This window comes from Sparus aurata, chromosome 20 (assembly GCF_900880675.1).
Source record: "Sparus aurata chromosome 20, fSpaAur1.1, whole genome shotgun sequence".
NCBI classification, from domain to species: Eukaryota; Metazoa; Chordata; class Actinopteri; order Spariformes; family Sparidae; genus Sparus; species Sparus aurata.
The window spans coordinates 25,027,388-25,171,566 of record NC_044206.1 but is presented as its reverse complement, the minus strand read 5'-3'; the positions used below and the strand labels follow the sequence as shown (position 1 = coordinate 25,171,566).

Below are 144,179 nucleotides of genomic sequence, written 5' to 3'. Positions count from 1 at the left end.
AGGCAGAAGAAGTCAGTGAGACAGATGGATAACTTGATGGGGAAATGGTGCTCGACTGTTCTTTGACAATCTGTCGCTACCCACAGGATACGTGGGAGGTAAAGCATTCGTCATTTTCTAATCAGACTTGCACTTAAATTATAAACCAAAACAGGTGCAAATAAGAGGCCTCACCTTTTTCCTGAGAGTGCTGACTCAGAGAGAGATTATGCACCAGGGAAGCCAACACATGTGCGTAGTGCGTCGTTGACACACACGCACACACACACACACACACACACACACACACACACACACACACACACACACACACACACTAACTCTCACACACACACAAACCTGTGGGTCCGTAGGCAAACACGGTGGCATTGTAGCCTGATATGAGGCCTTCGATCAGCCCTTTGGTTGTAGCTCGATACACCTCCTCCTGCACATGAAGAAGAAATTAAACTTAAAGGGTTCAAGTTCTCGAAACACATTTGTTTAATTTAGTTTTTGTTTCATTTTAACTTTCACTCTTGACTGACCTGACTGGCTAAGTAGTCGAACGCCACATCAAACATGTAAGTCTTCTCCCTGGAGCGGTTGGCACGCAGGATGTCGTCTGGGTCCTCCATGGGGTCCATCAGAACCACCATCTAATGATGAGGAGGAGGGCAAAGACAGGAGAGAGGAAAAAATGAGGCACACAATATGAGTGGGTGTTACATCTCCAAGCCCGTTCTGACGTCTGAGCAGCCAATTAACATGATGATGCGTCTCCTGTCAATCACTGGGGAAAGTTAGGCTAATGAGCAAATGTGCCCGAAGTCAACGAGTCGAGGTTTAGCTTGAAAATGTGAAAAGGATAGTTGGAACATTGCTGAAATCACCTCTTCAACAGAGCTCTGCTTCGACTGAACAAATCACAGATCAGAAATTTCCACTTGGAGCCTCTGCTATTGTTTACTGGTATTATCATTGTGTGTTACGTAAAGCTGCAAAAGAGAAATTAGAAAAGCAAGTACAACTGGAGCGTCAGCTGTCAAGGCTGGCTAACAGAAGATACAGATGGCTCTCTGTTGCAGATGTGTGCGTCTGCTGAAAACACTTTGGTGTACACCAAGAACATTCAGAACAAATCAGACATTCATAGCTGACAGCTTCTGGCAGGTTTATCTACTGCAATGATTCCCAAAATTGTTTGTTTAATGTACCCACACAGCTGGATTAGATGAGCTCATGTTATTGTGGATGTTACTGTCATAATACAAAAGTTTGTTTTTTTCAGTAGGTTTAGTGAAGTTTTATGTTCGGGGGACATTTCAAGCATTTATTGATATTTTCAGGGATCTGTTGCGTCTGCATACTTTAGGTGTCTTTTCATACTGTTACCATAGTTGTCCTATAATTGGTTTGAGACCTACACCAATGAGAATGGCACTCAGTGGAACACATACATCCCAGAACTGCTTACCCATGAGTGCTTAACTGTAATTTCAGCTCACCAGATCTAGGATCTGCATCAAAAATGTACTCACTCATAGATATCAGCTACCTTAATACGCCTTATCATTTTCCATGCATTATTCCCTGAGGACAGAACTGGACGGTGAAAAAAGTGATAGAAATAAACAACCTATATCCAATCCCTTATCCTGATCTGCATCTAAATATAATGCGGTCTATTCTAGGTCGAGGTCCATCCTCCATCCAAGTTTTAGGGAAATCTGTTCAGTAGTTTTTGTGTCACCCAACAGACAGAAGTGAAAGCTCTTTGTCTGAATTATGAATTGTAAGAAATGTCAGTGGAAGCTGTCGTCTCCAATGTACGACTCACCGACAAAAACAGCCCCTGTTCAGATCAACAACATTTCATAAGACGCTTGCATCTATGAAATGAGAATCCACTCAAGCCATCTGCTATACTTTAAATCTTATTTATAGAACACAAGACCATCAGCTCACATGTGAAGGACATTCATACTGTGGCATCTGAAGGAGAGTGAACAGGTGTTTTTTGTGCACGTGTCAGAACAGCAGAATCAATGTAGGAAAACAGGCATCGAGACGTATCATCGTTTTAACTGAGCTGTTTGAAAAAAGCCTTAGCCAGAACAATAATCACCAAAAGTCACAGCTCTCCAAAAGAACATTTAAGGGAATAGTGCAACATAACATCAGCTGAAAAACATATTATAATGCAGCAGACAACAGTGAGTGGGTGCAAACAGCTTGACAGGTTGTTGACAGCTGAAGGAAAAGTATTCCCTGCAGACTGTCGTGGGTTGGTATCACATGCTCTGCAAATGGTTAAACTAATATTTTTTTGCCACAAATGTTTAATCTGCTGATTCTTTGTAGAATTATGTGATGAATTGTTCAGTTGATAAAATGTCCAAAAAATAAATACATTGAATCTTTTGTGCAACCAACAGTCCAAAACTCTTCATTTACTTTCATAAATGACAGAAACAAGCAGCCAATCCTTACATTGAGGAAGTTGGAGACAGCAAGTGTTCTTGGAAAATGACTGAAATGATTAACTGTTTATAAGAGTATAGAAACTAACTGCAGCTCTACTGTGCACTTAGCAGAGTCAATAATAATATAGAAATCAGGATGGCACACAGGACCCTCGAGATCATTTCAGATATGACCGTGGGGCAGCTGGGAGTTTGCCAGGTTTTTCAGCTGATCAGCTCCGTCCGGACCTGGAGAGCCCTCTGAGGGCTGTAACGCTGAAGCACCCGGCTTGTTTGATGAGCCCCTCAACCAGTGAGCCGCTCACTTTGAAGCCTCTCGATTGAAATTCAAGAGCTGAGATGGGGAGCGGGAGGAAAGACGGCGAGGTGGGAGAAATGTCTGCAACACCGTACTCCTTTACTGTGTCCATAACACCTTTAATTTTTCTTCTAGTAGAATACATCCTTTCATAGTATGCACATACAGAAGATGAGGATGAATGACACAAGGACAACACGTGAGAAGAGGGTAGCATGTGCAGCAGGTGATGCTACACTCTTTCTGGTCCTCCCTCCCTCTTCTTTCTCCCCATCCTCTTAACTTCCTGCTTCTCCTCTAACTTTACTTTGCACAGCTTCCAGCTCCAATGACGTACGAGTTCTGATCGCATTTCACCGGAAAGACAATGTGAAGAAGGGAGTACTATCAGAGGCACTTAAGCCACTTAATCTTGGCCAGTCCGATGACCTTCAGAACTAATACGTGTATAGTCAGAGGAAGTAAAAGTTCGTCATGAAACGGCAGAGACTGAGAGATGAGGATTAATGTTAAGGATGATAATGAGGACAAAGGTCAGCAGCAGACTTGCATTGTTGCCTACTTTGTAAGATCGTCACCAAAATAAGTGTTGGCAACGTACGTGCCTTCAAAGCATGGATCTGTTGAAACTTTCCTTTATGTAGCAATTTCATATAATTTCTTATGTTGAGAAAAATGCCATGCTTATGCACTGTTTAGGTGTAAAATATATCAAAAATATCACGTAAAGATCATGTTTTGGCTTAAAATACCTGTTTTGGACGCTGCAATCATGACTGGAAATTGTCCTGAGGTCCCCAGGAAAATATCCAGTGGTGTCACACTTACAAATGTTTAAACAGTCTCAAACTGTGGTCACTCGTTTGGCAGTCTTCTCGTCCGCAACTCCACCACCATCCCCTCCAACTTCTGATATGAAAGTCTGGTCATAAACTTGTAATGTAGATGTGATACGGCATGTTTACTAGAAATTAAAATATGATATGTATGACATAAGAAATGTGAATGTTTTAGTAGTCTGCAGAAATATTAAATACCAACAATTTATCCTGGCGACTGGGCTGCTTTCAGTCCACCATGTGAAGCTTTCGGCATCGGAAAAAACAGTCTGATGCAGTTTTCTCCATTGACTTATTTAACTGAACTAAATCAAGACCAAGTATTTTTTGTTTCTTAGGTCGAGTGAGATGTTGTCTTCCCAGAATGTCACTTCACAGCAGTAAATTACCAAAGAAAACTGATTAGGACTTAATCAATACATAGTGGCCCAATGCCCAGTAAACAGAGCATAAACAAAGCGTCTTTAAATCAAGTGCATTAGCAATCATGTCCTTAATTACCAATAATTGAACATAAATAGTCACAAGCCAACTTGGCAAACAACAAAAATATGAATCACAACCACCTCTTTCCCATCACCTCCCACTCTGCCTGAGGTTTATACTGTGTTTCACTACAGCACAAGACACAATAGATCTTTTTCTGTCTTATCTTTGTGCTTTTGTTTTCAGATAACTGCTTGAGTACAGCAGTGATGTGATTATGGATCATACAGCACCAAAGCAAACATGTCTGACTACATAAACATAAATACAGATCAAAGAAAGATCTGCACTACAGAGCTGAAGGCAACAGAAAAAAATTATTGATTACTGACATTCAACACAACATCCAACTGTGTCCATGTTCTCTTTGGAAAAGTTGTGAAGTCATCACATTGGGCAAAAATAATCAGCAGATTAACTGATAATGAGAATAATCTTCAGCAGCAGGCCTCGTGAGTATGTGAAGTGTCGATGAAAGACAAAAGCAGGGAGATAATCTAGCCAGCATAGCGTGAGCAGCTGTTACAATGTGCACGGTGTGTGTGTGTGTATGCAATTGTGTTCCTTGAGAAAGCTGATGAGCACGTAACAACGCTCTTACGTAATTGCATGTACAGTATAGCAGGTATCAAATAGTGTGTGCATCCATGCACATTTTGTTGGTGTGCATGCACTTGGGAAAATCATTAAAGGCCAGGGGTGTTGATAACACCTCTTGTCCCGTCTGTCATCCGTGTTTCTTGAATTACCTTCCACAGCTCCACCCATGAACATGCACACACAGCAGCTGCTGCTCTGGCAGATTCTATACCGCTAATTTTCTTAAGGTCTTCTGATAAGACTGTAAGGTGCTGGCTCTGATGACAGTACACTGTGTGGTGATATAAGACGGGATGTGCCTCAGGGTTTTGCTGCCAATAATGACTTTGTACTTTGCCAACACAGGTGCCCTTCTCAGAAAACTGTCCTCTGGGTTCAATTAAGAGGCTTCGGAGCAACAAAAGACTCAGGTGAAGAACAGGTCAATCTAAGCTGCAGAGTGTTGACGTCTGGTTTACAGAACAGGTTAAGGAGCATTTGGAATGGTGGCAGTCTCATGGAAACCATTAAATCTCTCACACACAGTTGCGTGGAAACATGTACTCATATGCACATAGCAACAAAGAAAGCGCCATTTCATGTCCTCTGCAACAAGCAAGTCCGTGCAAGCAGGTTGGCAACTGGCATGACTGACCACGAGAGCTGAGGCCAGAGCACTCCCACGCAGTGTGCATGAGAGAGGGAGACGTCTGTTGGTTCTTTACAATAACATTCAGGTCCACTACCTGCTCCCTATCCATGTTTACGCACTGAGGAGAGCAAAGTTTTATGTCAAACGATGTTCAAACCAACATGAGAAGAACTGGTTTCAACACTTTTATGTGATGATGATTATTCAGGTCCAGAGGTTCTTACAGTTGCAATGGTTATTTGATTTAACCCCTCATCTTGGTATTTAGCTATGTCATATGCTACAAGCAACATACACTACCAAGTCATGTTCTACGTTTGGATGAAGCCTATGATTCATTTTTACATGGACTGACAAACCATGTCACACAGCAGAATCCAATAAGGAACAGTTGAACACAAAGATCAGCTTAGTCATCAGCATGTTGGAATCGGCAGAATCAGCCTCCAGAGAAGTTGAACGAATCAGCCCTCTTCATTTGTTGTGCCTAAATCATGAATTCAACAGGCTTGAAACTGGGCTGTGTGAGTCAGTGAGCAGCTGCACAGCAACCACTCTACAAACACAACTGGCACAGTAGAGCAAACATAGAACCTGATAAGATTAATAGAAACGTCTAACTGGTTCTGGTGCCACTGTTGAAGAACAAAGTAGCTGCAACTATGACAATAATAATTAATCACTGGGACAATGGCTGTGACTCTAATTCGAAAACTAATTTAAAAGCGATATATTTGTCTTTTTGCTCACTATCTGTTTCTATAACCTCTTATTGTTAATCGTTAGCTAGTCATGGTAGACAATTATTGATTGATTATCATTAGACAGTTGAAAATAGACAGATAAAAACAGTGCGAGTCCTCAGCTTGATTTCTAAACATCCACGATGACGGCTAGTTTATTTGACCTTTCAGCCACTTAAAGAAAGAAGTAATGAATTTCAAAGGTAAGATTATCAGCAGACAAAGAAATCTCTCAACTAGGGTCCAGTTTAATAATATTGTGTGTCAGATTTTCCAATAGGGTCGAAATTGCATCTTGTTGCTCTTTCTACTGGGACCAATCACCCCTTATTGCCTAACTAATTCATAGCTGCCAATAAAGGAGACGTCAATTTTGACACTTGTAAGCCTGAAGAAGAACTGCATGAACCGCTGAAAAGGAAAGCAATTTCCTGGTCGACAGCCTCTGTAAACGTGGTGTCATTTTTAACAGTTTTATTCATGCTGTCCCTTTTCACAATGGACATCACATGCTACATGCACTTTTCTTTTGGATGCAGGGCTTGGCTCAGTTTAACGTGACCCTGGGGGGCTGACAAAACAAATGGTCGGAGCGTGAATTTACACACTGGCGATGAAAAAAAGAGGCTCCTAAAATATTCATATCCTCACAAGGATCAGCCAAAGTCAAAACAACAGCTTGCTTATGCAGCGACATGAAACCAATTAGTGTGATGGAGTTATCTAACTGCCATAAAAAGCAACGGGGTGCGATGAAGCACCCTTGCCCAGCGCCTTCCTTGGCTGATGGGTTTTCTAATCAACAGGACCTGCTGTTCTGGTTGTTAAAGCAGCAGGGTTGACTTGGTTGGCCATCTTGCTGATTATAGCACTGCTAGCTCCCACCGCGGATCCATAATTCAAAGCCTGGATGTGGTACTGTTTCAAAAGTCAGCCTGCCCTGGTTGGTTCTCCCTGACTCGCTCCACTATTGTATGCCAAGTGGCAAATGCTGCCAAGACGGCTAACAAAAGTCAGCAGTCGTGTAGACATCAGCCGCTTTTATGGACACTGGTTTCATTACAACTAAATGGTGTCTCGGATCACTAATATAATGACAAAAGAGAAATTGGAAATCTCACTCACAATAAGGTTCAACGGCTGCCACTGACCGTGTAATAACACTTAAAGCATGAAACAAAACTAGAAGTAAAATTAAGTGTTTTCCCTAAAAAGGCCTCCGTCAGCTCTCATTGCTACCAGCAACAGCTGAGACTGGAGAGAAGGTTAAGAAAAATCTAGTTTAACATTTTAAGTATAACTAATAAGAAGATGAAAAGTAACTATAGAGAATATGCAGCTACAAATGAAGACTAGTAAAACAGAAGAAAGCCGAACAGAGAAGAGAGAGAGGTGAAGACATCAGGTGGAGACGGGGTCTGAATCAGAGCGATAGGGCCGGAACACGTCACAGCACCCATACACACTGGTGTCATGCTTTATTGCTTACATTTGTGTCCCGTCTTTATTGTTTCTGGTTTCAAAGGTCATGAGGTTGCAGCTTTATTTATCCAGCTCATAGGGGTTGACCGTGTATGTATTGGAGAGATTAAGTGAAGGGCTTTTATCTGTAGGGTTGTATCTAAAGTGCATGTCCAGCTACGTATGTTGTTTGTCCCCAGAGCCATTTTTATTTAACTGTCATCTCCATGCGTCATTTCTTGTTGCTAGTAAAGCATGTTTCAACTGCTAAACTACAATGCTATTCCAAATGTATCACTTGATTCTCTGGAGACTGGCTCACAATAGATCTATATCAAATTTGGCGACATTCATTGTCACCAGAGGATAAATCCTGGAGTCTGGTGATTCTCTGACTTTTCCTACAGCACCAATATAAGGTTGTCACTGAGTGAAATGTCCCAACAGCTAATGGCAGGATTGCCATTCAATTCAGCAAACACATTAGTTCCCCTCAGTATGAGCTGTAATAACCTTTGTGGTGGATTACCTTTCCTCTATTGCAATCATCAGGTCAAAGTTTAAATCTGTCTAAAACTTTTGTTCAGGATTATAAATCTACAAAACTATGACTTATCTCAAACACACTGTGTGCGTGTGTGTGTACTGAGCGCAGACATTTTTTGTAACATTCTGGTCGGCCCTCACAACGTCAAAGGTCTGCTTGGAGGTTTTAAAGGTTAGGTGAAAACGAGGTTAGATTTAGGGTCAGGCATTTAGTGGTGATGGCTGAGGTTGGGGTTAGGGGCTAAAGAATACACAAGTATAGAAGCAGGGAGTGTGTGCATGTGTGTCGACAGCTGGGCCCTCTCTGCATACATTTCACCTCTTTAGGTTTCACGATGACATAACGTAGAGTCGTTTAACACCGACATCTGTGTGCTACGTTAGTAATACGGCAAAGAACAAAGGATCAAGATCACAGAAAGAAAGCAATCAGGTCTAAGCGGTGACCTTTACGGGGCAACCTTTCAAGCTGCTCTTTCAGAAACGCAACCGAAGCTTTGGAAAGTCTAACGGGCACAATTGAAGCTGGTTATCTGATAGAAAACCTCAGAGCTGCCCTCTCTGCACCCCAACAATGCTACTGTATATCCCGTTTCAGGGGCTCTCCATGATCAGAGGCGTGTGTTGGATCACGGTGTACCTGATACAGGGTGCTTGATAGCAAAGTCTGCTCTTCATTTGACGTTACGCAAGATGTCTGGCTGTGGTGGCAAACCAATTCCAGATCAGTACAGTCAGGTGAGTGTCGCTGTAATTCCGACTCAGACACTCGCATGTGCACCAGCGCACACACACACACACACATGCACACACTCACACGGGTCCTCGCAATAGGATTCCCTGCCTCTTATGCAACGCAACAAGTGGTCTTAAAAGATCAAGGACTGGATGAGAAATCACTTTACTTTCTTTGTTCTTTCTTTCTTTCTGTCTGTCTTCTCTTTATACCGCCTGTCAATTTTATCTCCTTCTCCTCCCCTCTCTCCTTGCTCATTACCCTTGTCATTTCGGCTTGGAGGGCATGCAGCTCAGATGTATTATTGGATGGCACAGGCACAGATGGTTACAAAGGATAAGAGGAACAATACAGCAATTTGTCAGCCATGAAAGCAATTAATTGAACTCCCAGCTCTCAATGAAGTGTGAAGATATAGAGGGTGCAGCGTGCTCTATTCATCAACATGAAATGATAAAAGACATTAAGATTCCTCAATATGTCATATGTTCTTATCTCAGATAAGTCAAACACATTACAGAATTTACTGGATCCAGACTAAATCCAATCACCTTTTCTGTTTTGCTTATATCACAAATAACAAGTTTTAAGATTTCCTGCAAACTAACGTAAGACAGAAGCAGTGGCAGGCACAACCTCCTTGACCGAGGTTAATTAGGCAGATTACGAGCAAAGTTATCCACTTGGTACCATCGCAAACAACAAGCATCCAAGGGTACACTGGCAGGAGAGCTCTGCAGGTGGATGCCAGAGACTGGCTCAGGCTGCTGGCTATTGAAGGTTCAGAGGTAAACTTAAGGACAGAGGCCAGAGTTCGGCAATAGCACACAAACTGGGACACTCACCAATTACCAAGACAACAACACACAGACATGCACACATACACACCTGACAAAGGTTCAAGTTACAGCCTGTAGGCTTTGTGGGTCAAAATCTAGCCATGGGCTGAATATCTGAGTGCCAGAGGAACAACTTAAGAGTACAGAAGAAGACGTACAGCTGTGCTTTTGGCAAAAAAGAACGAGGTCAGAAGAGGAGATCTCAGGATTAGAACCAAGTGATCAGAAACTGAACTGGAAGCCTGCCTGTGCTGAGGCTCAACTGTGTCTTTGGTCAAAATATTTCTGTTTGCCTGCGACAAAAACAAGCATGACGAGTAACATTTCTCTCCGGAAAATGTAAATCATCAGATAAGACATTATGGCGTTAAAGACCACACTATGTTGATGAATCTCCTTCTAGTAAATCTCCCCGTACATCCATGAAGGCTCATCAGTTTCAGCAGAGCAGCTGCGCGAGTCCGCAGAAACATCCGAGCTGTGATAATTGCTAGATTCAAGTGAAGCATGCTCAGGATTTGATTTCAACGTGAAAGTCATTATTTTTGACGTTCAGGTGGTTTTAGTAGTGAGAATGCTGTTGCTATGCGACTGACAGAAAAGAAATGGTGAAAATTGTTTTTGCATTTCAGCAAATGAGAAATATGTTTCCTTTTGCTGACTAGTAATGCATTGATAGATCTCTTCCTTGGGCTTTTTAAAAACAAATAAATTCAGGAGTTTGGAAGCAAAGAGGCTGCAAGATTCACACAAATTGCTGAATGAGGACAGTTGCATATATGCTGTGTTGTTCAGGAACAGAAAAAATAGACAGTTAAGATTTAGGCTACAATAAAAGCTAACTGGTGAATATTCAGATGAATATTTCTGACCAAGTATGACAGAGAAAAGACTGACCAGTGCCAAACCAGTACTTGTTGATGTATGTATGTATGTAAATGTATTAACTAGAGATGCACCGATCAGGATTTTTGGGACCGATCACCGAAAGCGGTATCGGCCAATCCCGATATTGCCGATCACCGATCACAGCGTCAAATCCATAAATTCTTCTATATTGTTGTCTTGTGTAACTATATTTAATTAATGATTCTTCTTACACAACATTGACATTGTATTATTAAGTATAAAAATTAGGAGATGAGAAAGTATCATGAATTGACCACCGTTTTATTGCAGGCTGAGGCAATGTGCAATATTTCACACTCTAGAGACTCTTAGAGACAACTTGGACTCAGCTTACATAGAGTAACTGTAGCTTACTAGTGGGAATGCAGTCAGGGTGGGAAATTTGTCATTTTAGGGGCAAGTCCATTCGGCCTTCACTTTTTTTTTCAGGGGCACCAAGGCCACATGACAGGGCACAAAGGCCACTGAGTAAAATGTGTTGATTTACCTTTCAGACTGATACCATAACATCCTAATTTATAATAAGACATGGATTATGTATTAAAACATTTTTTAATACCCAAATCAAGTTAAAGTTACATTAGAAAGTAGTTTTTGTTAAGTAGGGTTAGGGTGAGGTGGTTTTTGTGACACCACACTGAATATTAGTGTTATTGAATATTTCTCCCAATAGAAATTCCCCAAAATTATGGCAAAGCACATTTTTTCCAAACAATAAATTGTAGAATAACCAGCAGGAGACTTGTAGTTTCTCTTTTCGGTGTTGCACTTTGTAGACGGTCCCTGCGCCCTCGTCTCACAGACGGCTGATCATACAGACCAGAGTTAATGTCCAGACGCTCGTTTTGATTAACATACGGTCGTAGCTCGTTGTCTTCCTCACTACGGTAGGAAAGTTCCGTCGCTTGTGTTTTAACAAGGTTTCACTTATATGAGTTATTGATCTGGGAAGTTCGAATCTGTGAATATATTTCCAACTTTACCGGACTAAATCCTACCACATAAGTCAGTTATGTATCATGTCAAAACCGGCTGCGCTCGCTCGCTGTGCTGTAAGTTTTGAGACGCTGCTGCTGTTTGAGAGGCTTTCACGTGAGATCATCGTGATGATGAGACTCCACCTGCGTGAACCGCGGACTCACTTAAGTTACTGTGAGTGACTACTGTGTACTCAGGTGGCTGTAATTAAAGGCAAGCTCGCTACGCTGACCGGGCCACTGTGGCTGCATCAAGGCCAAAGTGCCGTGAAATTTCCATCCTGCATGCAGTGAATGCACTGTCTCTATATTGAAACTTCATCTGATCGGCCTGATTTGATCTATTTTGAGAACTCCGATCAAAACCGATAGGAGCATTATCGGCCGATTGTGATCGGTTGCCGATCGATCGCTGCATCTCTAGTATTAACCCAGAATCTCCTGTTTACTTGTCTTAATGATTAAACATTCACTTGATTCATTATTTTCTATATGCTATAAATATATATATAATATAATAGCTCAAAGGCTAAATAAAGCCCTTTGGAGAAACTTTTCAGCGGAGACAGCAGTAAGCTGTGAGGACCCACTTAGTCCAGTGTCAAGCTGACTTCTCGCTAATGTCCACATGTAATGACATCAAAAATAGCAGAATGGTGAAAAACAGCATGCTATTTTCAAGCACTTTAATCCATTTTGCCTCCATCAGACATTACAGAGACACACAAAATGAACCATTATGTGTTTCTTCAGTCTTTTTTCCTTCCTTCCACAGTTTTAAAAATACACTGTATTGATTTTTTTTTTTAAGATAAAAGATGTTGAGTGAAAAGAAACAGATTAAAGAACAGCCAGGGATGCTAGTCGCCCCATAAGACTGGAAAGCTCATTACACCAAAGACTCAACTGTTGTAATGGATGAAAAACAGACAAAGTGGGTTTTGAGTATCTCGTGTTTAAAAGACCTTTAGAGCTGTTAGTAATCTACTTCATTTTTGAGCGTGCTTATATAATTCAGTACACAGATATTGTTGAGAGGTGTGAACCTTTGGAGGACAGCCCTTGACTGTGTTCATGAAACTCTTTGCCACACACAAAGAGAGGCACACCTGTATTAATGGGATGGTCTCGCAGCAACGTAACAGCTTCATGATTACATTTATATAACCACTGCAACAAGAAACATGTATCAGCATTCATCTGGCGCCCAGCTCTCCATCAAGCTGCCATGTAAGCTTAAACAGAAGCTTTGAATCTAAAAAAAATACAAAAATAAAAAAGATTTTTTTGAAACCGTTGGTGGCATCTTCATCCTCATATATCTGTAACAAAACCAAACTACAAAAATAGACTGTTGTTCCTAAATGACTCATACCAGCTTTCCAAAGATGACATCATTTTCTGATCTGCCATACAGTAGACGAGGTCAGGTTGGGTAACACTACTGCTTAGGCACTTTGCGTAAACCTGTCCAGCCTTTAACTGTCATTGCTGATGAGTCTTACCAGACAAACATGTTGTTATGACTGGGCACATGACACAGAAAGACCTTAGAGGCCCATCCCCTTAGGTTCCTTAAATCCCAAGACATATGGGAGGTGTTTTTTATGTAATGTCTAGCTGCAATCCTGTTTGTATTCAGTGCCACCTCCTCACTGTCCTGAATTTCCCCCAACCTGCTTTTGTCTACCTGTTGTTGTTCGCCACACTCTATATCCTCATATTCTCAGTAATTGTTTTTGAGCTCTCATCTACTTCAGTTTGTCAGCGTCTTCCTGAACGTACATCCTGAGAGGTTGATGGCTGTTGATGTGCACTAAGTTTTTGTGAGAATCAACTTGTGACCTAGTAAACAATGTTACATTGGACCAATCCCTGCCTGTCTTTCTGGCCAGGAGCCAGATAAAGACAGTACATGGGTGGCCCTACGGCTGGCCTGTACTTCCTGCTTGTGTAAGAGGTATTAGGTGGCTGCGGAGCGAGCAGGGGAACATTGTACTCCTGATTCTGTTTCACAGAACAGAGCACAGACATACATGGCCAACTGCACATACACAGCACCACAGGATGTGCTCTTAACACTATTTTGCTTCTTTCCTGAAATTAAAATGATGTTACGCTTGCGAAACCTGCGACATTAGCAGCTGACAATGTTACAGTAAAAGCCCTTCTAGTACTTACTCGTACTCAGAGGATGCCCAAGGGCACAGCATGGTGCGAATAATTCACATCAGCTACATCATGTTCCCTACTTGATTGTATAATTCTGTTATTTTAATTGAACTGCATAATGAACATGTTATGATTCCAAGATGCCTCCTGGCTCTCATGGAAAAGGACCTTGCTGTACAGACAGAGGGGTTAGTTGGGTGATAAGGGCTCATTCAGAACAAATCAGGAGATGCCACGATTATCCATGACTGTGGTTGTGTGGGAGTGTCATTCTGTGGCCCCTATGTGTGAAATAATGACCTTTAATTTCATGTAAATCAATATATAATCAAAAGTACAAATGTCCATGTCCAATATTTAAATTGCAAGAAGCTGTGTTTTTATTTATTAAGAGAAATGTGTGACAAAACAGTGTTATAAGGTACAGTGGTGCAGAAAGGCCCTGGCTTACAAATCGTGTTCTGCGCATGTTAGAAAACATGTTTATTCTGACAACTCTTCAGAATTTTAAAAGTGTTTTCAGAGAAAATTTGAAAATTTGGTGCAAAACAAGCATTCCTCATAATTGTGAATCATATTGCAAACACAATATCTGCCAAAATAATCACAATCACAAGTGATTGAAAGTAATATGATGGCCCTACTTGCCATATTAATAGTCTTCGGTGCAATTAATGCAACGTGATTTCAGGTTGGGTTTCTCACAAGTTGATTCTGTTTCAACTTTTTCACTGCAGACAGGTGCAGTTTTTTTTTTGGCAGCCCCTGTGGTCTGCAGCCTAAACACACTACCCTCACTAAAATACACGGGAGGACTGGTATTTTCGCAGCATCGCCTGATTTGGTCTGAATGAGGCCTGAGTGTGTTTACTTGAGTACTGAAAGTGGTTCAGGGGAACCAACAGCAGGGCCACTCCAACATGTAGTCTCCTTCAGGAGCTGCTTGTTGTGAGCTGCCCTGCACTCTCACAGAGATTTGGAGTGGAGGAGCAGGGAGAACATCAAGAGGGATCACGTACAACTCACACTAAAATGCACTGACCCACCCACAACAGCCCTCGCTGTAAAAGAGACTCAAGAGAATCTGGATCAGGGGAACAGGAGAGAGTGTCACATGGAAGCCAAGACGAGTCAGAGAAAATGAGGAAAGTGAAGATAATCCACTTCCTGGGTCGGACAGGCTATTTGTGTTGACATATTAACCTAGTTTTGTAGGTAGGACTACCTTCAGTGTGTCACCAAAAATAAACCCTTATGTGCTTCTAGTTCAACTAATACTGTTTCAGATTCAGTTCTCTTTCTAGGCTCTGTGTGTGTGAGTGGAGGGTAAATCTTCACAGCTAAGAACAACATAGCTATTTGTAGTTCCTTTCCCTCTCTTGTCAGACTGAAGCTATTCAAACAATCTGCCTCGTAAAAAAGACACTACATGGACAAAGTGTGCCTTTTTCTCCAGCTTTTCCCTGCAGACATTTGACTAGGCTATTAAGCCAATGGACGATGGTGAGAGGAAACATCAGGTTTCTAATTCACCAATGGAACTTGGTCATATCAATTCAAATATTTGGCATTTCTGATGTAACTCACTCTGCTTCATTCTCAGGACAGCAGTAAGCCCTGAAATTAGCTGTGTTTGCAATAGGTGCATTCTTGATCTAGCTACCTGAACAAATTCACTTAATTGTTCTGTATTAGTGGCAGTTTAAATATCTCAACTTTTATTTTCTTAGGAGTGCAATGCCTTTCTAATTCACAGTAGTTTGATTTTAAAATCGAGCTGTTTTTATGAGTATCAGGCAAACTACAGTGCAGCCTTGAAGGGGAATTTCAATCTGCTTTCACTGGCAGCCCCGTGGAGAGATGGTGGAGGAAACTCTACACTGAGCACTCAAGGTGAGGTGCTTTGTACTCCACAAAGGCAGAACATTTGCCAGTCCATGGTATTCTGTAATCAAGTAGACTTGCACTTGGACCAGGCTGAATGCTGTTTATTGTTTAAAAGGACTTGACCTTCACACAGGAACAGAGAGGCAGAATGGTCCTTTTTTTGTTTGTCCGCTGGCTGACATCCTCACTCTCAGGGATCAAAATGAACCACCTGGCTGAGAGTTTCATTTTTTCAGGTAAGCACATGGAAGAATATGTGCTAGGAAAGTCTTAAATGAATTGCGACTACACTTGCAGACCACTTGAAAATTGAATGGACAAGGCTGCCAAAAACTGAGCTGAGCAAATGTTCCATTTAAAGAATGTATTTATAATAGCCAATTCATCTGCTGAGAAAAAACAACCAGAAAGGGTCCTTCTACCCCTGCTGCCCGTGTTCCTTATCCTCCCATATGGAGGACTGTACCACTGAGGACCAGGAATGAAAAAGCAAAACAAACAATGGCCCTGACCTTGTCTAGGTGTCTCCATGGAGACGAGGCCTCACTATAAAGCACACCCCGCTGTGTGCTACTGACAGGCCAGCCCTGGCAAAGACATGCCGAACAAGTCTGAGGGCAAGGACACATCCTGCGGGGTGTAAACACTGTAAACTAGCTTCTAATGGCTTATTTTCATCCGTTATCCTGTCTGATGTATGCCCAACACGTGTATGTATAGCTGCCAAGGCAAATCAATCCTTTGTAAGTACTGGTAGTGAGATAAAACTTCTCAGGTGTCTCATTCACGAGGTGTAAGGACCATCTTTATCCTTTGGGGGATAAACATAGCGTTCCTTTCAGGCTCTTAAGGATGGATGATACCACCCCCCTCTGTCTTTCACTCCGATGTCCAACTAAAGGCCGTCTAGGTCAGCTGGGAACCCAAACACAAACAACAACAACAACTTCTTCATGGCCAAACATTGACGGACGAGATGTGACACTGTACTAATTTTCCCAAGCTCTGTGATATTTCGATTTTTAAGTTAAATCCTATTTTTAGTAGTGTATATTGGGTTCAGTCACATAAACAGAATGAGTAATAGTAAATGCAAGTTAAGCTGTTGTAGCAGTGGAGGCAATGCAGATCGATATTTGACGACTAAAATTTCATAACTTTCATGATTGCCTTTTTCTAATGTATATGTTTTTTACTGCCCAGATACAGCATAGCCTTCTTGTGTTTTGTACAGAGTTTGGGATAAAAGACAATTTTCTACGCTGTAATGTCTTAATATTATGACCTTGACTGAATACAACTTGCCCAACCTGAGCCATTTCATATCTCATTCATAAATCCACCTCACTACAACTCTGACCAGTGTACTACTTACTCAAGGACAAGGAAAGCCCATTGAGCGTAACAGGCAACAGGTGGTCTGTGAAAGGCAGCGGCTGAATCTCCCGAGGCTGCGAGTGGGGGAAGAGTAAAGCCACAGAGACAGAAAGAGAGAGAGCAGGTGGCAGAAGGCTTAACCTGAGCTAAAACCTGTCCAATGAGCTCATCTCCGCAGGCTTAGTTCAGCCTCGAGTTGTCTGCTTTCTGCCAGGAAAGCTAGATCTGGGTACTCCCACCCAGTCGGCCGAGTCAGCCACCAGCGCCCTGCTAATCTTGTCTGAGTACTACCTCTTGGCCATATGGTCATCGCCTGTCTGTCTGCCTTGATAACAATGTCATCTGTACACCAACTCGTGTATTTGTAGAAAGATAGCGTGTGGAAGGGATTTAAGTTGTTTGTTATGCAGTGCACCTCTGCATATATTTGTGTGTGACTTGTGTGCTGGCTAAGGCAGGTGTGATAGATACATGAACACAGTCAGTCATCCTGTCGCCTATAATCTCACAACATCCCTGTGTTGTTGTGACCTACCCTACTATATCCAATCGAACCATGTCAGGACAGCCCACGTAAGCTTGACTCACAGGTAAACAGCAGACTCTCACAATCCCTTTGCATCAATAACAAGTAAATGTATTGTACAGTAAGCTCTGCTAATCCTTTGAGGTGAATGTGCCCTGATGTACCTGATATGACCCCATACTTCAAATCTGTCAGTGTTAGATTCTCTCGATAGACATAATACAGAATGGCCTGTGCTATCCAATATTTTCTTGCTGAGGTTTGGTTGCTGGAGATGATAACAAAGCCTCACTATGGTGGCTGTGTCAGCACCATATCAGCCTGCCTCCTGCTATGCTCTAATCCCCTGTGCACAAGCCTATTTTAATGATGTCATGGCAGGTAGAAGTGCTGATGTTGTCCTCAAGACATGGTGTAATTAAATTACTTCTTAGAAGACGAACAAACAAGTCTCAGTGCCATGGATTATCTGTTTCTAGGAGTGTTCTCCAGCAGCATAACAAGCACTCACATCCATGCATGAATATTTCCCTCCAGCACTGGTCAAGAGTGAGTCATGTCAGTTGTTGCTATGCTGTCATGTTCCTGGTTTCGTCTTGGTTAGTTAAGAAAAGATGCCGACCACCACTATGCCCACTGCTGCCTGAATGAGCCTACACTGAGCAAGGAGGTGCCTCAGCATGTTCCCAGTCACGGTGCTCATTATCATTTGCACTATGTTCATTATCATCACACACTCACCGGTTGGTACTGCTAAATGGTCTCCAAGAGGGACCGGTTCAAAAGCTAAGGCTGCTGGTGGACACAGGCTCCACGTATGACAAAATTATAACATAGCGCACACAGTGGCTGTGCCGGAAGGGCAGGATCGTCTGAGGGCAAAAATACCTCTTTTGTTTGACAGCAGATTAAATTTAGGTTTTCTTTTATTGCTAGGATGAATTAATCAGAAAATCTAGGTCTCTGGAGCAATATGTGTCATAAACCTACTTTCTTTTGTACAGCACTTTGTGAGTGTGTTTCAATGTGCTTTATGAATAAATTTGACTTGACTAAGACTAGCTCTCTGCTAATGTGCATGACCATGGCCATCAAAGCCAATGTAAATTATGTTCATTCAGAAACAATCTTGTCTTGGTTTACTCTAGTAGAGAGCACAATTAGCATAATGGCTCAATTCAAAGTCGTTTTACTTGCCAAATAAATCAGAGGCCATTTCAAATTGGACAGGAAAAGAAACCCAAAGATAAACCAAAAGATAGCTTTATAAATCAATTATCAAAGAAATTGCTGGTTCATTTTGTATTGACGGACTCATCATTTAAGCTGTAACGGAAAGTCGAGGTTTTGCTTTTATGCTATGGTGGTGTGTTACTATACTATGACAGTTTTCCTTAAAACTGACCAGAAAAAAAAACCCAAATCCCCATCCATTCTCTTTTCTACAAACTACCCACTGAAGTGTCGAAGGCAAAAATGCTCAAAATTACCTAGGAAAAAAAAAGAGTATCCTGCTCTGTTAATTTAGTGAATTGCTTAATTAACAGAGAACTCTATCAAAACGATGGACTGACAACATTACAACTGATAATGAATACATAACAGAAATAATTACCACCAATAATTAAACTACCTGAGCCACACATGTCAAAACTGTAGACAGCTCTGCAATTGTTGATGTCCAATTAAACCCGAGGCATTCACTATGGAGAAGCTTTCAGCCGTCTGCCTATGAAAAAAATCGAGCCCTTCCATTAGTCTTTAGAAGGTCATCACTCTCTTTGCTTCAGGTCTGACTCATCCAGCATTCATTTAGAAAGGAAATGTGACATTTGAGCTTTACAAACGAGTTAGTTTTTAACTAGAGCTGCTGGCTCTACCAAGTTCCCTGCAGATACCTTATCTGTGCAGGAAGAGGGTTCTGAAACGGAGACAGCAGCCCTCTCCCACAGCAGCACACACACTGACCCCATCAATCAATCACTCACTCACGTGCATGCATACTGTATGTCCACAGAGGTAAACAGGCTGCTGACACACACACAAACAGCATTAGGGTAAAGGGTGGCCATCTCACCTGCTCGTCCACCCTGTGGGCCACGATGGTAGCCGCCTCCTCCTGCTCAGCATCGCTGAGGGGTCGGATCCTCAAAGCAACCTGCGGCACAAACACAGAGAATTTAATCAACACAGAGATATTGAATTTACTGAAATGACAGGTTAGAAAATGAATTAGACACTGACATCACACTTGAGCACTCCTAATTTTAAAATACATTTGGTGTTATTTGCAAAGAATGCGTGAGTGTAATTCAATTCACGATAATTTATTTTGACATTTGAAAAAAAGGAATCCCTCTAGAGTAGCCCAAATTCACGGAGGTACAATTATCATTGTGTGAGTAATCTTATAAATGTCAAGCACAGGATAAGAGCTGTATCCCCCTTTCAACCAGACAATAAAAAACACTCACATTTTAAGAGTCCCTTGCTGCAATTTCACATACATTTTATATGCTTGTTCTCTCTAGTTTCCACTTCTTCAGCACAAAAACATGCCGGTCAGGTAAATTGGAAACTGAAAATCGTGTTTGAATTTCTGCTCTTTGGCAGACTTCATGCGAGTCTACGGTGAATCCTGTTTTCTGCCCAGTGCATGCTGGGATAGGTTCTGTCACAATTCTGGGATTTCTTACTGTGATAGAATACCTTCAAAAACATCGATATCCGAATCAAATTGACACAACAGTGATGGCACAAAACTGTAGATTCGAGTTGTAGTGAAAAGCAGAATACCTATATTAAGGCCCTATAAAAACAATGTGTGTGTGTGTGTGCGTGTGTGTGAGCAAATTAAGCGCAGCTGGTGCGGGTGTATCGATACTGCACATTTTTTTTATTAAAACAGTTTCAAATTCATAATCAAAATGTATTGAAAAATCTGTATTTTTGACAAAACTAACAAACAAATAGATGGATGAATGGCTCAGCCAACTTATTCAACCCCACATTCCAGTGTTAATCACTTCACAGCCTGATTAATGTCAATGCATTCTGCAGACAGTAAGAATTTAGAGCGATGACATTTTCCCACAATCACCGACTGTCATCTCAAATGTGAAACAGACACCTGTAGTTTCAGAGGGCAAATTAACCTCTCCTTACGAGCACTAGCTGGCGGACAGAAAACCACTAATTTATAGTGTAGCACTTTACAAATACATGAATACACTCAGATGTAGTCACTGTGCTGTTATAATTTCACTCCCTGCATGATTTATTTCTATGAAAACATTCAAAGATCATTAAAAAAGCTTGTGGTGGAAAGAAAACAGACAGTAACAATCACAGCAGTGGCGTCTTATACTGACAGGTATATGCAATCAATAAGAACAACAATCATAGTTGAACATAATGTTAAATATAGAACATGTTTGAGGCTTTGTTTTGGCTGTCTGTATATTCATAATACTCACAGTAATATTGTATTACTGTTCCACCACAGGGGAATAATAAGGTGCTCTCTCTGTCAGCACCCTGTAGAAAGTGTATTAACATGCTGCACAAGAGAGAGGCCAGGCAACTGAAACAGCCACTTCAATTATTCAGATATAGGCTGCAGAACAAAGTGCATGTAGTGGAGGGCTGGCAAATCACACATACAGTATAACACCAACTATACATGTTGTATGGAATATTTAAGGATATTTGGAACTTGCAGTAAAAAAACAAATCTTAGTATCAAAACTTAGAATAAACGTTAAGTAGAATTTACGCCTGTACTGTTCTCAAGTACAATTTTGAGGTATTTTACGTAAATATTTCACTTTTCAGCTACTTTACACATCCTATCCTACAGTTATTTGATAGATTTAGTTACCAGTTACTTTTCAAATTCATATTATTTTATAACTTACAGGCAATTAACTGTGATGTGTCAATACGCTGTGCACTCAAAGTCTCTGTGCAAATATATCCATCCTGGCCATATCTTTATATACACTACCCCAAATTTACCATTTGTACATAGTAGTTAGTTGGTAGTTTAAATGTAGATTTTTCTTCCTCCAATCCAGCTGACTCAATTTTAATCAGAAACATCTAATTATTCGCAGTTGCTGTCAGGGATAGTTGGGATATGTCACAGAATAAACAATCAAGTGAAACACTAAAACATCCCAAACTGATGCTGGGTGGTTGAACTGCTGATGTTCCGTTAGCCTGTTTTCTTTATAAACTGTTCTCCGTTCAGTACAACATTAATACAGAACATCTTTGACTTCATGAAGAGAGGACAGTTGTGTAGATTGAACTCACAGTTAGTTGGTGGTCCTTGGACTCCCCCGTGTCCTTCATGGTCACTTTCGGTCCGAGTGATGGCTGCTGAGCGTCAACAATAGACGGGACACTGCGGGACCATCCTCCTCACCGTCTGTACCTGCATGCCACTGAGCTAAAACACACCTGCAGTCCTTCTGACTCTCTCACACACTACAACAACAGCAACAACTAACTAGCTTAACTAGCTTAACGGGCTGAGCTGTAACGGTCTTTTACTGTCTCCTCTGAGTAACGGCACCTGCTAACTGTTACTGTAACGTTACTACAGAGCCAAACACTTAACGACCTCAGCCGAGGTCCAGTATGGCGTTCAGTCGACGCTCGTCCCGTTTCCTCTCAGCGGGTTAGAAACACGACGGATAACTGAGGAGCTCCACACGGACCAGGCAGGTGAAGACCAGCGCCAGCCCACCTGCTGCCTCTACTTCCCGGCCTGCCCTCTGTCCTCCCTCCGCTCCGCTCCGCTCCGCTCCCCTGCGGCAGCCGTTGGTTTCTATGTGCGCGCGCGCGTGTTCACGTTTCCCTGGAGATACGCGGCACACCGGTGTTGTTGTTGCGCTATCAAGCTAGCTACTGTAAAAAACACAAAACTACAAGCTAACAATGCTAACCAACAACTTCAACTCATCTGCCTTTTTCTCATTATATGTTATATATGACACCACATGATAAACACCAACTGTATTGAGTCTATGTTTCCTTCACTCTCTGTATGTTTTCTTTATGATCTTAATCTGTTCGGTTCAAATGTAAACTGCCACAAATAATAATTAGCTGCGGGCTAGCTATATGTTTAACACTGTTTTTAACCCAGATAAAGTTAAATGTATGGATGTAAAAGAAGAATAATTTTGGTGTCAGGTGCACCTGACAAAACCTTTGTGTGAGACTCTGCTGACATCTGCTGGAATAAGTTAGAAGTCAGAATTTTAATATGTATAATATTAATCAGATATTTATTTTCTCCATTACTGTTCTCAGAGGAAAATAAGATGACCAGTTTTCGTGTACTTTGACAAAGTTGGTTATATTGTAATAAACTGTGTAGTTGTTTAAAGTTAAGCTCATTTTGACCAAATGTGTAGACTACATGTAAATAACTTGAGTGCAATTTAGGCCGCTTTCATGTCCCAACACGAACATAATGTGATAAAATATTAGAAACATTTAGTTATTTATGACTGATCAGATTATTATGTCATTGACCTCCTCATGCAATTCCAAGGGATCGTGATTGACTCCTTTATTTTATTTTATTAATATTTTTTTTTATTTATATGCACAATGATAAAACAAGAATTCTGTTTAATAATACAAAGACAAATAATTGTGCAGGAGAGGAAAAGAAACCCAAAGGGCTTATATAAGATCCTCCCCCTCAATACAAAATCACTAAAACAGATCAATCAATAGAAAAAGAAAAGAAAAAGAAAAAAGGGGAAAACAAACAAACAAACAAACAAACAAAAAAAACACAATAAACAACAAACAGAAAATATCCATAAAATTGCGGATTCATTTCAATTAAAACCCAATGATGTAAAGATGTGACTAGGTCTGTAGGTATTGTTTGAACTTGGTTTTAAATGCATTTATAGAGAAACTAGATTCTAAAAAATGTTTTATATCATTCCACAGCACTTGGTTTTGCAAACTGGAATATCTGTGTGTCACAGCAACCTAAGGACAGTTCAATTTAACAATAATCAATAATAATAGTACAAAATAAACAATACAATAAAAAGGTAAGAAATAGATCCTAATAATATATATAAGTGCCCCGCCCCTTTCTGTGACATGTCCAAATTACCTGAATTCACCCATTACAATATTAAAATAATGTACTTGATTACATTCTGTTAGTATTGGAATATTAACAAATAAAAAAATATAATGAAATATCAATAAAAAGGTGACTTTTCTTAATCCTATCAACAATAACTTCTCTGTGTTGGTTCTATTGATTTTTGTTATATTTTTACCTCTGTGAGAAAACAAAATGAAAACAACTGCAGGAATTAATTTTCTTTGCAACTGTGTACAACAGCATCCTGCTTGATAACACCATGCAGAGATCATTACAAAGCTGTTACAGGGCCCTCGGCCTCAATGCCCAGCAGGCCACTAATAAGGATCCAATTGTGCTGTGGTGACATTTTTTGTTTGGAAGCAGTTGTTGTGGTCATGTTCATGGTAGAAGTTCAAAAAAATGATAGCTACAAACAGCTTGAGCGGTTGTTAGTTTGTCTGTGTCCTTCTGAGTGTATTGAAGGTTTGTTTTCAGTTCAGGCACATCTCCACTCGAGCGTGCAAATGTGCGTTCAGAGAGTGCTTGATAAGCTTTATGAAGCCTTTGAGATTGTTGTCTTGCGAACTGATAGCATCAAACAGCTTGAGCAGTTGTTAGTTTTTCTGTGTCCGTCTGAGTATATTGAAGGTTTGTTTTCAGTTCAGGTTCATCTCCACTCGAGCACACAAATGTGCGTTCAGGGAGTGCTTGATAAGCTTTATGAAGCCTTGGAGGTTGTTATTTTGCCTGAGAAACATCGTGGCAAAAAGCTTTTCAGGCTAACAGAGTTAGTTAAACAATGTTGTGTGCAGTAAGCTACGACAACCAGCTCACCACCGTAGAGTTCTAGGCACAAAAGCTCAGTAATAGCAATCCAGTTGTTAGTGGTCTGCCAGGCAAACCTGGTTATCAGGCTTGTGTGAACCGACCAACCAGAGCAGACTGAGGCCCCGCCTCAAAACCCACAGGATTCAAGGAGTGTTTTTACAGCTACTGCATAAACTAAAAAAACTAAAGCTGTTAGACAAAGTGCAGTGAAAGTATGAATATTATAGTTAAAAACTAAATTTATGCAAAATATGAAAAGTATTTAACATGTATATCTACACTGTTCAGCCGAAACATTATAACAACTGACAAGTGAAGTGAACATTGATCATCTTGTTACAATCAAATGTTCTGCTGGGAAACTTTGAGTTCTGTCATTTCTGTGGATCCTCTTTGACAAACACCACCCACCCAAACATCGTTCAGACCAACTACAGCCCCTCATGGCAAAGAACCCAAGGTGTCAAACCGGCTTCCTCATTCTCCAGATCCCAATCCAGTTGAGCATCTGTTGGATGAGTCAGAACCAACTCCCAACCATGTTGGGGCCCCCGTGGATCGTTCTTGGCTCTGACTGCATCCAGTGGAAGCTCAGGTGGATTGAGATCTGGGGAATCTGGAGGCCAGGTTGACACCTTGAGCTCTTTCCCACGTTCCTCAGGTCGTTCCTGAGCAGTTTTTGCAGCGTTGCAGGCGCGTTGTCCTGCTGGGGGGGCACTGCCATCAAGGAGTGCTGCTGCCATGAGGGGGTGTACTCGGTCTGCAGCCGTGTTTGGGTGACTGGTGTTTGTCAAAGAGACATCCACATGAATGCTAGGACTCATGGTTTCACAGCCGAACATGGCATTGGAACACAATGATCCATGTTATTTATTTCACCTGTTACGGGTTCTAATGTTGTGGCTCTCAGTGTATACACATGTTAAATGCTTTTTACAGATACACTCAAAACCTCCACACAAAAAAAAACAAGACTTCCACAAATACACTCAAAATCTCCCAAAAAAAGACAAAAAATCTTCATAATGACACACAAAATAACCATAAATACATACAAAATCTCCACAAAACTTCACAAATTCACTTAAAACCTCCACAAATACACAAAAATCTCCACAAATACACAAAAACCTCCATAAAATCTCCACAAATACACAAAATCTCAACAAATACACACAAAACTTACACAAATACACAAAAAACTTACACAAATACAGAAAAAACTTCCACAAATACACAAAACCTGCACAAAGAGACGTGAAACTACCACTGCTCTTGTTTCTCATCTTGCAGGTGATGGACGGTTGAAAGGACGAATCACCAAGACGAACAAGACGATCCAAACAATGGAGACGAGCCGCCACAGGAGCCTGAAGGGAAAGTGTGAGTATCTTTCACCTGAACTTTACGAGGGGGATCAAACATGGCTGATATATCTGCAGAGTGCTGATGGTCACTGTTGGTTTCTCCAGAACGAGAGCAGCCAGGAGCTGAAAGTGTGGGCAGAGGAACAGGCTGCTGAGGACGAGCTGGACGACGGTTTCCTGAACTGAATCCTGATTTCCTGTCATCAGGTTTTGTGGACTGACGTGTTGTCTGGTTGGTGCTCGGCCCAGGACAGGAAGGCTCTGCAGCGGGTGATCCATCCATCCACAGAGCATCAGTGACAGAGGAGAGGTGAGGTGTCTGCTCAGAGCTCAAAGAATACTGAACAGACTAACAGAACCAGAAGGAACCGCTGACGTAGCTTCTGTCCTCAGGCTGTGAGACTCCTGAACATCCTCAACAACACAGACTGCTGTGGTTTCTGTCCGTCTGTGATAAATGAGTCAAACTGATTTTACAAGCCTGGTGTTGTCAAATGTTTTCTATCAGATCAGTAGGAAAAGTTGTGCTGCTCAAACAGACTCACACTCTCGGCTGTATAGACTCCAGACACAAGAGCGGCACCGACCATCAGAAGCTCCCGTTCCGATCCACATCAGTTCATTCAGAATCTCCTGTCGCTCACAATGTCACATTTTGGCAATAAGAGTTTTGGTGTTTATAATACGAGCAGGAGGTTTTTTCTTTAATTAAGCAAACTCACAACCATTCTTTCATTTATCAAGGCAGAAACTCCTGTCAAATATTAATGTTACCCATCTTTGTTTTTAATAAGTTAGTATTTTGTAGTTAATGAGTACGACTGAGTCCATGGCTGTTGGCCATTTTGTCCCTCTCTCTCTCACAGAAAGTTTTCAATATCATTATTTAAGGATTTTGACAATGTATTACTCAAAAAGTACACAGTGAAAGTACTTCATAGTATTCTTGTTTGTAGTCTAGGAAGTACTTTGTTCACTAGTGTATGAATCTTGGACTACTTATGGAAACAATGTTTTGTTTTTCTCACATCGTCCTTTACTTTGAAATCCAGAAAGATACCTTTGTGACACCTTCAGTTTATTAGCAGGAATAATGACTGTAAAAGTTTCATGGGTCTGATTGTGAGACTGCAGTCTGACCCACAGTCAGAGCGGGTTCAGTACCATTACCGTACATTTCTGTGCAGCTGATTTGACCAAGCAAACGCAAACCACGGCTGACCTGACCGCAGTCCTTTAAAGGTGCATTATACAACATTTAAACGAAGACAGCTCTTTATACATGCAGGGTCGGGAGGGTTACTTTAAAAATGTATTCTGGTACAGTTACTATTTACCAGTTATGGAACTGTACAGTCATGTAATCCGTGTGAAAATATAACTCAATAACTTTCTGGTACTTTTGGATTAGTTCAGTACCAAACATCTGCAAATTACGACTCTAGGAAATATCAGCGTGTATTCATACAGACATACTTTATTTTAAAACTCTCAAAAGTTTGAGAAAACATTCAAAAAGAAAAAAAGAATCTATAGAGAATATATAGAGTTTATTAAAACTCAAAATAATTCCTTATAATTGTACAAAATGTAGCCCATCTTTTGTAACGTTCTCGGTCTTTGGTGGAAAGATGTTAAATGTTTATTGGTTTAATGCATTTTGGTATAACATATGATAGTATAGTGTGAAGTTATGGGTCTAGGTTACAGTGTGTTCAGAGGGTTTGTGTCTTGTGTCTCGTAATTCAAGTCTATAGGGGCTTAATGTCCTTTAGTGTCAGTGATGATGATACACAGTGTAATAAAGTACATTTCTGTTGCAGCCAAAGGACATGAACATCAAGAAGAAAGTGAGGACAAACAGAGTTTTACTCAAAACTGATTTATTCAACTCACATTAAGACCCTGAAGTTTAAGGTCACACACAAAAATTAAGCACCACCTTCAGTGCCTGTACAATGCAACATGCGGAAATAAATGACACTTGAGAAAAAAAAAATTAATAAACAAAAAAGTGTATATATTAAATCCCTACAGAAAGTCATTGTTAGTCGATACAAACACGGACTGTTTGGATGGGTTTAAACGATAAAAAAATAATAATTACCTGAATGTTCTCATTAATCACGGTTAGAGCAGCACAGCTTCTCAAAGCTACGATCGGAAAAACTACAACTTTTTTTTGTGTTAGCTGGATTAAGTAGGCGGAGAACGTGAATGAATCGGCCTGAAGAAAATAAAAAAGAGTGATCTTATGCGACATCCCCACAAAAAACTAGAAAAAATATATAAAAAAATGGCACATTGTTTAAACAAAATAAAAACACATCAGAATGAGTCAACAGTCTGTTATTGTACAACTTATATACAGAAGCCGTGGTCTCAAGGGCGTCTCGTCTCTCCGGGGGGGAAACAAAAAAGAATAAAGCTTCGCTCGCAGGCGTCTGTGTGTGAATGGAAATAAATTAAAAACCTCAACAACACCTCCTGCTGCGTGCCGACAGTGCCGGTTTGTGCTTCACAAACATCAAGCATGAAGCACAATACATACAAAACAACATGTCGTGTCTACATCACCTGAATGTAAGGGGTGTTTTTGGAAACTTCAAACTGTCATGACCACATTTCTATGATTTACTGCAACATCACAGTTATTAATCATCAGCTTCCTCTTCGTACAGACGGTCGAGTCTTTGCTGTCACATCCTCTTTTCTTTTTAACAACGTGTTAGTAACGCAGTATTTAGGAAGTTCCCCCCACATCAGACAGAAACATGTGATTAATCATTCATGAGTATGATTCCATTGTCCTGAGTCCTGGACTAACGAGATGTTACACCGTCCTCGATAACGCTTAGAAGAGCCACACAATCTCTGTTTCTGTGAGTGTGTGTGTGTGTGTGTGTGTGTGTGTGTGTGGAGATAAAGAAGTCTATGCTTGGAAGTCGTTCCCAAACTGTCTTCTCTGTTCCTCGGTCATGGACAGATAGGTGGCCCTCATGCTGGGGGAGTACTGTGGAGGGAAAGGTAAACACAAAGACACACACGGAGAACATTATGAGCTGATTCTGCGAGCTGCACTGAGGTGTCACAGGTGTGGACTGAGCCTTATCTTAAAAGGTAGAAAAGAAATAAAATGTCACGGGGGGTTTAAAGGAATAGTCCCTGTGTGGGGATTCAAAGGTGGCTCTTTAAAGATTGAAGCTCAGCTGGCGGCTGGCGGCGGCTCGGACTCACAGAAGTAAGAATGGATTTCAGCGGCAGACTGAGACTTGAAACACGCTTTTGTCGCTTTCATGCTGCGAGTTAGATGAGAAGATTGATTCTGCTATCTAGATCAGCCGTTTCCCGACATTTCTTCTTAAGGGACCCTTTTATTGTCATCGAGTAAACTGATGATCCCTGACGGTGACGTACTTTATGGATACTTCACATTATATTCAGCGCAGAACAAAAAGAGTACAGAACAGCTGATAAACTGATGGATTTTCAGCAATATGGTTCCTCTGGATAATGCTGTCTGTCGACTTCACACTTGAAAATGGGCTGCAGCCGATGATGCTGCGTTAAAACTTGACACAGCCTCATTCACTCCTAAGAAAGCTGCTCAGTGGCGACTTCGGGAGCATGAAAATACCTGGATCTTCAGAGACTTTCATCCAAGTCGTCTGACTTCCGGCTCGGCACCCGTCTAACTTGAATAGGGATTAAATAATGTAATCGTGCGGCTCTTCTAGACTTTCTGTTATTGGACCTAATGGCTCCAGTTATTAAAGGGAAACAAGTCATTATGCGGAGGTCGTGACACTCCAAAAAAATGTATCCACCCTTTTACAGAAGATCCTTGCACACTGGAAGCTTATGGGAAAAAGTATTTCGCTCTTGGTCGCCACTGTAATCGACTAGCTGCTGTGATTCCAAGCCGACTACAGTCGCCGGCTCCAACGAAGAAACTTTAAAGAGCCACCTTCAAATTCTGTCGTCAAAAGAGAGATTATTTCACAGAGTATTCCTTTAACCCATACCTAAGAAACTGGCTCACACAATGTACAATCACGTCAACATTAAGACTGAATCAATCCAAATCTGTTAATACCCAGATAAAATAAATTCTATAGCGCCACACAGCGCTCGGTGTTTAACACCTGGTGGCGCCACAAGCTATAGAATCGATGAACTGCATGCACAGGGAGGCTAACTGTGAGGCGAGCCGGGGACAGAACCACAGAACCACCCTGTGAACACCAGGGGCAGACAGACCCTCACTAACTCAAACAGACTCTCTGGAATGAAGGACAGCAGGTCGTGAGTTTTAAAAGCCATGCCAAACAGGAAAACAAACAACAAAACTGCACAGGAAACCAAACCGAGAGGTGTGAAGTGAAGGAGAGGAAAAAAACAAAAACAAACAAGAGATGCAACAGAGGAAGAAGTGAAGGGAGATAAACCTGAGGAAGAGTTGAAAAGACTTACTCTGTTTCTATACTGCTGAGAGTATACCTCCAAAAGTTGATTAAAAAAAAGAGGAAATATAGAAATGAAAGATAAAAACAAACAAACAAACAAACAAACACATGACGAACGAACAAACAAAAAAAAATACATAAAAGAAGCTGTTAGCTGCAGACTGCTGCATGATGCTGTACAGTTGTAGTCATGAGGGAGAATTTAATTATACATCACTTGCTGGTATTAATTAGGAGTGAAGTCAGAAGGCAAAGGACATCGTATTATTACGTTAGCTGGAGTTGGAACTATAGGCTGAAGGTTAATGAGAAACATGACCGGCAAAAGCAAAAGAAGAGGATGTTTTTCTGCTTTATCTGCAAAAACTGGTAAAACAAACATGAGAGGTAGAAAATAAATCAATCTTTAAAACAGTTTCATGGATTTAAAGGAGACCTATCATGCTTTTTAGTTGTTTTTTTTGGTTTGTTTGTATGTAAAAGATCTTTAATGTTACAAAGAAGCTCGTCTCTCCCACAGAAAACACTGCTCCTGAAACGCCTCAGGCACAGCTGCTCTGCTGTTTTTAGTGGTGCTGGCTCAGGCGTGTGCGAGCTGACCAATCAGAGCAGGCTCCGGTGTATTTGGGTATTTTTATGGTTTTTTATATTTTTCTGAGTCATTTTTTACAAATTTTTACATACATGTGTGCTCAAAGTGACAAAATGTAGGATTTAGCTTATACAGACAGACTGCAGCATGTCGAGTAGAAAAACTAGAGTAAAATTATGAACCTGAAAATAAGCACAATACTTCTTTCAGCCCTCTATATGTGGCAATAAATAATGTGCCATTTATCATAAATAAGAATGTGTTTGGTTTGTTTTTCCTGAGCTGCTGATCTCAACACTGTGAGGTGAATTATGAATTATCCTTTTAAAAGAAGTTTATAAAACGCTGATCTAAAGTAGATAAGACACCTGCAGAAGTTGCACGAAACTGCTGCAATCCATCACACGCGAGGCCGCGCGCGATGAAAATTTAATCCAAAATGTTTCTATATTTATCTCCCTGATGTACAGCGGCAGGAGACAAGTGGTCCTGCGAGAGGCTGGATGTATTCAATGTGGAAGGAAAACCTTTAGTGTCAACTGTGAGGGAGTTTATGGCTCAGGACCCATGTCACCTCCTCCTGGGAATTTGGCCTGAAGGAAACTAAATGATGTTCGGTTGATGATTAAATATTAACTACATTACTTCTCCTCGCCTTGCTTTGGTGCCTCCCGCGGGCCGGAAGAAGGCACAGTGTGCAGCTGAAGAGTATCTCTCTCAAACATCTTTAAGGAAACTCTCAGTTGATTAGATCAGAGAAAGGTTAGATACGGTTTAGCATTTGAGTGAATATAAAGGTGAACTTTAAAGAAGAAAGTGAGGTGGGTTAAAGAATCAGCAGTTGTTTATATAAAAGCTATATCTGGCGCTTGAAAGGCTAAACATGACGTCATAGGAAGGACTTGGCCTCTGGGACCCAACGCACCGACGGGGGCGGAGAGCCTCGTCCTATCAGAGGCACGTTCTCGTACCGCGGATTTCCCCCGAACAGAGCCGTGTGGTTCCTGAGAAAGGACGAAACACTCGAGTCAGATGTGGGCGGAAATACGAAGTCTAAAAATCACACATTCTTATTTTCCGTCCACTCACATGTACTCGGACATGGGGGCGTTGGAGACGGCCGGGGCGGGCGGGTGGAGGCTGGTCTGGCTGCCCATGCTGCTGCTGTAGCTGCAGAAGCTGTGCATGTTGGTGAGGTTGGGGTTCTGAGCGGCTATCCTCCTGACCCGCGGGTTGAACGGATCCTCCTCGTCAATGTCGTCGTAATCCCGCTCCCTGGAGAAACAAGACGAGAAGAGACGGGTGAGTCCAGAGGCGTGAGGAGAGAGGACGGGTGGATGCTGGTGGATGGACATATTTTTAAGAATTCAGAGGAAACAAAGATGCTCCTGACTCTCTTTCTTCAGAACTTCCCCGAGAACTCTCACATTTTGTACACTAATGGGTACACTGCAAACAGAAACGTCCAACAGCTAATTCTGCAAACTTTTAATGGTGCCAATGAGCCAAAATGTTCATAATATAGATTAAAGGCTCCAGTTGTCGCCTACAGCTCAACTCACTGAATCCAATTATACTTCCTGTTTACATCCTCTGAAGTCCCAAATGTTAGAGCGTAATTATACCCAAAGTGGAAGTAAACAGAATAATAACAAGGGGGACGATGACCATGAATGAAAAGTCGGTCATTATCTACCCAACCTCATTCAGATTGTTAAGTTTAAGTCCAACAAACATTTCAGGAGCTTCACAGCAAAACAGTTCTGCTGCAGCATTCTGCTAAACAACTGCAGCAGAAGGAGACTTGTTTTAAAACTACCAGAAGTCCAGCGCACTGGTGTAATCCAAGTCTCCAGAAGCTTTGACATCCCAAATTAATTTAAAAAGATGTTATCTGCACTTTAGCTGCTGAGCTAAAAGCGTTAGCATGCTTCACATCTGAGATCTGTGAATGAGCTCAGCTGTGCATACGATGTAAATAACATACTTAAACATCAGTTTTACATTTTAAAACAAGTCTTTATGAGAATGCTGCAACTGTTTCACTGTGAAGCTCCAGAAATGTTTTGTGGACTGCTGACTAAATGTGTATTTTTGGGTGAGCTGTTGCTGCAACATGAACTTTTCTTCTTGCGTGAGTTTAAATAGTTTCTTGACATCACTGAGTTGCCTCACTGGTTGAGTCTGAGGTCTGGTACCATTTCCAAAAGCGTACAGCAAGGTGTTAGCTTCATTTCCTGTCTTTCAGGAAGATTAGTGTTTCCTTAGTGCTGCATTATTATCAGGTTACAGATACTTGAAACTTTCAAGGCACACACGATCCATCAAAGCCGCCGTTTCAACACCTTTTCTCTCTGACAAACTCGTGTTATCGGTGCATGTTAATGCAGCTGCGAGCGGGAACTCTTCCCTTCCAGCGAGATTCAGATGTCAGCTGCTGATAAGCATTCACAGGCTGAACTGTCAGGAAATCAAACCCAGAAAACAGATGAAAAAAAGACAATGTGAATTTGGTTTCTTGCATTTTAAAGAAGGCTGCTTCTTTGTTGTCTGCAACTCGAGACGAGAAGCTTTTACAAAGCGGCGCTGCTGACGGCGGCGGCGTGATGATGAGGTCGCTGACAGGGAGTTAAAAGTGATGAATTGGTCATCGTGTCTCAGATCTGCTCACATTCTCTGCATGTTGTTTTTCAGTGTTCACTGAAACAGCTTAAAAATCAATTCAAGGACAGGAAATTAAAGGATAAGTGCACAAATTATCAGCTTAGCTTCGTGCTGATGGAAAATCAGGCGGAGTTTCGTCGTCAACAAAACATTTCTGGGGCTTCACAGCAAAACAGAGTGGCAGCATTCTGCTAAACAGCTGAAGTAGAAGGACACAAATAGAATAGATTAATAGATAAAAAAGTCTCCAGCAGCTCTGAGATCCCAAATTGATTTGGAAAGACTTTATTTACACCGAAATCTTCACAGTAGCTGCTGAAAGCGTTCTGCACGAGGTCGACCGACTTCTTAGAGACACCAGACGAGCTGTATGGACGCACGTGTTGTCTACTTGGGTTGTTAAGGAGAATCCTGCAATGCTGTTGTTTTGTGGACGACAAACCTCGACTGAATTTCTCATCATCATCATCTGAGACAACGTGTGCATCAAAAATCTGCCTTCTCCTTGTTTAACGAAGGTATTCTGAAGCACTCACAAGAGAATTTGTATTGGTAGCAGAACATCTGGCCTCGCTTGAGCAATTGTAAAAAATATTCACGCACACACAAACACACACATGCACGCTCTGGTTGGCTCATTCGGTGCGTGGAGCTGCATAGCGGCGGCTGCAGGACGAGGAAATGAGGGCGCTCAGGCAGACACGCAGAGAACGAACTGACCTGCAGGCAATTTGTCTCCATGCCCTGGGAATGGCACACAGCATGACAGTGAAGGCACAGGCTGCCAGGGTGGAGAAGAGGCAGAGGTAGAGCACGCCCTCCACGCCGTCGTAGCACACCCCCACCATCGCGTCCAGGTAGTCCTAAAGAGGTCAGACACGTAATGAAAACACAAGATGGTTGTAAAGGCCGACTCCCTCTGTGACGTCTGACTCGGTTAGAAGAAGCACTTAGAGCGCTGGAGTGTGTCGCCTCCAAACTTCACTTCAAGTTCAACATTTTTCATACAGACTGCGCGGCAGTCGTGACTCGCTCTCTGCAGGAAACTCACATATGCGTTTGTAAGAAAACAGAAAGAGTGGATCTCATTAAATTTCAAATCCTTCTTGTTGTGCCTCGCTCCGCTCCGCTCTCTTTCCCAGCTCCACTTTCAGTTTGATGCTTTAGTCCTGCGAGGCCACTTACTCTCCTGTTGACCTAGTTGTGCTGCTGTGATGCCAATTAGGATGAAGAGGACGAACCTTGTTGAGCCCCCTGCAGTCCAGCAGGGCGGTCAGCTGGTGCAGACTGGCCTCGGAGGAATTGAGCACATGCTGGATGCCCACCAGGTCTCTCTGCGGAGAGGACAACGTACACAATCACTGGAAAATCCACCTCATATGCTGCTCCACAAATAATTTGACTCCCATTACTCTCAAGGATAGCAGTCGTGGCTCGGTGTTTGTGATACCTCGGCTGATGGGAACAGAGGCACGGCAAACTGCAGGAGACCCTGGATCTGGATCTGCATGGTGGTCAGGGACCTCTGGAAGATGGTCAGAGGCTGCAGACGAGAGAGAGAACAGAGGATTAACACTGATGAGCAGAGAAAGTAAAGCTCGGTTCTCCACATCATCAACCACCAGCTGACCAAACTTCCAGTAGCAAAAATACTGAATTATGGATATTCAACCTCCATCATTCTTTAAGTCTTAACATAGATGAGAAGGACAGATATCTGTGTCTGTGATTGTGGTCGTGCAGGTTCATCTTCTCACCAACAGGGGGCAAAATAAGCCTCCACATTCAGTCTGATCACATCCTCGTCTGCCTCGTGCTTCTTTTTTTTTTTTTGGCACAAGTGTAGCTATAAGTGAATTAATCTGCCACATCTCCAAAGTAAAAAATGATATCTTCACAACAGGAGCCGCCTGGACGCCACTCCTGTCCTGTGGCGCAGTGTTGAATTGAAACAGGATACGGTCAGTTAGCTCCGCCATCCATAAATGTGATTGCTTTCCTTTGATCTGACTCTTTCTGGATCTGCATGACTGTCAGCGGTCGACCTGCACACAAATCCAACAGCCCGATCCAATCTGGCTTTTTTATTTTTTTTATATTTTAGCTTTAGTTTTTTCTGAGCCAAATAAAGTAGGACAGAGAAAGTGGATGGAGGAAGTCGGTTAAAAAGGAAAAAAGAAAAGGAGAAGAGATGTCGGTGATAAGAATAGAAAAAAAAAAAAAAGAGCGGCGTTGATGCCCAGAGCGATGAAATCCGAGGGCACGGAGGGTGGAAGTACAGGGCAGCCTGAGAATACACGAGGGAGCGACATGAAGGAGGACGAGGGGGAGAGCTGGTATGTTTGCCAATCAGGGTGAATCCCTGCATCTGCCAGCACTGCAGGTGAACTTTGCACCTGTTGGGTATCTGTGTGACAGAGAGAGAGAGAGCGCCGACTGTGTTTACCAGGCGGGGTGACGCTCGTCTGCCCTCTGTTCGCTGTGCTCTCGTTATCCCCAGGACATGTCGACGAGAGCCAGATAATAAGATCTGAGCTCCGCTGGGCCGGAGCTGGCAGAAATTGACTTCACCGCTGACACAGTGATGTGACCCGAAGTCTCTCCGAGGAGTCACCTCGCACAACCTCAGCAGGGAGAGGGCACGAGGAGGAAGATTCAGTCCTTTATCGGCCTTGGCAGCTTTGTACCATTCCTGCATGTTTTGGCCTGTTTGCTTGATGAATGCCAGAGAATGAAGAAAGAACACAGAAGAGGAGGAACGATATAAAAGATTGCGCTCCACCAGTCTCACGAGGAAGAAGTGAGGATGTAAATCAGAGCGACGGGGCTGAACGGGGAGAAACAGTGTGAGACAGATGAGGCTTGAAGGGCGAAGACACGAACTCCCCGTCGAGCTCTGAGCGACTGAGTTTCGGGTCAAAAGACGTCGAGACGTTTAAAGTTTAAAGTGAACAAAACTCTCATTATTTCAAGTTACGTAAAACCCATTTTTCCATCAGCGTTTAAATCACCATAAATGAACGGCTCCGCATTCAAATGCAGTCGTGCTGAACCCTCGGCACAGACAGGAATTTGCATTATTTGAAATTATTTCTTGCCAGGACTAAAAAATTCTGGTGTCTGGGCTCGGTACCCAACCTGATATCTACAGCGTCGAGGATTAAATCTGACATTTAGTAATTGGCTCGACTCCTCGGGCCTGATGGTGCGTCTTCAATCAGAAAAAGATCCGATTTCAATCTGGAAACATTTCAAATATATTTAATTCGGAAAACCTTTTCAAGGAACACTGCTGTGTCGAGCAGCTGAGCGGGTCAGAACATGTGTGTTTGGTGTCGCACATGCTCAGATACAAATAACCATCCTCTGTTGTTTATCTGACGGAGGGACAGCTCGGAGGTTACTCTCAAACTTCTGGGATTAAAAAGTGGGTTCATCTTCACTCCTGTTTATCGGCCCGACTGTGGCAGCGACCCGACCCGACCCAACCTCCGTTTTTGGACGGTTTATGTTCTGTAGTGTTGGCTGCTGACTGGAACTGGAGAGTTAATGTACTTTACCTCCTGTGAACAGTTTCCTACCTGCTGGAAGGGGTTGGTGAGAGTCTGGTTGCAGTAAAGGTAGTAATGAACGATATCTGTGGGAAGAAGAAGAAGAAGAAGCTGATTAAAAGCACGTCGCAGCTCCATTAACGCAGCGTTTTTTCATCTCCATCCACGCTGAAGCTCACCAGCACCGATGATCCCCTTCGTCTGGCTCAGGAGGTATTTGTCAGGGGACACACAGAAGTCACTCGTGCCCTGAAACAAAAACAGGACACAATGTGAGAGCTGAGCCTGCAGCTTACAGTCCGTTAACAGGCTGGGAGTCTTTTTGTCGAAGCTTATCACCTCATCGCTTTGTCACACAATGAGGAAAATGAGGAGGACAACCCCTCTCTTATAATCCTCTTTAACATGTCTAGACAGGAGGACTTCCATCCTGTCACTCACACGGCTCACAGCTAACAAGAAACCTGCCGCCACAGAAATAACAGAAGCGAGGAGCCGGTGGTCTCGTCTGAACCGTGCCGCCTGAATGTTAAACGTCCCCCGAGCTCAGAACAAACACACGGCGTGAAGCTTCACCTCCTCTGAGGGGGAGCGCTAATGAGCCCAGATGAGATAAAGCAAGCCCAGTTCCCCCGGCAGAACCGGAGCCGGCTCGTTAGGGGCGAAGGAGCTCTGCAGTTCAGGAGGAAGTTCGTTAAGAGTTCCTGAAGACAATGAACAACGTGTGAGTTCTGATTAAACGCTGCCGGCAATCAAGAGTTCTGCAAAAGGACAACATTCATTATGCATTCAGTTATTGTGAGCGTCAGCAGCCAGTCGAGCGTCTGACGAACACACCTGTCAGACCTGAGACAGTCTTCACATTAACACACCTGTCAGACCTGAGACAGTCTTCACATTAACACACCAGCATGCAGGGTGGCTGTTCGTCTGACATCATCAGCGCTGCAGCTCGAGCCTCCGTCAGGCCGCCGACGGAGAGCGAAGGAAGCATTTCAGTGATTTTCCGACACTCTCAGGTGGCGGCGCTGCGTTTGTGTTTACGTGATGGACAGCTAAGTGGCCATCGCTTACACACAAGGTCCCGACAGGTAAACCATTTCCCCCCAGCAGAGCAGAACCATTACAGCCAGCTGATGTGGAGAGCTGCCCACAGCTGCAGTGGACCGATGACCCGTCCGCTGTGTGCTACAGTCTGCAGCACCACAAAAAATAAAAGAGTGGCGTTTAAACATCGAGTCAAGAGTTAAACCATTACTGAGAAAGTCATTTTGGGCTCAGACTGGAGAGAAATCTGTCAAAAAGATCCAGAACATCACATCACATTTATCTGTTCTTCCCCAGAACATTTGAGCGTTTGTCTGACGGCCCGGTAGTCGAGTTGTTTCGTCGATAAAATGTCAAAATTTCTCAGAACCCAAAAAACGAAAATTGCTTCTTTTTTTCCAGTCTTCATTTAACAAGCTGGAAGCAGCAAATGTTTGACGTTTGTTTCTTAAAAAAAAAACATGAATGAAATGTGAGAAGTGAAAGTTTTATGTAATTTTGACCGATTCACTCATTTATTCACACTTATAAAGGATGTTTTGAAGATTATAAATGTGGCTTCTTGGACGCGTGGGTCTCTTTGTGATCCGCGGTGCTGTTTGCTCTGCGGCTGATAAAAAGGCAGCGGACGGTCCAGTCGGGGTCAGCCCGGGCCACACACCACGTGCTGGACGGGTTACATAACGGACCACTGAGAGGACAAAATGTTGAGAATGATTTCTGTGAAGCCTCGTGATTCATCGAGTTCATCCAGACTGAAATAAACTTGCTGGACAAACAGGACAACGTATTCAGAAGAATAATGATGGCTGCAGATATTCATGCTCCCCTGGAGATGTTAGATGAGAGACGGCTGTCCGCTCGTCAATATAATGGAACAAACAACGAAAAAATACATTCTTCAGCGATGTCTCTTTCCAGAGATCACGACCCAGTTACTCAAGATAATCCACAGATTTGTTGGGAGAATTATACGCAGGACCGAACTACATAAACTAAATGTGTCACCGGCAGAAGGACTCGTGTTCATGCTGAGCTGGAACGTTAACTAGCATACTTAGCTGGCTACATGCTAGCTTGAGTCTATGTATGTTTTCCTCTGTGTCGTCATACGAAAATACAGTTGTTCCTCTACAAAACTGGTGCACAAACGGTTGGTGGATTAACTTGACTAAGCAGGTCGTGCCCTCTTTAGTAGGCAGACATACTACGTACAATATCTACAAAACTGCAACTCACATGAGAACAATCTAGATGGATAAATAAAACTTGAGGTGAGAGAGTAAGTATGTATTTTTTAATTTTGGAGTGATCTGTCGGGTGTTGGGCGATAAGTTAAAGGGACAGTGTGTAACGATTTAAGTAATTTATTAACTCAAATCAGCGTCTTCGTTCATAAGTAAGTCCTCATTGGTGTACAATTACCTCTGCCAACAATCTGACTTATCCTCCTGAGCGAAGAATTACCTATCTGAATCGACTCGTCGGGACTTCCCGTCAGCAGGAAGCTGCTGCAGAAGAGTGGTAAATTTAGTCAGCTTTTCAGTAGAAATCCAGCTAAGCTAGCGGAGGTTAGATGCCCCGGACTATGTGCTGAGACCCTATTTGTACTGTTGCTGAAGTTTGGTGCTGTTCTGAGCATTATTTGTGGCTTTTTGGTGGCGGTTTATATTTGGATCCATTTACTGCAGTGTATTGTTGTCGTGCGGTCGTTTCTGAGGTTGATAAAACTCCGTAAATTAGCGGTCTGCTAACTTGATCTCTCGAGAGGGAGTCTAACACAGTTTCATGGTGATTTAGAATATGGATTAAAACTTACACCGGAATATCCCTTTAACTAGCCTACTTAGCTGGCTACATGCTAGCTTCTGTGTGGTCATACAAAAATACAATTGTTCCTTTACAAAACTGGTGTAGAAACGGTTGGTGGATTAACTTGACTAACCAGGTCGTGCTCTTTTGATTTATTATATTTAAGAGTAGGCAGACATACTACGTACAGTGTCTCCAAATCTCTGCAACTCACACGAGAACAATCTCGATGGATAAATAAAACTTGAGGTGAGAGAGTAAATATGTATTTTTAAATTTTTGAGTTTTCCGGGGATTGCCAATATATTCAGGTTGCAACACCTCACACACATTTTCATGGAATGCAATTATGGACGAATTGATTGACGAAATGTCCTGCAGAGTACGCCACGCCTACACCGAGTGACGCTTGTCAGTATGCGGGGATGAGGTGGATTTGTGCCAAAAAAAATATGGATATGACTCTTAACTTCTCGTCAGCTTGCACACAGGTTAATCATTGATTGAGTGAAATTCTCGAGGAGGCGCACCTTTAATTCAAAAGTCAAATATTTTCCCCTAGCCGTCCGGCGGTGGGTTGATCGCTGATGGTGAACTGTTCCTTTAAAGGGCCACTATCAGCCCAATGTTTATCCCGTTTCTTTGCCTTTAAAAGGATCTTTACACCCACAAATCAACCTGCTCACAACACACCACATGTCCCAGTGCAGCAGATAACTGAACTGTAACTGTGCTTTGATTGAACACTGCATGTTTCTCCCGTGTGTCAGAGCGTCGGCATCACAAAGAATCCACAGACGGAGGCCACAGAGAGCGCAGAGACGAGAAGCTGGCAGATGAAAAAGGAAGATGAAACCGACGACTAATGCGTTGTAACCGATCGCGCCTCCTGCTGCTTTTTTTTTTTTTCAAACCTCGACGCTCATTATCTCCAACTTGAATTCACACATGCTAACAATCCTGCGCAGCCTCGAGCCACAACAAAACAACGAACCTGAGAAAAGTAGCACACACGCCCGAGGCGCGCGAGTCAAAACACCACCGCTCATCCGTCCCATCCTCACTTCTTTTTAAAGCCATCTCTCTGTTTTCACACTCTGATTCTCGCCCTCCGGGTCAGTCAAACATTCTGAGCAAAACACTGTAATTATTCACATGATGGGTTTTAAAAGCTGCAATTGGATTCCTGGTGTCATAATCCTCAACTCTGAATCAAGGTAATCACTCGTTTAACGACGCTGAAGGTGGAGATTTTGTTTCTCTTTTGTCGGCCTGTTTTCGTGCACATTTCACTGAGAGCAATTCAGATTTAGGATGAAATCTGATGAAAGCACGAGAGGCTGAACGGACCCTTGATTAGCTGAAACGTACAGCTGTTTGATGAGACGTACAGTCGTTTTGATGAAAGGATGCAAATGCAACAAATTGCAGCTCAATCCTGAATTAGCATTTCCATAAAGACGTCCACGTGTGTCTCAGACTGACAGTCCTTTTGTAATAACACTGTACAGATGCAGATATATGAACATCAGCACGTACGCAGCGTTGTATAATCATCTCTTCCCCCCGCACGCGCTAAAATACATTTTTCAAGTGCAGCGTGCGTGTAGTTAAAGCAATTTATCACCACTGTCAGGCGTGACGGGAATTGATTACAGGCCCGTTCACACAAGTTTATATTGGGGGTAAAGCAGCCGGCGAGGGCTGAAGGCTGAGGGGGCAGGAAGTGAAGCAACTCACCACAGCGGTGGCCAGGTCAGCTCCCAGAGACGTCCAGCTCAGGACCAGCGTCAGCACTCCGAACACCATCATCCTGCAGGGACACAAAGCAGCAGCGAGGTCACAGAGCAGTAAATCATCCAGTGGAACGCAGATGAACTGAAACCTCAGCGACACAGACGTGAAGCCAAATACAGTGAAGCCGACTGTAGCACAAAATCCCAGTTTCTACATAATGATGCCTGACTCGCCGACACAGTCAGACATCAAACGCTCCACTTCGTCCGCTGGCTAGGTGCTAACGTGCTAACCCTGCCAACTGGTGCTGAGCAGGGTGCAAAATAAACGATACGGTAAAAATACAGAAATAAACACACACACAGTGAAATACAATCACATCATGAAGACATTTAAAATACTAGTTGTATGAAAATTAAATCTTATATTGTCAGTTCCTTTTCAAAAACCAGGCGCCTACGTTACCCACAATGCAACTTAGCGACTGAGTGACATCACTGGAGGGGAATTTATGAGATGATGTGCGGCTTCCTCTGGAGCCACAAAAGGCTTCACACTACTTGTTACTTGACCTGTAAACACACTTTAATGTGTTAAACTGTTGGAGTTTCCCTTTAAGCTTCGTCTGCTGCCAAGAGAAACAGTCATGAGAGCCGTGAGAGAATAAACTGCGAGCTGGGAGAATCAGAACCGAGTTCAGAGACGTTTTAAAGCTCCGCAGATGACATACAAACACTCATGTGATCCAGTTCTGATCTGAGACTCGTTATCATAGTTGTTGTCTTTGTAAACATGCAGAACAAAATCTGTAGCAGAGACAAACGGCGAGGTGAGCCCCGAGGACCGGCAGCGATGATCTCACCGCACTGTCATCTACATAATAAGTCGGAGGTCATGTTTGTTTCTGTTGGGAGTCGATCCTGCAGTTTTTTTTAAACGTACAGCTGCTGTTTTATGAACCGGAGCGATCGGAGCACGTGGGCTCAGCTGGCCTACATTCGATTACAGCCCCCCGGGTGGATGGCTGCTCCCCGCACCCACGAGGACGGAAAGGAAATGTGGTTTTGTTTTACAGCGGCGTCCCTCCCCGATGAGCTCACGACGACAGAGACACCGCGAGCGTCTGCTGCTGCCGCTCTGTGTGTACGTACAGTAAGACTGAAGATCAATACGCGTTAAAAAGAGGAACAGCGGTCCCGTCAGAGATCAGCTCTCATCAGAGGAAATAATCTCTGTAAAATCCAATCAGCTTCCCTGATGTTTCACTTACAGCGTGTCACTTTTGTTTAAACTCAGATACGCACGTCCATCTTTCTCTCCGCTTTAGCTCCCTCTGCTAATCCGATTCCAGAAGATACCAACGAGCCGCTACTTGACCGTCTTCCTTTATCTTTATTTCCCCAGCTGTTTACTCTCTTTCATTACCCTCCCCCCTTCCTCTCCTATCTTCTCTGCCTCCCTCTTTATCAGTTTTTCGTTCTCGTGGTCCGTCTCCGTCCGCCGCTCAGATTCAGAGTCCTGACACCGAGCGAGGACACGGAGGAGAAAAGGCTCCACTGACTCCTGATCTTCATCTGGAGACGGGAAGCTAAAGTTCCATCTCACTGGTTTCAACGTGTTCTACTACAGAAACGTCTGAATGTTTCTGTGGTTTATGGAGAAACCTGGAATATTTATTGGGAAATGTTGAGGGCGTCACATGGCACCAAATACCAATCATGACATAATGAAGCTTTAATTTATTCTGCGTCCGTGCACACACACACACATATATATATATATATAAAAGTCTACGGTGCCCAAAAACAAACCTGACGGATCACAAGATGATCGAAGGGATAAAAAAAAGATCTGTGCAACAAAACTCTGTTTATTTCTCTCTTTCTTCTTCTCTTTACGTTTGTTTCTTGACAAATACTGAATAAATTCTCTGCACTGAGCTTCAGAAATCTTCCAAAGAAAAACAAACCGAGCAGGAAACGTCCCGATCGGTCCGACTGGTCACAGCTCGTGTCCACACTCAGGAGGCAGCGGCACACACGGCTTTGTTCAAAAAAGGTCACGAGCTATAAAAAGTCTGGGAACCATCGGCCCGCGGGTCCACAGGGCCCGCCGGAGAGTTTATTGTGATACCCGCCTGCGTGAGCTTCTTTTAACTATGACTCTGGATGACCGGGGCAAACGGAGGAGAAATGCCCTCTATCATCCAAGACAAACAACACCGTGTTCAGTTTCGTGCTCTGGTTCGCAGCGAGGACTCACCGAGCTACACGGACGAGCAGGAAATGGAGTGTGAACTCGATGCAAAGTACATCAAGTGAAAGAGTCGCAGAGGCCGACGAGCCGACGAGCAGGACGGGTGCTCGACCGAGGACGAGGTCCAGTCACTCTGAATTACATCAGTGAGAGAACAGAAATCTCTTGCTGTAAACTGCGGTTATATCTTCTCTGAACACGATGTCAGCAGAGTCATCGCTCCGTATGTCATCGCACAAACCACACTCACAACGTTATGTGTCAATTAAAACTGATTACAGTGAAAGTGAAGAGATCCTCGGAGCACAAACTGCAGGAGACGAGTCAGCTCGTCACAATCAGAACAACACTGTGATCTCAAGCTCTAATTTTAGGACACAACACACACATCATGACAGCGTGTTCATGTGTCAGGAACGACTTCCTGACTGATTGTGACTCTGAGCTTTCTTAACCATCAAGAAAACACGATGACTCAGACACACGTGGACTCAGTATTTGTTTGTGCATTTGTTTATGCTCTATGTTGACGTCCGTGGATCGGACTTGTTCTAGCGCGTCCCACAGATGCTTGATTGGATTAGGAGGTCAACGCCTGGAGCCCTCTGTTGTGTTCCTGCTGGCTGCAGGACTCGCTGCCATCGGGGAGCGCCGTCATCATGGGGAGGTGCACTCGGTCCAAAAGGTTTCCAAACAAAACGTTGCATCAAAAGCAGGAAGATCAACGTTCCTCACATCAGCTGTCAGTGGTTTGGATGCTGTGGCTTCATCGTATCCTTGTAATATCTCTCTGGATTGTTGTGCAAGAGCCGCATTTTTAATAAATCATCAAACAAGCAGCATCTCATCTGGCGCTCTTTCAAATAAACAATCTGCTGTGACCTTATTTGCAGCTATTCAACTTACTCTGTGAATGTTGAGCAGCTGTTGTAATCTCACTTCATCTCTATCGTATACACGCAGAACTTCACTGTGGCATTTAACGGATACTGGGTTGTAGTTATTGACGTATTGACCTGGTTCTGGTGGATTGTGGGTGGAAAACTAAAGACCAGGGTTCTCATCCGGAGCGTGACGGGTTTAGGGCAACAAACCCACTTCAGTTACAGTTCGGGAAGATCGGTTAAATATTGATGAAGCAAACATGTCCTTTGCAGCCGAGTCCTGTGAGGAGCTACTAGCAGCGAGAGACGAGGGAGGTTACATACGCTCCTCTTCACCTCCTCTCTCACGTGAGATGCAAACACAGGAGGCAGTTACAGCAGACAGTCTTCAGGACAACATCTGTATATTCCAGCTGCAAGTCAGGCTTCTTTTAGTCACCGGGCCTGAATAACACCTCACTTATAACCTCGTCTGAAAAGTCCTCTCCGTCCTCGCTCCTCTCTCATTTTAGAAAATGTAAATGTCCTTCAACGCGGCGCGCTGAGAGCGATCTGCAGGTCAGAGAGGAGACGAGGAGGCACAAAATGAAGAAGTGAGAGGAGCAGGTGGGGTGAGATGCTGATATAGAGACTAAACTTCATTGTTAGAGGAGAGTGAACTGAATTTCTCTCCTGCTGTTGATCTGATTGGTGATAGACGCGGATGGTTCATCCAGTCCGGGTGTCTTCCCTCTTACAGTTTGTTGTTTCAGAAAATCAGCATTATATCACTTCACCTTTAATCACTTCATTCATCTGTATTCCAGCTGTAAGAGCTTTCTCGCATTAATTACTGTTCTTCTATCTGATCGGCAGTCTCGGCGTCACAGGTGGGAAACTTACTTCAGGCGTGTTAATCAATCGCTGCGTTGGACATTTGCACCAACTCCAGATCTGCTGTTAGCACTTCTACCTGCAGGCAGTTAATACATATTTATTCTTCTTCCTTACAAAAGCTTTTTTATTGCAAAGCCCACTCAATTACACTGTTGGCTGTGATGATGTTCCCCTGCGTAGGACAGCTCGCATTATTATTCCTGTCTTCCGTCTTTTTAACTTCTCTGCATGAGGGGAACATTCAATCTCGCATCGAGCTTGGAAACAACCCTGCGCCGCGTCTACGGTACATGATGACATTTCAGGGTTCAGTTCACCCCACAGATGCTGCGTTCTGCTCTGACACGCCAGTTTCCCGACATCTCCGCCGCCGCGATGCGACGGAGGTGCAGGTGGACGGGAAGTCTGTTTCTGAGGTGCTGAAAAATTGAGCAGCGAAAACACGAAACGGGAAGAAAATCGGAATAAAATGCGCTCGCAGCGACGTCTGTGGATATCTCGCGCTCTCGCCTCACATGTGGGCGTCTCTTCCTGTTACCGCCTGTCACGCTAACAGCCAGTCATAAGGAGGAGTCGGCGAGCCCCCGGAGTGTAATCTGCTCCCGAAGGGCCTCCAACCACTTCCACTCTGCTGGAGGAGAGCGCGCCTCGGGAGGGCAGACACTCTTGACACTGACTCATCTCGTGTGTGCAGAGGGGCGGGGAGGATGGAGCGGGAGGACGAGGGGTTTGCGGTTAGCAGGGCGAGTTTAGAGCATCTCACACCCTCAGCTGACTGATCGAGAGCGACAGAGTGACGCTCGCTGGGTGAACGGAGGCGCGGGTGGATTTCATGCCCCGTGAAAAGCTCCTTTACAGCCAGAAGAGGGGAAATAAATAAATAAATAAATAAATAAAAATCACATTCCAGCAGAGATGGATGAAGTTAAGCTATAAATACTGTAAGGAGATTAAAGCAGAGCGGAGGCTGCGTGGATACAGTAAACACTTAAACATACAGTGAAGCGTGTGCGTGCAATATTTCATCACCTGTTAGATAATCGCTCAGTGGGACACGAATCGGGATGTGTGGGAGTGTTTTCATGCCATGAATCTGTCATCACGACAACAACAACATCCTGTTTTAATTGAAAAATCTTCTGTTTAAAGGGCCGACACGCAAAAACATCATTTTACAGCTCTGTGAATATCATCAGTGTGGCGATACGTCACATGTTGACTCGATGATCAGCGTTCCAGTCGCGTCTACGCAACGTGGAAACATCGACTCGTGTGGCTGCCGTCGTTAAGACGCGCCTTTATTTTGGAATTCCCCACGGCACGTCTGTGTCGCGTATCTGAGGTGGCAGGGTCCGCCACACATGGACAAAGCAGAACAGTATGAAATTGTGTTGTCCTTTAAGGTCGGTTAGTTTATTTAGTTTGTTTAGAAAAACGATCCTTCTCCTCTGATTACAAGTTCTTTCCCCAAAAACTACAGAGTGCACCTTTAAGTGCGTTTAATATCAGATACTTCAGATACTTTTACTCAAGTATGACCTTTAATATGAAGTCGTATTTGTTGGTAATCAATAAAAGATGTCATTGGACCGACTCAAGCTCAAATGACACAATTTGGTGAATTTGTAAACGGTGTAAAATAAATCTACTTCCATCTGTTGACCTGCAGAAGTCGACGGACACAAACGAGTCCTGGAGAACTATTAAAGACATTAGCAGCTATTTAGAAAGAAAAAGCAGAATATAATTATTAAATCTTGGTATTATTGTGTGAACTGGGACGCATGTTTCTCTATAATTAACATGACCTACTGCTTCAATGCTTCCTGTCCACGTGTGCTTTTATTTCTCTGTCCTGCTTTCTTTCTTTCTTGTCACTCATAAAAGGCAGTCCGTAAAATATTGATATGGAAAAAAAGGGGCCTAAAAATACAAAGCTGAATAATTGACGACGTGCCACACAAAGGCCGAGATATCCGGCAGGTTGAGTCTGTTACTGAATGTGATTCACGTCTACAGGCGGTTAAAGCGGGTCAAGAGTTAAACTGGAATAACAATCATCAGGAAGTTCAGTCGTCGATCACATCAGACGGCCTCGCTCCCGCCTCTCCACAGCTCTCCCATCCAATTTGTCGAGCGAAGCTATCGAGACGTTAACGTTTAGAGCGAGCTCCAACCGACCGCGGGCGACGCCGAGAGGCAAACAGTGGAGAGGACGATCAGGGCCGGCGTTTGTTCGAGGCCGTGATCCGATACTTAGCCGCTCCTCGTTCCCCCACAGGAGGACGAACAACTCCTGCCTGCAGCTCCGCCGAGTCAAACTCTGAGTCTAAATGAAGAACTAAACGTATCATATCTGTTGTTCCTGTTCCTCATGAAAGATTCATGCACGCACAGCACGAATTATGTTGCACCGCGTAAATAAAAAATGATCTTCATCGGGACAATAAGACGCGGACGAACGAGTGTTTAACAGCCACATTAACGGCAGAATCAGCCTCTCAGACGTGCTTTTAGAAACGGAGTAAAGGATGAAAACACAGGTTTGTTCTGGTGTTATAATAACGTAAGAAGAATAATCTGGTGTTTGATTTGTGAGCGTTGTCGCACAACAAGCAGCTTCAGTAACATCTGGACCGTCGCAGCTGCAGCAGCTCTGATGTGACAACGAGGAAAATGAATTTTTGTGATTTATTTAATCTGCTAATCTCCCGATCCGCCCCTCACTCTCACACATCCCGCCTCTCTTCCTGTTGTTCAGGACAGAAAATCACACATCTTTTCTCTACAAACAAGAAAACTCCTCGTATTTGTAACCAGGAGGGAAACATTAGACTCACGTGGTGAGCAGCCAGCGAGACTGCTTGGCCAACCCGAGACAGGCCAGCAGGCAGATGATCAGGTCCACGATGAGGAGCAGCAGGTAGCTGAGCCACCTGTGGAGACACACGGAGACAGAATGAGAACACGATGCTGATGGAGGCTCGTTCAGGCAAAACAAGAAGCATTTTGTTAAAGAGAAACTGTTAAACTTGTGTCCAGTTCTTTAGCTTTTTATCGGCCGTACGTGAGCAGATTGGAACGTGACGTCTCTCTCGGTTGCCTGCTGATGAAGAAATGTCTGGAAATTAAAATCAAGTCGTCGTCCAGGATCTTCCACCTCCCGCTGCTGTGAACTTTTGGTCTTCAACCTTTAGGTCACGACAACGATGTGACGCTTCCTTTCTTGTTCCTGTCACACCTGGACGTCTGAGTGTCATCACGCTGACGCCTCGTCCTGTCTGTCTTCCTTCTGTTGGTCACTTTATTTAGCGTTACCTGCCGGACTGTATATAAACGCTTGTATGTCTGTTTGCTCTCTGTCTGTCAGTCAGTCCAACACACTTCAGTAAAGCTCACACCGTCACAGCTCAAACCCTAAACTGGACTTTGATGATTTCCTCCAACACTTCACACGCCTGCGGACGTGTTCTTGAAGTTGTTTTAGCGCTGCAGGGTTCTGGACTTCTTTGTGAAGTGGATTTTTTTTATCAGTTGCAGTCAGAAGGATTTGACGTTCTGCTAACATCAACCAACGATCGCTTCCAGCACAACAAAGAAGTCCAACAGAGAGAAAAATATACAATCTAACAGGTTTAATAAAGGGAATTAAAGCAATTAAATCATTTTAAAAATGACTGTATCTGTGATCTGAGGTGAGCGTCGGTGCTGGAGGCGACGCTCTGGTTCGGTATCGCCTTCTGCAGCGACGCCATCTGTTACTGAGCGGTGGTCAGTCTGTGTCCGGCCCGTCCAGATGGTTAATGATGAATGGACTCGGATCCATATGGCTGAGAGCTGCATGCTGGGAGAACGTGGGAGGAGGAGGGGAGGAGCAGTTCTCTCACCTTTTCACTCCCATCTATCGATCGATCGTCCAACTCGCTTATTCCTCCTCATATCAGCTTCTTCCTCTGCGCTCGTCCCTCCGACATCAAACTCTTTCTGCAGGCTTCTTTTCTTTTTTAATTCTTTCTGTTATTCATCATCTGCGCCTCCATCACTCTGCAGCATCTCCCTCATCTCTCCTCCATCTTTCTTTTTCTCTTTCAGCCTCATGTTTCTCCCTCAGCACCGCCACCAGCTCGCTGATGTTTCCTCCTCGTTTCATCTTTCCTCCCTCTTGGCAGCGTACAGTGCGAGAGGCCGGGACATCAACATGCACACGGAGGCTCTCGGGTGACGCCGCCGCCGTGTTATCTTCAGCCAATTAAGAGTTGCTGCACAGAATCACGCCGGGGAGGTCGAGCTGCGTTAGAAAAAGTCCACGTCCTCGAGAAACGGTGCAGGATGAGACTGTGATTCTGATACTGATGCTGATTTATCATTCAGGGAGAAGGAGGAGAGGCCACAAACACAACTCCATCCCCGTTCCACCTGTCGTCTCGTCCCGCCCCTCGAAAACACATCACATACATTACATCATCTCCATCTGGACGTCTGAGGAGTGTTTGCCAACCTCGGCCTCGAACGTCAGGCTGAAGAACGACCGCTCCTCCACTCAAAGTAGTTTCTTTTTAGGAAGGTGATACATTTCACCTGTCGTCAGCTAAAAGAAGCACGATGATGTAATCACAGCCAACCCCCCCGAGAAGGAGACGAAGAATCAGTCGGACCAGAAGAAATTCTCTTGTTGTAGTATGAAGTCCTGGTTCTGGAACTCGATGGTTTATATGCAGCCTGTGTACGTCTGATTAATTATCTCTGGGTATTCAAACAAAAAGTTCTTGTTAAGTGTTTCTAATCTGTCTGTAAGAGTGACGTGTGAGAGACAGAATAATGAGAACGATCTGCAGTCCAGGAGAATCTGTTCAAAATCCAACAAGTCACCTGCAGAATCAGCTCGTCCTTCACGTCCGTCTGACAGAAAACACCGGAGCAGCAGTGGGAGTTGTGCCGTGAAAGCAAATGCACAGTAATCCTCAACATCAGCAGGATTTACGGCCTCGTCTCTGCACAGCGCTCCACTTTCTGCTCCTGAGCCGTGGTGTCGAATAACGACCAGAACAGAATTCTGTGCTGTCGGACCTTTTGAGATATGGAGTGTCATAACCTCGTCACTTCGTCCTTTTAGACATCATGTTAAATTCTTTTTAGCTCCGACCTCTTCACTGTGTTTTTCTGTAAGAAATTAACTTTATTACTCTTTTATTTCACCTTTTTATGACTCTTAAGCTCTTGTAACACGTGAACGTCTCTGCTGAGGGATTAATGAAGTCTCATCTTATCTTATCTTGAAAGAAAATCCCTCAAGTTGTTCTTGAGTTGGATGTTATGATGGATGGAAGGAAACCCGACAGCATTAATGCCTCGTGCGACGGCTGCTGTGGAGTAAATCAAAAACCCAGAAGAGAAGGCAGATTCCTTAACGACCCGAACAACGTGTCTCTCTTTCAAACGTCTGTTCGAACTGTACGAGGGGAGGATTAGAACAGAGTCTGCCGCCTGTTGAGAGGAAACGTGGGAGAGACGCTTCCTGGAAAGAAGAAGAAGAAGAAGAAGAAGAACGTCGCGCCGCGTTCTTCAGATTCACTTAATTAACACGACAAACAACCGCGAGCTGGAAGAGTAAACAAAGTAGTGACGGATGAAAACGCTGCAGACAGACAACGAACTTTAACACGACGACATCCCGACTGCACACAATCCATTCATTGTGTTTCTGTGAGGTGATAATGAGTCTATTAACAGAAGACGATGTGTGTCTGCTCTCCGTCTGCGATGTCGGGCGCTGGAGTCACGCTACAGATCAATACAACCTCATCGACTCATCGCCACACGCGGGCCCAGAAGCTGATGCACAGTTCGTTAACAGTCGTTAAGTTAACGCAGATCGTCGTCTGTGCCGTTAAAGCGCTGATGTAACGGTTGCTTGTTATTTCATAGGATGCTATTTTAAACCACTCCATCTTCTCGTAAGTGGATGATAAACATCATGTGACGTATTGAGGTCACGACGTGCAAAACGAAACCACCTTACACATGAATTATCTATTCAGCCGCATGTTGGGCTGACAAAGTGCTCGCTGATTGCAGCCGTGAAAGAGAAATGATACGATAAGATTTAATGTGCGGAGTCGTAGTTTTCCCCTCGCGCTCCGTCGTCCTCTCCTGGATAAATCCACACTCCTGGTTTTTATGAAACTCCTCTGTACTGATTTGCATTTTGTAAATGCACGCTCACATTTGTGCCTCCCACTTAAACTGTGGGTGAACTGTGTCCTTCAACATATTCATGACAACATCCAACATTTTGAAGCACATCTACATCCTGTATTTTGTCCCGTGCCTCTTCCTGTTCCTCACCTGTAGTACTCCACGTTTGCTATTTGATCGGCGACGACCGCCAGGTCCACCTTGGCCTGCGCCCAGTCGGGCAAACCCAGCAGCTGCTTGATCACGTTGTCGGCCATCTGCTGCATGAACTGCAGCGTCTGCACGTAGTCGCCGCGGGTGGCGAAGATCTCGTCCAGCCTGGCGAGGTGCTGGTGCAGGCCGCTCTTCATGCTGCCCATGGTGCCCGTCACCTGGAGGACACAAGAGGAGAGCAGGAGGTCAGGTGGAGGTTCAACAGGGTGAGCATGAGAGTGAGAGTCAGAGTCGGGCTGACGGACGACGCCATCGACTACAACTCCCTGAACATCGTGATTTAACAGTGAGCACAAATGAAGTGGCGTGTCCCCTCAGAGTTGTTGTTGTTTGTGACATGTGAGGAGAGGAAATTAAACGGTTGCTGCTCAGTGAACTAACATTACGTCTCTGTGTATGATCGGTTCTGTGGAAACAGCTCAGTCCAAAGGTACAAACTCATGGATCTTCAGCATGCACTTGAAACTTTGACCAGTCAAGTCAGCTAACTTCCAGTTTAGCCTTCTGCAATCTCGCTTACGGATAAAAGACTTAATCGAGCAGCTTTTCAAGAATTTCCAGATGTTATCGGACCGAACTGATCAAATTATAATAGTGAAATGATTCCTTTACAATGTAAGCTTACGGGAAAAAGTGTTTCTGGGAACGTTACGATGTCATTTCACAGTTTGGCCACTTTGTCAAAGAGATTGTTTTCACTTCACTCTGCTCCACTCCTACGAAACAGCCAAAAAACACACAATGTTGGCATGAGTTGGACTTTAAATTAGGTTATAGTCAGGCGGATACGTAGGTCATTAGTGACTGGGAAGAGAAAATCAAACTCATTCCTCACAGAAATCTAATTGACTAAAGATGAAAATGAGTGTGATGTGTTGGAATTCAGTCTGATCGCACCGTGAAAACATCGAACTTTCTATTTGTCCAAAACCTCAGTTTACTGACAGATAACTGCACAAATAATGATCTTCCCACCTGTTAAACATCAGCGTGTTAGCGTCATCTCTGTGAGCATTTTATTTAAATGTTGTTAGCATTGAGCTCAGAGCATTAGTGTGTCTACGTTCAGCCTCACACAGCTGCAGGCGTTGATCAGTAGTGACTTCTCACACTCTCTGTGATTGAGTAAGTTTTCTAAAGCTGCCAGCGGTAAAATAACCCAGTTTAAAGAGATAATAATACTCCGCTTTACTAAAATAACAACGTTCTCCACAGACTTTTCTTAGAGCCGAGCCGAGCAGTGTGTTCCTGTGTGTTCCTGTGTGTGTGTGTGTGTGTGTGGTCAACTTTTCCTGCCTGAGAAAGTTTCCAAAGAAAAAGAAAAAGAAAAGTGGTCAAAGGTGAGTTTAGCCCAAACATGAGGCCGGTCTGTGCTGCCAATCAGCAGCGGAGCTCGGGGGAGGGGGAGGGGGAGGGGGGTGTCAGTGTGGGAGAGCTGGAACAGTGAGCGTGGGTGTCGGTGAAGACGAGGTCCAGTCTGAGTAAACAGTTCGTCTTGGAAAACAGCCAGAACCAGACAGCCCCGGGGTGAAATACAAGGTTTACTGGTGTACTTTTTTTTTCACTCTGCGACTGCTGTTTGTCCAAATTCTTCCCATAAAGATATCTCGCTAACGAGACCGATACTGTTGGCTCGTTCAAGCCTTCAGCAATCAGTTCCCCAAACTAAACTAAAGACTCTGTTGTTTAATTTTGTCCAAATTTTTTATCCTCCTGCCCAAATGCAGCAACACCAGAATATATTTGAGGCGCTGGCTTCACCCGCTTCCTTGGATTTAATTACTCCGCGATTTGCTCGAAGGGGGGAAGTTGTTTACGGGGGAAATGGCATTCACAGAGACATTCTGCTATTTGATAATTAAAAAGGGTAATAAATGCATTTCATTCAGCTCTGGGTACTTGGCATTCACAGGAGAGGAAAACTCATATTGTTGCTGTGTTTGTCGGGGACGGGGGGTTGCTGAAGCTGAGACGAGGATAGGTTGGGTGGAAGTAATTAGTCGGGGTTTTGCATTCAACGAGCGGCTCCGCAGTAGACGGCAGCTGAGCCAGGCATCAGCATGCTAACATGCCCGCGGTAAAAATGCTAACACGGCGATGTTTACGATGTTAAGTGCAGCAAAAAGTGTCTTGTGCACTTTATTTCTCTGATGCGTAGTGTTGCCTGAAACCAAAATCAATAATGGTGCAATAAATGAGTGGATATCTGACTGTTAGCATGCTAACATGCTAACATTTAACATGGCTAAAGGTATTTTCTTACGCTAATTAAAAATCTGACCAGAATAGTGAAAGCAAAGACATTAAGATGTATGCTTCACGTGGTAGAGTAAATGTAGAAGGTAAAATAAGTGGACGGAGTGGTGAAGCAAATGCAGAGGTGACACTGGTTGCAAAAATAAGTCTGGTTGCATGTAAGCTTATGAGAAAATGACACCACTTCCCACTTGACTAATTAGCTCAGCGAACAGTTCTGTAATGAGTTTATGGTCTCAATCTGTAGTTTAGCGTCATCTACATTTCTACATGATGTTGATTGTGTCAATAGGGGCGTCTGTGGCTCAGGGGTAGAGCCTTTTTATCAGAAGGTCGCTGGTTTGATTCCCCTGGTCTCCATGTTAAATTGTCCTTGGGCACCTTGCATGGCAGCCACCACCGTCAGTGTATGAATTACTGTAAGTCGCTTTGAGCAAACCTAAATGAAAATGTAAATTATGAATTAAATAAGAACTGGTTGCAAAAAGAAGTCTGGTTGTATGTAAGCTTATGAGAAAATAACACCACTTCCCACTTGACTAATTAGCTCAGCGAACAGTTTTGTAATGAGTTTATGATCTCAATCTGTAGTTTAGCGTCATCTACACTTCAGCATGATGTTGATTGTGTCAATAGGGGCGTCTGTGGCTCCGGGGTAGAGCCTTTTTATCAGAAGGTCGCTGGTTTGAGTCCCCTGGTCTGCGTGTGGAAGTGTCCTTGGGCACCTTGCATGGCAGCCACCGCCGTCAGTGTATGAATGAATGAATGTATGAATTACTGTAAGTCGCTTTGAGCAAACCTAAATGTAAATGTAAATTATTAATTAAGTAAGAACTGGTTGCAAAAAGTAGTGTGGTTGTATGTAAGCTTATGAGAAAATGACACCATTTCCCACTTGATTATTTACCTCAGCGAACAGTTTTCTAATGAGTTCAAGGTCTCAATCTGTAGTTTCACGTCTTCTTCACTTCAGCATGACGTTGATTCTGTAAATTACCGTCCCATCTAAGAGTAAAATAGACGATAAAGCAAAACATGCCTTGTAGCTTATAGACGAGTTCTCAGTCAGATCCAATCAGATACAAGTGTACAGGCTCCACCCTCTCGTCCAAATATAGACACTTCTGAGATTCACTTATGACCGACCCCGTGATGGCGGTGAAGAGAAAGTCACCATTCTCTTAACCGTCATTCATCCTCTGGAGATGATGAGCACGCGTGCACCAAATTTAACGGAATTTCATTTAAGTCGTTATAAAGTTTTCACTCCGGGCCAAAGTGCTGATGCAACCAACACACTCCACGTTACCGTCCCTCAAGCGGCGCTGCTCAGCCCGGCTAAAAATATCCATCCATACATCCATTATCTATACCCGCTGATCCTTCAGGGCTACACTGACATTTACAGGCAATTTAGAGTCTGAGGCAGGCGGAACATGCAAACTGCCTCACACTGCACCGAGCACGTGTCTGGAGATCTGCAGGGGCGGTATCATAAAGGAACTGGACTTAAAGCAACATATAGACTGCTCCAGTTCTGTCTGAGGCCGGCTCACTGTTTACTAAAAATATTCCGTGCCTTCAGAATTATTTGAAAAGATGTTATAAGCGCGTTAAGATGCGACACAAAGTGGTTTTAATATCTCAAATGAAATATAAGAACCACACTGAAGCCGGTAGTGAGATCACAGTCACGGGCCTGTGGTTCTGTGCAGCTCGTTATCTGATCGCTCATCACGACCGCTCCCCTCCTCAGACGGAGCAGATGAAATCACAGATGAGAAAATGAAGGGGTGTTTCTAATCGTCGCCTCCTGTGTGAGCATCTTATCTAAAACGCCCGGGGGGAAGCAGCCAATCCAGCTAATCTCTCCCTCGTCTTGGTCTGATCCTCACCGCGTAAGTGATCCGCGTCGATCAAGAAGATACGAGTCCCATCCCGAGTCGTTCAGGTCTTTATCTCAGCCTGGTGTTCTCAGGGCATGGAGACGCACTCTCTAAACAAACAACTCACACAGTGTGCGACGTGGTTGGTGCAAAGCTTTTCTCACTGTGGGATCTTCACTTCTGAACACCGGAGGGTAGACGGCAAACAAAAGACCCTCAGAAATCACGATAAATTACGTAAGTGTGACAAATGACAAGCGGCCTCGGGCCGACAACATGACAATGTGCTGTCAAATATCCCAACGAGTTTCTGGCTTGAGGAGAGAGAAGAAAATATAGATCAGTGAGTATTAGTTAAAGGTTCATTAGTCTTGCATGGTGTTCTTTATTTAATTCTACAATCAAATGATTCACTCTGAGCTCTGTATTTATAATTCCTTCTTTCACAAAGGTGTCAAATCAGTCGGTTCAAATAACTAAGTACTTGTATTTTTTTATAGAAAACAATTGTTTTACCATTAATATTACTCAGTAATTAATATCAGACCATTAATTTCCTCATCCTACCTCCTCACCTGTGTCCGCCTGTTTGTTGGCTGGTTGCCTAGTTGGTTGTTTGGTTGTTTGGTTGGTTGGTTGGCTGATTGCTTGGCTTACTGATTGATTAAATGGTTAATGGTCGGTTTGTTGGTTTATTAGCAAGAAGAGATATCTTGAATTGAGATGGATCTCAGCTAATTAACCTTTGGTGCACATCTGTTTAAAAGGCACAGATCCCGCTTTCTTAAACAAGAGACAACCTGTTTTCAGCACATCAGGTGTATTTAGTTGGCTTGTATTTATGAGTGAGTAAAACCTGATGCAGATTTGAGATCTGGGGAGCTTGAATTATGGGTGGTTTAAGGTTTTTAAGTGGTATCAGGGCCATCATGTTTGAATTTAAAGGGATTGTTGGAGGTATGCGCTCTACTGAGTCCCATTAAGTTCCCATCCAAGACTTATTACAGCAAGGTCGGATTCTAAAGAAGTTCTTTGTTGAAGTATCCTTGTGTTTTTTTCTCCACAGTGTTACAAAACCACCTCTCAGGCTTCACAGAACACAAATCACACTTCCTTCGCTGGAACTGGATCTCTGTGTTTCAGCCTGTTGGGGCTGGTACGCAGCCTCGGAGGAAGCGATGCTTCGACGTGACTCTGGGGTCACGAAACAGACAGAAAGCAGAGCATCCATCTGGGAGTGGAAACAAACAGTGCTTGCCAAAGTTAGTATCCACAAGAAGCCAGACGTGGAATCTGTTCTACAGTTAGTAAATGACCACAGGGCGCACTGACTTCTCAATCGATTAAATCATTCTAATTCAGCTGCTGAGTAAATACCCAAGAATCATTTTCTCTATATCCTCCTCTCAGCCTGTAATTGCTTGATAAATGACAACCAATGAGTGTATTTGCTCATGAAAAACAAAGGTTAGGATTGCCTGAACCTCTTTCTCAGGCTCTAAGTCGCTGTCTCTGCCTGATAGTGGAGAGAGTTTCTGCAATTAAAATTGAATGTGGGAGCTGGAGCATGAAATGGAACACGGGTCTGGAGTGCCTCGGCAGCTCGGTCGCCCCAAAGCTCAGCGGAGCATCTCTTTAAAAATATATTCCCTCCAACCTCGTCTTATCCTCGCAGATACTCGATGACCACAGAGCTTTCGGGCGGTTGTCCTGCAGTGAGACTTGCAGGTGTTTATGAAATACTGAGCGGACATTAAATCAAGACATTATGGAAAAGCCCAACTGGCCCGCACAGCCGAGACTTTAGACCAAAAGGAAGGAAGTGGGATTGTCACACTCTAAATGGTTTTGCTGTAAGTGCCGTCACATGCAACCAGATGACAGCAGTTCCAACGACTCCATAAACGCTTGTGGTTGATTTCCTCTGAGAACGAGAGTTCACACAGAGGTGGAGTGGAAAGTGGTTTGGCTGCAGAGTTGATGACCTCTGGCCCAGCGCGAGTACTTTCTCCTCGACCTCACACGGCTGCCGAATCCAGCAACGTGAGAATAAAGAAGTCAGCGTTAATGTCCAGCAGTCGAGATCTTCACGTCTGCAGCTGCTTACCGGGTACTTTTTATTTGGGACCAGTTGAAGAAAAGATCAAATCTCTTCTCCGGGAACGTAACAACGTCCTCTCAATCACTTCAGGTTCACGTGGCCAAAAGATGCTTTTCCCAGTTGAATCGTCAACAAGGTCTGGAACAGTTTGACTTCCAAGTGTCGCCAGGCAATCCTGTGATCGTACCACCAACCCCGAGAGTCCTCGTGGGATCCCAACACACAGTATCAACTTTTAGGGAGGCCAGATTGGACACAGAACATCTTCAGTGCGCTGACGTCTCCAACCAGTTGGACCTACCGAGAATAACTCACCTCAACCCCTGAAAATGGTTCCTCTCGATGTAAAGGAACTGTGGTTGTGCTGTCGAACTACTCAATGTTTTAAAAATGCTAGTTCTGGTTTAGTGACTGGAGGAGGCGAGGAATAACGTGAATACGTAAATACATATCCACCTTATTCCTCACTTTCATGATAACTTGCGATTCCAGTCACTAAACTAGAATTACGATCGGGAGGGCGTACGTTTAATTTGCTGTTTAATGACCAATAATTGCTTGTTAGCTTGTATCCACAATCTAAATCTTTTGGTCACTATGCACAGTTTACAGGAGGGAATATAACTGAAGCACAATTCAGTCTGATCCTGTATAATATATTGATCTGGAGTAATGGAGACCAATGCTGACCTAGAAATAAAACAACTATGCTGCAGGTAACTACAGCAGGACTCCAGTTAACCCGTCGCAGCGACCATAAATCCGGCTTTACTGCTTAGACTGCGCTGTTCTCACACTCTATGTTCTCGACTCTCCTCAGAAATAATGGTTTTCTGGACAAAAGCCAGGGTCAGGCTGTGAACAAGCATGTGCACACACATACAAACAGCGTGGTGGCTCAGTGGTCAGCACCGACACCTCTGAGCTCCACCTGGGCCGGGTCGGACAGTTCCTCCATATTTCAGAGCAGATTTCCTCCGATATCATTCGACCTTTCCCAAAATTATAAAAAAAGAGTCTGTTCAATACCATCCCCTCTTATTATGAGCACCTTATTATTTTGTATTAGTACAAAAGGGTTTTATGCGAATGCTGTGGAAACGTGCATGTTTGTAATTATGTCGCGGGACAACTTCCAAAACCGTCTTTGAGCTCCGGCCAAATGTGCTCAGTGACTGACCCAGACGTGGACCCGGTCCACCGGGTGACGGCAGGATGCCAAAACTCTCACACAACACCCATCTCCAAACAATAGAGTTATTATTAGTGCGGCTAAATACTTCAAATGTCACATCACTCCCATTACAGCACAGCATCCAGAGTGTGAGCCTCGAGTTTTGGCCGGTTCCCAGATCTTCTGCACCTCCGACTGAAACTCTCACGAAGTGTTTTTGTCTGACTTCACATTCTCACCATCAGCGAGGTGTTGCAGTGTGAGAGTGTGCGTTCATAAACACATCATAAGCATTTATTCCAGACTGTAACTAATCAAGGTAGCTGAGAAAAAAGCCTCTGCTGATAATGAGTCCGACTCTGTTCCTTTCCTCTCTCACAGACGGAGTCTTTAGAAGCGAACTCAGTTCTAAACTCTCTTGCAGCCGGGCTAAAAGGCATCTGTGAGGTCCAAACAGCAGAGAGGCCTTCATTGTCAGCCGCTTCAATACGGATTTCAATCCTGACTCTGCCAATCAGACGGGCTAGCATTGCTCCTTCTTCTTCCCCCGTCAAACGGCTTTGTCTCCCGGGCTCATGGTTGATTAGGTGGGGGGAGACTGGGAACTGTGTGTGGCACACTGAGCTCTTTGTCCGGCTCCAGAACTGGACTCCTTAACAGTCTATCGCTGCGTGCAATGAACTCACTCATGCACACACACACACACACACAAGCAGGCGAGCGCACTCACACATGCGAGATGCTAAAATAAAAAGCCACCATGTCCGATTGTGTGTTCGTTCACACGAGTTCACACATCCCGGAGGACAAACGCTGACGAGCTTTCACAGGAGCTTTATGTTAATGATTCCTCTCCTCTTCTAAGTGCTTCAGAGGAAGAACAGCAGGCAATCAGAGAACGATTAATACGATCAGATGTATCTATCACTCCGTGTAGAGGCAATACAAGCTTAACATGCGGGACATGAAGTAAATCTAAACCGCTAACATGCATGTGGTTAATCCTGCCTGACGGTCCGCTGACCTTCCAGTTCAATCACAACTCTTACATGTTTCCAGCTTAAATTATTTATAATCAATCACAGCCAATCAGCTCAGAACGACTCTGCATTAAAGTCTGAGTACGCTCTCCGTCATCATCAGCGTAAGACGTCTCAGCTCAGAGCTGTGGGCTCGATTCCCTCTCAGCACAGAGTTTATTACTGAGGCCACGTCGAGTCGCCGCACTAAGTGGCTCACATACCTCCACATTAATCTCCATTAACACAGATGGAGACTTAATCCCTGTTCCTCCACTCAGAGGCAGCCGGGTCTCTGCGCCGGCCGGCATCATCGTGAGAGCGCCGCGGGTCGCTCAGCTGACGGTACAAACTACACAGACGCCTGACGACATGTTGACACGTCGGCCATAGGCTCAAAACAATCTCTAGTCACTCTGTACGAGCCTCAAGTCCATCTACACAAGTCTCAAGTTAATCCACGCAAAACTCAAGTTAATTGTTAATGTCGTTAATAAAGTCTTAAGTGAGTCTTTACAAGTCTTAAATTCATTTTACAAGTATTGAATTATCTTTACAAGTCTTAAATTAATCTTTATTAGTCTTAAATTCATTTTTACGAGTCTTCAATTCACTTTTACGAGTCTTAAATTAATCTTTACAAGTCTTAAATTCATTTTTACGAGTCTTAAATTAATCTTTACGAGTCTTAAATTAATTTTTACGAGTCTTAAATTCACTTTTATGAGTCTTAAATTAATCTTTACGAGTCTTAAATTAATCTTTACGAGTCTTAAATTAACCTTTACGAGTCTTAAATTAATCTTTACGAGTCTTAAATTAACCTTTACGAGTCTTAAATTAATCTTTACAAGTCTTAAATTCATTTTTACGAGTCTTAAATTATCTTTACAAGTCTTGAATTAATCTTTATTAGTCTTAAACTAATCTTTACTAGTCTTAAATTCATTTTTACGAGTCTTAAATTCACTTTTATGAGTCTTAAATTAATCTTTACGAGTCTTAAATTCATTTTTACGAGTCTTAAATTCATTTTTACGAGTCTTAAATTAATCTTTACAAGTCTTAAATTCATTTTTACGAGTCTTAAATTCATTTTTACGAGTCTTAAATTAATCTTTACAAGTCTTAAATTCATTTTTACGAGTCTTAAATTCATTTTTACGAGTCTTAAATTAATCCTTACAAGTCTTAAATTCATTTTTACGAGTCTTAAATTAATCTTTACAAGTCTTAAATTCATTTTTACAAGTCTTTAATCAGTCCAGACAAGTTCAAGTCAAGTCTGATGACAACCTGAACAAGTTGCATGTCTGACAACAAGTCTGTTTACACATATCTGAGGCCAAGTCTCATGTCAATCTGCACGAGTCTCACAGATCTCACATCACTGTATAAGTCCCGTCAAAGAAGTCACCAAGTCTCAGGGGAAAGTCTTCATGATTTCAAGTCGTTTGCAGGTCGTTCAGGTCTCTGCTCACTAAAATGACATCATCAGGATGTCACACTTTCTGAACAATCTCCAGGTTACAAAGTCGATTAGTGAAGTACTTTCACAGATTTACTGACAGATAATGAACTTTTACTTTTAACTTTAAAAACGTCATTTAAAAAAAAAACACTGTGTTGGGAGGCAGAAAAACATCAGCCTGCTTTAACTTCTCTGAGTGTGACTCGTGACTAGACGGAGGAAGAACGCCTTGTCATTACTGTGAAATCTGCAGCAGCGCGACGGCGTGATGAGCGTCTCCGCGATGGGAAGTGAGGCAGATAAAAATAGAAAAAAAAAAGGATCATGCACACATACCGAGCTAAAAGTGAGCGCAAGAACAGACACCAGACGATTCTTTGTTCCTGCCGAGGCCACGGCGGCTGGGAGGAGGTGGAGCAGGGAGGAGGGAGGGTTCTGGTTCTGAGAGGTTCTGTGTGGAGAGGCTGTCAATTTGTGTTTGGCGGTGAGAAGCCATAAAAAGACTATAAAAGACATTTAAAGGCATTCCAAATTGAGTCCTCTGGGCTTTCCTCTCCTCCAGAGAGTCTCTTCTTGTGTGGTGTGAATTCATCACAAACCAGCCGTTCACTCAGAGATGTTTGTTTCTGGCTCTCATCTACAAAGTGTCTCATCAAACAGCAGAAAACAAAAAAAAAAACTGAAGCGGATGTTTCCTGTCGTTGCAACATGATCACAGCGGGACGTGAGCGTGCGACGCCGTCTGTGTTGTACCTACCAGACTGTCCACGCCGCCCAGTGTGTGGTTGGCGTTGTACAGCGAGTAGGTCAGCTGGTACACGCCGTCGTTGGTCTCGCTGTTGCCGTAGAAACCCACACCCACTGCGACGCTGCAGAGAGAAGACGGGACAGGTAAGCCTTTGTTAGATTAATGAGAGCAGCAGAGTATAAAAGCAAAGTGTCCTTTCCAATCTCTGGATTCAAAGTTTCAGCCTCTAAATCCCCAAAAATAAGGATTTTCTTTGCCATTCTTTGCCACTCAACCTGTAATGAGTGTGGGCACAACAGAAAAGCAGCACCTGCACAAACATTTTATGAATATTTCATATATTTTTCTCAACCCGGGCATTTGGACATTATCATAAAGCGATATCATCAAATTTTTTTTCCCCCCAACAAGCCAGGAAAAAAAACGTAACGAGGCACTTTGGGACGATCCTGCAGCGAGGCGGAAAATGCTGGTTTGTCTATTCAATAGTTAATTGCGACGGTAAACACAGTCATCCAGACGGAGTGAGCGGCGGCGGCGGGCTGCAGAGGCGGAGCCGCCGTGTGTGTGTGTCTTGGGGAACATTTTGGAGACTTCACAGACAATTAAGGTTGTTGTGGGAGAGATAAAATTAGACTCATTCAGCGTTCGTGCCTGTTTTGTTGTGCTGCACATTTGTCTAACAGACGCCCGACGTGACAAAAACAACACAAGAAACAAACAAAGAAGAAGAAGCATCGACGGAAACTTATAAATCTGTGTGACTGACACCTGGAGAAGAGAATGTTTTCACTGCAGCCGGCAGAACAAACACACCGAATCTATCGAGCTGCAAGAAAACTGTTTGGATTTCTGTGTTCATTTCTGTCAACAACAAACTCTGAACCAGAAATTATACAATACAGTGTTTTTGGAATGTGTGTGTGTGTGTGTGTGTGTGTGCACAACCTGGAAACACTCTTGCATATTCAGTCATCCAAGGACTTCATTTGCTCAGCTGGAGCATCAGCACAAACACAATAATCGCATCATAAACTCAAAGTCTTAAGTCGTCCGTGAGCTTCTTTTGTCCCCAAAGTGCCGCGGCATCTTTGCAGCGAGGAGATCTGAAAGTAGCTCCGACTCTTCTGTGGTGGATAAAACGTAGGAACATAATGTCGAGGAATGTTTGTATATCTTTTTTTACCTCCAGCCTTTGTTTTTAAGTCGCTCCTCAGAACAGAGCTACAAGGAAATGGGACAAACCCTTCAAGAACCTCGTCCGTCATCAGTTGTCGTCGTTGGTGTTCGTCCAATATTCTCCAGGATACAATACAAGCAATTAACGTTTCTGCAAACCACAAATACAACCAAGGTCGACATTTGTACCAAACACGCCGCATCAATAATCAGCTGACTGTCACATCTGGAGGCGGAGGGGAAGGTGGAGCCTCATCAGAGTCACATCAGTGGACTTTTTGGGGATATTTCCATCCGTTTTTGTGGCGGGTTTGTGTTAATGGGTATTTTAAGGCAAGCCGAGATGTTCTCCTCACGTCACCAGGTGGTTATTGTGCAGAGCGTTAACATAAGTTAGACTTTAGTTTGAATATATCAGTGGTTTTGCAGAAACTTCATTAGCTTGCATTTATTCTGGTGATGAGGTTGGATAGAAAAGCTCTCAGATGCTCAATTAAAAAAAAAGAAAACTGGTTCATTACCTGGTGACCGTTAGCAACTCGTGCTCCTACGTTGCCGGTCTGTACTGATGCAAGAGGAGCCGTACCAATTATTAAATTAATTAACTTTCATATGCCATCAGTGTGGAGGATTTGCAACATTGAAATAGGTAAAAATCTTTGCAAAAATCAGCAATAACAATGTAACGTTAGCTAGCTAGCGAGTTTGCTACTGAGGCATTAGCAAAATAGTGGTGATTGTTTGTCCCAACAAGAATCGGGGAAACTTACACCAACATGTGAACAAAACAAAGAGTTAGACGTTTCTGCGATTAGACCAACGATGGTCACACATGTTAACAGATTAACACCCCAGGTCAGTAAAATGCCAGCGTGTCCTGCTGCGTTACACTAGACATCGTCTGTCTTCCCTAAATGGTGAATTCCTGAAATTACTCCACCAAATGAAACATAAACCTGCAGGGAAAAGTTCAGCGATGTAGTCCGGATCTGTAAAACTGAGGAGGAGACGAGGATTAGCACTCCTGAGGGGAAACTCTCTCTGCACTCAGTCACCAGTTTATCAAGTGCACCAATTCAACAGCTCGGCCGTAAATCCTATTTTTATGAAGCATTTAACGTCAGGAGTGTTGATTCAGCTTAACATGGGTGATGAATTAAGAGAAAAGTGTCTCAGCGTGGTGTCGAGGAGCCTCCAGGGTCGGTTTTAATGTGAGAGAAACGTCTGAAACTCAACGAGAGCTCCGATTTTTCAGCTGGTTTCTGATCTCGTGACATTATTTATATCATTTCCAGACCAATATTTGTATTCAGAGCATCTGCAATCACCGTTTGCTCACTTACTTATTCAGGTTTTTCTTTAGTTTATAATCTATTTATGAATATATTTCAATAAGACGCAATACAGTCGAACAGACACACAAACTGTAACCGTCCTCTGGCTGCCGTGACACACACATTTCCCCGTTTGCAGGACTAATAATGGAATTTCTTCCACTTCCTCTTCTCCAGAATGACCACAGAGATGATTCAACACTCGCCACCGTACGTATAAGCTTCATTACTGCTCAGACTGCCACACAACTCACCACATTATCTGAAAATCAATATCGATTAATATAAACCAGTGAGGAATCGAGCTGAGCGCACACAGCATGTGGCTCTTTTTGACTTTTATGTCTTGGATCAATATTTTATGACTTCATTAATCCTATGAGTACAGACGCCTCGTTACTTATCTAATAAACCATGAAACATCAATACAGCTTAATCACCACATCCACTTATAGATGTCTCACAGTTTATTTAGACCACACGCCTGTTAATGTAGCTATTTCACCACTTATGCATCACTTTAAGCGAACTATCTGACCTGTTCTAGCTTTTAATTTGAACTGTTTATGCATTAAAACTAGTTGGCATAGAATATTTTAACCATGTAGCTGTAAATTCAACTTATTTCACAACTTCGCCGTCACTTTTATGGCTGGGTGTCACCATGTTCCTCGCGATATGATGCTATCACGATATTTTGCCCACGATAACGATAATATCATGATACAACGATTCTGCGATAATCGATATATTGCAAGAAATTTCAACCACAATACATCACGATATCTGTGTCACTGAAGAAAGTCAGAATTTATTGGCTGCACTGAATCCATTTCACAGGAATTACAAAACATTCTTAACACACACTGATCGCGATTTAAATATCATTAAATATCGATATTTGTATCGATAACGTACCTCAAGACGAAATATCGTGATATATCGTAGTATCGATATTTTGGTGCACATGGAAGAAAAGATTCAAAAATTAACAAAATAATCAACAGATTGTGATGAAATGATGTGCGTGTATTGATGCTAACCAGCTAGCCGTGCAGCTCCTAGCTTCCAGTCCAGGCCGCTAGCTGCTAGCTTCCTAAGCTAACCAGCTAACGGCAGCCACGATTAGTAGCGGTTTGTGGTCACTGTGGTGATACGCTGCCCCCTACTGGTTTAGAGTACGTGCTCACAAGGAGGCCACTTCTTACGTACTGCACCTTTAAGCTAATCGATGCAACATCTTAGCTTAGCTTTCTCTCCTTCATATTATGATTTCTGCTGCATAATATTTCCATGCAACTGCAGAGACTCGCTGCTATAAACCAAAACGGTGCCTTCATAAAAGAAGGAAAGGGAAAGGTAAGCGGGAGTCGGACTAATTGAGACCCGGAGCAGTATCCTTAACCTCGCGGACTCCTCCCCGATGCTTTCGGATAAGCGCGGAGTAGAAAATAGAGGCTATGAATCCACAGTCACCGGCGCGTCCTGCGGCGAGTTTGAAGCCTGACTGTGCAGCGAGCGTGGTCGTGGATGCTGAGTGCAGGTGGAGCAGAACAACAGGGGCCATTTTCCTAATGAGTACAACAAGGACAGAGTCTCATTAACTGGACCCCCGCAGGTACGCCACCCACTCTGCAGGTTTTTAAAAAACATAACTGATGGAGGCAGGAGACGCATTAAAGAGACAGCAGACAGGAAAGTTTTCTGGGGGAGACGAGAAGTGACAGAAGAGACGGACTGACGGCGATGCGAGCAGACGGCGGCGTATATGTTTGTTTACAGGCGTCGAGTGATGCGACAACAAAAGCAGCGAGACAGAAAGAAGAAAAGCTCCCTCACCTCACGACTCATATATATATATATATATTTTCTATTTCTTGGATGTTTTTCTTGTTTCCCACCTACAAAAGAAAAACATACCACAGGAGTCTCTCTCCTTTCATCCGTCTCATCACATCCTTTAACGCCACAGCCTCAGAAAAAAATAATCGGACTAAAAGTAGCCGCGAGAGAAATGTGGATTTTTCTTTTGAACCACACAAATATTTTAAGGGTTAGAAACTAATTAGAATCAGGAGGATGAGGACAGCGAGGCCGGTGCAGAGAGAGGGAACATCTCTCGTCCACTCTTTCCTTCTCCTTGCAAAATATCTGCACTCTAATCCAAAGAGAAAGACGATGTTGGATTCGAGCAGGCGTGCGCTGAGCAAGAAGTCCAACCTGTCACGTTGATAAATGACAAAACGGACAAAAAGGACGTTGACGTAAATTCAGAAAAAAGCACCGAGGGGTTTTAAAATGCCCTCGAGCTGCTACAAATAGATTTAGACATGTTTGAATAGCTGAGATTTTGCCCCAAAATGGCAGCGGCGGGTCTCAGTCTGCGTTTATGTGCAGCAGGACGATAACATAAAACACAAATGGCTCCATTTAAAGAGCCGCAAAACTCAAATTTAAAGCAGAAAAACAGGTTGTAAATCGTCAGCTGCTAAAAATAGACGACCCCAAAATACAACACGAGTGCTGCTGGTGTGTTTTTGGAGGACAGTGAGATCATGTCAACTCTTCTTCTTCTTCTTCTTCTTCTTCTTCTTCTCGTGATTGGCGACAGACGAAACACAGTAATCAAATAAATATTTCAAGCGTCCTGGAAGGAGAAACAACGTCTGATCATCGATTTGCATAAGCGGTGAAAGAGCCTCTACTGCCGACATGAATCAAACTTTTAAATGTTAATTCATCTGCTGACACTCATCCGTCCTTCACAGAGGAGAAAACACGATTGCACGCTGAGGTTTAACTCTCAAACTACGAACAAAACAGGAGAAAATCACAATTCAAGTGGATCTCCTCGCCGCAGGAACACGACGGTTCTGCTGGCGAATTCTTTTACGACGACTTCGTGTAAACAAACAGAGGGAAGCTTTTTACTGCAGACGTGTAAACAGTCGGTTCGCCTCCCAGAAATCTGCAGCTCCGACTCACATCTTTAGTCTTTAAACCTCTCGAACTTTAACTTGTTTTAATGTTTTGTTTCTCGACGTCTTCCTGCTTGTTTTTAATGTCTTTTAATGTCATTTTCACGCCGTTGTGACGCACTTTGAGTCGCCTTGTGTCTGACTGAAACTTGCCTCGGTAGTTAATGTTGAAGACGAGGGACAATTAAGACTTCTGATTGTTTTTGCATGTAAACCTGCTTTCTAAATACTGTATTTAACCATAAAGTGAAGCAACACACACGACCACAGGTTTTAGGCTCCTCCCATCCGTGATTGTTATATTACAGTAAACTGAACTACCGGTTGTTTCAGTCCTCACTCCGACCAGCTACAGTATAATTACAGTTAACGCCGCCTGCAAAGACAGCTGAGCGACATCTGCTCTGCTTTCACCGCTGTTAATTGGGATGGACATCGCGGCCTATCAGCTCCAGACGCTGTCAAACACAATTAGAGCGGCGGGCGGCGAGACTTAAAGCAGAGACGGAGGATGAACAGGAACATATGGAGGGCGGGACGTGGAGATAGCGAGGAGCAAAGTGAGGATCTGGACTGATGAGAGGAAAATGAAGCCAGTTTCCTGTTTCTGAGCCTGAAAAACACAGAAAAACTAAATCCTCCGGGACGTCTCCTCCAGTCTGACATAATCAAAGTTGGGAATCACATGAAGGAGATTTGATTTCCCTCCGGATGTTTCCCCCTCTTCACTCATCTCCCCACACGGAGTCCTACAGCTTATCAAGTCGAGGCCTCGTGAAATCTTTAAACCGCACTCCAACACATCGGCGATACGGGACGACTATCGGAAAAGGAAAATAATGACTCTTGGACTCTTGCACATTGAAATAAGCAGCTGGTGGTTCTGTTTCTCCAGCCGGTCGTCCATCAGGACTCAGGAGGTCAAAACAAGATGGATTCATGAAAAGAGCACGGAGACGCCACAGATCTGATGTTTTTTGGTTTTTGAGGTTTCTCGTGTCCGATGCTTCGCGTACGTCGTGATTTCTTGTTATTCCGAAGAAATCCACGCAGCAGCTCATACAAACTGTTTTAACGGGATCAGACAAAGTGTTTCAGTCTGTTTCTCTTCACTTTGTGTCGACGATTGGTGCACAAACTGTTGCATCTCAGCCAAGAATGAAAACAATTCTGCGATTCTTTCCTCACATATTTCAAATTTCTTGCATTTCAACCCAACTTTTAAATGCTTCTGATGAAAATGCACCAATAAAAACCAGAGAATGTGATGAGTTTGTGTGTGAGAATGACTCAGAGGTGATTCAGGATCTGCAGTCACAGTCGGCCCGACGCCCTCTTGTTCCTTCTGTATCTACTGGAAGTCTTTCAAACCAGAGACGTTTCCTTCAAATCTGACACCAATCGATTCACAAGTTCCTCCGAGATCTTCCGATCTGTCGAGTGAAACCTCGTTGAGCCTCGACGGTTCCCGCTGTTCCCCTCGCTGCTGCTTCCGGCTCTTATTTTCACTCTCCCTTCATTTTTATTTGGCAGCATACATCTTTAACGACGTCTTAAGAAGCCGCACATGAATGATTAAACATCACATAATGAAGCTGCGTGTTTGACGTCGTGCTTTCAGCGTCGAGCGTTTAGCTTTGAACGTCGGGGGCTGAATATTAAAATGGAAGAGTTGTTTGTACGTGTGTGAAAACATTTATATTCTTTCCTTTTTTTTAATTTCTCACATTGCGTTCAGCAGCTGCAGCTTCGGCCTGCGGCGCCGAGCGTTCAGGACGCCGCCGTGTGTTTCCACTCAACAGCGGACCTCTTCTGAAGAAGACAGATGAGCGATAAAGCTCCGGGGTTAATTCAATAACACGCACCGGTTTCTTAACATGACTGTCACATGGCTGAGAGAGGTGACCACTCCTCTGGCCACAGATTCAATTAGCCACTTTGCAAGCGAAAAAGCACATCATTGACGGACTTAATAGGTTTTATCTGGTGATGTAAGAGCGGAAAAATGTTTTGCCGTCTTCATAAAAACGTCTGCGAGAGGAGGGAGATCTTCAGGAGGCTCCTCCAACGTTTGAGGTGGTTGTTTCTTTTTGAAGCAGGAGGTTAAAATAACGAGGCGCTCCGGGTCGAACCGCGACATCGTCCATCTGTACGTTTTCTCTTCACTCGAGACTTGATGAGCTCGAGCGGCCCTGCAGCTGGAAACACATGGAGGGCGACGCTGCTCGCTGTCAGAGTCTGAGCCGAGACACTCGGTCAGATATCATCTTAAAAAAAAAATCAAGGCAGCTCTTCTCCTGCTCATCCAAACCATCCCAGTCATTTATTGAACAAACTCCTCACACTTCCGACGCGATAACGAAGCCGCGGATTTGTTTTTTTTTTCCCCGACACACTTCTGCACTAATGGAACTGATGAAAAATGTCATTTCACTCACCATTAGTAACCCGGCGCTCCGTTATTTGGGGTTCACGAGAGGCTTTTTATAGAAGCGACATTAAAAAGGCTTCGCTTGATGAACTTTTACAGCGTGCTGGTTCAGGCGAGCGTTCAGCTGAAGTGAACGTTATTTACACGTGTTGTTAATGGAGTTCCAAAAAAAAAACCCCATTATAATGACTGAGCTGTACTTAGTTTCAAGAGCGGTGTATCCTAGTAAGACGTAGAGGTGTGTAGAAGAGATACAGAGCTCAAGATTGTTTTTCTACAATCTATAAGTCCCGATATTATTCTGTGGATCTTCCGTCTAAATGTCACTGTCACATATTTTCTGCAGAGTCAGCTGGCGCATCGTTACCAGAAGCAGACGAGCGTCCAGGTGGAGAGAAAAGTCCTGCACGTCCTCAGCAGAATATCCACGATACACTCGCGTCAGGATGCTTCCAACTATTTTGTTTAACGCCAGAAGAAAACTCTCCCTTCGAACCCGAGGGCGTGATCTTCACGTCCAGGCTGATGGTCGAGGAACACGCCGCTGGTTTTAAAGCTGCACATCACACACAAATATAGAAGAGTTTCAAGGTTTATCAGAGAGAGTTCATCCACATCGGCGTCTCACGGAGGTCAAAAGGAGTCTCGGCAGATTCAGATCAAAGACTGATCCCATCAAAAAGAAGGAAATGAGCTGCCGACACATCTGCAGAAACTACAGATGGAAGCTGAGGGGATTTCAAAAGGAGAGGTGGACCGAGCCTGACGGAGAGACCGCGGAGAAGTCCAGAACACAAACAGAGTCGATGCATCATGAGCTGATAACCTTCAGTTCTCATGTGGGGATACAGGAAGTGCAGAAACAGACCAAAGAGAAAACATCACATCACTTACATACCGAACGACCAATAAAGAAAGAGTGTGTGTGTGTGTGTGTGTGTGATCAGCACTCAGTCAGAACATCTCGACTCGTCTCTCACCATGTGATGAGGCCGGCGGCGACGGCCGACCAGGTGACGCAGCAGGAGTTCGGCTTCTTGCTCTCCTCCTCTTCATCTTTGCGGCAGCAGCACAGGCAGCTCAGGTAGACGGCCAGACACAGCAGGTTGAGGCCGAGGCCAGCGGCCGCCACGCAGCCCAGGAAGATGAGCGACTGCAGGGGGAGAAACGAGAGGATGGAGAGGAGAGAGAGAGGAGAGAGGATGGAGAGGAGAGAGGAGAGAGAGAGGATGGAGAGGAGAGAGGATGGAGAGGAGAGAGGATGGAGAGGAGAGAGGATGGAGAGGAGAGAGGATGGAGAGGAGAGAGGATGGAGAGAAACGAGAGGATGGAGAGGAGAGAGAGAGAGGATGGAGAGAAACGAGAGGATGGAGAGGAGAGAGAGAGGAGAGAGGACAACAAGTTAGAAACAGGAAGCTCGCTGTTTTGACATTTTGTCCTGTGATGCAGCGTCACGCTCCTCAGAGGTTTTATGGAACTTTACTATTTGGGAAATCGCCCCGTTAAAGGCGAGATGATGTCATATTGCTGCTATAAAACAAACATGTTCAGTATGTTGCATATTTATTAACCCTTGTGTTGTCCTGAGGGTCAAAGATGAGCCACCAGAACCTCTAAATGATCTTCTGTCAATGAGAAACTTGACGACTTTTCCTAAAATGATCCAAACACTGACTCACAGGAAAACTTCACACCACCAGATTATATTGAAAATATGTTCTCTGATGACTAAACCTTCTTGTGCGTAGAAAGCACAGACAAAACGAGAACGTACCTTAAATATTAGCTAACACACTCACGGCACGCTACGTTAGCTTGCTTTCCAGGAAGCTAGCTATGACCCCAATAATCTGATTTCTGAGAATAATCAGGTTGTGATAATAATCAGATTTGATGTGTTTAAATGCACTTCAGTGACGCTATAATGGAAAAAAACATCCTGTCAACATGACGTCACTTGTGATGACATCTGGGATTTATCAGGTTTGTAAAACCTGCATCGTGTTGTGCACACGAGCAGAAAACACATCTGCTCGTGTTTTAACATCATCTGGTCTCTGGACGTTTTTACGCGGATGTAAAAGAACAAAGGAAACCAGATTAACGGTATAAATGCGCCAGATAAAACAGAATATTCTGTAAAAAACTAGGTGTGTTTATCTGATTTCTCATAATCCGACTGAACACATCACATTGTGTTGTTGTCGGTGTCGTGTGAACACAGACGATCCAACAAGGACGTCTTGAAAGCGAGAGTTCGCAGGCCTGCAGTGAGAAACAATGAAGTGTCCAATCATAACACACACTTTAAAAGTCATTAATGTGTCTTTGCTGCTTCATGTTGTCCAGCATCTGCTTGTGTTCAACATCCTGCGAGTCCAAACAGTTTCAAACGTGTTAATAAACTCATGAAACAAACTGAATGCGTCTGAAGAATCGAGGGCAGGAGAGCCGACACCTCCTCGTTCATCCCCGCTCGCTCCTCCTTTAGCCTCCATCCCACCTCCTGCAGGAGACGGAGCGCGCCGACCAAAATAGCAACGAGAGCAACGTCCTAACAGCCTCCGATGAATTCTGCATCCATCTGTGAGCAGATGGGGTTTACTCAGGCTCGGCCCCTCTTACGTGTCCTTTTTTTAGTTTGTCTGAACTCTTTTTGGTGCCGAGCCATCTGCTGTCACGCCGCGATGTCCGTCAAGTAAGTGGGATTAAATTAAAAATAAATAAATAAATGGATGAAGACTCTGCAGGATTATGTCAACGAGCCTCAAAAACAGCTGTTTATATCCGTCACGTCGACTTTGTGGGGAAGTAAACGAGAAAACGTGACAGAAAGGTTTAAATAAACGGGATTATTTTTGCACTTTCTGCTCCAGGAATCTTTGTTTATAACATTCGCACCCTTCCCCCTAAAAAAAAAAAAAATCAATATCCCTCTCCTCTCCTCTCCTCGGCTCCATCTGTCGGCCTGCATCGCCCCATCTTGTCCCATTTCACGGCTACATGCCTTTCATGTAGCAGGACGCACATCTGCTGACGGAGAAGAAGGGGGGAAAAGTAAATGTAAGAGAGGTGTGAAAGGAGAGGAAGAGGCAGATTTACAGTCACTGGCCTCCTTCGACGTTCCAGATATTCTCCTTTTTTTAAAGTAGGTGTGGAAAATTGGTGGAAACTTGGCGGCGCTCTGGCGTTTAAAAGAGACGGGGATTGTAAATGTGTTAATGGGTGTGTGTGTGTGCTCAGACAGATGGGTGACGGTGTGCAGCAAGGTGGGACGACGAGACGAGGAAGGTGGAGGAGGAGGAGGAGGAGGAGGAGGAGGTGGAGGAGGAGGAGGTGGAGGTGGAGGAGGAGGAGGTGGAGGTGGAGGAGGAGGAGGAGGTGGAGGAGGAGGAGGTGGAGGGTGGAGGAGGAGGAGGTGGAGGAGGAGGAGGTGGAGGTGGAGGAGGAGGAGGTGGAGGTGGAGGAGGAGGAGGTGGAGGAGGAGGAGGTGGAGGAGGTGGAGGAGGAGGAGGAGGAGGTGGAGGAAGAGGTGGTGGAGGAGGAGGAGGTGGTGGAGGAGGAGGAGGTGGAGGAGGTGGAGGAGGAGGAAGAGGAGGAGGAGGAGGAGGAGGTGGAGGAGGTGGAGGAGGAGGAAGAGGAGGAGGAGGAGGAGGTGGAGGAGGTGGAGGAAGAGGTGGTTGGTGTAAAATGGGTGTAATTGAGGTGAAGGCAGTAAATGAGATGGAGATGTGGGACGCAGGTGGGTGATACTGGGAGGGGGGGATGGGCGCGAGACCAATAAAATAAAATAAAAAAAAGGGGGGGAAGAAGCTCGCCGCGTCGGGCCACCCAGCCGCTCCTATCGCCATGGTAACGTGCAGGTTAGGGAGGGAGGGCGAATTAACACAGCCAATTTGAATTAAGCAGCATGTGACGGGCCGGCTGGAAGCTGCCGAGCCCCTCGTGTCTCGTGATTCCTCCTGGCAGCCGAAGCAACGCCGAGACGGGAGGGAGTGTGAGGAGGGACGACGGCGGACAGGGAAATAAATCTTTATTCTGGTGAGGTTGATTGTTTACGGGGGCCTCAAAACATGTTGTATAATTACAAAAAAAAAGACTCCAGAGGGGAAGTTAAATATCTTTTCTGGAGAAACATTTATTCCAAGGTTTCTTTTTTCTCTCCGTCTCTCACTCTCTCTCCTGTCCTTTTCTTCTGAGGCGCAGAAAATAATGGCTTCTGAATTATGTAGCATCCATCGAGTGGAAGGTCCACACACACACACACACACACACACACACACACATACACACACACACCACAACCCCATCCTGTAACCATCACTTCCAAAGTGCTCCAACCTTCCATTAAGTTTTAAAAAAACACCATTTGTCTCTCGGCGGCCGCGGCGTGCACACGGTCGCTCTTTTGGGGAAACAATCAAATTGGCAGCTCCGACCACTTAACCGCTACCTGAATTAGCTCTGAGTAGCTTCCCATGAAAAAAAGTAGACATCACGTGTTAACACCCGTCTTTTTACTAACTCATTCCCCAACTCAAGAGGCCCACTCACCGCTGCTTTCACGGCTTTGTTTCCTCTCAATTGTCCCCTATAGACGGGGAGGGAGGTGGAGGAGGAGGTGGGGGGAGCACGAGGCAAAGAAAGGAAGGAAGGAAGGAAGATCTAGCTGAGTGGAGAGGCTTTCCCTGAGATCTGGAGGAGATGAGAATAAAAAAGCGAAACGGGGCCGCAGAGTGATGGAGGGAAAACTGTAGGTAATGAAAACAGTGAGGCAGCAGCAGGAGGCGAAGACACGAGAGGGAGGGAGAAGAAAAAAGAGGGCAGCGAACGCCTGAATGATGTGAGTTCGCGTCTGGAACACAAAGACACAGCGAGCTCATCCAGACGACCGGCGCTTCATCACTCAGGCCACGGCCCGGTTTCTCTCCGCGTGTCTTCGCCCCGAGGCCGGAGCGTTGCATAACGTTACGCTTTGTCCCCCAAAAATAGGGAACAAACCCGAGACGAGGAGACGAATCAGCCGCTGATCTGCCCCCCGATGAACTGAACCAAGAGATGACACACGAGTGAATGTTTCCAAAAAAGCACCTGATGAGCCGTCTGTTAGACACAAACACCGTCATGTGTGAGAACGTAATAAAATGCAAAGCTGCCGGCTCATAAAGTCGATCCAGAGTAATCCAATTAGAGTTCATTACTGGCTCATCTATCTGTTGTTTTGTTTCAATTAAAAGATTATTTTTTATCTTTAAATTGTTAAAGAGTCACAGAAAATATCAATCCAGAGAAAAGCCTGCAATGAATCCGACTTTCTTAAAATCTGAGCTCAGTCGTCAGGATAAAACGTTGGTTGTTAACATCTTTATAAAACATGTTTTATAACATTCACATTAACATGTTTTGCTGAGAAGGCTGGTAGCCACTGACCACTGTTCAAGACTGTGTTTCATCAGCTGTACTGAGAAACCAGCGGATCATTTCAAGGACGGTTTGCAGCGACATTGTGATTGTGATTGTGGCGACAAAACCAGGTTTTAGACTTCGCTTTAACATTTCTACGTCGAATTTGTGGCGACAAAAACAAGTATTTTAAAGTGACGACGAGGAACTTTCAGTTTTTGTTGATTCTAGCAGTACGACACAGGCGCCTGCTGTCGTAAAGATGTTTTGCTTTTTGTTTTGGAAGCGAGTGACAGATAGATGGATCGTGATGAGGTGATGATGATCAGATTGGACCACAGCGGTAATAACAACCAGCAGATGGTCTCGTTTGCTGTTCCAGGTCGATTATACTCATCTACCTGATCTTCTCCTAAACCTGACCTACTGGTTTTATGCGCCTTATCTTAACCCGACCATGAGAACAGCACGGTTTGTAGAAAGGTGCACTGCCACGCTGCCGTGATTGGTTGAGTCGTTGAGGTTTAGTGTAAGAATATCAGCATTAGCAAGAAAAACAAGAATCTGTTCTGACACGTGAGATACGACTGGAAGCCAGATTTTCTTCAGTAGACGTGATACTCTACTTCATTTAAAAGACAGACAGAAGAAGAACAGCTTGCTAATACGTACGTACCACTGTGATTTACTGTACGGATGAACGGCCTGAACATAAACAGAACCAGAACCGCTCCACTGTGAAAGATCTACTGCAGCAGAATGGAAAGAGACATAAAACAGAGGAGATGGAGGAGACAGAACCCTCTACACTTGAACTGGTATATAGCTCAAACCTCACGCTGAGCATATCACAAAATCAATTTTTAATACACGAGTAGTGAGTATGATTAATACATAGAGATGGAAAGCACCTCCATCTGTTACCCCGCATCTGCTGAGGGCGACTAACGCGGGAGGAATTCCGCGAGCTCGGAGCGGCGCTGGCTGCACGCTAAGCGATAGGAAGTGTCTTCTGCAAGCGCGGCTGCTCCACAGCAGGTGGCGGACAGCTGTGAGCGGAGGTGGAGAAGGTCTCCGGGCGCCGTGGGAATCAGTGTACAGTGTGTGTGTGTGTGTGACAGTGACATTACTTCAACATGACCGGGGTTAAACATGTGTCAGGTCGGTTAGCGAAGGAAGAAGAAGAAGAAGACACGGGCGAACGCTGGGAATTCCACCTTGGAAGTTAAAAGCCTGGCGAGCAGAGATGGAAATCCGTCTTTTCTGCTTATTCTTTTTTTTAAGGGTGTTCCAGTTTGGGAACTCGTAAAACAACGAGGTCAAACTCAACATCCACAACACAGATTCCTTCTAGAAGTCTTAACGCAAAGCAGACAGTTATTATTCCTCTGTCGGTTCCTTCTTTGCCACGTTTAACATGCTGTAAAGATTTATATAATCCACATGAAGGGCTGAACGAACGCCGTCCCCCTTCCTCCCCTGAAGACCAGTGCAGCAGTCCGACTCGCTGCCTCTTCTCCGTCCCCACTCCGACACTCGGGTCAACGCCCCCCAGGGACCGGGACTGTTTCCGGCAGAGTGCACTTGGCTGGGCCTGCCCATGTTCGCAGCCGGGATGCCATTAAGTCCCGGCAAAACGACCCATGGGTTATGGATGAGAGGAGGAGGAGGAGGAGGGGGAGGAGGAAGGAGGCTTCTCTTCTAAAGGATCCTTTAAATCTGTTGCCCTCAGTAGACTTTCTTCACACTGTGGTCATGTTCTCTTGACATCCCCCTCGAGGGCGGGAAGCTCAAATATCGTAACGACGCAACTTTTACAAACGTTGGGAATCTATCAAAGCGTTATCATCGACGTCCTCCTGATTGATTAGCAACTGAAGGGCAACGGATTGAGATGTTTGTGGTCGTGTAAAGTGTTTTGATCATGTCTAGAATCTCCTCAGTGTCTTCGATGACGGTTAGCGATCCAACCGGTCGAGGCAGATGGCCGCCGGTTCTGCTCGAGGTTTCTTCCTGTTAGAAGGAGGGTCTTCTCCCCACTGTCCCCAAGGGCTTTCTCATGGGGGAATTGTGGCTCAAATAAAGATTGATTGATTGATTGATTGATTGATTGATTGAATGTTAGGGAGTCCCTTTGTGTGGTTGGCTCGCTCAGGTCTTTATGGGTCTTTTCTTGCTCGGTGCTTCGGAAAGCTGCCAAAAATCAAAGCGACTGACGCACAAATTCTTGAGAAAACGAGCACAAAACCTCAAATCTGATTGCTCATAAACTTGTCAGTGCTTTAACTTAATTTTAGCAGCAGGCTGACATCACTACTTTGTAAAGAGGAGGATTTACCCTCCTGTAAGACCCTCATGAATGTCTTATTGGTAAGCTCTCCTTTGCAGGCTCACATCTTTGGATTGCAGGGATGGTTGTTATCTCCTTATTTCCTTGACACCCTCTGTGAACCCGAAGCCCCAAACCTTCCCCCCCTTCAGGGGAGTCAGGGGTCGTGGTTTTGATGCTACACCCCCCTCTACAACAAAGGAAACCCAACCCCCTTCCCCTCAGCTTCCATGAAAGAGCAGACTCTCATTGTTGTTTCTGCTGGAGGGGAATGTGGCTGCGTGAATCCACTTGTCCCAGTTCAAGCAGCTACATCCACGTGATGCGACCTGGAGAAGATTCTTAGTATTGTTCTTCAAATATCTTGAAAAAAAGTGAGAATCAGATGAAAACCAGGCCGTCACAAACCCCTGATTCTGTGGGCCGTCCTGCAGCGCCGTCATATCCCGTTCAAACGTCGTTAAATCAGCACAAAGGACGGACGTACCGCATTACTACCACAGACCTCGGCCGTGCCATCCAGCCAATCAGGTGATGCTAATTACTGGCTTCGAGGCACTACAAAGACAGATTGGGGTTAATGACCTTCTGGAGAGCCAGAGGCGACACCGCGAGAGCGTCTTTCTATGAGTATGACTCAAACACGGACTGAGTGAGAAAAACAAGACATCATGACGGCTACAGGAGCGAAGACGAGGTGAATAACTGTTTGTACAACAGGATTACAAACATTTAGGGAGAGGCTGAGGTGAGACGAGGAAGTCAACAACAACACATTCAGGATTGATTTTTCCAGGGCTGGTGATTTTCCAATGCAATCAGAGGCAATAATGGATTTTTTTGCACTTGATATGCACAATACCCCCCGTTTATCTATAACAGCGTTTGCATCCAGTTGTAAGATCACAGAATTATAAGATAAACAGATCCAAGATTTGAGATTACAAAATTAACAAATGCAGGAAAATATATTAAAGTAAGTGAACTAAAAGTGGGGAAACACATTTTTATTCTCACGGCCTGCACATGGGAGGCAGCGCTCACAAAAAAAAGTGGCGAGATCGATTTGCGAGGGTCTGACATCGATGGTGAAGAAAACGCTGACGTACACAGAAAATCTTAAAGTGAAGGAAACAAAGACAACAGAAAACAACAAACGGTCTGCAGGAGGAGGATGTGTGCAGCGAGAGGAGGCGGTAAAGCGAGAGGATCGAGTGTCCCAAGACTTTGTGTTCGCTCCGGTAATTGAATACCACGTCTGCGGCTTGTTCATTTATCCCCATTTCATTTCTAGGATCGCTGTAACAGCGAAGATAAAAAAGCTTTCAACAGAAACTTGTCTGCGCTGGAGGTTGAAGTGATCAGTGTTTCGTCGAGGACAAACGGTGCCGCTGTTAAGCAAAAGCTCTTCGTCTTGTCGAGCGTCGGAGGGGACGGACAAATGTTCTGTAAATGTGTGATTACGTCCAGGAAGTGTGAAAGCTGCACAGATGTCCCTGTTTGTTGGGGCAATAAAGCAGATTTATTTTTGCATTTACTGCTGCAATTAGAGTTTCGTGTGTTGTCAGTTATATAAAGTGACAGAACATATTAAATCTGTGTACAAAAGCTCAGGATGTAAAGTGTGTTGAGAGTGTTTTTTCTTCAACATCACATGTTGCGTGACTTCCTGTGCTCGACTGAGCGTGCACCAAACAAACACCCACAATCTTCAGAGTAATTACTGTGTCAACAACAGATTATAACAACAAAATGTTGAATATTCATGAGAGAGAACGGGCTGACTAATGTGTGACCTTCAGACGAGGCCTCAAACCAACAGTAGAGATAAAAATCTATCATATTGTCTTTCATTCAAAGATCCCGTCTGTTAAAGTAACATCACCAGGGACACGATTTGGGTTGTGGTTCTGGTTCCTGTTCAAGCTCGGGCTTTGTTTTCATGCAGGTAAACAATCTGTGTGGAGAGTTCGTGACCCATCGGCGGGCGTCTGATGAAGATTTAGCTTTTGTATTTTTAAGGAAACTGGATTCAAATGCAGTAATCTTTTGTTTCCTGCGTCCTCAGTTGCTGATCGGACAATAACCGGCTTCATGTCGCCATCGGTTGTCCAGATGTCGCCGTCCCAGAGGCTAAACTGTCATCTGATCGTAGCCAATGGGCTCCAAGATCGCTAACTTAATAAAAACAAATAAATATTTTGCCCCAATCGGTGAAATAACAACTGCGACTTTAATATAGAATGGAAGAATTTCTATTTGAAGGAACACAGTTTCAGTGTTTTAGGAAATAAAGAAATTTGCTAAAGATAAATACTGCTTTCACAAGCTTGAGCTACAAGACGGTTAGCTTAGCTTAGCTTAGCTTAGCTTAGCATAAAGACCAGGAGCTGGGTTACAAAGTTAGCCTGGTGCTCCCTGTGAGGTACTAATTTGCTCCTAATTAACACGTTACATGTTAATCTTTACAAACACAAAGCAAATATCACCACACTAAAGTTTTTACGCTAGGCTAAGCTAACCGCCTGATGGATCCATATTGATTGTACAGCTGAGACAGTTTCATTGATCGTCTTGTCGAGCTCTCGCCAAGAAACCAAATACAAGCTTATCTCATTTAATATCTCTGTTACTCTGTACAGACAGAATCCAGGATTGTTTGATGTCAGTTAATAATGTAAGAAAGCAACAGCCTAATTCATGATGTTATTTGAACGTAATAGCAACAACGCCGACCTTCAGATACATTATATATGATCCTGATCCTGATTGGTCCTGATCCGTATTGGATGACATCACAGAGGAGCAGCCGTCGGAGAATCTTCTGCACAAAACAGTTGGGACACAAAGCAGGAAGTGGGAGGGGAAGTCAGATGGACTCGGACCTGCTGACCTACACATGATGTCTGGCTCACACACACACACACACACACACACACACACACACACACACACACACACACACAAATATTAGATAAACTAGGCCCCTGTCCTATTTTTACAGAGAGAGCTCTTTCAGTTTTTAGTTTTTCGCCCTCTTTCCGTCCTCCAGGCTTTGCAGCAGAGACATTAGACGTGTCCGTCCCCGAGGCATCGTGATCATCAGCGCTGCTCGGCGTTCTCTCTCCCAGCGAGGGGACAGTAACGGCCTCAGTCCGGTTAAAACAAAGTGCCTATCAGGTCGTCGAACAGTTCCAGGAACTTTCGCTCCGACTGCTGAGAAACTTTCCCGAAGCAGACAATTATCATGTTGGCTTCACGCATGGATCGGTCGGCAGCATGTGAGCGGAGGAGTGGAAGTCTCTCTCAGTATGTTCTTTACATAATTGAGTGCAACACCATTAATTCCTCTAAGGAGGGTGCGCTCCAAAAAATCTCCAGGCTGTCCTGAGTTCTTAGAGAGAGATCAGGGAGCGACTGTGATATGCAGAATTAGGGACCCTGCTGCTTTTTCTTGGGACGACTCGCCCTGATCTGCCTCTCAGCAGCCAGGACAAGATGTCAGTTTCAGTTTCTACAAACCACCGATGCAAAACACTTCTATATGAGGAGGTGGAGGCAATGGTAGAAGGACGGCTGCAGTTTCAACATTTATTTTTAAGGAAACCATGGGACAATTTCCAGCCGTGTTTGTGGTGACAACGAGCTCGGGAGATCACGATATTAACGTCTTACAGCGAAGACGAAACGTAGCCTCATTCAGATCCGTCAGCTCGCCGTGTTCTCCCACTTTAAACCCGATATATCGAGCTGGTGTTCCAAGAAACTACAGCAAGTCCTCCATGTATGTTAAAGAGCTGGTCTTGACTATACTTCCTAATCAATTTATTTACAGAGAGCCAACACTTTCCCTGTTGAGCGATTGGCGACAGTGGCGAGAAAAAACTGCCTTTAACTGGAAGAAACCTCGAGCAGAACCGGACTCAATGCTGGACACACAAACATGTAGTGAACTCAGAACAACAAGCGTGCTTCATGTTCATCGGCCTGCTGATAAGATTAACTCAAGAAGGAGTGGAAGTTTGTTATCAAACGACTTAACGGTGCCATAAAAGTGCCAAAGTTCGATTACCAACTGGACTTCTACCTTCAGCAGACAACAAGCCTCCTCTCAGTGTTGCAGCTCTAGATGAGATTTTTTCCCAAATACTGTAGAAGAAGAACAGCTCGGCTTTTTGTCAGAGGACAGAAATTGGGGAAGTGTAGTCAGGTGATTCAGCTGGCAGACATTCCTTTCCTCACAATAGCAGCGTCCAACAGAGGGTGAGAAACCTACTACAACACACACACACACACACACACACACACACACAGACAATGAACACTGAAGGATCACGACCTCTTGCATTCCATCACATTCACTGGCCCTCCGCCAACAAAGGAATCCACCAGGACTGCCCACAACACAACCGGCCAATTACAATTCCTCTGAAAAAGCCACACGGCTCGGCTGACACACGCGGCTGATACTCACCAGCGCCGCGGCCGCCCAAACAATCGATTCAGCGATCCATTTACAAAAAAAGAATTGGACTCGTGATTTAGCTTAATTGTTGCTCTGTCAACTGGATTCTTCTCTATTAAAACGCAGCAGAACGATCCGTCCTGATGCAGTCAAACAGCTTCCATACTGACTCACTTCATTAGTGACATTAACACAATCCCTCAATAATTCAAGCGGCTTAACAGCTCCGCAAGAACATCCAGAGGCAACATTATCACCTGTTTTGCCAGATCTGCCTCCCTCGACTGCACAGGCAGCACATCATCACCGCTAATGCGCTCAGATAACGAGCGTTGATCAGAATTAAGAACTCGCCGGCCCCACAAAGGACGGGAATGTAACGGCCTGAATAGCCTCGCACCGGCCTGGAACTGAGTCATTAGCGTTGGTGCTTCTCACAGAATTGTTCTAAGAAGTGGCAGCATGAAGGGCTTTGACCTATATCTGCGACAGACTCACAAAAAGACAGAGCGGCAGCGCTGTTGTGTCACCGACGAAGGCCGGGAGAGGAACACTCAGACAGACGGCAGGGAGGACGGGAGAGGGTGATGACGGGGGGGTTTCCAAACGCTCGCTTTGAGAGTCCGCTGGTGTGCTGACAGTTTCTCAGGAGGAAGTGCTGCTGTCCTCCCACAGCCGCGTGGCCCTGAGTCCACTTCCACACCGCTGCAGAGGATGGAAACTGGCAGCACGAGAAGTCAGAAGAAAATCCCCTTCATCTCTCTCACAGCAGAACAACATGCCGTGTGTTGTTGTACCACGACATCCGACTGTTTACAGGAGACGCCTGTCATAAAACTGTCGTATACGACTGAAAACACAGGAAGATTAAACACCTGACAGTTCACCAAGGATCACCAAAACCCACTGACACCCTGCAGAACCCGTCCTGTATATGAGCTGACTCGTGAAGCTGACCAACTCTCCTCTGCAGCTGTCGATTTGGCCCGACTCGTAGCGGTTTTGTGCCCAGTTGGCGGCCATGTTGGCGATGAGAGGGTGAAATCAGGTCCCTCAGGACGAGCGCCAGAGTTTGAAGCTAGTTTTTGTAGCGGGCAAAACCGTGTAATGACATCATCATGTGATGCACTGTGGCCCTGACTAACAAGGTGAAAGATGCGTCTCTAAAACGCTCCAATAACATCTGGAAAGACTAGAAGAGCTGCACGATTCAAGTATTTTATCCCCGTTCAAGTTAGCCGAGCGCTAAACAGGAAGTTAGCCGGCTCGGTCAGCAGGAGTTGGCGGCACAACATGGAGGACAGTCGAGTTCATGAACAGGACTTCGCCTCCATGATGGTGTCCAGGTGTAGTTACAACACTAACTGGTATTTTACCGTCTTTACACCAAACTGCGACTTTCTTGAGTTGCACGAATGATCTTTTAAAGTGACAAACATCGTGTGTGTGTTCGTCTCTCCTGTCTCACGTATCTGTTTCTGAATTAAGGTGGCGGTCCACAGGAAGAGGCGTGACTGTGCCTCTCGATTGTGCAGTTAATGATGGAGAACATGAGGCTGTGAGGGTGTTCTGTGATAACGCACGGCGTCCCTCCTCTCATCCGGGCTTCATGAGTCAGAACCGATGTGACTCCTGCAAGTTCATCCTTGTTTGTTCATGTTTCATTGACATCTGACTGGAAACACACATCCAGCAGCCGACATGTGACTCCTCTGACAGTCTTCTGAAATAAAACACCTCTGTGACTCTCCAGAACCCTGCAGGTCTCCGGACCTTGGACCTGAATTTCAAAACGTCATCTGCTCTCCGCCTGGTGTCCCTGACGGGGGGAGCTAAGCTGTAACCTTGAAAAATTAAACAGTGAGATCATCAAACATTCATGGTGCTTGACATGTGTTCACAAGCCGGTCATTAGTCATCCGAGCAGTTGATCCCAGCCCACTCCAGAACCGTGAGAACCGGTCCTGTCACCGCCTCTTGAGCTGCTCTTTGAGATGGGAACCACTTCCACTCCCAGGAGTGAAACACATCAGCGACCATGTCTGTAACATCACTTGATTTAATAAAACATGTGAGACAAAGAGGAGCGGGCAGCACCAGTACTCTCCAGGGGTTCTTAACTGGGTCCACTGAGCTTGTGGTTCTGGAGAGAGATCCTAATAAATGTGGCAGACTATTCAAGGAGGCCACTTTTATCACCACTAACACACAGATCTGCAGAGATTATAATACATATCACACAGACAGACATGTGTCCAGTCAGAACCGCCTGTTCTGGACCTCCTGCACTGACCTGCTGGTAGTTCTCCTCCTCGGGCTGGAAGCTGTTGTCCGTGGGCTGGAACCTCAGGTTGATATGAGGGAAATTGTGCAGCCAGTAAGTCCACCAGGGCGCAATGTAATCCACCCGAGCCGAAGACATCCCTGCCCCGAACCCAAAAAGTTCCGGCTTCAGCCTAAATTAGCCTCCCCCCACCTTCAACCAGAACCAAGGCAGCTCGGAGGGTCTTTTAATCCCGACGAGCATCAGACAAAAGACGGGGACAGAAGCATCGCTCGTCCGTGGAAACACTTCTCAGCCGCACATGAGCGCACAGAACCGTCCCGAGAGCTCAAGTCCGGCGGAGGGCGGAACCAGCGGAGAGGCGCAAAGTGGACCGGACAGATATTCTGTTCATGAGGAGAAACAATCACTCCGCGTCTGTGTGAGTGAGTGTGTGTCTGTGTGTGTGTGTGTGTGTGTGTGTGGACCCGCAGCTCCGATCCGACCGACAGCTGCTCCACACAACACTGTCACCGGCGGGAGCGCGCACTCGGGACATGAGGGAGGCGGCGGGAGCGCGCAAAGACGCCCCTAAAAAAAAAAAAAAAAAAAAAAAGAAGCACTGAGAGAGTTTGTAAAGATGACACACACACACACACACACACACACACACACACACTCTTTATGTGTCGTCACTGTTTGAGCAGCTCGGTCCTGCAGCGACACCTGGTGGTCAGAGCAGAGAGTTACACCGAGCATGTTCTCACTAACTGTACAATAATGAATAAATAAATAAATATTACAATGTATATACATATTTTTTATTTGTTGCGTTTATCTGTGGCGGACCCTGCCACATGTGAGCTCTTGTTTTCCTCTGAGAGCAGCTTATTTATTCACTAACAGGTAAAATAAACGTGTTTGTGTAATTACCTCATTAATATTGCAGATATTAAAATTTAGAGCTTGAATTTCTCCTCCACAGACTACATGTTTCTGTAACACCCGGTGACAACAGGTAGGAACTGTTGTTTTGGTTTTTCATGCGTTTAGTGTTGCACTGTCCCGTCTTTAATGAACTAAATGTATTTATTTATGTCAAGTATGAGTGAAATGGATTTTAAAATAATTACAAGCAGGTTAAATGTGTCTGAACACAGGCTTCAGATCTGTTCACTCTTTCTGACCTAACTTGATTTCAGTTTTTACCTGTTGTAAAGTTGCTTTTGTCTTTTAGTTTTATATCTGTTAACCTTTTACAACATACATTTAAATTAGTAACAAAAAAATACATTTCAGTTAATTTTTAAACCTTTAATAAGGTCTATATTCTCATCTATACTTAACCCAACTGTCCTCATTCATTTTTCTAATTTTCACTCTGTCTTCTCCTTGTTTAATGTCTTCATGTAGCTTTATCTTCATTTAAATGTTATTTACACGTACTCCAGTTTGGTTCCCTGGATGTCTCTGAACTATTGTTTTTAAACTGCATGTTGTAAAGCGGTTACACAGTTCTACAGGATTAATCTGCAAGTGACCACACTTACATTGATATTGTCAGAAATAATCAGCTTAACATACAGAAACCACCTACTGGACTAACAGGTAAACAAGGAAGTTACTTGAAAACAAGTCGTTCAAATCCCACACATGTAAACACACGTCCACATTTCATATCTCATCAGTGTGTTCTGTGGATTTCTCTTATTAAAGCTCTAGTCTGACATCTGGTGGACAGATGTATAAACACACCATGTACACACCGATCAATGCTTCATAATACAAATCATTTTTTCCATCATGTTTGCTTCTTGGTGAGACAACACAGAAGACACAAGACAAATAAATGTTTTCCAATTTTTTATTACAATTCTCTGTACATCACGGATTTACTTGAGCTCCTTCACAGACAGACCTGCAGAGACAGAGAGAGAGAGAGAGGTTAGAAAATATTCACTGACAAACTTCACACCAGCACAGACTTCAACTTGTTTCTCCTCGTATCAATGTAGGCGTCAACTTTATTAGCATGTTGTGAGGATATCTTCAGTTATGATATAGCTGGTAGGACAGATGGGAGTGCAGCCATACATTAATGTTTCTGTATTTATAACCATTGTCCTTTTCTCTTGTGAGTAAATGTATTCACTATGCCTGAACACCAGAAACAAAAAGGCTGCTGGACGTTTTGCTTGAATCAAAAGCAACAGTAAATATAAAGACAAATACAAATCTCGTAAGAAGGGAAAAAAAAGGGTTTCTATCAAGAAAAATAAATCTAGAAATCCTACACAGTGTATCATACTGTTTGAATAATGTTCCAAGACAACAAGATTGTCCAGGACATTATGCTGCATCTTAATTTCCCAACCAGAAAACTGGCCGAATGTTTGAGAGTTTCCAGGATACATGTGAACTCTGGAGTCTTTGTTATAAACACGTGTTTCACAATCTCTTGATAAGAATATAGAATTAACACCGACTTCACCATCAGGACATCCGCCTCGACTGAACATCTGACAAACTCAATGTCACCATTAAAATGTTTCTGAGAAACTTGAGAGTTTGTTCAAATCCTTCAACACGGAGGCTACTACTGAAAAATGTGTTTTTAATTAACGGCAACTTAATGGACGATTTCAATATAATCACATTCATGCAGTCAAAGTAGACTAGTTGTATTTACAGAGGTTAGCGTATCGCAACTGAAAGCAACTGTATGTTTTATCTACACAAATGTGCAGAGCTTCACTCATCAGAAGCACAACGCTTCAGTAATCTGATTTTTAAAGTAGAGGAAAGTTTGGATGCCTACAAACTATCTTCATCTCTTCACTGTTGAACTTTAATGTAATCAGCAACCTAAACACCACAAGTTAAATCGGGAGATGGTCTTTTGTCACTGCTCTTTTACAGGTGCCCTTTAAACACAAATAATCAGCGATAAGATCCAACAGAAATGAGGAGAACTGCAGCCTTCACCACAAGACGAGTGACATCAGGCGCACAGCAGTAATAAATGTTAGTCTGCACTAAGTATAATGTCATTTTCAAATGGTTGATACAGTTTCTCTTCATCAGTGAGCCTTGTTGTTATACGCTGTGAGATGATTATAATTAACACTTGTCATGTTGACAGTACTCTGCTCTTTAGACGACTTCATGAGCCTCTAACCGTTTTGCTATAAACTACCTTGGTAACAGAGTCTGCAATTATGCTTTGTGTCACACAGTTTACATGAAGACCTGCTGTTATCTTCCTCGTCTGGACGCTTGTTTAGAACTAGAGATTATACAGTCATTTCTAAACTAAATGTACCGTTTGTTTCTCAGGCCAAATAAAGACGCTGCATTTATTCTCCACGTTGTAAAACATCTGCCGTGTGTCTCTGAATGCTGCAGCTCCTTCCTCATTTCCATCAGTACCAGTGCTTTCATTACGAGCACACTGCTTTGGTTCACAGTGCTTCACTACCATCACAGCCGTCCTCTGCAGCCTAAAGAAATATGTCACAGCAGCCCTGTGTGAGGGACCCACTCACAGAAACATGCTCCAAACCACAAGTGATCCAAAACTCCACAGGGTGCCTTTAATTAGAGCCAGCAAAGACTCAAACTTCTTAATAAGGGACTCATCTGAGACTCTGTTCAAAGTCAAGTATACATCATTTAGATGCAAAAACCCCATGCACTGTGTCACTAACGAACGTGTTTGAACCGAGACTGCCTTTATCTCAGTTGTACGTCACATCACAAGTCGGCTTCTCGTTAATAATACTGACCTGGGGGCAGGGACTGCTTGAGCTTCTCAGCCTTCTCCTTGTCTGTGATGACCAGGGTGTACAGGTACCTGCTGCAGCGCACCTTGAATTTAACATTGTCCTTGTTCTTCTTGATCTTTACGGCTGGAGGAGACAAAACAAACCAGAGTCAGATATTAGACATGTCAACTCAAACTGAAATCACTATTCAAACCTCAGTGAGAGATGGATGTGTGTTTGTACAAATTAGCAAAACAGACTGCAGTTACATCTTATTTTGCTGGTTATTGTTTCCAGGACATGAAAGACAAGCTCCATGTAAGCTCAAGGGAATGTTAATGTATTAATTGCTTGAAACTCTCCAGATATCTTTGCGTGCCATTTCACATTTTAACATGTTTAGCTGACTGCTTGTATTTATTCAAGGGTACATTAACATTAGTCAAAATGAATTTGAAGCAATTAATGAAGAAAACTTGCTTTGTAAGAAACTGCAAATTACGTGATTTTCCAGGCAACTACCATCCACAAAATAAAGCACTGTCTGGATTGTTTAAATTTAACAAAACACAAATGTACTTGTCTGTTCTTGTGTGTGAATTGCACTCCAGTGGTCTCCTTGTCCATCGTTCATCTTACATATGCTTATATAAATGAACGTGTGGGATGCACATGCATGTGAGAAGTATTGAAAAGAAGAAAAAGAACTTACACTTGGCATCCTTCCTCCTGGCTGTCAGCAGGAAATCTTTGATTTCTTCAATCTTGCGAGGCTACAATTTAAACAGACACACAACACGTTTAATATTCATTCACAGGACATGGACTCATTGAGCACGGACAGGGAGGTAATGTCAGGGGACCGGTGGAACTGAAGTTTCTGGGAGAAATCGAAACTCAGCACTAGGTCCATCCTTATTCTTGCAAGACTGTGAATGCATCACGAGCACAGCAGCCTGAGATGTTTGGACGTCTTGCTGAAGACTGAAGGCACGTCTCCATTCAAGCTAACTAGCTGTTAGCTGTCACTACCGTGAGGCACACACTGCTAGCATAAACCACGTAATGCTACACCATTCAGTACAACTGTAGTTGTCATAGCTTCAGCAGCTTTGAAATAGTCAACACCGGCATTTTATAATGTAGGTAAACACTAAATGAATGACTTAATGAGTATAAAAACTCCAGCTGGCTGCAAGTTAGCCGGGCGGCCCTGCTATGCTAGCGGCACCATGCTAATGCTAATCACATTGCTACCCTCGTATTTTGACTGTCATATCGCCATTAACACACATTTCTCGTTACGACATTTTTACACGAAAGTTATAATAGTGTTCAGCATGCAAACTTAGTTGTTTAAGTATTTAACGTATATAATAAGTCCTCACCATGCTGCCGTGTCAGCGGACTGAGTGCTGGTGGGGGGGAAGAGCACAGAAAGATGGAGTCAGTTCATCGGTTATAACGACGGGAAGAAAAGTGTTAGAAAATAAATAATTGTCTCCTCATCACGTTACCAAAGAGGATGATTATAATTTAACTTGAATAAGGATGTGAATATTAACGTTTAAGAGGATGGATGATGATAGAAATTGTGAATTTGTTTGTGTGTGAACGTGAAACTCACTCAGTCTGCCAGAGAGGGGATGAAAAGGGGTGGAACTTCCGGTTTGAAAAGCTTTTATACCGCGCTACGGGAAGTATAGAGGGACAGTGGGGGAAACGGAAAGCGTATTATCTAATTATCGTATATAAAAATGAAAATCTGTACATATTTCTATCTGTCTATCTTTTATCTCGATCTTTTCTTTTAAAAAGAAAACAATGTTCAGTTTTTACACAGAATCACTGAGTCATGTCTGTTTAGAGAGTTTTTAATCCAAATGTTTTACTCTAATTAATGAAAACCTATGGAGAATAACGCCATTTTGAAATACATTTCCTCTCTGACAACAATTAAGGTACATACAATTGTAATATATGAATATTCTGATTGGTTTTGTCCTAATAATCTCATTAATGATTTACTTGTACACAGTTAATCTCCACCTGATTTTTTGCTTCTGACTATTAGCAGTCAAACTTTGTTGTTGTGTTTTTTTGCATAAGACACAGATTGTACACATAAACTCTTTTAACTGAACATAATCCAACATACAGTGTGACTAATATGTGTTAAGGCCATTACTCACCTTCTGTGTGGCACTTTTGTCACCCTCCAATTCATTATGTTGTTTTCAATTAAGCTCTTTCTGTGGATTAAAGGCCAGGGACTGCTTCTTGGTCCTTTTTCTCTGATGGACAAACAGAACATATTATCTATTTATTCAAGTATGCAGTGACACATGCTCTAGTGTATCCATCCCTGATCTAACCCTGACCCCCTCCTCACCCTGAAGCCACCAAATTTGCAGAAAAACATAACGACCCTGACAAGACTGTAGTCAAATAATACAAGAAGAAACCCAACGAATACCAAACACAATGCAAAATATAAAATCTAAATATCAAGAACAGAAAAGAGTCAAAAAAGCCGTAATACTGAGAAGGTTGTCGATTCAATGGTAACTTTTGTGTGGACATCAAAACCTTCTGAGGAGAAATGATTTTACAGCAAGAAGGCACAAGGTGAAAACAAACTCCACATGCTAATTAAATTCTTTGTGATTCTTTAAGAAAGAGATTTTATTCTCACTGCAGGTTGTGTCTCCAGGTTCATCTGGCAGCCCGAGACCAAGGCTGCCTCGAGGTGAAGCTCGTTCCTGATTATAGAGAAAGAAGAAAAGCAGCCAATCAGAGTATCTATCTATCTATCTATCTATCTATCTATCTATCTATCTATCTATCTATCTATCTATCTATCTATCTATCTATCTGTCTGTCTGTCTGTCTGTCTGTCTGTCTATATATCTGTCTATATATCTGTCTATATATCTAGACCATAAGTTTAAAGGGCATTTGGCAGAACGGACTTCCAAGCCAAACTCCATTCAGAAATCTGCCATTTTATCGTTGACCACCTGTTTTTGTCCTCATCACTGAATTTGAGCACAATTTTTTCTAATGTCTTCCAATCGTGATTCACCTCTTTTGAATTCGGCATAACATTTGGACAAAGCTATAGTACTTTTAAAGGGCACTGGGCATGACAGGCTCAATATTCAGTCAACGACTGCTGCACAACAAACCAAATCCCATTCAGAAATCTGTCAATTTAAGGGCGCCTGTGTCATACTGGCCAACATATAATGTGACGACATCAAACTCGATCTTTTTATGAATCTCAAAGAGTTTGACGTCAGTTCGGTGTAAATGTTATAGAATAAATACATAGCAATAACATCTAAACTCTTACAATCGGATCCACTGTTGCTTTGTCAATACATCTATAAGAACTTGTGCCCACATTACCCACAATGCAAGTCTGGCGCTGGGTGACATCACTGGAGGCAATCCATCAGATTACAGATTATTTAGTGTTTTTACTACTTTATTCACATACACAGTAATACTCACCATCACCTGTAAACACAATTAGACGTGTAGAATTGGTGGATTTACCCCTTAAATTGATGGATTTTTGCAAGTTATAAAAGTAATATTCAGACTGCAGTTATCTTCCAGGTTGTGATCCATCTGACTTTATTCCTTTCTCCTTCATCTTCTTCTTTAGCAGAGCAGCTCTCATCCCAGCGGCTCCATTTGTTTCCTTCGATACTGCTGCGCTGTGTGCTTTAGTCCTATACATTCCAGCAGCAGCTCCCAAAAAAACCCCCCCTGTAAATTATAGTTGTTTAAAAAGCCAAAAGATTTGCTTGAGACACCTCTGAGACTACACATTACACTGTGCTGACTTATGGCTTCAATTATCTCTCACAGTCAAGACAGATAAATCCAGAGGCTGCCGGGATAATACGCCTTTAAGTATATAAATGGCTCAGACTGAGGGAAGTCTCATCTATTATCCCAAACATCTTGACAAAAATAATTTGATATATTTCCACAACAGCAAAAAGAAAAAAAAGCCAATAATAGACAATAGACCAAGTTCTGAAGCACATTTCTGCTCAGTGGGTGTGATTTCTTTTACTTTGTGCTCTGTGATTTATTGTTGTGGAGGAGCCGGCAGTAAACTCTACACGCCATCGAATACAGATTCATTTTTTTCCTCCTGGTACTGAGTTCATTAATGAGCTCCGACCTGCCGAAGAGCGTTTCAGTATTCAAGTGTTCGAATAACGATGGATGATCTCTGTCAATAATTTACGCCGGGAGCCCGATTTGACTGACACCTCTGTCCGTTTCCATGGAGATCCACTTTGACACGGCATTAATTCATAAAGACGGGAAACACCAGATCAGTCGTTTTTAATTAACCTTCCATCCACCTGCCCGCCCGCGTCCACAGGCCACCCGCCCCCAGATACTCAATCAGCTCTGCTACTATTGGACACGTTTTCAGTCAGGAGTTTAAACTTTCAGCAGCCTGGTGTCAATCAAGGTTCAGGATGGAGTTGGCTTTTATTGTTTCCTTCATAATGGTTCTGGACTTCAGAGGGAGGTCCAGGCTGCCTCTGTAAATGTGTTTATCCCATCAGCTCCTGCGGTTCTGTTTAGTCTTCTCTCAGCATTACCAGGAACTACGGTGAACACTTTATCTCAACATGGCTTTCCTGCTCCTCGCTGCCAAGAAAATTAGACTCTGTTTCTTCCAGCCCGACATCAGACACGCGGCTCGGTGGTGAAGCTGAGGGAGCGTCAGGGGAGCTCGTGGTTCCGGTTAGAAAAGGATGCTGGACTCACTCGATGAATAAAGATTGTAAAAGTCAGATACAGAGGAGCGTATCTGCAACATGCAATCTAAAATGTACATGCTGAATATTGTTTTCTTTCTCTGCACACCCCACAGCTCCAAAATAGTCAATAACAATCAGTACTGTTGCCAACTATCTTCTTTACTTCTGACTTTGTTATAAAACAAGTGTTTTACTAAATAAAAGTAAAGATATCGTGGAAATATGACTCCAGTGAAACTCAACCATCTTTATATTAAAGTATCAAAAGTGCAATAAAAGTAGATTATGCATATCTGACACTCTTTTTCATCCACATAATTCAAATGTATTAATGCGTACGTTGCATTTTGAGCTCTTATTTACTAATTTATATACAAATTTATATATTCAGCTTGTTTAATCGACAGCAAGAAAAGTCCAATAACAGAAATCCAAACAGACAGAAGGGTAGCATAAATCAATACACATTTCATTCAGAGTTTTTCAAAGATTCATGCTATATTTCTGTTTCTACTTTGCACCGAGCATCTGGAACAAAAACAATTTGATTAATTAAGTATTCTGATTCTGATTATAATTATTATTCTAATATTGTTTTACAGCAGCTACAAATAAAGTGTTGTGATGTGTCAGATCAAAATCATGTTTATAATCAGTCAGGAAATGTGATGAAGTATCAAGCTGATATTTCAAAACTGTGAAAACGACAGTGCTTGTTTCATTTATCCATGTGTAGGTGAGTGTGTGTGTGTGTGTAGGTGAGTGTGTGTGTGAGTGTGTAGGTGAGTGTGTGTGTGAGTGTGTGTGTGAGTGTGTAGGTGAGTGTGTAGGTGAGTGTGTGTGTGAGTGTGTGTGTGTAGGTGAGTGTGTGTGTGTAGGTGAGTGTGTGTGTGTAGGTGAGTGTGTGTGTGAGTGTGTGTGTGTAGGTGAGTGTGTCGGAGAGTGTGTAGGTGAGTGTGTGTGTGTGTGTAGGTGAGTGTGTAGCTGTAGGTGAGTGTGTAGGTGAGTGTGTAGCTGTAGGTGAGTGTGTAGGTGAGTGTGTGTGTAGGTGAGTGTATAGGTGAGTGTGTAGGTGAGTGTGTGTGTGTAGGTGAGTGTGTAGCTGTAGGTGAGTGTGTAGCTGTAGGTGAGTGTGTAGCTGTAGGTGAGTGTGTAGGTGAGTGTGTAGCTGTAGGTGAGTGTGTAGGTGAGTGTGTGTGTAGGTGAGTGTATAGGTGAGTGTGTAGGTGAGTGTGTGTGTGTAGGTGAGTGTGTAGCTGTAGGTGAGTGTGTAGGTGAAGTTGAGTGTGTAGGTGAGTGTGTAGGTGAGTGTGTAGGTGAGTGTGTAGGTGAGTGTGTGTGTGAGTGTGTAGGTGAGTGTGTAGGTGAGTGTGTGTGTGAGTGTGTGTGTGTAGGTGAGTGTGTGTGTGTAGGTGAGTGTGTGTGTGTCGGAGAGTGTGTTGGTGAGTGTGTGTGTGTGTGTAGGTGAGTGTGTAGCTGTAGGTGAGTGTGTAGGTGAGTGTGTGTGTAGGTGAGTGTATAGGTGAGTGTGTAGGTGAGTGTGTGTGTGTAGGTGAGTGTGTAGCTGTAGGTGAGTGTGTAGGTGAAGTTGAGTGTGTAGGTGAGTGTGTAGGTGAGTGTGTAGGTGAGTGTGTAGGTGAGTGTGTGTGTGAGTGTGTAGGTGAGTGTGTAGGTGAGTGTGTGTGTGAGTGTGTGTGTAGGTGAGTGTGTGTGTGTAGGTGAGTGTGTGTGTGTCGGAGAGTGTGTAGGTGAGTGTGTGTGTGTGTGTAGGTGAGTGTGTAGCTGTAGGTGAGTGTGTAGTTGTAGGTGAGTGTGTAGGTGAGTGTGTGTGTGTAGGTGAGTGTGTGTGTAGGTGAGTGTGTGTGTGTAGGTGAGTGTATAGGTGAGTGTGTAGCTGTAGGTGAGTGTGTAGGTGAGTGTGTAGCTGTAGGTGAGTGTGTAGGTGAGTGTGTGTGTGTAGGTGAGTGTGTGTGTGTAGGTGAGTGTGTGTGTGAGTGTGTAGGTGAGTGTGTGTGTGAGTGTGTGTGTGTAGGTGAGTGTGTGTGTGTAGGTTAGTGTGTGTGTGTAGGTGAGTGTGTGTGTGAGTGTGTAGGTGAGTGTGTCGGAGAGTGTGTAGGTGAGTGTGTAGCTGTAGGTGAGTGTGTAGGTGAGTGTGTGTGTAGGTGAGTGTGTAGGTGAGTGTGTAGGTGAGTGTGTGTGTGTAGGTGAGTGTGTAGCTGTAGGTGAGTGTGTAGGTGAGTGTGTAGCTGTAGGTGAGTGTGTAGGTGAGGTGTGTGTGTAGGTGAGTGTGTAGGTGAGTGTGTAGGTGAGTGTGTGTGTGTAGGTGAGTGTGTAGCTGTAGGTGAGTGTGTAGGTGAGTGTGTAGGTGAGTGTGTGGGTGTGTGTAGGTGAGTGTGTAGGTGAGTGTGTAGGTGAGTGTGTAGGTGAGTGTGTGGGTGTGTGTAGGTGAGTGTGTAGGTGAGTGTGTAGGTGAGTGTGTAGGTGAGTGTGTGGTTGTAGGTGAGTGTGAGTGTATAGGTGAGTGTGTAGGTGAGTGTGTGGGTGTCTGTAGGTGAGTGTGTGTGTGTAGGTGAGTGTGTGGTGAGTGTGTAGGTGAGTGTGTGGGTGTGTGTGTGGTGAGTGTGTGGGTGAGTGTGTGGTGAGTGTGTAGGTGAGTGTGTGGTGAGTGTGTAGGTGAGTGTGTAGGTGAGTGTGTGGTGAGTGTGTGGTTGTAGGTGAGTGTGTGGGTGTGTGTAGGTGAGTGTGTAGGTGAACCTGTTGTTTGTTGTTGAATGCTCTTATGTGAGGGTGTGTTACAGTACGAGTGCACAGCGGAGGATCAGCTCAGCCTCATAGATTACAACAAATGACCATGATCGGTTTAACTAAAGCTCCTCTGCTCCGGGATCATCTTTATTCCATTTGCTTACACAGCAACAAACATGATCCTCTGCTGCAGGGCCCGGCCTGGTTCTGAACATCATCCTGTGACGTCTGCAGTTCTGGTTTCCCGGCAGCAGAGGGCAGTGAGTGAACGCTCATACGGAGGTCGAGGCTGCGTCTGGTCCTCAGTGCGACAATGGGAGACGCTGTGTATCAAGGAATGGACTCCACGAGTCACCGGCTCTGTGGACTCTGCTGAGGGAGTGATTACTGAGCCCACTGTTTCCTCCAAGTATTAAAACACATTTCATTCCACGTGACATCACGTGAGCAGAGTGAACTCATACACCGCCGTGTCATCTCGTTTAAAACCCAAACTCTTTTACAAAATTTGAGATTTTTTTAGCTAAACATCACCTCAGAATACACTTGACCAGTTGCTCTAAGATGAGTTTTTGCTTCAATCTCACAGATCTCACAGCCGATTTTTGTAATTTGTACTTACAAATGACTCTCTCTCTCTTTCTCTCTCTTTCTCTCTCTCGATAGATCCAATGAGCCCGCCTCAGGCAGCTGCTAATTTATTTACACAGCCGTGTTCGTTTGCGAATTCACGCTCAAAAGTCCTCTTTTCTGGACACACCTCGTATCTAAAATAGCACCCAGAAAAAAACCTCTAATCCCTCCTCTTTGTGTAAAGGTAGTAATTGGAATAAAAATGTGTACCCTCAGGCTGAGGGATGATCGTACTTTGTAACTACGCGCCGGCTTATTAAAAAGGCATGGTGGGGTAACGGGGAAAAAGGAAAACGATCTGAGCTGCAGAGATCCTTTTTAACTGTAACAGACAGGCAAAGCGTGGATGATGGAATTTCAGGAGCTCCACCACCGACACTGTAGGTAATGATACACATCATTTCTGCCTGCGAGGCTGTACGAGCGACAGCAGAAGCACCTGAGAGCTAATGAGTAATGCAGCGGCACGTCCTGTTATTAATCACGGTTTGATCTATGGATGAGGAGCGACAAAAGCTCACCTGAAATAGGGTATTGAACCGGCATTATTGGATTTGCTTCGGTTCCGTGAAGTCGGTGGAAGGTTCTTTAAACGCACGTCTGAGCATCAACGCGCTGAAAAAATAGAGCAGATGTGGGTTCGGGTGCAAGTTTTTAATATTTATTTCTTTATTCAAAGGATTAACCGCATCCAGAAAAAAAAAAAAGTTGCTATTCACTGCAGGAAACCACCTCCAGTGATAATGTGGGATGGAAAAACACACAAAGGCTTAAAAGTTTATGTGGAATTAAAACGGACGGCTGTGTCATTGAAGTTGTGTTCAAGTGCGCCCGTCATTAGAAATGCAAGACGGGAGTATACTTCAAAATCCTCTCTCGCAGCACTGCTTCTCTAATCTCCCTGATTATTGATCCGATTGATTTGTCAGGTATTGATCCTGTTCTCTGGCAGCCTTATCAGAAGCAAACTTTAAGTACATCTGCAGATGTTGGGGAGATTATTAGCCGGTCTGAGAGGTTTACCTTGACAGAATCTCAATGTTCTCCGAAGCAACAGATGGTGGAGAAAGTTTGCTGTAGCTGTTCGGGTAAATCGACAGCACGCAGAAGACAAAAGAGAGACGGAGGAGGAGGAGGAGGAAGAAGAGTGTGAACTGAATGCTGCATTGAGAGCTTATGGAGAAAAGGTCAAAGCTGCAGCTGAAGTCGGTCAGAAGATCGACCCTGAGCTCCCTGAAAGCCTGAAGGCTGCAGGGACGAAATTAAATCTCTCTCATAATTGACAGACAACGCTTCAATGACGGATTCATACACGTGTCACCGATTCCATCCATCCAGTCCACGTGGTCATCAATCCCGCTCGTCAGCCCTCAGGCCCGGCTCAGCGTCTCCCTGTCGCTCCTCAGGGCCCGGCCGACTGCACCGTCCTCATGAATTATGCCGAGTGACTTTGTGGCGGTGGATGAATGTTATGCTGAAGGTGGAAAAAGAAGACCGGAGGGCAGAAAATGAAGGAGGGAAGGTCAAAATGACTCGAGTGGCAATAGGGACACAATCTCAGTACGCTGATGTGATCATTTCAGCTACAATATGACTCCTAAAGTTACGTAGCAGGAGAATTAAACTAAAAATAAGGTTAAATGTGATTGGACCAGGGGTGGGAACAAGGATCTGACTGGCTCTGGTGCTGTTGGGTCTAAATAAAAACAGTTATTAAAAAGTATTTCAGACTAAACGGGGCAAAAAGCAGCTGGAAGTCGCTCCTCTGGTGAGTCAGTGTTCTCTTTTTTTTTCTTTTTTTATGCCGAGCGAGGAGAGAAAATATCGTGAATGAAAAGTTTTACACATGAAGAAAGAATGAAGACGCCTGAAGAGCAACAACGACACACAAACTTTACTTTAATCTCACGTTTCTCCTCCGTGTTAAACTTCTCAAGCATTTTTCTGATCTTTTGGCACTTAGAGTTTATTGAATCGCTTTTTGACTTTTTCTTTACCGCCTTCATTTTTTTACACTTTTGATCATTAAAGCCTAAAAAAAGAAGAAGCCTGTAACGTTTCAGCTTGTGTTGCTGGTGCTGGTGGTGCACCTGGTGGAGCACACGCTGTGGAAATCCAATAAATTCTGAAAAGCCCCCCAAAAACTAAACTTTCATTTTCACCTGCCTCTCTGATTCTCTTGTATTTACTCTGGTCCGAGTCCTGCCGGCTCCTGATTGGATGGTTCAGGGTCATGTGGGTTGGAGAGTGTGATGTTCACCGCCGATGGACCCTCACAGGCTTTAAACCTCCGCGTGGGAGAGTCCTTACAGACACGTTAAGGTCACATGTGAGTCTTTGAGGGTTGTCAGGTCCAGTTGGGTCCAGGTGGGAATGGTTGGTAAGCCATCTGGGCGCACAGGACAAGACCACCTGCTGGGAAAAGGGCATATTATACTTCATACACCACTAAATATTATATAAATGCTTTATTTTGTTCCAGGGGTCAGGGGCACTACAATTAAAAGCATTCTTTCCACTTGCACGAGCCGGTCAGTGGAACAGTTCTGATGGAGCCCATTTCTGTCAGATAATGCTGTAGCTTTACAGTCCGTGGTTTGTGTCTTTCTTTAAGGGAAAACAACTCAACCTTCATCATATAAAACACAACGATGTGCACCACAAACATCATCTGTGATAAATCTTCAAGCAGAGTCCAGATGTTTAAGAAACATAAAGGATGCGTGCCTGTAAATTACGCCAGCGTAGTCCGAGACTGACATGGAAATTGCATCACAACCCTTTTTCCTTTTCCTGTCTTTATTTTTTTCCACTGCATCATCGGGTCCAGTCAGCTTGAACGGATATGAACTTGTATCTGCAGACACGCCAGAGGGAGGCTGCACCGCGCTTGTGTGGATGCTCCCCAGCCACTCGTTGTATTTCAGTGAATCTCCAGCTCGTTGGTAACGTCCACACGGTTCTGTTCTGACTCAGGTCCGACTGTACAGTAAGACTCCAGTACATCATGAACAGGTAGTCCTCTCTGGCTGCCCTCTGGACCGTGTCTGAGACCTGCCCGGCTGCCATTCGCCGTCTGTACAGCCATCAATTTTCACTCGCTCCCCTCCAGCCAGCACACACACACACACACACACACACACACACACACACACACACACACACACACACACACCTGCCAGCCAGCAGTGCCAGGATGTCTATCGTCCCACATGCCCTCAGTCGGCTCGCCCTTGCCTGCACCGCTCTGCACCCACAGTGTCGGTCTTGGCTGACTGCAGGCCGGCATTAGCCAGCTAACATTTGCTGGCTTGTGTTTGCTCAGCGGCGGGCGGAGCTGTCGGCCGAGCGCTGTGCCGACACTCACCTCTTAGCCTCGGAGCAGCTTACAAATTCAGTCATTAGGATGAGTAATGTCATTGGTTTGTGGGCCTGTGTTTTTTTTGCCAGAGAAGACTCTGCTTGGTTGCACACGTGGGAAGTGAAGCTTGATTTAACCTGTAGTTGTACATTAAAAGGTGTTACTCCGTAGCCTCAGAGCCAAGAGGTGTAAACAAGGTAACCGACAAAGTGTGTGCACCCCCTTTTAGAAAAGTGACTTCATGTCGAGGCTGCAGGTACACCTGTGATTGGCTGTGATGTAGAAAACCAACAGTTAGTGTTGCAATGGTCGTTAAATCCAGTGCTCAAAGATCAGAGCCTGCGTCATAAGTATCCACATCTGGAGTCCCGTTAACCCCTTGTGTTTCGCATAAATCACGCGTTATATCTTCTGCTGCCTCACTGTAAAAGCCTCTGGATGGTGTCAAACGAGGAGTTTTCATTTTGAAAGAGCAACAGCCAGCGGGGAAGATGCAACAACTTCATTACTCAGTAAGTAATTAGCAGACTTTCACGCTGATAGGGCCGATCCATCTTCGCTGTGGTTCAGCCAAAACGTCAAAATCAAAGCAACAGAGCCCAAAGAATCCCGACTCGAGTTTGGCATTACAGTCGTCAGACATCTTGTGTTTTTTAGAGCCAGAAGTGGCGAGGGTGGAGCTGGAGGGATTATTTTAACTGGATCTTCCTGAGAACTCAAGTGACTTGTCAATCTTGAGTTAGAGATCATGATTATGTTTCCAACCATGTCCATGTGTTGGTTGGTTGGTTGGTTTGTTGGTTTGTCAGCAGGATTAACACACAAACTTTCCAAGAAACTTTGGTGGGGGACGAATGGATCTTTACCTTTGCAGCAACATTTTTGTTTATTTCTCCCGGCATAAATAAAAAATCAGTCGTGTTTAGGAGGCTGGTATCTATGGGTGAGTGCAATTTAGATCCAAATAAAACTCTGGATGTAGCAGATTTAAAATGTTTTACCTGATGTTGGATCAGGCTTGACTGAATTAAAGTGGATGTTTGGGCCTTGGTGGAGGTATGCACTCTACTGAGTCCCATTCAAGTTTATCAAAATTAGCATCAGACTGTCTTTAAGAAGCCTTTAAACTAACGATTGAGACCTTGATCTTATTGGGAATCTGTTTACCGCGGTAATAAATCAAGTGAGAAGTGGTGTCATTTTCTCATAAGCTTACATACCGTTTGACTCGGAGTCCTGGCCATTAGGATTCAGGCTTAAACAGACCTGGCAGCTCCTTCCATATTTGATGGTCACTGGTCAAGCTCCAAGAATTTTTTTTTACCCATAATGCAACACTGTCTCTCATTAGGCGGCTCTACTGCCTGTTGATGCCTGTCAGTCTCCAGACTTTATCAAAAATGTGTAGTTTCAAGTCCAAATCTGATACAACCCTGACCTCATCATCAGGATTTGTGTTTTTTTTTCCCCTTCAAACTTTAGAAAAAGCAGATTTCAGACGATATTATTAAACTGTGCCCTCACAGACTGATGAATGTTATTTCCCTTTGACGATGAGCTGCCTTTCAGAGCACCTCATCGTATTATAACCCATATTATCGTATGATATTTTCACACCACTTCAAGATGATTGGTCCTGACTTTAAGACTGTTGCTATGACTACCGTATAGACCGACGCCAATGTGCAGCACATACTGTTGATGTTTAAACACAGAACCACACTCCTCCCTCTCGATTTCTTTTTTCCCTGCACTTGAGACGAGTGCGGTCGCAACATCGATTCCATGAGGTTAATAAGTCCACTCCGTATCTACATAATGTCTATATCTCACTCACTGTTCTCATTACCATTGGATCATTACTCCGTCTAATACCATGTACCTTCCAGCTGCTCTTTGTCAGTGGTAATTAGGTGATGATCTGTAGCAAAAGATATTAAGATGAATTCTAAGGGCGATGGGTGGTATCACAGTACGAGATAGATAAGTCTTTCTTTGAATGCCCTGATTAAGCTATAAAATGGCCCCGGGGCACTTTAAGAAGATGGGAATCTATTTTCAAATGCCAAAAACAATTCACCAGCACTTTTGCCCATTTTGTGCATGGAGTATATTGCTGCTGCAGTCTAACGCTTTACGGAGGTATATTGAAATCTCTCACTTTCCACCTACTCGTTGAATATTTATCAAATCTCTCACCGCCGCCATAGCGTTACAGTAAGATGAGATATTTATGATCCCAAAAAGAAAATGGATCTATTTATCCATTCTGTAACTCCCAGCATTCACCGACTGCCGACGGAGGCGTGTAAACAAATTTATTTTTCTCGGTGAAAAGGTGCACAGGAGCTACTTGAAGAACGGCCCTCGGTCTCTGACACCTTTTTAGATTTTTACATTTAGCTCGTGTGATTACAAAACAGCCTTAATACCAGATATTAGGAAAAAGCACTGAGAGACAGAGTATCCCCCTTGACGGGCCAAGGCAACGTCTTTTAAGGGTGATAACTGCCTTCTTCGTTCCATTACTGACCCGGCCCGACCTCCAAGCTACTGAGCTATTTTCTCCATGGCAACGCAGATGACGATCGACCCGCAGATGCTCCGGTCCACCCACATGTGTTAATGGTGCCAAGTGGGCATTATGGAGAGCATTTACCTACACTGCAAAAATGATACAAATAAATCTAATGCTGGAGAGTCCAGTTAATGTGTTGAGTACAAGGTCGAGGCTTTACAAGTGTGTTTTTTTAGCGGTAATGATGCTTTTAAGTGTCAAACTCTCAATTATCCCTTTAGCCTGATCTGTTAAAGGTCCCGTAGTGAAGAACGTGAGATTTACTTTTCTTATTTTTATTATTATAAAGCAGTTGTAGGTGCTGTATTAATGCTGTCAACACAGCACAACCGTGGTTGCAGTGCTGATGCGGACAATGGTGCATGTTCAGGCTTGTAAGAGTGGACCAATCAGGGCAGGCTCGGCTTTTAGGGCCAAGACAGGAACTAGCAGCTACGTAAGCAAGGCTGTAGCATAGCCTCACGTAGCCTCACGTAGCCTCAAGTAGCCTCACATAGCCTCACGTAGCCTCACGTAGCTTCACGTAGCCTCAAGTAGCCTCACGTAGCCTTACGTAGCCTCACGTAGCCTCACGTAGCCTCACGTAGCCTCTAGTAGCCTCAAGTAGCCTCAAGTAGCCTCACGTAGCCTCAAGTAGCCTCACGTAGCTTCACGTAGCCTCACGTAGCCTCACGTAGCTTCACGTAGCCTCAAGTAGCCTCACGTAGCCTCACGTAGCCTCACGTAGCCTCAAGTAGCCTCACGTAGCCTCACGTAGCTTCACGTAGCCTCACGTAGCCCTCACGTAGCCTCAAGTAGCCTCACGTAGCCTCACGTAGCCTCACGTAGCCTCACGTAGCCTCAAGTAGCCTCACGTAGCCTCACGTAGCCTCACGTAGCCTCACGTAGCCTGTACGTTGCGCTCAAACACACCGCAAAGACTCCAGCTGACAGCCAACTAGCTTGGCTGCGTGAGAAACATGGTGGGCGGTGCTTGTTCGGGCTTGTGAGAGCTGTCCAATCAGAGCAGACTGGGCTGACCTCGAAGAACTAGTGCCAATGTAAACCGACTGTAGCGTCGCTTGTATCTCACTCATATTTTATAGGTTCTGAGACTGAATGAGAGGAAATAACTCGCTATGAAAATATACATCCCTGTTCAGCAACCTTTATATGCATTAGAGGAAATAGTGGAATTTATTGTGAGAGCAACCGGGAGAACATCCTGGGGAATCAGCTCAAGCAGTATATATTCTCTGGGTTTTCTGATTCTTTGTGCCTCCAGAAACACATTCATGATTTATCTCAGATTTTGCTCAGTAGCAGGGCAGGGCAGCTGTCTCGGTTCTCTTGTGTCTGGTTTTGTAAGAGAACTTCACGTATATGAACTGTGCAGCTACAGATCATCGGAAGAAAGAAGCCCTTTTTTGAAATGAGGTGTAAATTTTAAAAAATTCTGCAAGACTCCCCTCAAAGTGCCAGACGGCGGTAGCTATAACTTCTCATGCAGAGGAGCGGTATTGTGTGAGCAGAGATCAAAGAGAATAATATAACACAAATATTAAAGGTCTCAGCGGGGAGATTAAATAACCCTGCCGATGTATTTAATGGGATTCAGACGGGAGAGAGAGCACTTAGAAAAACATGTATTCACGTTTGAAAATAAGTGATTAAACACCATTAAGTAAACTATAATAAAAATAATAAAAGGAAATTATAATGTTACATTTATGGGCTTATGTAAACTATTTTTTTCAGTAAAGTTCACAAATAAAAGTAATTTGCTGCTAAAATTCAAGACGCAAGCGGTTGAAAGGCGAGAACATCTCGGGCCTCGCTGAGAGAAGACACCCACAGGTACGAGGTGTGATCGGACGTCAGCGCTGCGGCTGCTGAATGAACCCGTGATTGTGAAGCATGAATGAAGCAGATGATTTCCAATCAGCACACCGAGCAGTCGAAGCACAGCAGCCTGAATGTCCTGAAGCAGGAAGCTAACGTGATAAAAATGCTGCTTTTGGTGGAGAGCTGATGTGTGAAGATGATCGCCGGTATGTTGACGGTCACGTAGCCTGCGACTGAAGGTGATGATGAGTCTGAGAGGTCTGACTGCACCCCGATCCAAAGAAGAACACCATGTGGTTAATATTTTATGATTAATAAATTATTGCCCACTCTCCTTTAACGCAGAAGCCTTCTATGGCTTTAATTCGGAGGACATGACTAACGGCTCGGAAAGGTTGAAAACGAAATATATCTGAAAGTCCTGCGAAATAAAGCAAATCTCAGATGTGCAAATTTAATGAGCATGTCAAAAAAAAGGAACGTCCTCTGTGGACACTTTCATTCATGCATCGTTAATTTAAAGAAAAAAGTTTACTTTGAAAATTAAGTTGACTTTAAAGGTTCATTTTGTTGTTTTAGTGGCATTTTAACGAGAAAAGAAAGATCTTCATCCACTGATTTATAATTCATAAATAATCTAAATAAACAAACTTTCTCTGTTTTCATGTCTGAAGAAACAAACTGACAACTTAAAGGACAACACATCTTATACTGTTTTATTTATATGTGGCGGACCCTGCCAACTTTCTAGCTTCAAAAAGTGTTCTGGGAACTCATTTTCCTCTGAGAGCAGCTCGTTTATTCAAAAGATATTTCTAAGTTTATATTATTACCTCATTATTATTGTAAATTTAAACAGTTTGAATTAGAATTTCTCAGGAATTACCTCCAAATTGCCAAGTAAAGAGGATAATTAAATTAAAGATGCACAAGCTTAAAATGTTTTAACAACTTGAAATTATTACTTAAACTTAATTTGGTAATTTTTAAGTTATTGTTTTCTTTTTTTCAGATTTACCAGTGTGTGAAAATATCCAATAATTCACAAAGAAGAAGCAAATTTCACATGAGTTCATGTACCAGGTTCTGTTCTATATGTGGAAGTGCTACACTGTAAAAAGAACTTAGTTGTCTCAGGTTAAATAATGAGTGAACTAGCTGCATTAATTATCTTGATTTTAAACCACTCGTCCCATCTTGTGGTGTCAACATAAAGTTGCGGCGTAAGCAACTAATATTACTTTGAATGCATTTATGAGAACTTGATATTTCAACTAAAACTGGTTTTCCAAACTGAATCATAACCCATTAAAGTGTAGTTTCCTTAACGTAAACCGTGGTGTGAATAAGTAACTTCTTTTTGCTCATTTCTGTCTAAATATCATGTCACATTGTTCAAACAACTTCAAACAATGCGGAATTCATTAAGAACAGGAAACATGTCTGAAACACAACAGCCAGTTAAAAGTATAAAAATTATGGCACAGTTTAATTTAATTAAAAAAAGCACGTATGAACGCATGTAACTCACATGTGCATATTAAAATGTTTAATGTAGAATTTTAATTAAGATGTGAAAAAAACCCAATCACCAGTGAAAACAGGTGGCAACAATAATATGAACACCTGCACAATCTAATGTAATAAAGAAGGTTTGTAGTTAGTTCTTCCTCTGTGCAGCTCACGATGCTCATTTTCTGTTGAGAAAGTGCCAGAAACAGCCGACGGAGCCTCGCCGTAATTTATGAGACGCTGTTTCCTGCTGGCGGTATGTTGGATTGAATTAAACTGTACAGCTGTTTCTGTCGTTGTGTCCACTTACGGAATAACACGCGGCTACGTGTGTGGTCTCGGCCCGCGAGGCATTATCTGGCATTTGTCGTTCCTCGGCAAACACTCTGTAAAGTTAATTCAAAGCCCTCCTTGAATATTTCACTCTGCGGACGTGTGTGAGTTCGCTTACAACTCCAGTTTGACATTACTATGCAGACAAAGTGAAGGAAGTGAGCTGCTCTGGGTTCCTGCTGGAGGATGATGCTGGAAGAGGCATTAAACTGTGTTTGCTATTCACCCACAACAGTCGCTTTTGTGGAACTCACTATACGGAGTTATTGTGACAAGTGCATGACTCCCACATGAATTATGGATCATCCCGAGGGGCAAACACTGGGCCAAAAAGCTGTTAGGCCCCGCGGCCCTGTATGTGTGACATCCCTCACTCCATACAAATTCACTTCCAGTCAAAACTGATAATGGGTCGTCCTTCATGGTCCTCCGTTAAGGTCACAGTGTTCATGGTGAAGTTCTTTTTAGGGCCAAATGGTGGATGAAGTCGTGAGACTCCTGGTTTGATCTCTTTCTGACATCAACATGCAGGTTTTTTTTTTTCAGGAGGAACTTGGAAAGTATTTGGTTTTAAGAGCTGGAAGAAGTCTTGTTTGCTTCAACTTTATATTTGACTTTATAGTCAGTAGTGTCAAAAAGCCAACAGCCAAGATACTTTGATAACCCGTTTGTTTTGACATCAATACTATGTGACAGCACGCACGGACTCCACAAGTTTGTGCAAAACCTGATGACTCATTTTATCCCACCATGATATGATGGCGTTCCACAAACAGAGACCGAGTGATGACCAAGACCGGAGTGTATCGAGGCCGAGACAAGACCAAGACCAGAGTGTATCGAGGCTGAGACAAGACCAAGACCGGAGTGTATCGAGGCCAAGACAAGACCAAGACCAGAGTGTATCGAGGCCAAGACAAGACCAAGACCGGAGTGTATCGAGGCCAAGACAAGACCAAGATTGGGTTGTACTAAGGTGGAGACAAGACCGAGACCAGAGCCAAGACAAGACCAAGACCGGAGTGCATCGAGGCTGAGACAAGACCAAGACCGGAGTGTATCGAGGCTGAGACAAGACCAAGATTGGGTTGTACCAAGGTGGAGACTAGACTAAGACCTGAGTGTATCGAGGCTGAGACAAGACCAAGACCGGAGTGTGTCTAGACCGAGACAAGACCAAGACCGGAGTGTATCGAGGCAGAGACAAGACCAAGATTGGGTTGTACTAAGGTGGAGACAAGACCAAGACCGGAGTGTATCGAGGCCGAGACAAGACCAAGACCAGAGTGTATCGAGGCCGAGACAAGACCACGACTGGGTTGTATTGAGGTGGAGACTAGACCGAGACCGGAATGTATCGAGGCTGAGACAAGACCAAGACTGGAGTGTATCAAGGCCAAGACAAGACTGAGACCAGAGTGTGTCTCGACCAATACAAATAATTATCCATGTTCGAAGCATCATTAAGTACAGATGGTATCGGATGATTATATACAGTGATATCGCTGCAGTCGTGGTCTTGACGGGTCTTGTAGTAAATTCCAGTGGTCTTTGTCCGAGACCGAGTCAAGGCTGAGTAATAACGTGGTCCACTGTGAGCTGAGACCTTCAAGAAGACTGATCTTGAGTACTACAATAGTGCAACACATGTCTATTATCCTCACATTAGCACTTTAATGTGATTCAGTATCATCAACCCAGCTCCCCTCCTTTGCTACCATTGCACTGCTGCTGTATTCACGTGTCTGGGGGGCGTTTGAGATTCCCTCGCTGCTGCCTTTAGCTGACGCCTAAGCAGCCTCTTTTATTTTCTGAGAATGTAATAAAGGATACCATTGAACCGGTTAAATGTTTTCAGCGTGCTCATATGACACTGTGGAGCGAGGCTTCTGGCCCTTTCCCAAACCATTACCCTATCACTTTAATGGTTGCGAGGAATTGGCAAACACTCAGAGCAAAATGTGACTCGCTTTCAGCTGCCCCCTCACGCCCGGTGCCAAGTCTCTGCAAGCTGCGTTTTTCAGATATACAAGTTTTACACTAACAGGAGTTGACACCTAAACTGGTGGCATTTTCATGCTTTGGCGTTTACTACATTATATCCACAATGACATGAGTGAATGAGCATAGTATTTGTTTGTAAGAGGAGGAAATGATAGATTAGGGAAGCAGGACGAGGCAGGGGAAGCCTCTGAGGCGCAGCAGTAGGATTAATTCCCTTATTAGTTACTCTCTGCAGTGATGCCACACCATGAAAGTCTAATATCATCTTTTTATGGATTTGACTCAATTTCGATTACCTCCCCTAGATTCAGCAAAGGGATCAGAGTGTCTCCCTCTGTTCTCCATCCCGCTATTTATTTATTTATTTATATATCTATTTATTTCCCAGTCCCTTCTTGTTGCCTTGTCAGAGATGATGTAGGAGAAACGGCAAATAAATTGGAGATTCACAACACAGAAAAAGAAAAAAAGACCGTCCTCTCATCCCCCGCAGACAGAAACACACACCAATAGGAAAACAATAACATGCTGTGCTTGGAAGGATCATTAAGGCAAAGTGAGAAATTTCTTCACGAGTGAAAGAGAGCAGGTTTTGCGGTTGATATAGTGATTTTGAAGGTGATTAAAAAGCCATTAGTGATACGACTCTCACAGGTAATTCACAAGATAGTCATTCAAAACCCAGTTAGAAACCAGGAAGGTCTCCGGCTGCAGAAATGACTGTTATTAGATGAAGATATTATATCAAATTGCCCAAGTGAGAAAGCTCCCCCACAATCTCCTGTCTATGAGCTAAATCGCTGTCATTTTGAGAGATGGGCTTTCATTTCTACTGGCATTTTCTCATCAAATCCCGAGAAAAAGCTCAAACTTATTTGCCCGTGAATCCGAAGAAAGACTGAATAAGAATTACTACCTTTAATTAAGCCATATGTTGTCTGTCGACGATCAGGACTTCAACATTAAGCCGATAAAACAGAGCAAACGAGGCCTCGGAAGACTTTAGAGGAAGCAGACAGTCGTTCTCAAAAAGATTTCTTTTCATGTAAACTTTATAGGCCATCATCATCTTCGTCGTTGAGGGAACAGACGCAACAAATAACTTTTCCTCGCACAGCGGAAACTATTACCAAACTCTGGGAAGCCATTATTTTGGTGTCATTCAGTGCTGCTTATTGAATTGTACACAGAGTATGCTTTTCTAATGTATATTTGTACTCTACATTGACCACAAACTCTGCTTCTGTTTCAAATTAGAATCATGATGTAAATCTATTTCTATTCATGGCTTATTGGCTTCCATCTTTCATTCCAAGCTCCATTATTTTTTGAAGATTGCTTCTTGGTATTTGATGATAGGAGTTCAGCATCCAATCTGGGCAGCAGATTCAACAGAGGGATGGAAAGTCGGTCCAGAAAAATTCTGGTAAAGACCAGAATGCATCTGTAGTGATATTACAATACTGTATATTTACCTTCTCTCAGCAGATCGACGTTTACCTTCAGTGTTTCCCTCGTGTCTCGGCTCGGAAAAATCTCCTTTTGCAAGATCTGTCTTCATTTAAAACCCGTCCTTTTTTTGCCCGACCTGCTATATCCCATTTGTAGATTTATTACTTCAGCTGAAATGGACCGGAATGTGATTTTCTTCCAGGATCCGGCTAATTGTTGAGACAAATGAAAGCGTACACCTTGACAGCCAAGAAGTCTAAACTATGGGCCTAATTTAAAACATTTCAGATCAGTCATGCTGTCAGGAAGTTTCATCTGGCTCGGTTGGCCTAATTGGTTGAATTCGCAGAGCAATTGGCAAAGTCTATTTTTGATATCTCTGTCAAACCTCCAAGGAGGAACATTGTGTTTCTCTATTTTGTCTTGCCCAGGCGGATTGGAGAGGAGAGCTGTTAAAATTCATAAGATGTGCTTTTGTAAAGCGTTTCCAGACATCCATCTCTGTAGATTTTGGGGGCTTGGAGGTTTATTCTGCCAAACCTTAACTCAGCTGCCATCTTTTAAGTTTGTCTTTTCCTTGTACCGTGGCCAGGACTGCACACGGGTTATGGATGACATCCGAACCACGCCAAAGAAATGGGAAAAAGTGCTGTACTCTAGCAAAAGAGAAATAACATTAAGCTTTTATTTTGAGGCTTCGAAGCCTTACTGATGTTTGTCAGACAAACCGAGGTCATGTCTGGTTGTCCGGTCCATCAATACTTTGTGCCGTTTACAACCGCTGCAAAAGAAAAACAAAAGAGGAAATATGTCAAACATTCACAATATTGAACCCTTTAATATTTAGTTTTCCTCCGTTAGCTTTAAAGATGCAGGAGATGTAACTTTCCTTATTATCTACAATGAAACCACGTCGTTCAAACTCACATAAACCCTTTTTTATCTGACAGTGTGTTTTTGTCTGTCGCTTTATCTTCGAGGGAAACATCAGACGATAAGTCAGACACAGGGCAACAAAGGTGACCTGAATTAAGCTTTGATGTATGACGTTATGATCTCTCGATGGCGTTATTTAAGACCTATTTCCCCAAAAGTCTGCCTGACGAGTTTGGTATCTTAGAACACTTTGAGATCTCCTCTAGAATTTAAAATATAGTTAACAAAGATTCAGCAGCATTAGTGTGGAATGTGTGAGCCAACAGTGGGTCAGTGCAGTCTAAAATCTAAGAGTCTTATCGGCTTATTTTAATACCCATTTTGCCAGGAATATGAAGCCTGACAATGTTTGAGCCGTTGACAAAGTTAGGTGGACACAAGCGCCTTCTTTCTGTTGAAGTTACAAAATCTGACAGATTTCTGTGACGGATGAAGTTACTGTTTGAGCACACCATGAATTTGACAAGAATTAGCTAGCTAGCATGCTATGTTCAGTGGTTGTCTAGTGTTGGTGTGCTGTCTCTGTCTGTTTGTTGTCTTTGCTGTGGGTTGGTAAAACAAATGTCCAGCTGGGGATCTGATAGCGGACTATGAGCTGTAGTTTCCCCAGTAAACACACCAACCTATTCAACTGTTGCAGCTGCAGAGTCACAAGTTGGACAGAGCAGACAAGCAGGGTGGAACAGCAGCAGGAGGCCAGATAGGTTGTTGTGTTTACTGGGGAAACTACAGCTTATAAACTACAAGTCAGTTTGAGTCAAGCACGGAGAAGGCCGCCATCAAAGACAACCAATCAGTGGCGGATTAGGGCACGTTTTGCAAGAATAACAGTGGGATCGATTACATGTGCTTCAAAGGAAATTTGCAGGCTAACAAACCTAGCTGCCATATTATCAGTGCACACCAGTTTCTTGCAGAAGTTGGTCACTTACCGTGTGCATGCTACAGAAATAATAGCAGACAAGAAAAAGGTTTGATATTGTCACATAAGGAAAATCAAGAAAATTGAGCTCGGCTAATTGCGTCGTCGGACTGTGCGTCACTGACTTCTCCACAATGGAGATGATGTGTGACCCACATTCATAATGGACACAATTATGAGGATTAGACCCAGGTGGAAAAAATACAGATTTTTTTCTTAAGGGGAACAAGTGGAATCTTTGAACTTAAATCCTAATTAGTCCTCTTATGGTGTTTATCCCAACATTGCTGGTGCTTTCATGTTTTACACCCATGAATCCCAGCTCTTTCATGTCTCCACTGAATGTATGACCTATTTAAGATTAACTTCTCTTTTTGATAATGTGACGTACAGCATTTCGGTCACAAATTACATATCTGCCCATTCCACGGTCAAGGTTTTCTCCGTATTAGAAGTCTCTTTGGCGCCCGAGGACACGTGTACACATATGACATTATAATGTTAAACACAGAGCCGCCAACCGTAGCGGCCTCTTTGTTAAAATGTAACACATTATATCAGTCTCGAGGGCTTTAGGAGATTTAACCCCTCTCTACGTTAAGGAGACAGCACTCTTGTTTGAGTTAAGGGTTTCGTGGAAATGGAAAAGACAGTAGTGGAAGCTGCGACTTATGTGAATAGTCCTCTGAGAAATGACTAGTTTTTTTGGCCGTGAGAGATAGGACCAGAGTGATTCCCCTCAGACTTAAGGCCTTTATTAATGTCCCAGTCCAGGTTTTCTCTAAGGGACGCATGACCGAAGACAAGCTCCCACTTTCATCTCCCAGTTAATGAGAAAAGGCCAGATAACCATTGAGCCCCTCTAGGCTTACAGAGATATGGAGGCCCAGTTCTCGTTGTAATCTCCGAACATAAAGCTTCATGCTTCGCTGCCCTGGGATCCAGGTCCACTCCAATAAGTCAATATATACACATTTAAACATCATGTACAAGACATGTGTTTGCTCTCGTCCTTTATATCAGATGTTGTTATAAAAGGGAGGGCATTCCCGGGTCATATGCCTCAGGTTTGCGTTCAGTATCTCATGAGTTTTCATCAGATGCAGGACTGGTGAAGGACTGTGGGTAACTGCTTGGAACTATCAACGATCTATCCACTTAGCATCTGCTAACGTAGCAAACACAGAGTGTAGAAGAGTGACATATCAAATTAAAGCAGAATACATTAATATTCTTATATTAACAATGGATCACATGAGGATGTGTAATGTGAACTCGTGATGAGACTCGTGATGATGAACCAGTCGAGAATTGTCACCTGACTGCAGTTCAGCAGCGATTTAGCATCTTCAGGGTCACAGTTTTAGATTTACAGCTCAAAGCTTTATTGCTTTTTGTCACAGACTTTAGATTTTCAGTGCAAATTTGTATTTTATGCTGTGACAACACTGTGCTTATGAGCTGGTTAGGTTTGGGCACAAAAAATGCTTAGTTAGTGTTCAGAAAAAGATCATATTTGGGCTTAAAATACCTGGTTTTGGTCGCCACAAACACGGTCGGACATTGTCCAGGAGCTGCTCTAAAACTATTCAGTGGTTTGACCCTTACAGATATTGAAACACAGTCTCCAACTGCAGTAACTCCACCACCATCCCCTCCGCTTCCCGACATAAAAATCAGGTTGTAAACATGAAATGCAAACTTGTCGATATGGCAAATTTACTTCTGGCAACTGACTTGTTTTTTCATTCTTACAGTTCTCATAACTCTGTAAAAAGTTCTGATTAACCTGCATCAATCTGGAGATGGATGTACTGGAGAATTTAGCAGCTTAAGAACCAGATATGTTTGTTAGGAGGTGGTGGAGACCAAAATAGAGCTAAAAGGAGCGCAAACTCTGGACTCAAATGTGTCAGCTGGTCAGATGATGATGAATTTACCGAGCTGCCGCCGAGGGACCTGATTTATTCCTGCTTATGCTTGTCTGGTTTTATTACAAATTTGGTCGCAGCTGTGTATTTCTGGCCATATTGGATATGATAACAGATTACTCTGAGATTCAGGTACGAGGCTGCGTTGCTGATGATGTGATGATGTCAGATAAAACACAAGCAGTCAGACTTTAAGTTTCAACTTCGACTTGTACTTACCTGAGTTGTGCACAGTTTTCCTCTCATAAGGACATTTTTTGAGTACATTTCCCTTTTTTTTTTTTGCTCAGGGCAGCTTGGAACCCCCTCAAGGCCTCCTGTGGGCCCCTGGACCCAACTTTGAGAACCCCTGTTCAAGATAATCAAAAGTAGGTAGCAGAGTTATATCTCGTGTCTCGTCAACACATGCAGAAGAAGTGTTTTTTAACTACGTTACTTTGTTTCTCTGGGAACCCGACTCGTCTTTATTTTCCTGTTTGCCACGAGTGCGCTCAGTGTTGAAAGAGTTCAAATTGAACAGTGTCAGACAACAGAGCAGTTTGTCTTCCCTTTGTTACAAGAGATCACAGTTTTCTGGTAGAGTGATGCGTTCAAGAGAACAACCTTTTCTCCCTTTTCATTATTTCAATCCCAGTGATTGCTCCTCTGTGTTGTCAGTGATTTATTGAAGAGCCCTTTGGGAAACTTGGTATAAAATACTCAAATAACCACTTGGCTTGTAAATTCCCCAAACATATTCATGACTGTCAGAACTATTATAAAAACAAGCTGGAGGAAAAAGAGAATGTTTTCAAAACTTCAGATGTTTTAAATTCCGTGACGACATCGCTCCGCCGGCCGGCCTCGTCTTCAGGCGGCGTTTGGCATTATCGTTTAACCGCAGACATCAATTATCAGTTTTCTGACTCACATCTTTCCATCCCTCCGCCGCCCCTCCTGAACCGCTCCGTTTCCAATCTCCACTCCCATTAACGCTTTTCTGTAATTGCATTAGGAGCGACAAAGGGGGGAATAGATGTGTGGAAATGTATGTTCCAGAAGGAAAGTCATTTCTCCGCATCTGCAGGTAATTGAATTTTAATTGTTATGCAGAAAGGGCATTTGCAAATGAGTTGGTATGTATAAAATAGAGACAGAACAGCGGCGGGCGCTGACGGCCTTATTATTACACTGACCATCAAGTTAACCACCGTGTGACCTATCGCACAGGCGAGGACGACACATCACCGCCGCCAATACAGCCTTAAATAACACGACAGGCCTGAATCAGCAGCGGCTCGTCCTTGAAACGACTCCCAGCTCGTTCACCGTTTTGTGTCCTGTAAGGGAAAATTCTTCACGATGGATGAAAACGGGAAGATTATTTACATTTATACTCACTTATATTTCCAGCCAGCGAGGGATTATAAGCGTCGACAGAATGCAAGACACCGGAGCACGCAGTCTCTGAATCCCCGAAGGCTGAGGGTGATTTTATACACGAGGTCCTTTTAGTATTAAAACCTCGGGCTCTGTTTCGATTTTTCCACATTTCATTGGAAGCTTCACTGTCCCGCACTGAAAGCAGACGTGTCAAGAGTGTCAGCAGCGATCAAGCAATCCCACGCATCTCAGAATATCATAATACTGACACATTTCACAACACATGAAACATTCCTGTCGGAGCCACTTCAACATGTTTTTCAGTATTTCAAGGATTTTTTGGGGGGGATTTGTGTTCGTGTTGTCGGCTCAGAGGAGGTGGAAAGTCACGACAGAGATTGATATGTGGTCTGGTATATTTTTGTGTTTTTAACCGCTGAAAACTTCTCCTGAAGCTCTACACACTGACACTGTCGATGGGGAGAGTCGAATAGTTGTCAGTTTCCACTTTAGCTAAACGCTGCGAGGACGAGAATCAATTGAGCTGATAATTAAAAAAAAGATCCACGTGTGTGTTTTACAACTAAACTGTAGATCATGATTAGTAACATTTCCCTGTGATGTTGATGAGTTGTGAGGATATTTCCAGGAAGTAGTTCCACCGGAAGAACATCAGAAATGATTGTGCACTGTAAAAAAACAAAAATATGTAATTTTACGCACTTTTCCTGTTTATTTTACAGACATTTTACGACATGTATGAAAATATAAATACAATTTAGAAAAAAAGACAGAATTTACTTATTTAATGTGAATTACATGATTAATCTGTAAATGTGAATAACCAACATATTAATATATATTTTTTTTAAATTTTTTAATTTATTAGATAAAACTGTTTTATTTCAGTTTAATACTGTATTACATTTATAAAAAAAAAGATTAAATTAGTTTCAACTAACACTGAAAAGATTCTTCTGTTCTATAGTTTTACATAGATTTGGTCGTTTACATAAAGGGTAACTAAATTTAACTTAAAACAATTGTTTCTAAAAGTATTTTTATGTAAAAAAATTAAATTTACTCTCAAAGAAATAGTTTTCATGTTAGATATTTAAATCCACTCTCTGTTTCTGTAATTTAATTAATATTTTTGTGTATTTTGAAAAAACAGGAAAATTCTGTAAAATAAACATAAAAAATCTGGTAAAATTACAGATTTGTTTTCAGTGTTTGAGCCAGTTTCTCCACCTCGTCCTTCACCTGCAGCTCCCTCTTCCTCCACCTGTTGTGATTCAATCAAGCGTCCTGGTTTAAAAGTCCTAATCAGAAATATTAAAATACTGAAGTACAGAACAAATATCCGACCTGTCCCTGCAGCCGGTTCTGGTGCCGCTCGCTCTCAGCTCCGTTGTGTTGACCTCCTCGGTTTCCTCCATTAATTTAAAGACACTGACTTTTAAAAGTCATTAATTGTAAACGTGAAGGAAAATCAATGCTAGCCACATTTATTCCACTGTTGTCTGTCAGCCTCACTCGCCCAGCATGAAACGGCTCCGTCGTCTCTTTTTTGTGTCCACGACGATGAAGTTAAAGCAAAAGTTGTCTCAGAATCAAAACTACAGAGAAATCAGATCTGTCATCCGCCTCCAAGCAAAGTTTTCCTGTCGGGATAAACTTTAATTACAGCTTGATTTTCTGTCACAAAGTTGTCAGAGCTCCACTGATGTTCTCAGAGAAAAGGTAGCGATGATTGATCGGTTGTGATTGATGTTGAATCCATTTCTCAAATTAAACCCCCCGGAGCTTTTGGTTAAGAAAATTTTAAATCATTCATTAAAATAAAGCTCAGCACGAGAGAGCGGCGGTGCATCATGAGCGCGCTCTTGTTATCGACTGCGAAACTGACCTCCGGAGAAACCGCCGCTCGGCTTTCTCGCCGCGGCCGCAGATATCTCAAAGCTCCAATTGGATTAGAGACATTGAACTATCGGAGTTGAAATAGCTGGAATAGAGCCGCTATGAAATAGGTTGTATTTCTCAGAAGGCATTAACCCGGCCCGCGGGGAGACGGGAGTATGCTGCCGGCGTGTGGAAGAGATCAGAGCGAGGGGATCCTCCTCTGCAGCTCCATTGTAGTCCAGGTAGCATAGATCAAACAGAGCAATCCCCACAGAGCTCCCCAGAAAACTGCTTACCGGGAGGCAATCTCAGGCAGCCCCAAAAGAGAGGCATGGCATATGGCCTTTTGAAGATAGTGGTGTGAGATTAGAGCATATCCCGAATCAGGGAGCATTGAGAGGAGGTTGGTGAGGAACAGAAATGACAGATAAGGGAGAGGCAAAAAAAATCATCTTAATGCAGCTGTTTCAAAGCACACGGCGGTGAATGTGAATGTGCATAGACCTGTTTAAGATATCGATCAAAACCCTCGTTCAAGGGCTCCGAGCAGAGATACCGTCAAGAACCCCGAGTGGATCTGAACAGAGACGGTGCTTTTAAACGGCGTATACCATCACGCCTCCCCTCTTCAGCTTTCAGCGAAATTAGATTAATTCTTTGTTTGACAGGAACGCGACTTGTTTTCCACTTTGCGCGGACGTTAATTCTCCATCGAGACTAATTTCCTGCTCGATTCCTCCGTCTGCTCTGCCCTTTTCAACCAGAGAGAGTTAAAACAAAAAATAACAATCCAATACACTGTATAATGGTATAATTTGTGGCAGGCTGCAGGAGCTGGGAGTCTGCCTCTTCTGACAGCTCCTCCCTGCAGCCGCCTGAAGAGTCCACCACTGCTGGGATGCCGTTTTATCTTCCAAACATCTGAGTAATATGAAAACCAGCGCCATTGTACGCTAAGGGGGGGCCCGATATAAAAAGGCACCTCACTTGACCGAGACTTATTACCACTCTATTTGTGAAGCGATGTCTCGGCGATATTTCGTCTGATAAGATGGCAATTTCAATAAGAGGCTTCGCTGGCTTCTTGGCCCCCGTGGGCTTTGGCTTGAGAAGGAGGGATATATTTCACAGGGGAGAGCTTGATGAAATGAGCGGCGAGCGTTTGCAAAAGTGAGATAAAACTGCCTTTTTCCCCTCCCAGACATTTTTTTTTTCCGCCGGCGAGTCATAAGAAGTTTACTCCGCGTTGATTGGGGAGAGGGAGGCCCGACCACGCCGGAGATGAACAGTCTGTGGTCGGTGTCCCATCCATTTTCCACTCTGATGAAGACGGTGCAGAGGAAGCTATCGGTGGCGGCGGCGGCGGTGGTGGCGTGCGGTGGCAGGGGGGCGATTTGGGGAATGTGCCAAGCCCAAAATTAAGATGACAGCAGTGACAAGGCTCGATGCTGCACAGATCTATCCCACTGATGCAAGCAGCAAGCTTAACAACCCATGTAGGCTGTATCTGTGTGTGTGTGTGTGTGTGTCTGACTCTGTGTGTGTGTTTGATGTAGCGTGCAATATGTGCGCTTGTTGACACGATCATGGAGACTCAGTGTCAAACCAGACAGTTGATGGCAGGCTGGAGTAAACACCTGGCATCGCGCTCGTCGACGGCGAGGTGAATCATTGCACGCGTACGTCGACTGGAAACGTCAAAATGAAAGCACGGGGGGAGACAATGTGTGTGAGGCAGACGGGGGAGGAAACCGCCGCGTGAGGGAAATGTTTTATTGGCAGTTTGATGCGTTCGCTTAAGTCCAAAAGTTTGATTTATTTCACTGGGTGCTTAAACACCCCACAGTCCTGTCAGAGGAACCTTGTAATCCACTACTGTGAGTTACCGTCATTCATTTATACGTTTAACAGGCTAGTTTAACATTTCAGTCATTATCTTCAGCAGTCTGTTCTTAAAGATTCATCAATAACCTTTAGGTATCTGTTTATAACAGTTTATTCATTAACATCAGCAATCTGTTTTTAAGATTTCACCCATCATCTTTAGGCATCTACTTTTTTTTTAATTCATGCATTATCTGCATCTATTTTCAACAATTTTTTTAATTACCTTTATTGATTTTTTTTGTTTATTCATCCATTATCTAATAGGTATCTAATTTTAAAAATTCGCCCATTATCTTTAACTATCCATCTTTAACAATGATCAATAACCTTTAGTTATCTATGGTAACAACATATCTACCTGTAACTAGCTATTATTAACAATTTATTTATAACCTGTCACTAACTATTTATAACAATTCATCCATTATCTTTAGGTATCTATTTCAAGAAAATTGATGAATTACCTAAAGCTTTATATTTTTAAAATTTCATCCATTATCTGTAGCAATCTAATTTAAACAATTATCAATTATCTTAGGCTATCAATTTTTAAAAATGTATCCACTACCTTTAATTATCTATTTTTTATTTATTCATCCATTACCTTTAGCTATGTATTTATTAACTATTTATTCTTAACATGTAACTATCTATGTATAACAATTCATCCATTTTCTTTTGGTATCCAATTCCAAAAATGTATTAATTATAATTAGCTTTACATTTCATCCATTTTCTGTAGCAATCTATTTTTTTGTTTATCCATTATCTTGAGGTCTCTATTTTTTTCATAGATTATCTGTATCTATTTTCAACAATTTATTAAATGATTTTTTTCATTGTCTTGAAGTATCTAATCTTAAAAATTCTCCCATTATCTTTAGCTGTCTATCTTTAACAATAATCTATTACCTGTAGCTATCTATGGTTACAACACATCTACTACCTGTAAGCGATCTATATTTAACAATTATCAATTACCTGTAACTATGTAAGGGATAATGTATAGAACGGTGGTCACTATTGGGAAAATAAGTCCCGACAGGACGAACCGGACCCCGACGCGAAGGAGTCTGATCCGTCCTGTCGGGACTTATTTTCCCAATAATGACCACCGTTCTATACATTATCCTGCTTATTACACAGTTACTTGCCAACACGAAAGAAAACTTGACACAGTGTGTCTTTTTACAGTTTATCTGTTACCGTTCATAGTGTTTTTCAGCAGAGAAATATAGTTCACCAAACCGACGCTGTTTCTCTTCTCCCTCTTCGCTGCTTTCCTCTCTTTTTCTTTTCTTGACCGGTGACGACAACTCAGCCTTTTGCCAAGAGTTGAAATCACCGTATTTTCCAAGAATATTAAAGTTATTGTGAAACTCGTCCATATTAGTGGCCTAGCTGTACGTTTTTTCCGATATGAACTAGACTACAGATCAGCTGACGTCGCTTAGCAACCGAAGACGCTGCGGTGATAAGTGACCGGACTACTTGGGGAGCAAAGATTTTAGAGCGCGGAGTGATACGAAATACACGAATCAGAGGCAAAAAGGCCACTTTCCTTGACGACGGTCAAATATGCTTAGCAACGGTCAATTATATGAAAATAATTGACCGCCGAACGTTGGGAAGGCCGATTCAAGAGAATGGAGCATTCTGCAGCATTAAGAAGAGCCGTGTAATAAAAATATATATCAATGTGTCCGTTATCTGTCTATATGAAGACTTGATCCATTGCTTTTATTACAGTTTATTCGTGGCTTCAGCTTCTTCGACTGCTCGCTGACGAGTTCAATTATTACGGTTGACAAACGACGGTAATTGTAAAAATTCAAATCATAATTAATTTTTTTTTTCTCGTCGTTAGTGAAGCTACAACCACAATCTTTCTCCTGCCTTCCCACAACTGAGTGCAGAATGACCCGCTGGGAATCAGTGCTGTGAAGAAACACTGTCAACGCTGCTCCGCGGGTTTGGATCAGAGCCGAAGAACCTTTACGAGTTCTCTTTCTCTTTCAGTTTGAAATATTTCAGTCGTGCTGCACACTGAGATGTTTTTTACAAATTAACCAGAACAGTTTGACTGAGAGAGAATACTATAAAGTAAAAACCAGGTTCATCTGCTGACCGCCTGCTTCCATCTTAAGTGATTCTGGTTCTGGCCCGTCCTTTTGGTTATACAGAGTCTCTGCTAATGGAGATTAATTATGTGGAGATAACAATAGCAGACGAGTTATAAGGGAAAATTGCCTCTCGCACTTAAATAAAAAAGACAATTTTTTCCTTTTGATAAGGAAACAGAGACACTTTGTATCGTCACCGGCAGCAGAATGGATTTGGATCCGTCTGATCCTCCGACTCTGAACCGCTGTCCTCAGAATAACTCTTCACTGGATCTACGGTCAGACGTTCTGCCCTGAGGGGGGGATGAGGACACTTGGGATTTAGTAGAACTGCTAATTAACAGCTTGTCTCCGTCTTTCACACAACGCAAGAATAAACCTTGAACTGTGAATGTGACGTTCGGTCTGTGAGGTTGTGGCGAGGACACGAGGGGAGACAGTGGAGCTGTGTTGGTTTTTACTAATTACTGCAAATAAGTGAAATATTTATGTGTCACAGTCAAAGTCTGACTCTTTAGTATACGCCAAAAGTCTTCCTGAGACAACTGGACGTTAAGTGCATATCTTTCAACTCGCTGACGCTGCGTTTTCACTTTTTTTTCAGCGTGACGTAATCGTGCCGTTTCGGTCAGTCCGCCAATTTGATCCAGAGAGAAAATTTCACAGCTTTCGACTTCCAGACGGTTTGTAGACATTCAGAAGCCTCCTGACTTTAGTAATCTCCTGATTTTGTTTCCTCTGGCGCCACAAAGTCGATGTTTAAGTTGATCCAGCTGCATTTTCAGCTGTGCACACTTTGGTTTTGTCAAAACACCTGCACAGGTATGTAACTGTGTGATGCATCGTTAGACGTAAAAGAACATTTAAATAAAGTTAAAATAGGGTAATATGGACTTTCTATAGTGCTTTTCCAGTCGACTAACCACTCAGATTCACATTTTGTCAGTTTGATTGGTCGTAAGAGTTCAAACGCTTCTCGCTTGAATATTTTTCTCCAGCCAGGTGAGTCAACCCTCAGGTCGAGTTTCACAGCAGTCAGGTGTGCATCAAGTCTCACAAGTCATTTGTATTCTGGGCAGCAACCAATCTGCCCGTCCTTTTTGCAGCTAGGTCCACCAATTTAGATAATACGTGGTATATTGGGGGTCTGTTTTGGAGGGTACACTTTTTTCCACCTCCATTGCTGTAAATCAGAGTCGTCGATGTGCCGGTAATTGCGTGAGATGGGCGGGGGTGTTGATGACCTGCACTGTTGTGCGACCCACAGCCGGGGAGTTTTAAAACCAGGAAACAGCTGATCACAGCAGTCAGTCCATCACTTCATCCCCGGACATTAAGATGAGCAGCTGGACAGCCGCTGAGATCCAGGAGATGCTAGCGTCTCCTCGGTCTCTGTAGCTGTCTTCGTTGTCCGCTTGTTGTTGTAGCGGTAAGCTAGTAATGGTCGCTACTTTCAAATTAAAAGCCCCCCGCTAAGAACCCAGTTCTAAACTCCAATGGGGTGCAATGTAAAGCTCTTATTTTGAAGACAAATTCGACCTGCTTCCTGTTAGCTGTCTGGGGCTTGAGGCAGCTAACGGAGAGGGCGAGGCGCTCCGCCGCACGCTTCCTTCAATGGCGTGGGTTTAACATCGGCGTGTGTTTGACTGAGGAGGCGAGAATATGGAATATGACAAGACGGCAGATCGCCGCCTTTACCTGGCTGCAAATGTCGAGCATTTTCTAACTTTAAGGGCCTTCAGCTTCACCTCTGACGAAGGCAAAGCTGCTATTTTATCCATTCAGTCTTGCAGCAGAGAGCGACGCTGACAGACGACCACGCTGCCGCCGCTAAAGCAGAGAGAGGTCAGGCACAATTCAGCAGCAGCGAGACGGAGGGCGCCGTCATGGGATGCTGCGCCTGCGATAGGTCAAACAGCCAAATCAGTTCTGTGTGCTCGCAGATCCAGAAGGAGAAGAAGAAGAAGAAGCTGCTGTGACACTTCTGAGAGTTAATTACTCCTTCGTTCTAAAACAGTGGTTCTGAGGGTCGGCGTGGGGGGTTTACTGGGCTTAACAGGCAATTATTTGCTAAAATAGCAGCGGTGGAATGCTCGGTGTGTCCTGTCGTCCTGACTCTTAAATGAAGGCTTTTGCGTGGAAGAATTAATCAGACGGTAATGGATGGTGGTTTTCTGAAACTAAAGGGATTTCAGGGTCCCCTGACGAGTTCCAGAGAAGAACACATCTCGAAAAACATAAAGCTGATTTCGAGGGAGCGCACATTTTCACAGCTTTGCTTAATTGCCCTCCTCTTTTTACTGCTTGCGATGTGACAACAAGAGCGCGCCGTAATAAAAGCAGGCCCCAATTTACATGACCTGCATTAAACAGCTTCAGAACCGGGCCAGCTGCTGCACACTGGCGCTGACCCGAAGCTCAAACACGCACCGGCAGCTACACAAGCACAACCTGTTATTTTTTGGCGACGAGGGAATTTCCAAAGTGATGCGCGCGAATAATTAAAAGCAAAAAAGTGAAAAAAAAAAAATGAGTCAACCGGAGCTCAAACTTGTGATGTAAGTGAGGAGAAGGTCGCGGCTGAGGGCGGGCGGCGCCTCCGAGCATGCTGGGAGTTCAGACACAATGACAATAAACCCAATAGATCTTATCACCTATGCATTGTCTTGTCTTCCATTGTGATGGCGGCGAAATCACGTCAGGGATAAACGCAGTATGAATTTTCAAGCAGCGCCTCTCCTTATTCCTATTCCGTCGCATATTTTCTTTTTGCCTCGGCTTCAAAAACGACCTCCAGTAATCTTCAGAGGTGAATATCGCCATTTTCCCCTGAAACCTGAATATGAGAGGAGATTGTGAGACCCACCGGGGGGGGGGAGGAGGAAGTGGAGGCATAGGTGTTGAATATTACAGTATGTGTATTTCATTAGTGCTTGGCAGCTTGAATGATGCGGTGGGAAATATTAAAAGCAGCGTCGCTCTGCGTGCATTGATCTGAATAGTAAAGACCACCTCGGCTGTGGACGGAAACCAACGGGAGGGAAACGTACGTAGCGCATCCAACAGATTGTGAAACTGATCAATGAATATTTGATCAGCTGGAGAATGATGCACACAATGAAGAATGATTTCTTTGGGGGGTTTTTTTGTGCTGAAATCAGCTTTTTCCTGAGCAGCGTTTGTAACCGGCCCAATGAAAGCGTATCGTGTACGTATTGTATGTATAATGAATCTGATGTGTGCAGGTAGACGTCGTCCTGGGAGCACACGCAGCTCATTTTCATCCCGCAAATGAGACAGAGACTTACCTCTGAAAGAAACTTCTCCCTTCAGACGCCTCTGACAGATCACTGAAATGCAGAAAATAAGCAAATTGTAGACTATTGATCTGCATTTAGACATCACTCACCGATCGTCTCCACTTTATGTGAAGCGGATGTCTTCGTCCCTTCTGGAGACGGTGATTCTGCAAATTCCTCCCTTTTTTTTCATCTGTTTCCTGCAGTGTAATTACTTTGACTTCCTGCAAAGAAGTTTTTACATTAACGAAAGTAGTGCTGTAAGCAGAAATATCATGTTTTTATGCCTCTGTGGCGGCAGGATGTCCGTACGACTGTCTGTGAAGGTGATATCTCAGGAAGGCCTTTAACGGTCAAAGATCAGAAGTCACTGTGACCTCACAGAACACATTTTTGGACATTACTCAACAATTAATTTGATAAATATGGCAAAAAAGCCCCAAATACCAAATGTCTAACAGGATTAATGATGCCGTAAAGACATTTTAGGGTTTTATTCTTAAACTCGACGTCACATTCTGCAGGAAACGTCATTATATATTTGTGTTTTGTGTGTTTTCCCTCGTGTCTTCTTCTGCTCCTCACCTCCTCACCTGCAGTGGCAGTTCTAGCCCAGTTTTAATAGGGGGGCCAGGTTGGGGCACAGACAACCCGGAAAAAAGGATAAATCCCTCATTCAGACAAAGCAGTGTTTACAATTTCAGCAATTTTGATTGGGTAGTAAACTGCTGAGACACTTTATTTCTGCCTTTCCCTTCAGAACAAAATCATTGCAAGAAATCTGTCATTGTGTTATTAATGCAGACTCCCTGTCAGGGGGGCCACAGGGGGGTCCTGACTCAGAGTTACGGGGGTAATGGCCCCTGTTGCCCCCCCCCTAGAACCGCCCCTGCTCACCTGTATTCCATCTCCATCGTTAACCCTCTTCCTAGTGTTTCTCCAGCTCGCTCCACCTGCACCTCATTCCCTCGTTAGCTTAGTTTGTAGTTTAGCAGCATTTTCGAGAATAAAAACTTTATCTATCGCACTTCATCTCGTGCATTTGGATCCACTCTCTCAGCTCCAGCATGGCATATATATATATATATATATATATATATATATATATATATATATATATATATATATATATATATATATATATACACATAATATTTAGGGTTGGTTGGGAGAAGATCATAGCTTAAAAAATCTGCTTTTGTTCCCACAAAAAAGGGAAGAAAATGTCCCAACGTCTCATTAAAAATGTCCCCACAGGATCTCATACGAGGCCGACAGTTTTCTTCTGCCGTCTGTGCTGCATTTAAAAAAATGTAAACAAATAGATGTTCATTGGAAACAACGTTTAATATGAGATGGAAATCTTCTGCTAAGCTCCGCTGGTTAAGGTCGCTTTTCATCTTCCTGCCGTGATCTCCTCCGGCGCAGCGTCACACATCGCCGCCGGCAGAGGTTACAGGTGCAGCGGATTAATCTCCACACTTTAAATCGAGGGAAAATGGGAATTGGCCCAAAAAGTCATGAAAATTTACAGCACTAACATTCATTCGTGTGGAGATATTCTCTCCTGGCTTTCATTAACATGCACCGGTCTGAGCGTCCACCAGACACAATCACCAGCTATCATCGTTAGCATCGCGGTCGGCCGCGTCTCTGAGCCGGCCTCAAAGTTTCTGTCAGTTTAAAGCTTCATGTAGGAACTTCAATAAATCACCCCCAAAATGAGAGTTAGTGGAATTTCTCAGCGAGGCTACAGGTCTACAACCTGGCCTGAGCTTGACGGGACCCGACTTGACAGTTTTGATTTATTAAGCAATTACTCGGTGGGTTATCGTTATGATGGTTTTGGGCTGTGCTTTATCAGCGAGGAGAGGGTTTAAGATTTTGTCTTGCGAGCGTGAGGTGGCTGACTAACTAACGCTTCGTGGAGCTGCAGTTTATTACTGCTGTTTATGTATGAAATATTGAAGGTGGAGAGAAAAATGAAGTTAAAAAGACTCTCTGTGCCAGCAGCTCCCAGCGTCTGAGTCCGGATCCCCCGAGGAGTTTCAAGATGTGTGTGAGGGGAATGAAAGTGATGAAAGGGATAAAAAAACAAGAGGAGAAACAGTCGAATGTGTTTCTGATCTTTGCTTTCGTCTTGTGAAATCCTTGTTTGTCGCCACTTCAATCCTCAAGCATGCATGAGTGTCTATCAGGGAAGCTTCGGGACTTTGGACGAGGAGGTGGAGACCCGGCGGGGTGAAACAACAGAATCCACCTCGTCTCACACTCATCTATCCACCCGTTTCCTCGAAAACCTCTGGATGCTGCCATGACAGATAACTGCTTCCACTGGCGGTGTTCTGTGTCCGGTTGCAACTGCATGACTGACCGCTGCCGCCAAGCTAGCCCTAAACAACTAGCGTTATGTCATAAATGCTAAATCGTTTTTAAAATGAGCTCAGGTACAACATGTGCCGTTGTTGGTTGCCACAACAATTCATGAAAATGTACGTTTTTTTTCAGAAACGTTTCGTGTAGAACATCAACAACTTGTCCGTGCCCTGCGTCCTGCACGCCATGCTGTGGAAGGAGGAACGGAGACTAGCGTGGCTCGCGGCTTTGAGACTAAAATAAATATTTGGGTTTATGAATATCTTCCACAGAATAGCTGCTGCATGACTGCATGACATCGCTAACCCGATGTAGCTAACGTCGCGCTATTGCTTCATGTCATCTGCCGACTCCGTGAGAACTGACGGGTGAGAATCGTCCTCACGACTTATTAAAACATCCGTACTGTGTATCCACCTCCGATTTTTGTCAATTTTGTCGCTTTCTTTGTGTTAAAAGCTGTTTTTTAGAGCGAGCATGACAGCTACGCTAGCGTAAACACCGAATTCAACTAGTTCAACCGGAAGAGCAAAGCCGACTACCGCTATGAACTATGGGTAAACTCACAAAGTCAGGAATAAGGTGGATAGACAGTATGTTTGTCCGTCTGTTGTAGAAAAACATGGCGGCCTATGTAGAAGAGGACCTGCTCCCTCTTCAGATAAAAAAAAGCCTCTTCGTAATATCACAAAAACTTATTTAATCACAATTTCATGTAATTTGACACAAAGAAATCATAATTATTAACATTATATTCAATCTGTACCCCTACACGCTTCAAACTGGACCTTTTAAAAGTTCTCAGAACATTTATAAACACGGTCCAGCCGGTGTGTCAGTTGTTCCTCCCGTCAATCCCCGAAAAAAAAAATAAAAATAACGAGGCGCCACATCAGCGAACGAGTGTACGAACTAAAACAGGCGTTCAATACGAGACAGCAGACACTAATTAAAATGACAGTTTGACTCTGTATTGGCTCGCTGTCGTCAGGTGAAGCACCGGAGAGATGACCTCTCCTCGCAGAGTGGAAATGTAATTTCATGGCCTGTTAGACACTGAACTCCAGGAGTAAACACAGAGGTGTGAGCGCTCGCGTCTGATGGGGGCACGCTCGGACCGCCGCGCCACTCGGACGGAGGCTTTCTCGCGGTCCTTCGCGGGAGGGAACCCTCTCCGGCTCGAGGGCTTCGGCTTCCAGAGTGTAAACACCGACGGAGTGGATTGAACTTCTCCTAACAAGCACTCTTGTAATAATTATACCCGGCCTGCGTGGAGGTGCAGAGCGTGATGGGGTGTTTGTGGAGGAGGCCGCGAGTGAGAGGGAGAAACTTGAAGATCACATTTATTCAAGCAATCAATTAATGAAAATGTTTAATGCATTTTTCTAAATAAACCAACATGTTTTTCTCTCCCGGATCCTGAGAGAGAGCCAGTTTAAAAAAATAAAACTTTCAGACTCTTGAAACAAACAGTAAAAGATTCAAACAAAAGCAGCCGCGGGATCACGCGTCTGTGTTTTTTTGTCATAACACGAACACGTTCTTGCACAATAACGCTCGTCCTCCTCGGTCTCGGCCCATTTATTATGTATAGATATATACCAGATACAAACCAGGGCGCACTCGGTGGATTCTGCAGAAAGCGGGCACCACCTGATGATCTGCCGGCCTCGTAAAAAATTCATCCAGCTTGTGAAAGTGGAATGTGGGCAAAAGTGGGGAACTCAGAGGCCATAATGAGTCTCTGCAGACATCAAAAGTGCGAGAAAACACATAAAACAATTGATTCAGTTTTCATCCCGCAGGCTTTCCATCAAAATTGGCAAATTAATCATCTGGCAGGTTGCTCAACCCACGTCTTTCAAATGATGGACTACTTCGCCTCGCCGAAGATAAAGATTTAATAATTCAAAGAATTGACCTTTGTTGAACCTCTTTACTTATTCTCTCAGGAAAGACCTACTTTTTTATTTCCATCCAGAGTTCAACACAATCTCCGTCTGAGCACAAAGACAAAGTCACAATCAAATACGTCTGACGAATAAACTCAGAATGTGACGCGCCGTCTCCGCCAAACAGAAAAATACAGATATGGATTATTGCATCGATTCCTATTGTGCTTTTTTAAAAATAGAAAACAAGGAAGGGAGATTAAAATTGATTTAATAAAAAGATTACAACAAAAAAAAATCAAAATAAGCCACCGCTCGTCTTCAAGTGCACCTCAGCTTCACCGTTGGTTCTGACAGATAATGCAACGAGCGGAGGAAATAAAGACGAGACGGAACCAGACAAAGACGTGTTTGTTGGAGGCTCGCAGCTTCCCTCCTGTTTTATAGAGACTGAGAAAATAACATTAACACTGCATGACTCTGAAATGAATAAATCACTAACGTAAACACTTCCACGAGGCTCGTCATCGTTACAGACGGTCGTGCTGAGTTAGTGTTTGTCCACATTAAACAACAAAACTCATCTTTTATTAAACGTAATGATTTACTGCCAGATATAAAACTGTATTTGCTGCGACCTCAGCTCGGGTTTGTTTCTGCTCGGCTGTCCGTGTCCTGTGTTGGGTTGGAGAAGGACGGCGGGTCAACAATGGACCCTTCAGAACAGATAAGTTCTGGTTTGATGGTGTGCTGATGTTAACGTCTGGTCGGGTCGAGACCGAAGGAACGACTCGAGGGAAACATCGTGGTAACAAAAATAAACCCCAGCGTCCTTGAAACTCTGTGAGGAGTTTTATAGGGAGTAATATGTGAAAAATATGAATGTAAACCAATGAATTGCCTGCAGTGATGTCACTCAGTTGCCGAGTTGCATTGTGGGTAATGCAGGCACCATTTAAGCATAAATCCAGCGTTTTATTAACAAAGCGACAATTATTTAAAGGAAATTTCATGCAGTTCACCAGTTAGAGGGTGAAAATGACAGTGGCAACAGCCAAACTGATTTTAATAAGTTTAGCATTGCATTGTGGGTAATGTAGGCGCCATGTTTTATTTGAAAAGCTCCACTGGACCACGAAACAGTTGAGAACAAATGATCCAAATCAAGTACGCAGAACTAGAGATTTTGCATTTTTTAAATGGTTTTCTTTCCTTCTTTTCAAAACTTGGTGCCTACGTTACCCACAATGCAACTGAGCAACATCACTGGAGCCACTTTATACTCCCTGTACAAACTGTAAACACACTTTAATGTGTAAAATATGTTGAGTTACCATTTAATTGATTAAACCTGAATAATAAAAAAGTTTGAGTTTTGTTCTCTCACAGTTATAAACAAGTTTCAACGTTATAATAAAATGTATAAATGATAGTACACTCTCTGCTCTGCTCGGCTGTGTGGATAATCAATTTGAATTTGAGACTTTTCATAAGTCAGGTAAACACAGCGTGTATCAGAGCCACATCTCCGTCATCGATCAGGTCTTTAAAGACGTCTCCAGTATTTATATTACTTCCTATAAAAACCCATTATCGAGGCACTCGCGCTCCGTCGCTGGCGTCGCCTTGATGCAGAGCTGTTCCAGCCCACAAACGTTTAAAAGGATTACTTTTATGACCTGCAGATCAATTGTGACCCTCCACAAGAAGAAGAAGGAGAAGTGATCCAGATCCTCCGGCAGGTTTACGGCTCCGTCACCAACGATCGAAGCGTCGATGTTTAATATCGTGGCTGAACGTGTTGAGGAGTTTGTTGTTTTAACTTCCGTTCATGTGCAGGTTTGTTGCTTTGCTTTGAATTTCGCTCACATCGTTTCCGTCTAACTAAACACGCTGAATGAATTCACTTCTGACGGAGAGTTCATTTCTCTCGTCTTTCTGACGCGTCTTGGCGTCTTTGAGCTGCTTTGATTACAAGCAAAGAGACGCTTTGCGCTGACAGGACGAGCTCACACTTCGCTTTAGACGCATTTGTTCTGCAGACGAAGCTCATTTTGAATAAAAGGGTCAAACTAGTTCCTCGTAACAATGAGAATTTCAGACGGTATTCAAATCGTAGAGGTGGTTACTCTGATGAATAGAGTGAAAGGGACGCGTGCTTGATGATTTATTCACTGAGTGTTTTGTTTTAAAAATGACAATTAGTAGTTTCAGAGTGAGCTCCGACAACAGCTGGGTGCAGTCATCGTGTTCGGCTCCTCAGATTCTCGTTGAAAGCTCCGATCTGTTGCTACAGCAGGATGATGAAACCGACAAATCATGTTTTGATTTGATGTCGCTGGGAGTCCCGTACCTAAAAATTCACATCCATTAATTCTCTTATCGCTGGTTTTGACAGAAGTGTCAAGTTCAGTCTCAGTTAAACTACTTTTCTTCCTTCTGCAGGTCACCTGATTGGTTATGTTTTCCATTTTATTAAACTCAGACAGCAGCAAACCAAAAAAATAAACGCTAACAGCTTGATGGATGTGCAAAAAAAACACCTGCAGGCTCGAGCATCCCTCCTTTTCTTTCTGACGGCGTCGTTAGTGAAGTGAACTCTTCCTGTCGAGCAAAAACACCACAAACAAGCAGACGACACAAACTGTAAATGAACCCTTTAAGACTCGACCGGAGAAGCTGCTCGTGTAGCCGCTTCGAGTCCAGCTGCTATTAATATGTCACCGAGAGGAAACCAGAGGGATAATAGAGAGCACTTTTTCTTTTCCGGCGCTCACATGTGCGCCTCCGTCTCACCGTCCTCCTCCCTCCGGCTCACCGGTCCATTACCTCGCTCTCGCCCTGCCCTTCACATCGCTCCTCTGGACACTCGTGACCCGGCCGTGTGGGAGGAGGTGGGAAAGATCGCGGAGCACAAAAGAACTGACTGCTATTAATTTTGCCCAGGCAACCTTCACAATAATCCAACGAGACAGCCGTTTAATTGCAGTAACCCTGAGCCCGCGGCGAGCCCCCCGACCGTCCCGCCGTCCTCCTCTCGTTCTCTGTGAATACCAACAAGCCGACTCGCATTTCGTCTTCGTCTGAGGAGCAGAGAGAAAACGTGTCGGCGAGGAGGAGTCTCATTTTTGTATTTCAAAGCGTTGTGATGTAACTCCTCCAGAGAGGAATATAACGGCGTGTCAGGGAAGGTTATCGATGGCCGCTGTGATGTCGGTTCTCCAGCGTTGTTCACTTTGGACTCGCTGCTGGGAGACATTTTGGAACAAAGGCCGAGAACGAGCCGCTTCGTTTCCCCCCTGAAAGACAAAACTGTGTGAGAGCGGCAGAGGTCACGGCGGAGCGCCAGGCAGAATTACAGGCCCTCTAACCTGTCGGAGTGAACGTGGACAGCTGAAACTCGCTACAGAAAAAAGAAAGAAAGATAATTGAAGACGATGAGCAGAAGATAGAAGCTGCTGTGACTCCACTCCTGCAGTGAACGGAGAAATTACCACGATTTCAATTCTTTCCAATAGAAGTGAGCGATTAGTGTGTCTGAATTGGCCAATAATATCATTATAAGTCAGATACAACACGTCATCATCTCCCTTCATGAAGAGTGAAGACTGCAGGGCGACAGCATCTGTCCTCGACCTGCACGAGGACAAACTGAGACCTGGTGCAGCTCGACATCCTCCATCCTCCAAAACTAACCCTCATAGCATGAAACTCAGCATACTGCCAGTTACTCTCTGAATGTTATAATTCTCTAAAAGTCTTTAAAAGAAGAGACAGATGTGAAATCTCTGAGCATTTTTTAAGCGGTGTAACCAGGAAACTGGAGATTGTGATGTTTTATTGTTTTATTCTCTGTGAGCCTGGCGAGCGCGCTGTTCTTCAGTGAGTTTACATCACAACATCTACTTAAAATAAATATATTTAAATTAATTGTGAATTAATTACGTAATACTACATACAGTGAGCGTCTGGCATTTCAAAGTAGGGTGTTTTTCAATGTTGCTTTTCAAGTCTTGTGCGCCCCAACGTGACATCGCGACTCTTTGAGGGTACGGAGAGCCAGACGGTCCAAAATAGATAAAGTTTTTATAACTTATTAGCTTTGTCAGTTTAATAAGACTTGTTTGTCTGCTCCACAGAAGAACAGTGGTTTGTATAAGAGAGGAGTGGATGGTGAACGACGTTGTGAAGAAGTCGTGAACAAAACGCCTGAAACATGAAAATGAAGCTAACGCTAGCCCAGTGTGCTAGAAAGTTAGCTGTTAGCTCGCGTGCTACAGCAGTTCAGTAGTCGACCAACTCCCTGTTCACACGTCGACATGCATTTCTGAAAACAGAGCGTTTTCTTTGCATGTTGGCCTTTCGTAGACGTTTCGCTGAAGGTGTACATATTAAAAAACACATCGGCGGCAAACTTGCAGCATAATATCATATTATCTACATTTAGAAAGACGCAAACAGACATTAAAAAAATACACAGATGAACAGCAGAGTCGTGGTTTTACTTCGCTGCTCCACTTCCTGGTTCGACCAAACTTTACTTTTCTGGACGGGGTGAACCTCGTCGGGTTTTATCATCACAAGATGTTACAAGAGGGCTGACAAAGTTCGAGTGGTTGGTGTCAGACGACGAGAAGTAATCCAGTCGGAGCCCTCGACATGTAACTCTCTTCAGCTTTTTATATAAATAATCTAAGAGGTTACAAACCCACACGAGGGTGAACGAGGGCCTGTTCGGTGCTCGCTGAAAATCTCCTGCAGGTGAGAATAGCTTGACAAGTGGTCCTCCATCCTGTCAGTCTTTACTCTCTTCCTCTCCATCGGATATTTCGCTGGCCTCCTCCTCCTCCTCCTCCTCCTCCTCCTCTCTCTCTCTTCTCTCTCTCTGGCTAGCTATCCATTCACTGCAGGTAATTACAGTGCAGCAGCACCGTGGTCAGTAAGAGGCGAGGCCGACCACTCCAGGGGAAGGCACATGATCCATTAGCTGAGCGCGGGGCTCGACGGCCCATTCCTCATTCCCATTTGTCTTTCCTCTCAAAAAAAAAACCCCTTCCACTTCCCCCCGTCCTCACTCTGCTTCAGACATCACCCTTCTTCTACTGCTCCATCAAAGATACAGAAAAAAACCCCTCTTTATAAACCAATTTCAGCTTCGAGAGCTCCGCAGAGCTTTTTTACATACCTGAATAAAACTGCACCCTAACAACCAGCCAGCCAGGCGGCGAGCGCTCCGACTGAATCATTCACCACGGGAGAATTTTTGACAAAACAGAGCTCAGCTGCCTTGAATTCAATAACGGCAAATGTAATATATTTTTCATATGCTGATGCTGCTTGAGTCCAAATAATATAACTTGCCTACTGAGAGGTGGCGGCCTAATAGCTTCACAGAGTTTTCATTTACATGTCCTTTTTCATTTGGTTTGCAATTTCACGAGAGACAAACAGCCGTCACCGCCGACTGCCGCGCTCGTCGCCCAGAGATGTGAAACTCTTCATCTCCTAACGAGAGCACCAATCACACACAAACCATTTTTTCTTCTTTTTCCGCTGAAACAATTACACTCAATTTTCTCACAACTATCTGCTCAGCGAGCGGCTCCGCGGAAGAGTCTCACAGGTGTGATTCGTTGTCGACGCGTGTCTGAGAAATGGAGAAGGAGAAAAAAAAAAAAAGAAGAAGCTAATTCCTGTAATGACCTTCTCCACAACTAATGGGTAAATCCATTAGCAGAGCAAAGACGGGGAGAGAAACGGAGCCGGCAGGGCTGCAGCTTTCCTGTCACGTTCCCGGAGTGAACGGCTCTTGTCTTGTTTAATCAGGTGCAAAGTCTGCGCTGATCGATAACCCTTCCTGCAGGTAGAGGACCGCCGGACCACATGTTACATCCCCTCCCTGATTAGCTGCCTAGCAATCAGTCTGCAAACCCCAGTGGTGCTCGAGATAGATCCTGATGCACATGTTGTTCTCTCATTCCAGCAAAGGTCTGGATGGTTGTCAGACATTTTAAAACAGAAATGAAACCTGAAAGGAGATTTTTATTCTGGCTCGCTGCTACAGAAGCTTTAGCTGTTGTAGCTGCTGTCGCTTTAAAGTGAAACTCCGAGCAACCGAGGCTTTATTTGTGATTGAATATGAGTTAAACCTTTGTGTAAATGCATAATTACAAAGAAAGAGGCACTTTTAAGATTTACCGTAGTTTCGTGCGACCTAACAGGCAGGAGGTCCGCCATCACTCTCCTGCCTGTCAGGTCGCACTCGGGGATCGACAATTTTTGTCTGCCATGATGGCGGCGCGCCGGAGATGCTAATGCTAACATGTTGTCCAAAAACCTTCTTCTTTTTAAACTCTGTGTACACAAACAATGTTCTCAATGCTCGTGTTCATGTGTAGAGACCCTGGTGATACTACGAGCAAAGTTTCATGTTGTGTCGAGACTTCTTACTGTTTTAAAAATAGAGATTTTGATGCTATCGCTAAAGTGCCCCTGCACCCCATTGAAAATTAGCTTGCCCAAAAACGAAACTATGCTAAATCTTATAAGTGTAATTATGCTTTTACACGAAGGTTTGACTCATATTCAACCACAAATAAATCTTCAATGCCTCTTCTGATTATTTATGTCGTAACGAAAAGGACGACACACTTTATACTGTTGTACTTTGTTTACGTGTGGCGGACCCTGCCACCTGGGGACCTTTATCCCTCTGAGAACAGCTTCTCAAATCAAAATAAATAAATGTTTATAGATTATTTTCTTTATTTCGTACAACCTGGCACCGCGTATGTTAGGGTGTTTATTTAAAGGAGCACTCCGTTGTTTTTATGTAGTTTCATTATCTGATTTTTCTTATTTTTTTTACGCCCAAAGAAACTGAATAAACAAACTCTCTCTTTGTCTTCATGTCGCTGAATAAACGGAATAAACAAACTGACCTTAAAGGACGACAGAATGTATACTGTTTTACTCTGAAGCTAGAGAGGTGGCAGGGTCCGCCACATATAAACAAACAGTGTTCTGGGAGCTTATTTTCCTCTGAGAACAGCTTGTTTATTCAGTCATGGGAAAAATAAATACATCAGAGTTTGTGTTTGTATTATAACCTCATTAATATTCAGCGTTTTCTCCTTAACTACACAGTTTGTAGCTCTGTTGGTTTGGACTTTGGACCTTTTTAACTTTCAAGATCTTTACACACAACACGACAATGTTTACAACATTTATTAAACATTGAAGGTAAAAAAAAAAGCATTATGGCCTTTAAAGAAAATCAACAGTCGTCGCCTCTCGTGTGCGACACATTCTCCATGAACAAAAGCAACGGAAATCAACAATCAGATGCAATTCTCTACCATACGGAGGAAATAAAGAATAATATCGGACTCAGCAGGAATAATTAGGAGCGTCTCTGACACAAGCCTTTATTTCAACGAGTGTTTCCTTTATAAAAAACCTGTAGGCTGATTCCACACAGAGCCGAACCGTCAGAGAGGCAATAATTGTTTCTCATGTAGAGAGCGGCGACCCCTCTGCATTTATTCATACGCTGTGCATGAATATATGTATATGTATGAATGTTCCTGGATATGCAACTGTGAGAAATTACAGCTGTTGGTGTGCTTTCATCTCTCCGCTCTCCCGGTTTTCGCTCGCTCTCCTTGTTTTTCCTCGCTTCTCTCGCTAACCTGCGCGAGGAGAAATCAACTCTGCTGACCTTAATCTAAAAGCGCGACGCGAGGATTAATAACTCGCCTGATATGGAATATGCACAACTCTCTGTCGACCATGAAGAGGCCGCGGATCCGATTTGAAATAACACGAGGTGCTTTTTTTTTTGTTAAATCATCGGGTCAAGAGAAATAAACGTCTGAGGGCTGCAGGTGGATTCAGCCTCCGAACAAATTGAGGAAGAAGACGAGAAACACTTTAACATAATTAAAGCCACCTCTGGTTAAACTTTCTTCTTTTGATCATTTTCAATATAAAGATAAAAGATAAGATAAAGAAAGAGTGTGTGCTCATGATTTCTGACTTTAAGGCTGATGTAATTCATCCTCTTCGCCATGTGGGGGCAGCAGAGCGAGCTGAAGACACTCAAATACACACATTTAACATGTGTTAGCATTAGCATTTATTAGCATTACCTGCTGCTTTAGTCAATGAGTCGAGCTGAAATGATGAGTCGATAAATAAATCGATAAACAGAACATTAATTAGCGTATGTTTTGACGAGAGATGAACCAGTGGCATCATTTTTCATCCTTCCTTCCTCCAACTAAAATAATAATAATAATAATAAAGATATATTTATAGTACTGGTAGTTACTGTTTTCTATTAAAAGTACAATGTGTAAGAATATTAGTTTAAAACCTTCATTAATTGACGCTAATTAACAAAACAGTTTTGACGTTATGTTAAAAACTTCTGTGTTCTGCTGAAGTTAGCATGCTAACCAGTTAGCCCAGTGCCCGTAAACCTCCTTATCCCACGCCTCCCCTGTGGTCCCGCTAGCTGCACAGCTAACTGAGCTAACAAGCTAACGGTAGCTAGGGAACAAAATACAGTTGCAATGCTACATAGAAATTGTTACAAACAAATTACGTCATAATACGTTGAAGTAAACATGTATGTAAGAGAATATGTCTAGAAGTCTTATTTTTTCTCAGCTCTCTTTCATAGTTTTCTAATTATTTTGTGGGTTTTTAACTGTTGGTCCGACCTCGGATTCTATAAAGACGTAATGCACATAAAACTATTAACAGACGAATCAATAATGAACCACTTCAAATGATCCAGAGTCGACTACGAGGCTCTGCAGGGCCCACAGGAGTCTGCAGAGCCGGGTGATTATTCTCTGTCGGTTCAATAAACCAGCCTTTTCATTTGATCCATTGTTAACTTTAAAATAATTAATAAATAAACCTTGATGGTGCTCAGTCCACGATAAAAAAGCTGCCCAATTCCCACCGTGTGGGTTAAAGTGCACGCTGAAATATTCAGAGAAAGAAAAGCATTTTTTTCTTTTTTTTTTTTGCGGCTGCCTTCCAATCAGCAGTTCAGCACCACTTCTGTTGGACAGCTCCTATTAAAGCCCCGAGTGCTCATTCACACGCTCGGATCTGTGGGAGGTTCTGGTGCTTCAGAACCTTTTCTCTCCAACACGCCGACAGTTTTTTTTCCAGCATGAAGCCGTCCTTCAGGCTACGGTGGAGATAAAGGAAGTGAACTTGTCCGGCAACTAAAGTTCAGTTTTTTTAAAACCTCAGCAAAGAAATTTACATTCAGAAACGACTACAGTGGAGAAAATCACAAAGCCCGAAGGTCTCAGACTGATGCGTTTCTGTAAAAAACACACCCGAGCGCTGGTAAAGCTGTAACTTTTAATGTTTCGGTAAATTGAATATAATTGGATTTCTTGGAAAAACTGTATGCAGAGCTGTTCGATTTACTTTCTTAATGTTGTGTTAAGAGCAGCGAGTGTGATCGTTTGGAAGGAGCCGTGTGTTTCTGAGAGGAAGTCGTCTTAAATGTCAAGGATGAAACCGGGTTGTATTCTGTTGAAGACTGTTTTAAAGTTTTCTGCCGCATTGTGTTTGAAGTTTAATAAAAAAACGTAACATATTACTGTGCAGAAGTCTGAACAGCTCAGTTCAGCGCAGCCTGGTGGCAGAAAGCTGCTCTCTTTGTCAGGTTCTGAACGGCCTGACGTGTTTCTAGGTTGTATAAAAGTTCCTCTTTACAGAAGGATATTTAATGTTAATTAGAAAAAGTGACGCTTTGAATGCGGAGAACAAAAACTGCTGCCGGGCGGTTCAACCGGCGACAGAGATCCTTCTGAGCAACAGCTGAAATAAAAACATGTTGAAGCCGGACGGTTTACATTTACACTGCCGCTCACCTTCCAGCACGCCTGACATCTTTTTAAGAATTAGGAACAAAAGGTAGAAAAAGAAAAAGGCAATCAGATGTCTTTCATTTCATTACATATTGGAAACAGCAGGAATAATCAGGATCCATGCCGACACTCGACTTCACCGAGTGTTTCTTCCTGGTGTCTTCTGAACAGCGTGAGGAGAGTCCAACAGGGTAGATGAGTGATTAATGAGGTTTTAATTTTACTTTGTACACATTAATCCTTTTAGAAACCTTCAAGGGAACCCCAGCATTACCTCGTTCATGAGAATGGATCACTTTCACGTCACCGGAGCAACATTATTGTAGCGCTCCCCTCAGTAGTAATATGAGTGAGGGCGGGGCTTTTATCAAATATCTTTAACCCTGATTAACTCAGTTTTAAACGTTATCTTGGATTTATTTTTAAAGTACACACATGAAATGCTTTTGAACCCCATGTGTCTCTCTCAGATGATAACTTCTTTCCAGGTAAGTTATAAAGTAACACAACACAAGGTTTTAGAAAAAATAGGTCTCAATTATTTGCTTAATAGAAAACTCACTTTTTCCAATGAAACAAGAAAAATGAAATAAAAACACGATTGTTCTTTTTATTTTTTTTACCTTCAAAATAAAATGTCCCTTTTCTTCGGGAAAACACTGTAAATGAATTATCCCTCTTTTTTAAGGAAAACACTATTCTATATATAAATGCACAGTGAACTACAGCAGCTAAACCCCTCAAACTGTTTAACTGAGGGAGTCAAACTTTAACTAGAAAATGTCAGTCCACTTGTAATGAACTAACTCAGGCCGAGACTCCCAGGTGGCTAACTTTAGCATTAGCCGTAGCACAAAACATAAACAGCCTCCTCCCGTTTCTCAGTATGCAGCTTGTCCATCTTCTCACTGGTTGTCATGCCGACAATCATAAGACACAAGTTACACACTGGTTTGTGCACTTCTTACTCACAATGTAACCCCGAAAATCTCGGGGTCAGGCTCTCTCCTCAAACACCTGACACCTGACCTCCAGCCAATCGCTATCACCCCCATAAATGCTGGTTTAGAATCTTTTAAATAAAACAATAAACATATAATCATTTTTAAACTGCTTTTATCATTGTTATCATAACCTTTTAAATGAATTCCAACCTTTTTAATCACACTATTTATATGCTTTGATTATCAAATGGTACTACAGCATCACTCATTACCTCAAGCTTTTAACCGGGTTACATCATGTAACTTCTTAAAGGGATATTCCAGTGTAAGTTTAATCCATGGTCTAAATCACCGTGAAACTGTGTTAGACTCCCTCTCGAGAGATCAAGTTAGCAGACCGCTAATTTACGGAGTTTTATCAACCTCAGAAACGACCGCACGACAACAATACACTGCAGTAAATGGATCCAAATATAAACCGCCACCAAAAAGCCACAAATAATGCTCAGAACAGCACCAAACTTCAGCAACAGTACAAACAGGGTCTCAGCACATAGTCCGGGGCATCTAACCTCCGCTAGCTTAGCTGGATTTCTACTGAAAAGCTGACTAAATTTACCACTCTTCTGCAGCATCTTCCTGTTGACGGGAAGTCCCGACGAGTCGATTACCGAGTGCAGTAGAGTTCATACAAGTTTACAACATTGTCATGACGTCCATGACGTTGTTGCACCAAAGCGCCACTTTCGACATAATGATACTTTAATTTTGTGACCTGCGTGTGTTGTTGCTTTATGTCATTTTTAAAATGAGCTTAAATTGATTCTTGAATCATTTTATAATAAAGTTGTCCGTCAACTTTTGTCTGGAAGAAGTAGATGAAAGTAAATATGTGGCCAGATAACATGCGTACGGAGGCTGTTAGCACAGGTGAGCTTTCAGAACCAGACCACTGGTTTCGGGTTGGCACGGCTGGAACTGGATCACAGAACCGCGTCAGTCTAACCACTGAGGCGACTGCAGAAGGATTGAAGGATATTTGAAAGTTTCATTCATTTGTTTTGTTCTGTTTGGATGATCAAGTCACCTTAAAGAAATATAAAAACATCTTTTTCTTCTTGAGGCCAACGAGTGAAAGTAATCAAACATATAAAATCGTTCCATTAGCCACATTAATATTCAGTGTTCATAAAGCATCTGATGAGAGAAAATCACCTTGAGACTAATATACGTAACTCTGGCATTCAGACAGCTTGAAAGAAAAACTTTTCAGCTATAAATGAAGTTACCTGTCACCCACTTGACCTCGTGGTCCTTCTGCAGCCGCCTCTTGTTGTCTCAGTGTTGAATGTTGGAGACAAGATTGTAAAGAAAAGTCAAGGTAATGTTTTCTTAACGAACATCCTGCTGATCTAACGGCATTAACAGTTATTTTAGTGTAATTTTACTCCCAGAATCTGTACAGACTCTTTTTTTTCTTCTTCCTCTCTCCTCGCTGACGTTCAGGATGATCGGGAGTCGAGTGTTTTCTCTCTCTCTCTCCGCCGTTCAAGGAAATGTCAGTCAGCATTAGCATACTCATTTACAGAGCGCTACATCCGTCCATGGCCGCTAACTCGCCGACCCTCGCGCTCTCCGTGCGCCCGGCCGCCCCTTTCAAGGAGGGTTATCACAACGATTATGAAAAATGACTCCTTAAAGAAAAAAAAAAGCCCCTGATGCGACACATTATCTCAATATTAAGAGGAGTTTGAGAGAATAATAACTTCGGCTTATTAATCAAGGTATGAAAAGGGTAAGGAGCTGCGGAGAGGAGTTTAAATGCCACTGTCAATCTCAGCGTGAGTCACGTTTGACTTCAAAAGACATCTCACCTGAGTCGTGTCACAGTTATTTATGGAAACGCCGGGACTCATGGGAGGTTTATCCAGAACTTTGGTAGATAGCACACGAGGATCTTCAACGCCGGCTGAACATAACGAGCCCATTAAATCCGCGTGAGTGGGAACCGAGGCGTGCGGCGAGTTCGGTAACCTCCGGTGCGCGAGCCTCGGTCTTTAACCTGTGTGTGGGCTCGTGTGCATAATAAATGTGAGCACACGTCTTCTGTAAGCACATTTCTAATTTTCGGCCATTAGGGTTTGTCAAACGAGAAGCAGGGGGAGGAAGATAAACCGGAGATACATTATTCTCTATAAGACGGCCGGGAGAAAGAAAAGCTTTGAATTCCCTGCTTCACTTTTCATGAATAAATGATGAGCAGCGTGTGAATGAGTCCATGTCCTTTCTCGGTGTCCTTTTCTAAAGTTCGCTAAATGGCAGACGCGGCGGTAACGGTCCCGTCTACGAGCTCGGTGCCGCTAATCTGATGGTCCGGCTATTCACTGTATCCCGGGCTGTCGATAGCCTTTAGGTCCGGAATCAAGCGGAGCACGGCGAGGACAAGCTGTCGCCGCCGCTCGCTCCTCGTCAGGACGTGATTTGTGGCGCTCGTTCTCTTCAGCTGTTGATTATAAACACAGAAGAAGAAATGTCACGCAGCGTCATCGTCCCGAACAGGAAGAGAGTGATGTAGCCGTCGTCAAGGCACAAAAGGTCACTCGCTCACATTCATCACCGAGCGGGAAATTAATCCTCCTGATTGGGAGTTTCTCATTTACGCAGGGACGGAATGTAACTAAGTACATTTACTCGAGTACTGAAGTACAAGCACCTCACAAGTATTTCAATTTTCTGCTACTTCTGTACTTTTTACTCCACTACACTTACTTAACATTTTTAAATTAGTTTATTTTATTGGCAATCAGATTAAATAACCCTTTTACTTGTACTTTTGATACTGCAGTAAATGTACTTAGTTACTTTCTACTGAGAAATTATGATAATGTAGTCGAGAAAAAATAATCTCCATTACAGAAATAACTTGCTTGTTGAGGCTGTATTACACTTTTTACTTTTAAAACTTTAGTTTACATGCTGCATATTACACTTTTTACTTTAAAACTTTAGTTACTAGTTACTTTACAGATTACATGCTGCATCAGAGCCTAATGTATTATTTACTTTTACTTGTACTTTTGATACTGCAGTACTTTAGTAACTGTACTTAGTTACTTTCTGATAAAAGATGATAGTGTAGTCGAGAAAAAATAATCTCCATTACAGAAAGAACTTGTTGAGGAGACATTTTACTGCACTTAATTTATTTTAAAACTTTAGTTACTAGTAACTTTACAGATTACATGCTGCATAAGAGCCTAATATTTGTATTTTTTACTTTTACTTGTACTTTTGATACTTAAAAGACTCGAGTACTGTTCAGATGGCCGACGTTCACCTTCACCGGAGTAACATTTAACACAACGTCTCTACTTTTACTCGAGTACGTCTTCCGAGTACTTTACACAACATGTGTACGTTGTCGCTCTTTGTGAGCGCGTGACAGCCGCGAACTTAACACGTCTAATTGAATCGGTCGCTGTCGTTAAAGACTTTAAGCAGCTCAGCGGGCAAATAAGCTCGCAAGACGTCTTTCAGAGACGGAAATGAGGACGTATGGGACACGTCCCTGGGCCCGGCAGAACAGAGCGGTGCCAGTCACGGCTCACGGCCCGGCCCGTCACACAAAGTCAGAGCCACGAGCGAGGGAGAGCGAGAAGAGAGAGAAGAGAGGCGACTCCCTCAATGAGAGTCTGGGGCAAAGATAAGAGAAGAATTAGCACTTAATTTGTGGAGAAATTAATCCGTTTTCAGCGTGAATCAGAGCTCGACTCTGTGGCATTGTTCGAGGCGGTGAGCGCTGCCTATCTCGTGTCCCCAGATATTTGCAGGTCACTGCAGAGGAGAGGATTTCAATTTGGTCACTGATGTTGGATCAAGAGAGGAAGAGACACAAAGGAAGTCTTTGTTTCCAGCGGAAGGGGTTCACTAGAAAAATGGCACATATCATCTCGGGAGAGTTTCCACAGCCGCCGCCACCGCCGCTGCTGCGACGTGTGTCTTTTCTAAGTCGCTTGCTTTTCCTCATGAAGGGGAAGCTGAAGGCCACACAACAGCACAAACTGAGCAAATTGTAATTGGAGCAGCCTCTGTTTGATATTGAGCATTTAATCGCAGATCATTAATGCAGTGCCATTTAAAAAGCCCCGCCGTCCACAGAATATAGAGAAGGTGACATTTAAAAAGCCCCCCCAGTTCTCCGCCGACGCCAAATATTTCGCCAGTTGCTCAAATTAATTCGCTGATGACTCGCCGTCGGATACGAGCTGCACGACATAACAATGCAGGAGAGCTTTCTTAAAAATCATTATAATCGTGCGCCAGGCAAGGTTACGTAAAAGCACCATCGGACTCTGTTTTTCCTTCGCTGAAACCAAAGACTGCAAAATGACTCTGCAGCAGCCGGGTTGATCGAGGTGTGTGTGTGTGTGTGTGTGTGTGTGTCCTTGTGGAATGGCTCTCCAACTTGATTGACATTCTCCATACCGGGGCACACGGCTCAGTTTGGACCTCTCACCTACATTAAACAATATATTCAGCGACGCCTCATACATC

General features: G+C 43.5%; 3 protein-coding genes across 5 annotated transcripts in view; all 3 read right to left on the bottom strand.

The window, feature by feature from the left end:
* The window catches only part of kif19 (kinesin family member 19), a 34,854-nt gene extending 12,450 nt beyond the window's left edge, over positions 1 to 22,404 (bottom strand). The window contains exons 1-4 of one of the 2 annotated variants that reach the window (XM_030401250.1): positions 21,810 to 22,404; positions 19,570 to 19,650; positions 528 to 638; positions 340 to 427 (exon numbers count right to left, since the gene is read on the bottom strand). In XM_030401250.1, coding sequence (XP_030257110.1) covers positions 340 to 427; positions 528 to 638; positions 19,570 to 19,650; positions 21,810 to 21,848 — 319 coding nt within the window. In that variant the 5' untranslated portion in view covers positions 21,849 to 22,404. The remainder of the gene's footprint in view (positions 1 to 339; positions 428 to 527; positions 639 to 19,569; positions 19,651 to 21,809) is intronic. The other variant, XM_030401251.1, reaches the window with a different exon arrangement.
* A 5,480-nt stretch (positions 22,405 to 27,884) lies between these two features.
* Positions 27,885 to 85,690, bottom strand: ttyh2 (tweety family member 2). 2 transcript variants are annotated; one of them, XM_030400269.1, is made up of 15 exons: positions 85,178 to 85,690; positions 71,668 to 71,840; positions 62,775 to 62,886; positions 52,048 to 52,268; positions 48,543 to 48,638; positions 41,690 to 41,762; positions 37,270 to 37,339; positions 37,121 to 37,176; positions 34,990 to 35,082; positions 34,781 to 34,873; positions 34,260 to 34,402; positions 31,965 to 32,150; positions 31,801 to 31,879; positions 30,291 to 30,317; positions 27,885 to 28,830 (listed from the first exon to the last, which is right to left on the bottom strand). In XM_030400269.1, the coding sequence occupies exons 1-15, from the start codon at positions 85,304 to 85,306 to the stop codon at positions 28,750 to 28,752; spliced, it is 1,632 nt and encodes a 543-aa protein (XP_030256129.1). In that variant the 5' UTR covers positions 85,307 to 85,690; the 3' UTR covers positions 27,885 to 28,749. The 2 variants fall into 2 exon arrangements, with proteins under 2 accessions (XP_030256129.1, XP_030256130.1); XM_030400270.1 differs by lacking the exon at positions 30,291 to 30,317.
* Positions 85,691 to 86,997: 1,307 nt separating this feature from the next.
* On the bottom strand, positions 86,998 to 90,599 carry rpl38 (ribosomal protein L38). Its single transcript, XM_030400272.1, has 5 exons — positions 90,539 to 90,599; positions 90,300 to 90,326; positions 89,624 to 89,684; positions 88,933 to 89,055; positions 86,998 to 87,065 (listed from the first exon to the last, which is right to left on the bottom strand). The coding sequence occupies exons 2-5, from the start codon at positions 90,300 to 90,302 to the stop codon at positions 87,040 to 87,042; spliced, it is 213 nt and encodes a 70-aa protein (XP_030256132.1). The 5' UTR covers positions 90,303 to 90,326; positions 90,539 to 90,599; the 3' UTR covers positions 86,998 to 87,039.
* Between the last annotated feature and the right edge of the window lie 53,580 nt (positions 90,600 to 144,179).

Bases quoted from the DNA above. Each gene is read 5' to 3' on its own strand.
- ttyh2 (XM_030400269.1), bottom strand. From the start codon at position 85,306: ATGTCTTCGGCTCGGGTGGATTACATTGCGCCCTGGTGGACTTACTGG. The intron at 71,841-85,177 runs GTCAGTGCAGGA...CTCCCCCTGCAG, and splicing joins AGGAGGAGAACTACCAGCAG to TCGCTCATCTTCCTGGGCTG. The intron at 48,639-52,047 runs GTGAGGAACAGG...GTGTCTCCACAG, and splicing joins GCAAACGTGGAGTACTACAG to GTGGCTCAGCTACCTGCTGC.
- rpl38 (XM_030400272.1), bottom strand. The intron at 89,056-89,623 runs GTAAGTTCTTTT...TGTCTCCTCCAG, and splicing joins CAGGAGGAAGGATGCCAAGT to CCGTAAAGATCAAGAAGAAC. The intron at 87,066-88,932 runs GTCAGTATTATT...CTGTCTCTGCAG, and splicing joins CAAGCAGTCCCTGCCCCCAG to GTCTGTCTGTGAAGGAGCTC.